Raw genomic sequence first — 144,179 nt, forward strand, 5'->3', positions numbered from 1 at the left:
TTTTTTTTTTTTCTCTTCCTATGTACCCTGGTGGTATTCCTCCACTTCTGACTACTCCTTTATTAAAAATTATATTTTTCTGTGTACATCCGTATGCTGCACAAGCCGGCATGTTTCTGTAACTGAGATGAAATAAATAAAAGCTCAAGGGAAGATGTAAGGATGTAGATTGTTTAGAGTTCATCAATATGGCGGCTGTGCGTCGAAGGCAGCTTCAACGTTTTGACGTCATGCCGGCTCCTGTCTTAAAACCTCCTTGTTTTACACTTGGCAAAGCTTCTGTATTCTCGCGCTGGTTTGCTAGTCTCTTATTAGGTCGCGCGCTCTGCGCCCGAGTGCAGGTATCTGTGCGGTGGTGGAGTATCTGCTTATATCAGTTCTTTGGGACAGCGCTGTGGAGAGCCACGGAAAAGTTGTGCCCGGGTGGCTCCCCCACCCACTTTCCGACGCCTATGTCAGGACTTGTAGAGGAGTTGCTTCGGTGCTGTCATGGATAAACCAGTCAAGGAGGGGCAGCTGCATGTGCAGCACCAGAAGTTTGGCAAAGTAAGTGCAGGATGCGGTTTCCGAGCCCTCGCACTTTTATTAATGTAATCTAAGGGCTGGACCCAATCCCTGCTTCGACTCCGAATGCAATTCCCATTACCTGAAAAGGGTCTGGGCAGGGGCCCCTATTTTGTAGTCTGATTCCTCCCAGTGAAGGCTTTTTCTTTTCTTTAGGCATCTTTCCACTTTAGATGTGTGGGGGAGAGGCCACGGCTACTGCTTACAGCAGCGAGTCCCAAACTCTTTACAATGGCGGAAGTTGGAACCCCTAAAGTATATATTGTTCATACCCAGAGAAGCCCTTAGTTGTATGAACATTTGTATGTTTACATAAGCAGAATCTGCAGCCTCACGTTTTGAGGAACATCTGAAGAGGAACCCCCAGGGTTCTGCAGAACCCAATTTGGGGATCGCTTTATATTATTCTATTTAAAAAGCAGGGGGTTTGTTGGAGGGGAGAGAGTCCAGTACATATTTATTCCCTGTGTTGGGGGTGAGAGCATAGGAAACGAGGAAAAAGAAGTGGCAACTGGATCCCTTGCTCTTTTGTTTCCATACACCATTGGTGCAACAGGGTATATGGTCGGCAAGTAATGAGTACAAAATGTAGAGCCAGCTAGGTATAAACCATTGTAATATAACACAATTTTAAAATATCACCGCACACGTAAAAAGCTTAAATTGCAACAATCCTACGAAGAAACAGGAATTTTAAAATCGCCCAACGTGTTTTGGTGTCAATTCTGCTTTCAGGGGATTAACGATTGTAGTTATCAATGTGGTCTACCTTTAAAACGTGTTATTTTACCACTACTGTTTTACCAATACCTTGTGCAATTTTAGTATAGTTTTTGCATTTTATGTAATGAGACCTAGGGGTGTAGTTAATAGTGTGAACTACTGATAATATGTTATTTGTAACTAATTCATGCTACAGTACAAAATGTTTTGTACATTTTTGGGATCTTGCCAGGTACTTGTGACCTGGATTGGCCACTGTTGGAAACAGGATGCTGGGCTTGATGGAACTTTGGTCTTTCCCAGTATGGCAATACTTATGTACTTTAGCACAGGTCTCATTTTATCAATGAGACCTAGTTACAAATAACTAGAATTAACAGTAAATTAACACATTTTAATAGGTATACAAATTAATAACTCCTCCTTCCCCAAAATGTTTTGTAAGGTTGATGTCTGGTCAAGACAGTCAAGCAGTTGAAATATAAGCAGCAAACAAAAATGCTAAGAAAAGGAAAAACGGGAGGGGGGGGGGAGTATTAATGTACTCTTCAAAACATAGCTAAAAAAAAGTTAATAAAAAAAATAGAAAAAAGTGTTAAGTGCTTACCCACAAGAGAGGAAATAGGACAGTCCTATTGAGGCCAAAATAAATCATGATAAAGTATAATATAATAAGTGATCACATATGTATATGCCAAAAAAAAAGGAACAGCCACATTTAAAGCATTTCATCTATAAAAATGTCTTGTGGGCATCTGTATGTATTATGTATTAATCCGCAAACGAACCTTTTCCAGAGAGGGGAAGGCGCCAGAACTAGAGGGCATGAAATGAGATTGAAAAAAAATGTCAGGAAGTATTTTTTCACGGAGAGAGTGGTGGATGCTTGGAATGCCCTCCCGCGGGAGGTGGTGGAGAGGAAAACGGTAACGGAATTCAACATGCGTGGGATAAACATAAAGGAATCCTGTTCAGAAGAAATGGATCCTCAGGAGCTTAGCCGAGATTGGGTGGCAGAGCTGGTGGTGGGAGACGGGGATAGTGCTGGGCAGACTTATACGGTCTGTGCCAGAGCCGGTGGTGGGAGGCGGGGATAGTGCTGGGCAGACTTATACGGTCTGTGCCAGAGCCGGTGGTGGGAGGCGGGGATAGTGCTGGGCAGACTTGTACGGTCTGTGCCCTGAAAATGATAGTTACAAATCAAGGCAAGATATACACAAAAACTAGTACGTACGAGTTTGTCTTGTTGGGCAGACTGGATGGACCGTGCAGGTCTTTTTCTGCCGTCATCTACTATGTTACTATGTATGTGACATTTTTTGTAGCTTTTATAAAAGAACATCAAAGAATAAACCAACAATTACAACAAGAAAAAATAAAAGCTATAACACTATTCATAAGCCTCTGAAATATGTCATTATCCCCCAGATTCTACAAGTGGGTTCTGAAAATTGCATGCCTAAATTTGTGCACATGCCATTTAATTGAATGAGCTGATCAGTGTCAATAATTAGGTGATTAATTGGCTGTAATTAGGTGTTATCTGCACTTGCTAGGGTCTGTTGAAAATTGCATGCCCAAATTTGGGCATGTGCCATTTAATTGAATAATGAGCCGATTAGTGTCAATTTGGTGATTGGCTCTAATTAGGATTTGTGTTCATCTTGCTAGGTGCTGTTCTATAAAGCAACAGTGTGGAACTGAAAAGGGGGAGTGGCTATGGGAGGAGCATGGGTGAGTCAGGGCCGTTCACTAAAGATGAGTGCAATATTACAGAATACTGGGAATCTACTCCTACGTTACATGCCGTGACTTATATGTGGTCTCCCTTGGTGTAAATCCTTGTGCCCAAAGTTAGGCACGGATCACAGCACTACATGCTATTCTGTAAAGGGTGTCCATCAGAGCTGGTGTTAGACATTAAGGGGAACTGGGGAGTGTGCCCAGAAGCTGGTCTTCAGCCTATGCCTCTTTAGCTTGAGGCAAGTTTGGGGGCCCCCCTGTGGTATGGGAGTCCAGGGCAATAGCCCTGTTTGCCACCCCCTAACACTGGCCCTGGCGCCAATTATGGAGCACCCCATAGCAATGATTCCCAAACCTGGGCCTTATCCACCATGATGAATATTCATGAGAGAGATTTACATACAGTGCCTGAAAACCTGACTGGCTGAGGTGCCTCCAGGACCAGGTGTGGGAACCACTGGTTTATAGAATGATGTTCAGCACCAATTATTTTTTTTCGATGTCGAATTGTAGGTGCCATTTTCTGAATATAGCCCCATAGGTAAAGCCAACAAATTAACCTATTCATAACAAGACTTAGTAAAAATATATATAAATCATACATTTAAAATACTTCAATTGCCTTGGTGTTCCTATGGCTGTATAATGGCCAGAACAGAGTATAATAATGACCATGTTGACATAGAGAATAAAAGGCCTTAAGCAAAAACATATGTTATGGCACTTGACCACAAAATATACCAGCAAAATATAGTAATGCTATCTTGTAAACACTGAATTTTCTGTAGTTACTTTTTAGTATTTTCATTTTTTTTAAGAGTGCCCCAGTTCACCTGTGTCAGTCATCCCTGCCTTAGGAAAATTCAACATTGAGTTTTGGCATTGATGAGCGCCTTTGTGTGATTTGCATAACAGCTTATTGTTTACTATTGCAAATTGTACTGTAGTGAATAACTTCACAAAAATGCACTCTTCATGAGAAAAATAACACCCGATGCCTGGAAACTTTTAAAGACACATGTTCTGTTTTTCCCTTGAAGAGCACTTTCTGAAGTCACTATGCTCTTCAGAACAGGCGACCCCTAGTCAGAAGTTTTTCTAATGAAGTCTAGTGTTTGTGCATCTGTTTGTGTAAGCTCTCTATTGATCTTTCAGAATACTTGGTATCAAAGGGAAACAGATGTAGTGAGAATATAATTTTGTATCCATCAGATACTCAACAGGTTATTTTTCTCCTGCATATTCATTATGGCTATCATGAAAACCCAGCTGGATGTAGAAACCCCCAGAAGAGATTTGAAAAGCCCTTCTGTAGTATCTTAGGGGTCCTTTTAATAAACCGTGGTGTAAAGTGGCCTTAGTTGGCCCTTGCATGGGTTCCCACTTGCTAAGGCCATTTTTAACGCAGCAATAAAATGGCCGATAGCCATTAATGCAAACAAAAAAAAAAAGGAATATGTGCTAATGTCGAAATATACAGTAATAGAACGTAAGGGAACCAGTCTCAAAACCCAAAAATCACTTAAAGTAAAAATATATGAGACAAGTTATAGTGTAAGCCTGAAAAACAGGAAGAAATTCTTCTGGGAGGAAAAAAAGCCTCAAGAAGCACCTTTTCCACTATTTAGGTGGAATAAGGGGCTAGGACTGCTTCATCATCGGCTAAAAAATCTCCTAGTGTGAGTTGCTAGTCTCTTGAAAGTAGCACGTCTCTTAATCATACTTAACCGTCGACGTACTGAACGGAATAGTACGACCAATTGAACGGACTAAGAACAACCAGTGGTTCCGAGGCAGCATTGGCGAAACGGAAGCCACCGTTGGCCACGGTCGAACACGGAGCAGCATTGAAGGAAGACCTATTTCTTAAAGCTAAGTACCAAGAGCAGCGTTACTGTGCTTGTAATTACTGTTCCTCAGCTGTATTTGTTACGATTAAGAGACGTGCTACTTTCAAGAGACTAGCAACTCACACTAGGAGGTTTTTTTTAGCCGATGATGAAGCAGTCCTAGCCCCTTATTCCACCTAAATAGTGGAAAAGGTGCTTCTTGAGGCTTTTTTTCCTCCCAGAAGAATTTCTTCCTGTTTTTCAGGCTTACACTATAACTTGTCACCATTAGTGTACAGCTATTAAAAACAAATTCTGTGTTAGCATTTACTGACAACCTATTTTGTAGGCGGTAAGGGTTCACATGGTAATCCTGTGCTAATCAGTTAACACTTAGTAATGTAGCTGTGATAACTGATTAGCACAGAAACACCTATTCTCTGCTGCTTCTCCCCCCTCCCTCGCGACACATCCTGTTCGTGCAAAAATAAAAAAAATAAATTATTTAGTGCAAGCCGACTTGGCATATACCACATGATGCCTGAGCGTATCCCTGCGGTAAGCAATTTTAAGCTGTAGTAATCTTGCAGTAGCACTTACTGCAGCTTGGTAAAAGGTCCCCTTAGAGAATATTCTTAGGAACTGCAGAGTATCTTGTGCCTGCTCAGTGGCTTAATTGGAGTGCTGTGCATTGCTATGCAGAGGAGCTGGGCTTTATCTTCCCTGGAGTGAGTCTTGATAGCTGTGCAATTGCTACACCTGTTGACCCTCCGTAGCCAGATTCCAGAGAGCTGTAGTATGTGGTCCATGTCTCAGGGCTGGTGCTCTGATAGGCTGTGTTGAGTCAGGCAGAGGGCTACATGCAATAACAGAAAAGGCCGTGGTATGGCAGTCCAGTAGTTGCTCAGAGGAAAAGTGACCCAAACCGTACTTCTCCACCCCTCCAAAAAGTTGTATTTTCATTTTATACAGTATACATATGTTCACACTTTGGATTTTAATTATCTTTCTTTGTCATGCTTTTTCTCCCTTGAGATGGAGAACCGTTTGAAGGTTTCTTTAAATCTTTGGTTTGGTTTGTTAGACTTTTTGCTGACAAGAGTTCCCCCCCCCCCTCCCCCCCGTACGCTTACTTCCTAACTACTTGAGCCTCTGATGTTGTCAAAGCAGAGTAGAAGGTTGGTAAAAAGCTGATTCTTTAGGATTGTTGCTAGCTGTTGCAGCGCAAGTTGGTTTATTAGCAGTGTAATTGTTCTGTGGACTAGGTGAAAAAAGAATTGGGAGTTTGATTACATCTTAAGGAAATTCTTGACTCTAGAACATAGATTAAGAGCTGTTGCGGAATACGTGTTGATCCCAAGTACAACAGCTGGTTGTATCTGTTGTAGTCACGTAGTTGGAGGTGTGCTGTGTCCCCCCTGGCATACTCACTTCAGATCTCCTCTATGCCATGTTGGAACCCAGAATGGCCTGATTCCAGGTTTTCACCTTTCTTGAAACTTTATACTTAACGCTCTCACATTTCCTTCTGGGTTGGATGAAGATAATGATGAGGACTTCACTGGGGGTGGGATTATGGTCCAGAAACATGTTCTTATGACTTGCACAACAGAGCAGGTGTGGAGTCTGAATTTGCACGCATCAGAAACATTTCCTCTCAATATGTGGTGTGTCTACAGTTTAAGATATAGGGGTATAAATGTGAGAATCACTTTCTTTTCCTGATTTAATGCACTCTTGTGCCATAAATGTGGAACCTACTCATTTCTTTTTTTTTTGCCAGTAATATAATTTACTGCTATACTTGACATTTGATCTCTTCCTCTTTATTGGTATTGTAATCTCTCTACACGTGGGATTTACCATATTGTTTGATCACATGATCTTATTTCTTGAAAGCAGCTTTACACTCAAAACAGAGGCCAGGGATCTGGAACATATGGCTTTATACCCACATGTCTGTCATGTGGGGGTTGAAGTGACTTGCAATAAAGCTCTGACAGTGGGCAGCACAGGATTGAGATAGGAGAGCATGTGTCATGTCAGGAGGAGCAACTGTACTCAGAACTGAGTAAGGTTGCATTAAAAAACTATATTAGGCTTTAAGTGGACATAAATTAGCTGGCCCCTATTTACACCCCTCCCCTGGGAATTTCCGTTCATGGTCTCTCTCTTCCCACCCCCCCCCCCCTTCTCCCCAAGCTACCCTCCCCTCAAATCAGCTCTTTGGAAAAAGCCTGGGGGAAAACTGGAGGGGCTGATTTTTTTTTTTTAATGTGTGGTAGCAGCCACATGTGAGTGTACATTGATTTTGTCCTTGAACTCATTGCTGCTGTATTTAGGATCAGCCCTTATGGTTAGAGCAGTGGGGCTGGAAATAGGGAGGTTCAGTTCAAATCCCACTGTAGCTTCTTGTAATCTTGAGCAGGTCACCTAACCCTCCACTGCCTCAGGTACAAACTCGAATTGCAAGCTCTTCAGGGCAGAAACACAGCAACTCTACCTGAGTGTAACTTGTTTTGAGCTACAACTGAAAAAGCTGTTAATTAAATCCCAAATCCTTTCCCTGATTTTCATAGCTCAGTTTTGCTTGATGTACCGCCCATAAAATTGAATTGTCTGTAGCCGGTTTACAATGAAACTAAATGAATAATGTAAGAAAACCACAAGGAGGCTACATTAGGAGGCTTAAGATTACAAAGTTAATGTAATCAATAATGTCTGAAAAGTAAAATGACATCTAAGACAAGGTGGGAATGGGAAATCATAAATAAACACAAGACATATTGTGGTCTATAGCGAAAGCAACCAGCAGCAAAACATTAGAAGGAAATGCTAAGGTATAATATGTTAAGACTTTTTAAAGTTCCTTTAGGGACTTTTCATTATGAATATCAATTGGTAATTGATGGGCCTGAACACTGAAACTTGGCAGACAAGTGCAGCCTAAAAAATACAGCTGAAGGTAGTGGAATCAACAGAAGATTGTGCTGAGAGGATCTGTGTGCAAATGGGTATGTTTGGGGAGTAAGAAATTATAAAGAGAGAGAACGAGGTTAGCTAGAGTAATAAATCTGGTGTGTAAAGGTTGAAGTTTTAAAAGGGATGCAGTAAGAGACTGGTAACCAGTGTCGATAACAGTGGTGTAACCCTATCAAATTTCTTGGCATTGTGACATAGTTTGATTATATTTTGAATCATTTGCAATCTCAAGAGTTCCCTTGGCTGCTCTGGAGCGATGACTTTGGGAGGGATATAGGCTTCACTGGCTCCCTATCCGTTTTCGCATCCTGTTCAAACTTCTTCTACTAACCTATAAATGTACTCACTCTGCTGCTCCCTAGTATCTCTCCACACTCGTCTTTCCCTACACCCCTTCCTGTGCACTCCGCTCCATGGATAAATCCTTCTTATCTGTTCCCTTCTCCACTACTGCCAACTCCAGACTTCGCGCCTTCTGTCTCGCTGCACCCTACGCCTGGAATAAACTTTCTGAGCCCCTAAGTCTTGCCCCATCCTTGGCCACCTTTAAATCTAGACTGAAAGCCCACCTCTTTAACTTTGCTTTTGACTGGTAACCACTTGTAACCACTCGCCTCCACCTACCCTCCTTTCCTCCTTCCTGTACACATTAATTGATTTGATTTGCTTACTTTATTTTTTTGTCTATTAGATTGTAAGGTCTTTGAGCAGGGACTGTCTTTCTTCTATGTTTGTGCAGCGCTGCGTACGCCTTGTAGTGCTATAAAAATGCTTAGTAGTAGTAGTAATAGCAGTTATATTGCAGATTTAAAGGTTTTGCCAGCCACTCACTGGTTGGCAACACTGCACTGGTCCTTAGCATCCCATAGTTGTCAGATGTTTACAGTTCTCAGGTGGGAAGCCTGATAGGTTTGTAGACCCCCCCCCCTCCTGATTTTGTGCTCATGTCTAGTTTGCTTGTGCATTAATCCTGCCCTTCCAAGAATACTGAGTAACTGTTGACCATATGGACATCTACTCTTAAATGTTAGTGTAGAGGCTGTGTATCACTTTGGTAGCTTTCCCATGGCTGTCTTATCTCTTTCTTTTGTGAAGTGTGGCTTCCGATCTGGATGGTCTCACCCATGATTTATAAAGAGGTGTCGTCACTTTTTTTTTTCTTTTTCCTGTCTAGTGTTTCCTAAGCACCATAGTCCAGGTGTTCTCAACCCAGTCTTCAGGACACACCCAGCCAGTCTGACTGGGTGAGTTCTGAGAACCCCTGTCCTAGTCTGTCCTGGCTTTGGTCACCCAAGCTAATTTGAGATGATCAAATTTGATCACTCTCCTTTCCCTCACCTGCTTGATAAATCAGGCCCTCATGATCAAAAGCAAACTCCGGCGCTAGAGGCTGTTAATGCCATACTAGCGCCGGAGTTTGCTGCCGACCCATGATCAGAGCCCTCGAGCGCCTGAAACAACGCACTCGAGGGCTCGTAGCACAAGTAGCATGCAAATGCATGCTAAATAGGGCTTCTTGCGCAATTAGCTTGCAAATGCATGCTAATCAGCGCTTAAGGCATTCATCCCCAATGATCAGCGGCCAGCGCACCAAAGATTGGGTTGCTGGCCGTGGCAAAATCAACGCCAGCTCTGAGCTGGCGTTAGACTTTGCGGATCATTGGGGAGGAATGGTGAGCCCTGTCCAGCATGCAGTTGCATGCTGGCAGGCCCCCGTTCCCCCCCAAAGCAAACGCAAACGGGGGAGTGGAGGTCCGGTGGGCCTCCGGTCCCCCCCCCCCCCTCGACGATCTGACCCCCTCCATGCCCAGGGAGGGCTGGAGATCCGGTGGGTCTCCAGCCCCCCCCCCGAACCCCCATAAATCATGGTGGCCGCCTCCGGCCAAACGCTGTCCCACCCTCCCACTCAGCGACGGGGGGACTGGAGGTTCGGTGGGTCTCCAGCCCCCCAAACCCCCATAAATCGTGGTGGCCACCTCCGGCCAAAAGCTAACACACCCTGTTATCCATCGACGGGGAGTGGGGGCTGGAGGTCCAGTGGACCCCAACTCCTCTCCCCCCCAGCGTTCTGCATTGAATCCCTGGTGGTCCGTGGCCGCCCCCTACCTTTTGTTGGAGGAGGACGCAGCCTGCCTGCCTCCCTCCTCTTCCTGTCGACGCCGCTGAAAAATGGCGGCGCCCAGCCCCGCCCATTGCATCCTGGGATGCACTGGGCGGGGCTACAGCCCCGCCATTTTTCAGCGGCATCGACAGGAAGAGGAGGGAGGCAGGCAGGCTGCGTCCCTCCTCCAACAAAAGGTAGGGGGCGGCCACGGACCACCAGGGATTCAATGCAGAACACTGGGGGGGAGAGGAGTTGGGGTCCACCGGACCTCCAGCCCCCCCCCCCCCCGGTCGATGGATAACAGGGTGTGTTGGCTTTTGGCCGGAGGTGGCCACCACAATTTATGGAGGTTCGGGGGGGGGGGGGGCTGGAGACCCACCGGATCTCCAACCCTCCCTGGGCATGGAGGGGGTAGAATCGTCAGTGGGGGGACCTCCAGCCCCCCCGTCGCTGGGTGGGAGAGGGTTTGGCCGCCGTTGGCGGCCTCAACGTTTTCTGGGGGTTTGGGGGGGGGGCTGGAGACAATGTTCGGTCCTCCAGCCCTCGTTGTTCAGGCCTGGCAGGCTGTTTGACAGGTTTGGGCTTTTGGCAGCCCAGACTTGTCAAACAAGTGCGGGAGGATTGTGCTGAGCGCATGCTCAGGCGCAATTCTCCCGCACTTCAATATGATAATCAAAGGTAATAGCGCTGCTTAGATTTGCATGCATTATCTTTGATCATCGATGCAGAAAAGCCCTGCGCTGTCCTGGCGCTATTTTTAGGTCGCTGTTTGGAACAGCGCAGGGCTTTTGATCATGAGGGCCTCATTTCCTTGCCATCACCATATGCATAATTGCCACCATTTTAAAATGATTTGGGAGCCAAACACAATACCAATTACCACTCCCTGTGCACAATGAAGGAGCTCACTCAATATTGGGGGTGCTCAGCACTCACCAGGCTGGTTCCTATGACAATGTGCAGCACATAAAGTGTAAACCTGTGTACTTATTTTGCAGTACATCTTTATAAATATCTCTTTATATGGTTAATGATGCAGAATACAAATTATAAATTAATTACAGTACACAAATAAAATTTTGTACAAAATATATAACACATTCAGAAGTACAGGGCTGCTTTGACTTTTGCTTCTTTACATAAAGGAGTTTTTTACTTAGCTTTCAAATTAGGATGGTTACTTTAGCACAACTGTCCAGGCCAAAAGCCATCCTGGTGTCATCTGAAAAATGTTTTACCACTCTGAATTGTTAGGTGATTGTTGGAGTTAGAAAGCTTCAAGTCATCTATAACAGAGGAGTCTGGAAGATGTCATCCAAGTGTCCTCAGAGCTTGTATGCTCCCTTTAGTTGTGGAAAAAGAAGAGGTTCACACCTTCCACAAAATCACCAAGGAGAACGAAGGCAGAGTGGAAGAAAATCCAATCCAAGAAACCAGTCAAAACTCACAGAATGAAAACTCCAAATAGACTTTATTAGGACCCTACATGGTCTGTGTTTCAGCTATAAAGCCTTCATCAGGGGTCTAAAAACAACATACAAACAGAATAAGAATAATATATTAAAAAAATTAAAAATGTAAAATGTAAAACATATTGAACACAACATAGAGAACAATGTCTTTAAACAAGAGCATATTACACATTACATAGGAAACAATATTTCAAACAAAATAAATACTGATATCTAAAAAATGTAACAGCCATATAAAATATCCATATGCCGCCTCATAAATTTAGGGGCATAAATGATATTTTCTGTTTGGGAGTTTATCCAAATGCCATAGTGTATGTACATAATTAAAAGATACCCTAAATTTATGAGGCGGCATATGGATATTTTATATGGCTAATGTTACATTTTTTAGATATCAGTATTTATTTTGTTTGAAGTAGTCCTCTGCACGCACCCTAAGTTCCTGCCGAATGTGGTGTCAGAGGTCCAAATGAAACTGTCGATTGTCTTGCTAACATTCTTTCCCCGACCTCATGCCCATCCTGGCAAAAGCAGCTTGCACACCTTGGATTGCAAGAGAGCATCGGCCTACTACATGGAGCAGACCAGGCCGCACAGACAGTCTGCCCAACTTTTTGTTTCTTTTGATCCCAACAGGATGGGGGTCACCATCGGGGAAACGCACCATTTCAATTTGGCCCAGGCTGGGTTGACACTAGAGTGTCATTTCACGGCTCATAATGTCAGTGCCATGGCTGCGTCAGTAGCCCACTTGAGGTCAGCGTCTATTGAAGAAAGTTGTAAGGCTGTGACATGGTCCTGTGAAATGTTTTGGCATAGATTGCAGCTGGATATATTACAGGGAAATGTGCCCTTCTCTGTCTGTGGGGCCTGGTCTGCTCCATGTAGTAGGCTGATGCTCTCTTGCAATCCAAGGTGTGCAAGCTGCTTTTGCCAGGATGGGCATGAGGTCGGGGAAAGAATGTTAGCACATTTCCCTGTAATATATCCAGCTGCAAGCTATGCCGAAACATTTCACAGGACCCCACAGTCATTCACAAAGGAAAAATATTCAACATAAAGGAATCTTTCACATGCTCATCTTCCAATGTGGTATATATCATTCAGTGTAAAAAATGTAACGAAGGATGCTATATTGGAGAAACAGGCCAGATGCTTAAGACAAGATTCAATCTGCACAGACATCACATGAAAATAGCCAGTGCCAGTCAAGCCCCCACCCCTGTGGGCCAACACTTCACAAGACCAGAACACTAAACCAGTGATTTCACAGTAAGAATCCTGAAAGATAACTTTAAAACAATGCAGGAATGTAAGACCTTTGAAGTCAGAATGATTGAATATTTTGACACCCAACGGACAGGACTTAAAAAGGATCTAGGTTTTTTAGCCCATTATAAACCATAAAGTTGTATTTCTCTGTTTATCACCCTCCTCTCACCTATCCACACCCATCCTGTTAGACTATCAATGTAATGCTTTGATGTCCCCATGCATACCTCCTACCCACCCCCACCCCGCTAGACTGTCAATGAAATGCTTGGATGTTTCACTTATATATACTATCAGCTACCACATTTGCTTATTTCCGATCTGACGAAGAAGGGCAACCTTCGAAAGCTAATCAAGAAATGTATTAAATTTATGTCCAATAAAAAAGGTATCTTATTTTCTTTTCCATGTTTTATTTTGTTTGATTTCTATTGATAACCTTTAAAAGTGGACTAACACGGCTACCACACCTCTCTGCACAGATTAAAATGTTGCATGTCCACCTCCCTCTTCCCCCCCCCCCCCCCTTGGGAGCTGAGGGATTGAGGGCTATTTTCGCAGAACCTCTAAGCTTTGTGTGGCCTAATTCTGGCAACCTTTGTTAAACTTCTTAGTCTCTGAATCAGCAAATTCCTATCATAGTGAAATCCATTATGCCTGATTACAGCCATGGATTAACCTTCTTTTGTTGTATTTTAAGCTTTGTTAGAAAACTGCTCTGTTTTTGAATGAAGGGCAGCATATGAAGTGAGAGAGTATACATGTAGACATACCTGTTTACGGATGATTTGATGTGTTTATCAGCCAAACTGTGATGAGTAATATATTGCATTATGTGCTGGAATCTCATTTCCTATCCCAGAAATTGTAAAGGCTCGGTGATCTGGATAAGAGAATGTAGGAGGGGCAATGGATGAGGCATGATTATCTCCACCTAGTCACACTGGGCATAGACATGGTCCCATGTCATCTTACCCTTAACTTTGGGCCAAGTTGAGATTGACCACTGTTGTTCCTGTTGACTCCAGTTATTTCATTGACCCTGGCTGATTCCTCATCACACAGCACTGAGAATAGTTGTCTGTGGATTCTCATGTAATTTCCTATATTGCTTTCTCGCTCATGCCATATGCTGCACTGGAATTTTACTTCCCCCCCCCCCCCCCCCCCATCTTGCCAACCTCTTATTTTTGTTTCACTTTATTGGTCTTTGTGTAGTTTACAGTAGCTCAGGTGGCTCTCCTTTGCTCATGGCAGTATTATTGTTGCACCCTGTATAACTAATGCAGTGGTGCCTCACCCCCCCCCCCCTGCCCACTTCACCAGAGGCGCTGGGCTGGGAGCAGATTTTGCTCCCCCCCTTTTATTTGCACCCTGTGCTACTGCACTGCTTGATCAGTCCATGATAGGACACTGCCTTTACTAATTGGAGAGCAAGTTCTAGAGAAACTGCTGGGGGAGGGGGAGGAAAGGGAGGAGAAGGTGTTTCAAGGGTCTTGCATTTTTCTGCAACCTCTTCTTTTAGAGAGATCTTCTCTGTAGAGCAGGGATTCTCAATCCAGTCCTTAGGAAACAGTCAACCAATCTGGTTTTCAGGATATCCATCATGAGTATACATGAGGTTCGCTTACACTGCATATATATGCACGGTGGATATCCTGGAATTAGATGGTTGGCTGTGTTCCGAGGATTGGGTTGAGAACTCCTTCTGTAGATATAAGGGGTCTGTTGGAGGCTATAGTATAAAAACATTGACTACATTGTCTGGAGCCTCGGTTCCTTCAATAAGAACCGCCAATATTTAAACAGGTGCCCAGTTACTTCTGTAGCTAAAGTTTTTAGGGCAGTCTTTTTGCTGTCCTAACTTTAGCTGCTTACTTAACCAGTTAGCAGTCTGAATATCGCCACTAATTGGTTAAGTACTGCCTCTGCCCAAGCTCCACCCAAGGACTGCCCCAGCACTAACTGGACAGTGCAGATGTGGTTTGCCGTGATATTCAGTCTGGTTAAGTGCCATTGAATATCAGCAGTTAGGCAGCCTCAGGCCATTCAACCAGTCAGGAGCTTCTCCTCTCAGTTAAATTGCTTTGAATATGGGGCACGTGTAAGATTTATACCTGGATTCTATGTGGCACCCACATGGGGGGGGGGGGGGGGGGGGTGATTGTCCAGCAAAGGGATATATCAGCAGGGGTGCATTACAGCATATGCCTGAAATTATCCTAAAATAATACATCTTAAATTTAGAGAAGACTTGTTCTGCATGTAATGTGAGAAGGAGGTCATTCCATAGTCGCAGTGCAAGGAAAAGGAAAGCTGAGTGTCTAGTGGACTTGAGGTGTGCAAATTGTGGGGGAGTACCAGGCGGTAAGCATCCAGAGAGTGTAATGTGTGTGTTGAGTATAGGGAATCGCATGAAGACAAATAAGGAGCACTGTCACAGTCCTACCATGACTACTACAGGCCCAGAGTGCTTTGTTTCTCTGGGGCTGCGACGGGGCGCTGATCTCGGCCCTACAGACTCGTGGTGGAGGTGTCCTCCTGCATCCATGCATGCCCTCCCTCTAGGGAGTATGCATGTGCTGCAAGCCCTGGGTTGAAGCGAGGGCAGTAATTCGGAGGAGGGGCACGCCTGTGCATCGTCGGGGCTGAGCATTCTTAAGGAGACTCAACTCCCACTTCCAGTGCCTTCACAACAAGCCTGCCTAGTTCCTGAAAGCCTTTGTTCGTGATGGCAGTAAGTCGGAGGAAGGGCATGCCTGGGTGTCATCAGGGCTGATCTTTAAGGAGACTCTGCTTCCAGTTCCAGTGCCTTCACAACATCTGCCTGGTTCCTGTGATCCTTGCTCTTGTGAACCCGGTTCCTGAGGGCCCTACTCCTGGATTTCAGCCATACCGGCTGCCATCTCCACTCTCATTGCAAGCTATTAAGAAGCCTTCTTAATAGCTCATCCGATTTTATTTTAAAAAAACTGTTTCCTTAATACTTTACTGACTGTTTTTTTTATAGCTCTTATCCTGAGTTTCATCCAGATTGGTTTATTACATAAGCACTTTTGATTGGATTATCTCTGTTTGCCAATTTGAAGACCCCTGAAGAAGGCCTCTTGGCCGAAACACGGACAGTGTAGGGTCTTAATAAACCATCGTTTTTGACTGTCAACATCTGTGACTTCAGTCTGGTCCTTCTGAATATCTTCCGCTTGACTTGTTGTTTCTTTGTGTGTTTTTGCGGGAGAATTGGACTCTTTGTTGTTCTTCAGGCTTAGTACCTCCCCAGAATAGGTACGGTGATGACGGCTAAGGAAAAAGCCATACGTCTAAAAGAATATGTATATGGGGGAAGCAATCAAAATGGTACTGGCTGGGGAAACACCTGGAAAAAACTTGTGCAGAGGCTGGTTGTAGGGATGCTGCCTTAGTGGGAAGAAAAACGGAAAGACTTATTTCAAAATCCCATTAAGTCCACTTTCGGCAAATAATGAGCTATATTTTTGTCTACCAGGTAATTAATTGCTGAGGTGAACGTACACTTTGGACTGGCCCTGTCAATTGGTAGGAAAGCCTATAAAATACAAACAAGGGAGAAGGCTGTGAAGGTGCTGCACACAATGGGGAGTCAAAGGAATCAAGACTACTGGTGCAAAGTCCTCTCCAATATCTTATGAACTCGTGACATAGTTCTGAAATTCATTGCCTGAGCAAGTGTTAAAAACAGTTTATGTAGCTGGGTTAAAAAAAAAAAAAGGTTTGGGCACTTTTGTGGAGGAAAAGTCCATAAACTATTAAGACATACCTTGGGAAACACACTGCTTATCCATGAAGTTAAGTAGCATGGGATCTGCTAATTTTTGGGACTCTGCAAGGCACTTGTAACCTGGACTGGCCAATGTTGGAAACAGGGTAGTGGGCAAGATGACTCTTGGTTTGAGCTAGTAGGGCAACTGTTATGTAACAAGTCTCATATGGAGGGAGGAGGCTAGGAAGACCTGCATAAGATTGGGCACTGATGGGAGGCAGTGCACCATGACTCGAAGGGAGAGCGCCATTTTAAGCAACAGTGTGTAAATCAAGGAGCTCTGAGACTGATAGGGAGAGTAGATGGCATGGATGGGCAGCTTGGATAGGCCATATGGTCTTTATCTGCATACTTTTTATATGTTTTATTTAAAGCTCTCATCTAGCTTCTCACCCAGTTAATATCTTGAGTGTCGGTAGAGCAGGGGTGGTTTTATGTAAAAAAAAAAAAGATTAATAAAGGGTACCCACAATTTTTCCATTCACTTGAAGTACAGGGCAGAGTTGCCCATCAAACCTTTAGCAGCTAGAATTAGACTGAGAGCTGGTATTAGGGGGATGGGGGAGGGGAACTGACTATCAGAGGCTGGTTTAAAATTTCTTTTTTTCAGTCTCAGCAGAAAAGAAACTGCCACTGAAACTGGCTGAAAGCTTTTGGCTGAAACTGAAACAAACTTCAGCTGAAACTCATCACCTGCCAAAACCAAACATGAAAACTCAAGCTTGGTTGTGTGAATGTGAACTAGTGAGGGCTGCTGGGGATTGTGCTAAACCCACAGTATCCAATTAACGAAAGACCTTATTCTACCTACAAGCAAAATAGCCTCCACAGAGCATTAATGAATACTGAATTAAAAGCCACGGTGCTTTTACAGTGGTTGACTTTGGACCCTACTTGGCATGACTGATGTTGTCATAGCTCCACAGAGAAGTTAATTTCTAAGCATATATGCATGATTGATCTTGATCTGTTCTTGCCATTTTTTTGGGCACATAGTTTAGAAGTCTGCTTGACACTGGTCTTATTCCCCAACTACTGGAGTTGTAGAAGCCAACTCCAGCCCATCCATATCTGTCTAGTCATAATAGTCATAGACAGTAGATGTCTGGCCTTATTTCCCAGTTATGAACATGGAAAGCTTGAGGTTTTAAGGTAAACTTGAATAAATCTGAAGTCCTTAAAATTTCACTGACGGGTTAGAAAGTAAAATTAGGAGTAACTTTTCCTTTAGTTGAACTAAATCAAAAATTCAATATTCTGGTATTCAAATTTTGGCGCATTTTATCAAAATTGTGTAAAAGTCTAAGTGACTACTAGAGGAACTGGATAAAGATCTCAGTGGGTGGTCGAGGTTCAATCTTGGCTGGGCAAAATAGCAAACTCCTATTATACAAAAGGTAGTTCTGCAAAGACTTTGGGGTTACCTTGTTCCTGTGACTTATGTTGGCCACTGTTGGAAACAGGATATTAGGCTTGATGGATCTTTTCATCTGTCCCAATATGGCGATAACTTATTTTATTTCTGATGAAAATTAACAGTATAACCAAAAAGGAAAAGTACCTTGGACGAGAAATTAACAAAGAAACATAACCAAAGAATAATTAAAACATATATTTCCAGAATAGATATAAAGAAAATAATAAGGATAAACAAAACACTATTACAATAGGTCTGCAAAATCACTAAGTGCTCCCAAAATTTATGAGTAGCAGACAGTCCTCTCGAAGAAGTCTTCTCCTCTATATTCTATGATATCTCAACAAGAAAAGCTTTCAACTGCACAAGCTCAGTAAAAATGTATGTTGCCTCCTAAGGTTTAATCAAACATTTACAAGGATGTTTATAAAAGAATGAAACCCCAGACACAGCCAAGGAGCAATGGAGTAGAAGGAGCCAAAGGGCAAAAAATTGGAGAACCTATTAATCTGTATACCATGAAAAGAAATAGCAAGGTTCTTAACGTTTTACAAATCGGGAATCACTCTAAAGAAACAAGCATTGCCCAGCTTACTAGACTCCTCCACTGAAGTTTCTAATAACTCAGAAAGGATTCAAATGGTCAAATTGCCAATTCACTGTATGTTTCTACTACTCCTTGAACTCTCTTTAAAGTACTTGAAATATAATAAAACATTAACTTGGGGCATAGACTCTGGCAACTTCAAAATGTCAAACAGATAATCCTTCATGTATCATAAGCAGATGGCAACCAGTTGGGAACATTCAGAAACCTCAAATGTATTATAATAAAACATTTGACACATTTTCAACTTTATGTGAAAAAGACACATGCTTAACTATAGAACCATCTGCAGCTTCCGAGGTAGCTGATGTAACAGCATCAGTTCTGCCAAGACTTTTATATCTATTCCAGTTGCTTCCCACAGAGGTCTACAGGGGCATTCAGGGTACTACAAAAAGAAAAACAACAAAACTCTGGATTTATTTGCTGCCACAAGTTTCCTAGTGTCACAAAACGGAGATTAAGGGTATAATTGGGGGGGGGGGGGGGGGGGGGGGGTAGAGTCTGGGCTTAAAGTGAGTCAAGTGGGGATGGAATAGAATGTGTATTGTATTTGGCTGTTTGGTTTACTTTGACAAAATATTATGCAGGGCCGGTGTTAAAACAATTTTGGGGCTCAGAGATCACATTTGGAAGGGGGGGCTGCAAAATTTGCTAGCAGGTTGTGTATCCTTCTGATTTAGGCAGGCTTGGGTCCCCCCGTAGCACAGAGGCCTCTGTTGCATCCTCTTAATCCCAGCCCTAATGTTATGGCAAAGCAATGGTTACTACTGTGGTAACTATAAAGGAGGCAGAGCAAGCTCAAACTGGTGATCCATGGAGAGGTCAGTGTGGGATCCATGGTTCAGTGAAGTACATACTGATTTCTAAATAGAGATAAAACACATTAATGCAATCTTTCCATATTTTTAAGATATCCTATAATAACATTCCTGCCTCTCTTGTTGTACCATTTGAGCTTTATTTAGTCTGTAGCCATTTTAAGCAATTTTAATAAGAAAAAAAGTGTTAAATGTACACTTCTCTCTGCATTACAATCCTGAATAAAATAGTAGCAACGGAGAGGTAATGCTGGAACAGACCTCCCAAAAGGTTTTGTAGACCAACCTGAAACCCTTTTGACTAACCTACTGTTAAGTTACCCAGGTTGTTAAATCTCCCTGGAGAACTTTATTTGCCTGCACCGGTGTGACTGTCCTTACAATTAAAATATTTTTCTTCATGTCTACCTCGTATCTCCCGTGCTGAAGTTTAAGCCCATCACTTACTAGTCTTGTCCCCTGTTTTGCTTAGAGAATCCTGTATTGGAGTCTTGCCCACTGTAGACACTGGTAGTTACTGTCTGGTATAAATTTGGCAACCCACCCCCTTACAGATTGTACATCAAAAGGACTGTAGCTGTCTTCATTTCATACACCCTTCTTTTTTAAGCATTCTGTTTTGCTTTTCATATGCTCTTGTTGTTTTGGTTTTTTTTTTTCTGTTCTCTGTTTTTAGTGTCCGTCTTCCTCATACTTCTCCCCCCCCCCCCCCCCCCCTTTGCAGCTTGTCAGTCTTGTCTTTGTCACTGTTTCCATTACTCTTGCTCAGTCTGGCATGTAGCAACAGAGAGGAAGCATCTTGTGTTGCCTTTCTTTCTTGAAGTCCTTATTGTATTGCTCAACTGTCATTGAAAAAACAAGCCTTCCTTTAGTCCCCTCTATAATTTAAACTGTGGAGAGAAGGTGGACACAACTGATGTGCTGTGATCCTTTTGTCCGCTGCGGGTAGTTTTTTTTTTTCTCTCTCTCTCTCTCTTTTGTAAAGTTTCTATAAACCTAAATACTTTAACAATCATATTGGCATTCCTCTGTTGGAAGGATACATATTTGTTGTCCTTTCAGACCCTTGCACAAGTTCAGGCTTTTTTCCTGCTTTCATTTGCATGGGTATGAAAAAATGACAGGAGACTTGAAATGTTGACATCAAATACAATGATTAAGAGCCTACTTCTTGTGATTCTTAATTTTTTTTTTCCAAAAATAAGGGTTTGAATAGAAAGATCTTCTGAATCTTTCGTTGCTCCCATTAGAATGATCAGAGGTGCTGCGGTGCTCATTCCTTTTTTTTATTTTATTTTTTTTAGTTTTCTAACTCCTGTTACTCTTACCTGTCTATATGTTCCATCTTTGCTTATACCCTGTCTATTAAAATGTTCTGTTACATATTATGTTGACATTGTAAGTAGTATACTATGCCATACTTTGTAGTATTTGAATATTTTTACTGCTGTAATTGTCTATTGCTTATGTTTGATTTATTCTTACTGTTCACTGACTTGAATGATTTCTTTCAAAAAGGCAGTAAATAAATCCTAATAAATTAAATCTCTCAAATTTACTGCTAGAGAATAAGAGGAGCATTGTGCTAGAACTGGGTCTTGCTGCTCTGTCATTTCTGTATTTCTTTAGAAAATAAACATAATGCTCACTGCAACTTAATTCTCAGGATTCCTGGTAGGTGGATTCCTATGGGGTTTACTGAATTCCCCCTTGTGAAATTCCTCATGGATGGGCTTTGTCTCAAATAGCCTGCATTTGGAACACACAACAGAGCAATGCAAATCTTGCCAAGCTCTGCAAAGCTCTTTCTTTGCTGTGGTACATCAAGCTGCTGCCCTTTGTGCTTAGAGGCTTAAATGTTCTCCCATCATTAATGGAGGCCAACATGCCATAAAGAATTACTTCGACTCTACAAAAATGATACCTATGGTGGTAGAATGTTGGAAGAAAATGAAGCGAGAGCAATAGGGAACAGGTATGAACACAACACTGTACTTTCAACTAGAAGAGAAGGGGAAAATATAAGTAAACAAAGTGATTAATTACACCAAAATCCAAGTGTACTAAAAATTCCTAGGTTAAAAAAACCCCCATTTGATTCAGTGCTACATAAGCCTTTAAAGCATTTACATTGAAATTGCTTCATAAATGGTTGTATAAAAGTTATACTTGCTAGCTAGGTATTTAATGTATGGCTCATAGTCTAATGCCCTGTAATGTTCATTTCATGGAGTCTTAGTATCTTTATCCCCCCCACCCCATTTTTTTTACCATCTTGCTTCAGTTTCTGTTTTATTTCGTTTTTCTTTTTATGTATCACATCTTTTACATTTCCTATAATCATTTCATGGAGTCTCCTGGTGTCTTCCCCCCCCCCCCCCATCTTGCTTCAGTTTCTGTTTTACTTAATGTTTCCTTTTTATGTATCGCATCTTTTATATATCTATTAGTTACTTTGACATCCTGTGACCGTCATCTGTGAAGTATGTTTTTGTCTTGTTCAGTGTACAATGCGCTTCCAGCAGACTTGCTTTTCTACTAGTGTTCTCACACACTCCTAACATTGATTCCGACATTATATTCATGATCAAACCCTAGAACTCTTACGCCTTGTCATACGTTTACGATATAATGGTACACATACGTACTTTGTGCCACTTGATATTTTCAAGCTATCATTGTCATTCTCAGTTATAGTGATTTATTTGCAGTTAAGACTGTAAACTGTTTGGAGATGGGATAGCTTATGAATTATCTTATATAGCAGTCCACAAATACTGACACTGTCTTCAGCAAGCAGTGCTTAATTTTAGATTTCTGCCTGACCCATGACCAGACAGTAAATTACCTGTACTCTTCTCATGCCGTACATGTAAGGGTACCCACTCAATGTTTACTAAGAGGCATGTGTTCCGTTCTTTCTTTTTTTCCCAGAGAGAAGCCAACAAATTTATTGCAAGAGTAGTCTATCAGCTACTCACTTATTAGTAGCCAGGTTTCCCAAGGGTTTGTATTTGTTAAGCAATTATATTTAATTTGTATCTGGCTCAACTTGATTTGTGCTTATAGCATTCAGTTGTTTTTTTTTTCCCCCAGTAAAATCTTTGTCTGATTTTATTTTTGATAATACATGAACTAAGGAATGGATGTCCATGAATTGGCGTGCTTTAAACACTGCCAAAACTAAATTGATGTTATCTGTGGTGGGATACACTAGCAAAGCTGAATTAATGTGTTATCAGTACTCAGGTCATAGGTTTTCCTGGGATTGTTGAGGGTCACATAATTAGAATATCTCAGGTTCGCAGCTTGGGTGAGATTCTAGATTGTGTGTTATCCATGAGACTACAGACTTGCAAAGTGGTTTGTTCCTACTTTTTCTCTTTGAATGTTACGTAGGACTGATAGATGGTTGGTATTTTACACGTTGATCTAGACCGGGCCTCTTCAGAAGCCTCTGCATGTCTCCCGCCCCCCCCCCCCCCCCCCCCCCGAGGCTATTAATTGGTCAGGTAATCTGCAAGATCTCAAAAGTATCCCTTTTTAGTGATCTTGATAACTTTGGATTGGATGCGCTGTCCTTAGTATTTATTTATTTGGATTTTTCTCACACCTTTTCCAGTAGTAGCTCAAGGTGAGTTACATTCAGGTACACTGGGTATTATGCAGACCTACTCAAACATCTAGTGGTGTTGCCCTTTCTTCTTGCCAGTAAGGACTCCTGGATATCTGGCTCCCTTCTGGTTTCTCTCTAGAGAGGCAAGGATTGCAGTGGAAACTATTTTATTTACAGCCATTTGATATACTGCAAATTGATCCTTTACAGCCAAGCGGTTTACAACTCACTATTCATAAAAATCTGTCCTGTAGATGTGGGAAGGGGAGGAGGTATGGAGGGAGAGGGTGCTTTAAGCCAATATCCTTTGCTTAAGTGTGTGTCTGGAGACTGTTTTTAAGCATTTGTATGAGGTGCAGTGTGTTGTGCCGTGCATGGCTGATCTACCTCCTTATTTTGTCCTTGTTGCAGGAAGGACTGGACAGAGGTTTGTGTCTCAGCTTGCTTAAGGTTCAGGTTGCAGCTCTTGCATGCTTGAGGCAAAGTTCAGGGGGTGCCTTTAGGTTCCTATTCAGATATAGTTTGCTTCTTTTGGGAGCCTATGCACATCATCCCCCAAAGTGTCCGATACTTTCCTCTTGGGACCTCAACTTGGTTTTCAGAGCACTAGTCGGGCCACCTTTTTGAGCCATTTTGGAGGGCATTGGTGTGGGATCTGTCCCTGAAATTGGTTTTCTTGGTGGCAATTTGTTTCCAGCCCTTTTGTGTTGGGAATTGTTTACAATTTTCATAGGATTCTGTTTACATTTGTACTTTTTCCATCCTTTTGCCAAAAGTGTTACCCTTCCATTTGAATCAGTCTGCCTTTCTCCTGACATTCAGCATGGATGATAAGGGTTCTGGGTGAGTGCTTAATAAGTTAGATGTTCACAGGGCCCGTCTTCGCTATCTGGAGGTCACTGAGAGTTTCAGAAGATGGGACAATTTGGACTCTTTGGTGGCCGATTGCTGCTTACATTTAAGCAGTAATCGGCCTCCAGATTGACTCAGTGGATTAAAGACACAATTGAGTCTGCATACATTCATTTCAGATCATTCAGAATCTGACCCCTCTCTCTCTCTCTCTCTCTCTCTCTCTCTCTCCCTTCCATCCAGCTCCTGGCTCCCCTCATTTTTACATTTCATGTTGTTTCCTTCCCCCCCCCCCCCCCCCCCCCCCCCCCCCCCCCCCCAAAAAAAAATTCTGCTGCTCCAGCTCCAAACTAGCAGCAGCTTAAAAAAGCCAGACAGCATAAAATAAAAATAGTGAGATTGCGGGGCCTAATTACCTGTGGCTGCTGGCTCTGCTCCTGAACTGGAAGTGACCTGAAAGAAGAGAGGTCAGCAGCCACAGATAGTGCAGAGACTCCGCAATCCAAGATATTTACTGTTTGCCGCTACTGCTTCTCTGGCAGACTAGCATCAGCGGCAGCCCAGTGAGGGTGGAGGCGCAGGCTGGAGGAAGGAGAAAGGAGCCACCCAGAGGAAACATTGCTGCCCGGCAGGGGTTGAGATGACAGGAAGGCAGGGGCTGCGGAACAAACTTAAAGTTTTAGGAGAAGGGGCCGACAGAGCAGAGAGAGTGGAACACCCCCTTTGATCTGCACCTTAGCAGTCTGCTCCTACCACCCTGCTCTTGGTACGCCACTGGGTTAGCATCTCCAAAGGATTAGTCCATACTTGTGGCTTGTGCCCATCTACCAGCAGCAAATTAGAACTTTGCCATATCAGGCTGCTGAGCACTAGGTTCCATTCAGTATCTTTCTATCTCCAGCAGGTGGTAGAACCTCGCTGTGCAACTCTATCTCAGGTTCCTATGGTGGGCTCCTGTTTTTTTTCCTAGGTTTCAGTTGAGCTGGGGTAAAGGCTTTATAAATTGGTTTTCTGGGTAAACCTGGTGGTACTAGGTCTCTCCCCCCATTCCTGTGGTGGGCTCCTGGCCTTTACTTGGACTTCTATTGAGCTTCTGGGTTCAAAGGCTTTCTCTCTCAGCTTTTTGGGTGTAAACCTGGTGGTGCCAGGTCCCCCCCCTTCCCCCTACCACCTCTCCCCTCCGTGGTTTCTCCTGCCTTTTTTTTTTTTTAAAGAGCCCGTGGTTTCTGTTTTTAGAGACTGTATATGGGGAGTATTCCCTGCCAAAGAATGTTACAGCAGTGCTTTGTGTCTGGAAACTAGATATCACCAGGTTTTTTTGTTGTTGCTTTTTTTTTCATTCTGGTGATTTAAGATTTTCCTAGTTTCAAAGTTGGTTAAATGCTGTTCCTGGTGTGGGAGCCAGTGAACAGCATAAGGGCAGTGCACCATGTGTGTTAGGTCCTCTGACAGTTTTTCCACAGCAGCTCTGCTCTCTGGTATTGCACACTGACACTGGCCAAAACTATCGCATACCAGCTCCAGCCACCACTGTCAGCGGCACAACTAGCTCTATGCTGTAGTGTCTCTAAATGCTTCTATTGCACTTTTGCACCTTTTCATTGTATTGGTACAGTTAGTGATATTTTGAGAGCACAGAGTTTGCTGATTAAAGTCCCACTGCAGCTTGCAATCAATAGTGAACAATGGTACAAACAGCCATCTGCTACACCATCTAGCTCTAGATCTCAGCCACACTAGTTAGCTCCAATGTGCAGCCAGTTCTAGTGCACAGCCACACCAGCCAATTTTTGACACTCAGCAACAGTTGGCTTAGGCTTTGGACAGCTGATGTGGTTTCTAAGTTGCATTTAGCAAACTAACTTTTACAGGTAAAGTTCTGTTTGGAGAATATCTAGAGAAGTTAGTAAAGACCTAGGGGACTCCGGGTTTCGTGAGACCAAGTGCTACAGACCAGGTAAATGTAACTTCCTTAGCCTACATAGCAGATGAATCCAAGAACTGGTGGGTTGTGTCCATCTACCAGCAGGTGCAGGTAGAGATTACAAAGCTGAAGGCAGTGATACCAGACTATGGCCAATACACACGTAAGAATAGATTTTTTTAATTTTTTTAATAAGTTTTTCCGCTAATTATTACTTCATAGCTTCATTATTACAGATTACAAATTACATGTGCATATACTTATTAGCACTATTGCCAAACCATTTGAATACCCAGTCGATATTCGACCAGATATTCCTAATACTCAACCATTCCTTCCATTGTGCTCTCTGTATTGATCATTGCTGTGTCCTTCCAGATCCTTTTAAAATCCTTATAGCTCTTTAATAACTGTGAATCCCTATGATGTTAAGATCTGTGATTCCTGATATTGTAGTGTTCATACATCCATTATATCCATTGTTACTGTATCGACTGTTCCTCAGAAGTATAAAATCAATCTGATGCACTGTTTCTGCTTCCGTCTCTCATACCGCTACAAACAGCCAGGGCCGTGCCAACACGGTAAGCGGGGTAAGCATGGCAGGGGGGCGCCACCCTCTGGGGGGTGCCGCCGCACCATGCTCACCTTGCTCACCCTCCCGCTCCCATTGTTCAACTGCCCGCCCTCTTCTCCCCCCCCCCCCCCCCCCAACATCCCTTTTCTTTTTTTTTTCTTTTTAAATTTACCTCCGTGGCGGTCCAGCAGCGCAGCGTCAGTGAAGGAGGCGGCGCTCCCGACGTCTCTAGCCTTCCCTTCGCTGTGTTCTGCCTTCTTCTGACGGGGTCCACGGGACGAGGCAGGGATCCAGAACACTAAGTATGCCTCTAAAGCTGGTACAAAGTCCAGGCACCCTCCCTCCCCAATCTCAACTGGCCAGAAAGGGCCAGAAAGTGACCCAGAAGACAAATCCAGGAGCTTCTGAGATGCCATCTAACACCTGCTGGAGACAGAGATAAACTGAGTGAAGGAGGAGCTGGCAGTCTGGTATCACTGGTTTTTGGCGTGCTCATCATACAGTTATTGCAAATAAGCAATTATAGGGAGTTCTATATATAAATCAACAAGTGCATAGAATGTTCCAAATACAAAATTTAACAAACTGTTCATCAGAGGGAGCAGTTTATGTAATAGTGTACCCTTGTGGGAAATAGTATGTGGGACAGACCATTAGAAAAGTGAAAGTAAGAATAGGTGAACATCTCAGTAATATTCGAAAGAATCATATAGAGGCTCCACTGGTCTCACATTGGTTAGAGATGAAACATACAGAACAGGATTTAAGATTTTCAATTTTATTACAACCGGATCAGGGGAGGGGTGGAAACGTTTTGCAGAAATTATTGTGAATAGAGCAACAAATAATATTTACATGGCAGATCTATCACCCTCAACAAACAAGTGGAATGGGCTGAACTCATAATGAAATCTATTACGGGGAACACCTGAAGTTAGTAATGACGTAGTTCGGGTTGGAGCGGTTTCCTTAGATATAAGGACCGCCCCAGTGAACAGACGTCAAATCGATTTGGTGGATGTCCCGCTTGTTCCAATTCGAAAATACTGTGCCAGACGCAGTGTTGAGACTGTTACTACAGATGAAAAGTGTTTATAAGAATTGATTTAGTACAAAAAGTAGAATTAAGTGAAGAAAAATTAATCTCTGTATTATCACTTATTATAATATTGTTGTTGAAATTAATAGAATAACCGGTGTGCTATGATGGTGCATATTAACAGCTCCTGAAGATGCCAGTGGTGAGAAACAAGCTATGTGTAGAGCTGTTTGCAGGGCCGTGCCTAGGGTCTCTGGCGCCCCCCCTGCAGACTATCAGTTGGCGGCGGCAGCAGCGGCCCCCCCCTCCCCCCCCCCCCCCCCCCCCCCCCCCCCCGTGAAAATGATCGCTCACCACTTGCCACACTGACAGGAATTGTCAGCAATATTCTTAGAAACAAATTGCTATACATTGCAAAATAAGATAGCAGATGTAAATTCTCAAAGTGGACATATTCCAAACACTAAAATGAAAATAAAATGATTTTTTTTCTACCTTTGTTGTCTGGTGACTTTCTTTTTCTGATCATGCTGGCCCAGTATCTGATTCTGCTGCTATCTGTCCTCTTAACTCCGTTTCCAGGGCTTCCTTTCCATTTATTTCTTTCCTTTCCTATCCCTCTCTGTCCCGCCCCCTTATCACGTATTGAAGCGGGGGCGGGGCAGAGAGGGAAGTCTCTACTGCGCATTTACGAGTGAGTACGGTCACTCGCCGTTTATATGTTTGACAAGTGCATTCACTCTGCAGCTCTTCAGTACCTCTCCACTTTTATCTCTGCCTCAGTGCTTTTTTTTTGTACGAAAAAAGGTACCAGTATTCATTATGGGTGGGGTCACCATCTATGGCTGTGCCCCTATGGTAGTCACACCCATAGTGACCACGCCCTTTATACCAGCCATGGCATATATAAACAGGTATCATTGAAAATACTGTACTAGTATAGGAGAGAAAAATAATTTGTGATTTTATTTTTCATTATAAATAATTTCTATAAGCTGTTATATTTCCAGTATACCCAGTGCAAAATAAGACAGCAGATGTAAAATCTCAAATTGGACATAGTCCAAACACTAAAATGATTTTTCTACCTTTGTTGTCTGGTGACTTTTTGTTTTCTGATGATGATGGTCCCAGTCTGTGATTCTGCTTCTCTCTATCTGTTCCTTTAACTCCATTTCCAGGGCTTCCTTTCATTTATTTCTTTACTTTCCTCCTTCATTTCTTGTCCTACATCCATGGGTAAAAGCTGGGTCCTCCGCAGATTTAACTGGAGGAGGTATAGAGTGGATCCAGCTTTTGCCTATTTTCTCCATCCATGTGCAGTTTTTCTCCTCTTTTTTTTTTTTTTTTTTTCCCTTTCCCTCATCTCCGTCAGTATACATCTCCTTCCTGTTCTACCCTCCCCTCCATCCATATGCATCTTCTTCCTCTCTTCCATGTCCAGCATTTCTCCTCTCTCTTCCCCTCCATCCGTGTTCATCTCACTTCCTCTCTTCCCTCCCCCTCCATCCGTGTCCATCTCCACGTCACTTGCCCCAGCCTCCACCTGCCCGCCCTCAGCTCCCTGAGTTTCCGTTCCTGCCGCTCTGCGTTGATATCTTTTATTTTACTTCAAGGCACCGCGGCAGTGAAGAAAGCAAGCAGGCTCGCCTCCTCACTTCCCTCAGCGTCCCGCCCTTATGGAAAGGAAATTACATCAAAGGAAGGCAGGACGCTGAGAGGGAAGGCTGGAGGTGAGCCTGCCTGCTGCTTTGTCCGCTGCAACTTGAGGTAAAAATAAAAGATTTCAACGCAGGGTGGCACAAACGGAAAGTCGGGGAACTGAGGGCAGGCAGGTAAGCCGGCCCTGAGAAAAAAAGTGCCAGTACGCCATACCGGCACAAAAAAAATGCACTGCTCCGCCTACACTCCTCCCTGGGAACTCCATTCACTGGGTAAATCTCTCATCTGCACCCTTCTCCTCCACTGCTAACTCCATATTCCTGGAATAGACTTCCTGAGCTGGTACGTGTGCATCTCTGGCTGTCTTCAAATCTGTCGTGCAGAGACTGTCTCTTCATGTTCAAGTGTACAGTGCTGCATACGTCTAGTAGTACTAGTAGTAAGATCCTGAGGTGCAAGTTGCGGCTACAGTCAATCCTAAAATGGCAAGCATGAGGAAGCAGTCTAAAACCATCCCGGTGCATACTGCCATTCAGGAAGTCATTTCGGCCCAGTGGTCTGATCCAGAAGGTAGTTGAAAGGTGGCTTAGGCTATGTTGTATCTGAATTTGGTTGCTGCGGATCAGGTGGAGAAGGTGGCCCTCCCTAGGGTGGATGCCTTGGTCACGGTAGTTACTAAGAAGACCACTGTCTCCCAGTTGAAGGAGGAGTAGCCTTGAAGGGCATATAGGATTGGCGTCTGGAGGGTTTCATCATAGGACAGGTTCCATGAGGAGTGGACCAAAATTTACCTTGCACCAATATATCTTGGAAATAATAAAGCAGGATTACAAACTGGAGTTCTCCTATTCCATTGCAGTTTTTTTTCTTGGAATCTCTATGCAAAGCGTCAGCCTAAATGTCAAACAGTTCAAGCCACCTTGCAAACGCTTTTTCATTTAGGCACAGTAGAGACTGTCCCCAGATATGATTGGGGAATGGGAAGTTATTCCATGTACTTTGTAGTTCCAAAAAAGGGGAATTCCTTCTACCTGGTTTGGACTTCAAAAAGTCAACAAAAGTGTTAAAAGGTTCAGCAGTGAAAGTCTGACCTTTGACATCTGTACTAATATAAAGGAAGTCATTGCTCACTTCCGGTTTTTTACTATAGAAGATCTTTTTGATCATATGATGTCCCGATTTTGAGCGCAATATTGCTTGGGAAGAAGCTGACCTGCTGTTTATATGCTTTTGCTTTGTTTGATATTACAGCAACTGAAAGGCCCTGATGCATCCTTTGTGGGCGAAACACAGCCTGTGTCGTGCGATTATTTCTCCAATAAAGTCTTATTAATACCACCTAGTGATCTGCTCTTTTGTTTGCTTCCACATTGGATTTTGTGTATCATCTTCCTTCTTGTTTTCTTGGACCATCTTAGTTCTTGGTCCAGACACATCTGTCCTGAATTGAACCTTAATCACTCTCTTCACACACTTCAAAAAAATAAAAACCCCTTTTGTATGCTACTCTTAAGGATCTTACTTTGAAAACAATTTTCTGGAGCTTCAAGCTTTAGCTTGTAGAGACCACTTTGTGTTCTACTGAAGTTAGGGTGTCTATCCATATGGTTCCTTCCTTTTTACCTAGGGTGGTTTCTGCTTTTCATGTTAATCAAACTCTGTATTTACACTACTTTTTGGAAGAGGATTATGGATAAGAATTTTCTCCTTGTGTCTCCTTGATAAGAGATTTTACGCTATTGAGAGGGGTCATCCAAATCAGTATAATCGAGCCGATTTTGGGCGTCCCCAACTGCTTTCCGTCGCATAGACAGCCAAAGTTCACGGGGGCATGTCAGATGCGTAGCAAAGGTGTGACTTGGGTGTGCCTAACACTTGGACGTCCATGACGAACACTTGGACGACTTTACCTGGTCGTGTTTTTTTTTTTCTTACGACCAAGCCACAAAAAGGTGCCCAAAATGACCAGATGATGACAGGAGGGAATCGGGGATGACCTCCCATTACTCCCCCAGTAGTCACCAACCCCCTCCCACCCTCAAAAAAAACATCTTTAAAAATATTGATTGCCAGCCTCTGATGTCATACTCTGGTCCATCACAGCAGTATGCAGGTCCCTGGAGCAGTTTTAGTGGGTGCAGTGCACTTCAGGCAGGTGGACCCAACCCCATCCCCCCTACCTGTTGTTTTTGTGGAGGAAACAGCAAGCCCACCACAAACCCACTTTACCCACATCTAGGTGCCCCCCTTTACCCGTAAGGGCTAGGGTAGTGGTGTACAGTAGTGGGTTTTGGGGGCTCAGCAAACAAGGTAAGGGAACTATGTACCTGTGAGCAGTTTATGAAGTCCATCGCAGTGCCCCCTAGGGTGCTCGGTTGGTGTCCTGGCATGTCAGGGGGACCAGTGCACTACGAATGCTGGCTCCTCCCATGACCAAATGACTCACATTTGGTCGTCTGAGATGCACGTCCTTGGTTTCCATTATCGCCGAAAATCAGAAATGACCAAGTCTAGGGACGACCAAATTTAAGGATTTAGACATCCCTGACCGTATTATCGAAACAAAAGATGGACATCCATCTTGTTTCTAAAATACGGGTTTCCCCGCCCCTGGTTGGGGATGTTCTGCGAGGACATCCTCATGAAACCTTGGACGTCTCTTTCGATTATGCCCCTCCACGTGATCTATCTATTCTATCCATACCACACCACCTACTATCTCTACTTCTCCCTAAAAGATTTATGTGGTCATACCCAGCTTTCTTGAATTCAAGTAATAATCTTCTCCATACATCCACTACCCTTTCCATAAAGTAGTGTTTTCTTAGATTACGCATCTTTCAACATCCTAATGCCCCTCATTCCAGAGATTCAGTTGAAGGAGATATTCCACAGAGTTATTTACATGTCTCTATCATATCTCTCCTCTACTGCCTTTCTTCAAAAATATACATACTGACACCTTTGTCCCCATATGCTTTGACTGTGACCACTCACCATTTTAGTAGCTAGCTGCTGTCTGGATTGAAGGTGCAGTCTCTAGAATTGTACACTGAGATTGCATGGGAAGAAGAAATGGTCATAGCGCTACATCCATGAGGTGTCATCCTCCTCTGCCTGCCTAGAACAGTGTGTTCCTTTGAACTGCACAGCTGTATAAGCACCAGTCTGGTTCAAACAAACAGTCTAGCTTAGACCAGCAGTAGAGAAGGCATGGGCCAATGTGCAGCTATGCACCACCACCATTTCATGCCACATGATCAAGGCAGGATGGGGGAGAGGCAAGGGGCAAGCAGAACTCAAGTGGGGTAAGTAGTACACAGGGGGTGAGAATCACTGGAGCAGCCTGTGGGTGCCGTAGGGTGGGGGGAGGTGGAAGAGGAATAACAAAGTTGAGTGTATTTTATGGAGGGTGGGGAGCAGAGGAAGGTTTTGTGTGTCATTGGTTTGGAGGAGGGGGCAGTTGAGCCTTCAATTGGTATTTAGGAATCAAGCTTGACTGTTGCATGGGGGGGGGGGGGGGGAGAAATGAAAGCTTGGGAGAAAAGAGAGAATGAGAGGTGTGGGGGTCCCTGGGGGGGGGTGTAGACATTGGGAAGACAGAATTAGGGCTCTTGCTTGGGATTTAGAGAGGAAATTGGAGAGGCTAGAGCCTGAGGAAGAAAAATGCAAGGGGAACCTTGAGGCCTGCGGGAAGTTTCAGACCTTATGATCTGTACCCAAAAAAATACACTACAGATAAACTATGCAGAATTTTTATAATATTTTCAAAATTTTTACATAGAATTCTCCCGGATGTAAGTGGCTTTTTCAACATGGGAAAGCACTGTGGGAGGAACAAGATTCACCAGTCTTTGGAAGTCTTTCTTTCACTGATTAACTAAAAATTCTTTGGGTATAAGATTTGTGAAGAACAGAAGAAATGTTAAGGCTTACCCCACCAGTTCACTAAGCTGTGTGGCAATACCGACACAGCCCATTCAAAGTGAATGGGCAGTGTCGGCATTAGTGCGCCTCAGCCGCTAGCACGACTTAGTAAACAGGGTAATTAGTTTGATAAGACAGTCTTCCATATAATATCTTGTTTGAAGGCTACACTGGTTCAAAGTGCTGGTAAATTTTTATTCCACTAATCCAATCAAGCATTGTTCAGAATAGATTCCATGAATAAAATAATAAAATGAAAACAAGCTTAAAAATTGACAAATGTCACTAGCAAGAGAACACTAATAAAAACGCAAACAGCAAGCCCAGGTACCTACAAATTTGTAAAGCCTAAACAGATAATGAAGTCTTAAGGCTTAGAAGATGTTTAGCTTTTTACCTTCCATTTCTCACTCAAGCACCTAACTAAACACAGGTGATTTCCAACTTGGACGTTTCTTTTAAAAGAATGAATGTTTGCAAAATGCTTTTTGTAGGTTTCATCAGACAGTTTTCTTGAGACAGCTATTGTACACCCAGAAGATTTAGATCAGGCTCGTCCAGCCTATGGCCAGCAGTCCAAAATCCAGCCCACCAAATGCTTTTTCTTTTTATTATTTGTTGCATTTGTATCCCACATTTTCCCACCTATTTGCAGACTCAATGTGGCTTACAATAATACGTCATAACAAGTGTTAATCAAGAGTAGATAAACAATTGGTTACATAAAGAACAAATGTAACATAATGGATATAATCAATTCAATAAATCAGGAAATAGGTTATCAAGTAAATAGTGATGTGCTAGAGATCCTATTATTGATTGTTATGGTAAGTCTTGTTAAAAAGGAAAGTCTTTAATGGTTTTCGAAAGTTGATAAGGTCGTGAATATTTTTCAGATCCAAGTGGTAATGCATTCCACAACTGCGTGCCAATGTAAGAAAAGCAGGACGCACGTACTAGTTTGTATTTTAGACCTTTACAGCTAGGGAAGTGAAGTCCCAAGAATGTGCGTGCTGATCTTTTAGAGTTCCTAGGTGGTAAATCAATAAGGTCTGACATGTATGCCGGAGCATTTCCATGAATGATTTTATGAACCAAAGTGCAAACTTTGAACACAGAACGTTCCTTAACTGGGAGCCAATGGAGTTTCTCTCTTAGGGGTTTTGCACTTTCGTATTTTGACTTTCCAAAAATGAGTCTAGCTGCAGTGTTCTGGGCTGTCTGAAGTTTGTTGATGATATGCTCTTTACAGCCAACATATAGCGCATTGCAGTAATCTAGATGACTCAACACCATTGATTGTACCAGGTTACGAAAAATGCTTCTTGGGAAGAAAGGTTTTATTCTTCTGAGTTTCCACATTGGCTGAAACATCTTCCTAGTTGTACTCTTAACATGGCATTCAAATGTGAGATTATGATCAATGGTTACTCCAAGAAGCTTCAGAGTGACTGAGACAGGAAGGGAAAAGTTTGGAGTGGTTATGGAGGTGAATTTGTTTGTTTTATATTGAGATGCAAGTATAAGACACTGTGGTTTTTTTTCAGCGTTAAGCCTCAATTGAAAAGCATTCGCCCATGAATGCATAATTTGGAAGCTGTGGTTGATAACATCCATAATTTCCAATAAATTTTTCTTTTCTGGCCCTCAAGCCTGGCAATTCCTGTGGTGCTTAGAGTGGGTTTCCTGCTGTGATTCAGCTCTCTAAGCTTGGGCCACATGGTGCTGGAAGTTGAGGTTGGTCTTGCAGTTTATAGTCCCGCGTGACCAACACAAACTTTCAGCACCAAGTGGCTTGAGCTTGCAGAGAGCCATGTCACAGTGGGGAAGCAGGAATTCCACTGTTTCTTTGGCAGCTGAAGCCAGATGGAGGGGAAGGAGACTGGGTGAAGACTTGGGTGGGGGGGGGGGGTACATGAGAGAGAGATACAGACTGGGGAAAGAGATAATGCAACATTGTATTTTGCCACTATTTGAAGAAACACATGTTAAAATACGATGGTGCTTATTTTGACCCTTCCAATGTTACAAAATATAAAATGTTGCCTCTGTTTAAAAAAAAGGGGTTGGACAAACATGATTTGGATTCTTGCTTGGTTGGAGATTTGTTTAATGAGTGCCAACCAAATCAGTTAGTGTGAGAATGGAAAAGGATTAGGAGGAAACTAGTGGGCTTTAGAGCTACCAACATGCCCTCTCTGTGGCCCCCACAGACATGCACAGATATGTTCACATGCTGATTAGGTCAACAGTCCTTCAAAGCACTTTACACTGTGTCTAAAATAAGTAGTGAATAGATGGAATCAGATGTATGCAGAAAGATATAAAGGGACTAAATTGCCTAGCTTTGAATACCCCATGTTGCTGTAGGGCTGTATGTTGGCTTTTGGAGATTGACTGGGCAAGAAGCTCAGGAGCAAGGTAGTCTGAATAGATTAAAAGAAAAGCACCTACTCTATACATGTAAAAAAAAAAAAATTACAACTTGCATTATTTGGAAGGAGATTTTCAGCTAGTGGGCTGTTTGCCTCCCACAAGCCCAGCCAATTTTTGTGCTGAGGCAGCTGATTATTGTACATTGCACTGCTGCAAGGTGAAACGATTCTGTGGTTGGGGCTTTTTGATCTTTGTGGTGAAGCTTGACGTGGTTTCTTCTGTGCTTCTGAGGTAGTGAGACAAATTACTCAAATTTATGACTTCTGGCCTATGATAGTCAGCCATTCTTTGAGGGAATGATAAGGGAAGTACTTTTTTTTTTTTAATCATTTTCTATTTATAGCTCTAGAATGGGAAGCTTAAGTTTAGTTTTGGTTTTGCTCTTCATTTTACATCAGAGAGCATAAATTCTTCTGTGGCCTTAGAATAGTACTTCAATTTACTACTGGTTTCTTTTTGTCAACTAGTAACCAAGAATCATTCCCACCTTTCTAACTCCCTTATCCCTTATTTGTCCTGTTTGTCTGCCCTAGTTAGATTGTAAGCTCTGTCGAGCAGGAACTGTCTGTTTATGTCCAGTGTACAGTGCTGCGTATGTCTAGTAGCGCTATAGAAATGATTAATAGTAGTAGTAAGGTTAAATAGCATAAGAAGGCAAGAGCTCCTTTCTTTATATCCATTAGTCCCAGGAAACTTCCATTATAGGTGGTAGTATTGCTTTAAATTGACAAATAATAATTGTGGTGCAAGAGAAACCATATATGATGGCTTTCTTATAAGAGATAGAGATGCAGTATGAAGTGATGCTGAAAACATCTAGATAGGAGAGGAGCAAGGAAGAGGTTGTTTACAGAAAGACAAGCAGGTTTGATTATCCTGTATGGCGCATTGTCAAAGACCTCACCACTCAGGACAGCAGAGAGAACCTGGCATGCATCATCTTATGGTTGAAGAAATTATGAATTTTAGAGCTCAAGCTGCTCTACTGTTTGAGGGAAATACTTCATACATGGGTGTACTGTTACAAAATAAATCCTTTAATGAATAAATACTTTTTGAGCAAAACAACAACTGGCCCAGTTATGCACAGCAAAATAAGGGTTATATCCTTTTCTAACCCAATAAATACCGGAAAGAAATGTGTGTGTATATGTAAGGGGTTAATGTCTTGTCTGGGATAAAATAACTCTCTGAAATGTTAACAGAATGGGACCAAGTTTGGCATGGGAAAAATAGTTAAAGACTTTTCCTTGTCATCAAGCAGATGAAGCCATTACGTATGGGTTATGTCCATCAACCAGCAGGGGAGATAGAGAGCACTCAAACTTTCTCAGTGCCCTCTTGGCCAGCTAGCTCCACTGCCTCTTCAGTATTCTCTATCTCCCCTAGCAGGGTGGCTGCAGCTTCTCGAGCTCCAGAAAAATCTGCCGGGAGGTGGTTCCTGGCTTGCCAGTTGTTAACCGGGGTGTTGGAGGCTATAGCAGCTTCACTTTAAAGGCACATAGGTTAGCCCTTTCCCTGCCTTACCCATACCTCCGTGGATGTGGACATATTGCATTGCTTTCCCTGTCCTTACCCACCAACAGTGGATGCAGGCATATAGGTTCGCCCTTTCCCTGCCTTTCCCACTCATCTGAGCCTCCGGAGTCTTCAATACCTCTGCTTTCCTCACAGCGTTAAAAAAAAAAAAAGGCGCGTCACGTTTTTAAACGCAGAGACGCTGGAACAGAGGTTTTTGACCTGATTTTCAGCAGGATTGTAGTTGTACGCTAGATCCTTTGAAGTAAGAGTGTTTTCCAACTCCTCCGGGGTGGGCCCGCGATCGGGGCGATTTTGGCGCGAAACCGCCATTTTGGATTTTACCATCGTTTTTCGGCGATGGCTGCGGACAATGTTAAGTGCTGTTCCACGTGTGGCAAGCGCAAATCAGCAGCAGGGCTCTGTAAATCGTGCTGTACAGGCGTAGGAGCTGGCCCGAGCATGGCGAGCAATGTTTCTTTCCGCTCTGAGCTGGCAGCGGGCGCCATTTTGCTTACACCGCATGGCGCGGCCTCCGTGGACACGGAGAGACCTGAGCCGGGTGGGGCACCTCGAGATGAGGTTATCTCAGGAGTGGCTAGCACCAGACAGGATTTGGGTGCCCAGGGTGAGATTTTCTCCCCGGATTTTGTGCTTTTGCTGCATAAAGCATACATGATGAAAAGAGCCCTCCCTCAAGGGTCGCCTGAAGCCCCTTTGATTGCCCCCCCCCCCCCCCCCCCGATGGATTCTGGCCTGGGACTGCCCAGTGAGGTTTTCCCGGATGATTGGCCCAAAGATAAGCGCAGAAGGGTTAATTCCCCTTCAGATTGTGGGGCACCTTTTTCCCCCCCGTGGTCGGGGTGTGAGGATTCGGAGAACTCTGACAGACGTTCTTGGTCTGAGGAACCGGAGTCGGGTGCGGATTTACCACAGGATCTGGATGATCCCTCCGCGGTGAGGATTTTCCACTGTGATGAGCTGCCAGCGCTTATTTCAGTTACCCTGCAGGCCCTCTCGATTGAAGATCCTGACAGTGGCATGGCCTCCTCGGGTAATCCCAGGATGGCTAGTACCAAGAAAGCTGCTCGGGCCTTCCCTTTGCATGACTCCATCCTAGAGCTTGTGTCGGCTCAGTGGGCTGACCCCGAGGGACCTTTGAGAGTTTCCAGGGCTATGGGGCAGTTATACCCTCTGCATGAGGGGCATATGGCTCGTTTTCAAATGCCTACAGTGGATGCCCTAGTCACTGCGGTGACAAAGAGAACTACCCTCCCTGTTGAAGGAGGTGTTGACCTGAAGGATGTTCAAGACCGTAAGCTGGAAACAGCATTGAAACGGTCCTTTGAAATTGCAGGTCTCACTGTTCGGGCGTCTGCATGCAGCTGTTATGCTGCTAGAGCCTGCCTAGCTTGGCTGCAACAGGCAGTGGCACAGCCCGGAGATGGAGCGGAGCCCTTCTTGGATGGGGCTCCGCGGATGGAGGTGGCCTTGTCCTTTCTGGCTGATGCCCTTTATGACCTTGTCAGAGCTTCGGCTAAACAAATGGCAGTAGCAGTGGCGGCTCGCCGTTGTCTGTGGCTACGACACTGGGCAGCGGACATGGCCTCTAAGCAAAGGTTGGTGAAGTTGCCTTTTCAAGGACTTCTCCTATTTGGTGAGGAGTTGGAGAAAATTGTGAAAGGCTTGGGTGATCCAAAACCCCAGCGCTTGCCCGAAGATAGACAGAGGCCTTCCTCTAAGGGCCAGGCGGTCCACTCCTTGTACAGACCTCGCTTTCGTGAAGCTAGAATGTACCGCCCGGGGTGTTCGGCTGGGTTCACTTCACATGCCCGTGGTCAGCAGAGGAACTCCTTTCGCTCGGACAAGCGTTCCGCAGCTGGTGACTCAAGGCCAGGAGTTCAGGGGCGACCCTGTCAATGATGGTGCGCCGGCCCTCTCCTCGATGCCTGTCATCGGAGGACGACTTTCCCTCTTTGCCGAGGAGTGGGCCAAGATTTCCTCAGATCAGTGGGTTCTGGACCTGATCGGAGATGGATACAGAATAGAATTCAACGCCCCAGTAAGAGACGTGTTTGTGGAGTCCCGATGTGGTTCTGCCATCAAACGGGCGGCGGTGGAGGAGACTTTACAAGGTCTGATTCAGTTAGGGGCGGTGACCCCGGTGCCTCCCGCCGAGCAAGGCTGCGGCCGATACTCCATCTACTTTGTGGTGCCGCGAAAAGGTGGGTCCTTTCGCCCTATTCTGGACTTAAAAGAAGTGAACAAGTCCCTGAGAGTGCGGCATTTCCACATGGAATCCCTGCGCTCCGTCATTGCGGCGGTTCAGCCAGGAGAGTTTCTCACATCTCTAGACCTGAAAGAAGCTTACTTGCACATACCGATTTGGCCCCCGCACCAGAAGTTTCTGAGGTTTGCGGTGTTGGGAAAACATTTCCAGTTCAGGGCCTTGCCTTTTTGGCCTCGCCACAGCTCCCCGAACCTTTTCGAAGGTAATGGTGGTAGTAGCTGCTTTTCTCAGGCGAGAAGGTATCAGGGTTCACCCGTACCTAGACGACTGGCTCATCAGAGCAGACTCTGCAACAGAGAGCTTACAAGCTACAGCCAGAGTGGTCTCAGTACTGCAATCTCTAGGCTGGGTCGTCAATATGGCCAAAAGTCACCTGACCCCTTCACAATCTCTAGAATTTTTGGGGGCCAGGTTCGACACAGTCTCGGGTTATGTGTTCCTACCCGAGCTAAGGCGGTGCAAGCTTCAGAATCAGGTCCGTCTGCTCCTGAGGATGCCCCGCCCGCGAGCTTGGGACATTGTCCAGCTGCTGGGATCGATGACAGCCACGATGGAAGTGGTACCCTGGGCGAGAGCGCACCTGAGACCGCTACAGTATTCCCTACTCTAGAGGTGGTCTCCAATTTCTCAGGATTACCAATGCAGACTCACTTGGCTCCCTGCGGCCCGACTCAGCATGGAGTAGTGGCTCTTGGACAGCATGCTGCGGCGAGGAATGCCGCTGACGCTCCCCATTTGGTGCCTGGTGGTAACGGATGCCAGCCTGAAGGGCTGGGGCGCACATTGCAAGGGGAAGCATGCCCAGGGCCTATGGACACCCGAGGAGTCGGAGTGGTCCATCAACCACCTAGAGTTGAAAGCGGTGTTTCAGGCGCTTCTGGCTTTTCAAGTGACCCTGGAAGGATTGGCTGTCAGAGTGATGTCGGACAACACGACAACAGTGGCCTATATAAATTGACAAGGCGGAACAAAGTGCAGAGCACTAGCCGCGCAGGCCGAACTGATTTGCCACTGGGCCAAGCTGCATCTTCAGTGTCTGTCAGCAGTTCATATTGCAGGTCAGAGCAATGTGCAGGCCGATTATCTGAGCAGGCATCAGATCGATCCAGCAGAATGGAATCTGGCAGACGAAGTATTCCTGCAGATCTGTGCCAAATGGGGCAAGCCCGTGATGGATCTCATGGCGACAAGTTCCAATGCCAAAGTCCCGTGCTTCTTCAGCAGACGGAGAGATCCTCGCTCGGCGGGGTTGGATGCCTTGGCTCAACCCTGGCCTCCGGGTCTTCTTTATGTGTTTCCCCCATGGCCCTTGATAGGGCGCCTGCTCTTGCGGATTCGGCTGCACCCAGGAGAAGTGGTCCTCATTGCCCCGGATTGGCCAAGGAGACCTTGGTATGCAGACCTCCGACAGATGCTCCTGGAGGCTCCTCTGCCGTTACCTCTGGTACTGAACCTGTTGACTCAGGGTCCGGTAGCCATGGAGGACGCCTGCCGCTTTGGTCTTACGGCATGGCTATTGAGAGGGCGCAATTGAGGGATAAAGGTTATTCCAATAAAGTGATTACCACTCTCCTGCAAGCCCGCAAGCGGTCCACTTCCGTAGCTTATGCTAGGATTTGGTGCCTGTTTGAGTCTTGGTGTGCTTCCAGAGCCATTGCACCAATGCGGGCTCCTGTCTCGCCGATTCTGGACTTTTTGCAGGAAGGTGTACAAAAAGGCTTGGCCTATAATTCCCTGCGGGTGCAAGTGGCAGCGTTGGCCTCCCTTCGTGGTAAGGTGGGAGGCGTGTCTTTGGCTGCTCACCCAGATGTGGCACGGTTTCTTAGAGGGGTGCTTCGGCTCCGACCTCCCGTGCGAGCACCCTGTCCAGCTTGGAACCTGGGGCTAGTTTTGAAAGCCCTGCAGGCATCTCCTTTTGAGCCGCTTTGGCGAGTATCGGAGAAGGATTTGAAGGCCGTTTTTCTGGTGGCCATTACCTCGGCGAGACGGGTGTCAGAGCTCCAGGCGCTGTCCTGTAGAGACCCATTTCTGCAATTTTCAGAGTCCGGAGTCACGGTTCGGACCGTGCCTTCCTTTATGCCTAAGGTGGTTTCAGCATTTCACCTAAACCAGCCTATTTTCTTGCCCTCTTTTTCAGAGGAAGAGTTTCCAGAATCTTTTGGGCAGCTGCACCTTTTGGATGTGCGCAGGACTCTGCTGCAGTATCTGCGAGTTACTAACTCTTTCAGGACTTCTGATCATCTGTTTGTTTTACTATCAGGTTCTCGCAGAGGGTCTCCAGCGTCTAAGGCCACTATTGCCCGCTGGCTCAAAGAGACTATCTTTTCAGCTTATCTGCTGGCCGACCGGGTGCTGCCTGTAGCCTTTAAGGCGCATTCTACTAGAGCGATTTCTTTCTCTTGGGCTGAAACTGGAGCACTCTCTCTTCAAGAGATATGCAGTGCAGCAACATGGGCTTCTAAGCTCTCCTTTGCCAGACATTACAGGCTGGATGTGGCTGCCAGGAGGGATGCGCGTTTTGGAGCACAAATGCTAGCGCGTGGTGTGGCTTGTTCCCACCCTATCTAGGGATTGCTTTGTTACATCCCATACGTAATGGCTTCATCTGCTTGATGACAAGGAAGGGAAAATTAGGTTCTTACCATGATAATTTTCTTTCCTTTAGTCATAGCAGATGAAGCCATGAGCCCTCCCTGTTGGATTGTCAGTATGCTGTAAATTGGGTTTTTTCAGGTTCTGTTCTAATTTCCTGAAGTTCCTTCCTTGGGAGAAAGTTGGAAAACAATCTTCAGGATTCATGTTCAGTTTAACTTTAGGAGGATGAGTTCATTCCCTCCAGTATGTTTTTTTGGAGGATGTGTTGATTCCCTCCAGGAGGCGCGTGTGTTCCCCTCCAGTTCTATAAATAGGAGGATGAGTTCATTCCCTCCAGTGTGTTGGGAGGATGTGTGATTCCCTCCAGGAGGTGCGTGTGTTCCCCTCCACTTCTACAATAAGGAGGGTGAGTTTATTCCCTCCAGGAGGATGTGCATTCCCTCCTTTATGAGTTCATGCCCTTGTGATGGGCCATCGTTCGCTGTGAGGAAAGCTCTTGTGATTCCCATTGCGGTTTGCCATACTGCTTTGGAAGCTTCAAATACTGAAGAGGCAGTGGAGCTAGCTGGCCAAGAGGGCACTGAGAAAGTTTGAGTGCTCTCTATCTCCCCTGCTGGTTGATGGACTTTACCCATACGTAATGGCTTCATCTGCTATGACTAAAGGAAAGAAAATTATCATGGTAAGAACCTAATTTTCCCTTATCAAGTTCAAAAATGATCCAGATTGGATGGGGTGGGGAAGGGATATAAACTCTACTAAAAAATGGCCCATTGTACTTCTGTAATAGAAGCAATCCCAGCTTCTTCAAACTTTGATACATTGAAATATAGCAGTTAGCCCTTCAGTCATGCTGCCAACAAAAACTGAAAACTGTACAGTGTTGTGTGTTTTCTTCCTCCATTCACAAATTCAGACATGTCTGTGTGAGAATTTTGGTGAGAAGAGCAGTGATAGTGTGGCTCTGTGGATGAATGAGGGAGTTGTTTTGGGGGTGTATATGAGGGATGTGTTGTGTACTTTTGTGTATGTGAAAGGTCTAAGCATGTATCTGTAGGGATGTGATTAGTGTGGGGCTGTGTATGTTTTTGGGGGAGGGAGATGGATGGGCTTGCATACTTATCCTTCCTCTTGCACTCTCCACCCTCCTCTGGCACCTTACTGTTTCTCCTCTTCCTGTGTTAGATCCACGCTGGCACACTGCTCCATTTTTCTGTGTCTACAGCTCTGTTTCTCTACTAGCAGGGTTGAGTCCTCTCATTGGCCAATTGCTGAGTTCCAGATAGCAAAGCCTGACTTAACTACCAGGCTACTGCTTTCTGCACATGACTCCTGCCACCTACGTTTACCCGTACATATAGATACCTAAACAAACCTATGACGTTCTTCTCAACAGTCACTATGTCCTAAGCACAATGAACCTAAAAAGCCAATACTCTTGTAGCACTAACTAAATAATCTAGTATTAATAGTAGCAGGAATGGGTGCCTGGAGTTCTAAATGCATATCATTTAGAACTAAAATGATAGCGGGGATGGGACGACTTCCCTATGAAGAAAGACTAAGGAGGCTAGGGCTTTTCAGCTTGGAGAAGAGACGGCTGAGGGGAGACATGATAGAGGTATATAAAATGATGAGTGGAGTGGAACAGGTGGATGTGAAGCGTCTGTTCATGCTTTCCAAAAATAGGACTAGGGGGCATGCGATGAAACTACAGTGTAGTAAATTTAAAACAAATCGGAGAAAAGTTTTCTTCACCCAGCATGTAATTAAACTCTGGAATTCGTTGCCCGAGAACATGGTGAAGGTGGTTAGCTTGGCAGAGTTTAAAAGGGGGTTAGACAGTTTCCTAAAGGACAAGTCCATAAACCGCTACTAAATGGACTTGGGAAAAATCCACAATTCCAGGAATAACATGTATAGAATGTTTGTACGTTTGGGAAGCTCGCCATGTGCACCTTGGCCTGGATTGGCTGCTGTTGTGGACAGGATGCTGGGCTCGATGGACCCTTGGTCTTTTCCCAGTGTGGCATTACTTATGTATTTATATCTGCAGTTAGAGCAAAATGAAAATCAGGAAAGGAGGCTGCTGACAAGGAAGTTGGGGTTTGATAGAGGCCTAAATTTTTACAGAACAGGGGTGAAAACATGTTACTTAGTTTTTGTCAAATAGAATTGGTAGGCTTACCACTCTCGCTCTTCATAAAAAATAGATTATTTTAGTTGTACATGTTAAAGTTTGAAGTGACTACCTATAACAAGGGTAACATAAATAGGTGCTAAGTAAGAGAAAAGAAAATTAGAGTAGCACAAGTAAGTAGTATGTGCATTGCTGTGAACAAATCTATATTAATGTCACCTAGTATCAAATAACCCAGGAGAGAAAGATTGAGGTTTGTGCTCTTTGCCAGTAGTGGGGAACCAAAATGTTCCCAACAATCAAGCAGTCCAAAATAGTTGAAATGTTCCTCAATAGAAATCATGGCTCTTAAGCCCATTTTTGGTTCTTAAACTTTTCTTGAGGCAAAACAGTAGTTACATAGCAAGCGATGTAGATTGAATAGAAAAACTGGTACTGGATTAGGTGCATTGTAATTTGCTTTTCATGTTCTCGTGTTATGTTTTCCGAATCAAACATGGATGAGATGTATAGGAACTTCATTGGGTCCCCAGAGTTAAAGAACCATCACCTAATATTTACAGAGAAGACTGTGAATGTTAAAACAAATCTGTATTACTATTTTTCTTTCCTTTTTGTAATCCAGAAAATGTAATTATATCATGTCAGTCCCAAGTTGGTATGATAAATCAGTTCTTATATACCGCTAATATCCCCTTTCCAGGGTTCAGTTTGGTTTATGTTCTTTGTGAAGCAGCAGGAACTATTGAAGAGTATACATGACGTAACAAGCAATTTTAGGACTGTCTGAAAGCATAAACTATAGAGACAAATGCATGAAACAGGAGAACAGCCTTAGAATAAAAGTTAGTCGATCTGGCGCTGTAATGGGTTTGACATCGTAATGGGTTGTTATGGAACGGACTTTGAGAAGAGAAATGTTTTAGCCTTTTTCTAAGCTGAGGTAGTTATCTGTTCTGATGGGAATGGGTAAAGGGTTCCATATGATGGCAGATAAAGGCCAAATGGCCCATCCAGTCTGCCCATCTTCCGTAACCACTAACTCTTGCTTTTCCTAAGGGATCCCACATGCTTGTCCCACACTTTCTTAGATTTGGACACAGCCCTTGTCTCTATGACCTCCACCAGGAGGCCATTCCACGCTTCTACCACTCTGTCTGTGAATGACTACTTTCTTAGATTCTTCCTAAGCCTATTCCCTCTAAACTTCATCATATGCCCCCTCATTCCAGAGTTTTCCTTCATTTGACAAAGGCTCACTTCCTGTACATTAATGTCCCTGAGTTATTTAAACGTCCCTATCATATCTCCTCTCTCCTTCCTCTCTTCCAGCATATACATGTTGGAAGTTCCTGAGCCTGTCCCTATATGTTTTATGTTCAAGTCCAGTTACCAATTTTGTAGCCACCCTCTTGACCAACTCCATCCTGATTATATCCTTCTGTAGGTGCGGTTTCCAGAATTGCATACAGTACCCTACTCTAAATGGGGCTTCACCAGAGACTTAACCAAGGGCACTATCACCTCTTTGTTCCTTCTGACCATCCCTCTCCTTATGCACCCAAACATCCTTCTGGCTATCACTGTTGCTTTTTCCAGCTGTTTGGCAACTTTAAGGTGGTCAGACACAATAAGCCCCCAAGTTCCATTCTTCTTTTGTACACAGCAGCACTCCACCTCCTATATTGTACCGTTCCCTTGGATTCTTGTGACCCAAGTGCATGACCCTGCATTTTTTAGCATTAAATCTTAGTTGCCAAATATTGGACCATTCCTCAAGCTTCACTAGGTCCTTTATGTCATCCACACCTTCCGGGGTGTGTACCTTGTTGCAGAGTTTGGTATCATCCGCAAAGAGACAAACCTTACCAGACAGCCCTTCTGCAATATTACTCTCAAATGTTAAAAACAGCCAGCCAGCCCTAGGACCGATCCCTGCGGTAGTCCACTTATAACCTCCCTATATTCAGATCAAGCTCCATTTACCACTACCCTCTGCCTCCTTCCGTTCAGCCAATTTTTAACCCAGTCAGTTAACTCTGGGTCCCATACCAAGGGTACTCAGTTTATTTATGAGTTGCTTATGCGTAACTTGTGTCGAAAGCTTTGCTGAAATCTAAGTACATCACATCTAGCGCCCGCCCCACGTCCAACTGTTTGGTCACCCAGTCAAAGAAATCAATCAGATTTGTCTGAAACAACCTGCCTTTAGTTAAGCCATGCTGCCTCGGGTCCTGCATTCCATTCAGTTTGAGAAATCTCACAATCTTCCTCTTTCAAAGCATTTCCATTAGTTTATTCACCACCGAGGTCAGACTGATGGGTCTGTAATTCCCAACCTCCTCCTTACTTCCACTTGTGCAAAGGGACCACATCCTCCCTTCCCCAGTCCCCCGGGACCACTCCAGACTCTAAGGAAGCATTGAAGAGGTCAATCAGCAGAGCCACCAGAACTTTTCAGAGTTCCTTGAGCACTCTCGGATGTATCCCATCAGGCCCTATCACTTTGTCTACTTTTATTTTAGCTAGCTCCTCACAAACAGTCTTCTGAGAATGGGTCTTGGTCTACCATCCATCCATCCCCGTCTGCATTTGTTTTCTGCGGTCCTACCCCCGGCCTTTCGACTGCGAACACAGAACAAAAATAGTTGTTAAGCAGTTCAGCTTTATTCTTATCAGCTTCCACATATTCCTCCCCCTCAGCTTTGATCTTGTTGACAAAATGATCAGCTAGTTCTTGGACAGAAGGGCCTGTTTGATGCATATGTGTCAGACTTGTGAGTTCTTGTACCAAGTAGAGCGCTGCTGAGCCCGGTACTAGGACCAGGTTCTGCTTGGTGGCTGGACAACCCCGGGTTTCACGTGCGCTGACCGCCGTTCCCCAGAGGTTGAGCCCCTAGGTGCAGGCGGCCTGCAGGACTTACGGGACGGAGCTGGAAGCGGGGTGATGAATGTATCTGCCAGGCAGGCAGCAGGTCAAGTGAGTAATCCAGGTACAAGCGGCAGGCAAGAGGGTAATCCAGGTACAGGCGAAAGTCAGTAGGCAGGAAAGAGGGTAATCCAGGTGATAAGAAACAGACTACAGAGTTAGAAACACCTACCGAAGTAGAAGCTGAAGCATGGAGTCCAGGGAGAGCTCAGCTGATAAAGTGCTGGCGTCTGACATCAGCAGGGAGAAGGGGCATAGCCATAGGACAAGAGCAGAGGAAGGAGGAACCGGAAGACCAATAGGAGAGAAGCAAGGAAAGCAAGGCAGAGGAAGAGCAGACCCAGGTGGATGGAAGCAAAGCAATCAAGGAGCCTGCAACCACCGCTTTCTGAACAAACCTAGAGAGGACTACACACACATGGCTCAGGCAGTGCCAGTCAAGTGTGCATGTCGACAGGACCTCGCGCAGCCCGAGGACGCCACTTGTGTTGAGGTAGGGGACATGACATAGTCATCTAGATTAGTGGAAGTTAGATTTTTAACTAGGGAGAAGAGGATTTTTTTAAAATCATCTAAATCCTCTTGACCTATTAGGTAGCTGTCTTTTGGAGTCATTAACCTTGTTTTTGTAGCATCTGAAGGCCAACTTCCATTTAAGTTTATCGGTAGTGTTTTTATTCTTTCTCCATTGCTTTTCCAAGTGTTGGTGTTCCCATTTTAGGCTGGATAGTTCATCTGTAAACCATAGAGATTTTCTGATTGGAGCGATTTTATCCAGCACTACCTTCGTCTTGGTATCCCAGAGGAATTTTACCGAATCTTGTGTGGGAGACCAAAGGTTAAGGGAATCTTTCATTTCAGAACAGTGACTGTTTATTTTGCCTCTAGTGGACATATAGGACAAAAGATCAAATGCCACTCTGACAGCAACGGTCAAATTTACTAGTACAGCAAACACTATACAGCTGAGGTGTTTAATGTGCAGAGAAACTGAATATTCTGACAGATTTACTGCTTAAATCGGGTTGAATAAAGGGGGTTTACATGTTGTTAGGGTTTTAAGCAAGGCTAGTCTGATTGCTCAAAGGCAGTGCTGTGCACTGATACTTGGAGGAACTTGGGTTTCATTTGTGGTTCAGGTCTTCCACTCCCCAGGTTGACCAGGGCTGATGAGGCTGCCCAATGATGACATTAAGATGGGTTATTTTACCACAAGCCTTGCTATTTTAGCACAGTCTAACTGCATAAAATGGGATTCTGTGCTAAAATAGCATGGCACAGTAACACATATGTATAACTCCTACTCCCTTTCTTAGTGGTTTATGCCCCTGATTATGGGGTCCTGATAGGACTGCATTAATCAGGCAGGGTAAGTTGGAAGGAATGTAAAATAAGGTTAAAGGAGTGCATAAGTACATAAATATTGCCATACTGGGAAAGACCAAAGGTCCATCGAGCCCAGCATCCTGTTTCCAACAGTGGGTTGGTTTAGCTTTTATACCTCTCTTGGTGGTAGCATCTTTAAATGAGTAAGTGTAGCACATACTCAGGTTTAGGCTGCCGTCATAGTATGTTTTTTTTTTTTAATGTTTAAACTTTTTATTGATGTCACAGTTTACAACATGTAAAGATCAATAAACATATACTTAATACAAATCTCTGTCTTCTTTAACAAAACCTTGACTAAAGTGTCATCAAACTTTTGCTGTAAGTTTTCCTCCCTCTCCCCACCCCCCATCCCCACTATACCCTTGCTTTAATGTTTAGTCATTCTTAAAGCTCTCACATGTTGTGATATAAACGATATCAACTGTCAACTGAGTCCCAGTCACATCAACACAATTCAACATAAGCATACAGATCATTTTTAACTTTCCATCCCTCCCCTCCCCCAACCTCCTCATAATGCCCTTTAACGACTCAAGACCTCTAACTCTAAACATCAAAACCTACCCTTCTACCCTTCTCCCCAGCAGTCCCTACCCCCTCCCCTAGTCCGCCCCCTCCCTCCCGTACAGGAATTCGATCATCTCTCTTTCCATCTACCACGTGAGTGAGTTCACTAATAGGCTGCGAGCTCTGCTTGATAGAGCCTGCACGTACGGCTCCCAGACTTCCCAGAAGCGTTGTTTACTTCTAGGGCTACGGTTCATAGCATGTGCTTCCATTCGCACCAGGGAATGAAGCAAACTCCTCCACTGCCAAAAGGATGGTCCTATATCTTGAGTCCAATATTGTAAAATACCTTGTTTATTTCCCAATAATGAGTGCCTTATCTAATATAATAAAACGCACCGTGAACGTTCTGATGAAGACAACGTTTTGAAGTCACTCAAACACTCCCTGAAGGGTTCGTGGATTCATGGTGTGAAGCCAGCCAGCCGTCTCTGCCCCGCCTTTGCGTCAAACGTCATGACGTCGAGGGCGGAAAAAAAGAACAAACAAACGGATTTACCTACGTGGTGGCGGTTCCGGCAGCGTAGCGTCAGGGAAGGAGGCGGCGCTCCCGACGTCTCTAGCCTTCCCTTCGCTGTGTTCCGCCTTCTTCTGACATCAAGGATGACGTCAGAAGAAGGCGGAACACAGCGAAGGGAAGGCTAGACGTCGGGAGCGCCGCCTCCTTCCCTGACGCTGCGCTGCCGGAACCGCCACGGAGGTAAATTTAAAAAGAAAAAAAAAAGGGATGTTGGGGGGAGAGAAGAGGGTGGCCAGTAAAGTTGAAAAATGGGAGCGGGAGGGCAGGGGAGAAACGACAGCATGGATGCGAAGGGGGGGGGGAAGAGGGCGGGCCAGGCTGGGACATGGGAGAGAGAGGAGCATGGATGCGAGGGGGGGGTCATGGAAGGGAGAGAGGGGAATTGCTGGAAAAGGATTAATGGAGGGGGCAGGGGACAGAGAAGCATGGATGGATATGGATTGCAGGGCAGGGCTCAGGGAGAGAGGGGAATTGCTGGAAAGGGATGAATGGAGGGGGCAGGGGACAGAGGAGCATGGATGGGCATGGATTGGGAGGGCAGGCCTCAGAGAGAGAGGGGAATTGCTGGATAGGGATGAATGGAGGGGACAGATGGGCATGGATGGATATGGATTGCAGGGCAGGGCTCAGGGAGAGAGGGGAATTGCTGGATAGGGATGAATGGAGGGGGCAGGTGACAGAGGAGCATGGATTGGGAGGGCAGGGCTCACACTCTCTCTCTCATATACAATGTCTTTCTGACTCTCACTCTCACACACTCTGTCTCACACTGTATCACATTCACTCTCTATGTGCCACACAGTCACTCACACACTCGCTTGGTCTCATACACTCACTCTCACAGAGAATCTGAGTCTCTCACACACTCTCTCTCTCGCACACACACACACACACACACACACACACACACTCTCTCACACTGTGTCTCACATACACACTTGCACACACTCTCATTCTCACACACACACTCTCTCACAAACACACTCACACCCAGACTCTCTCTCTCTCACACACACACACACACACACTCACACTTTCACTCTGTCTCTCACACAGTCACTCTCACATACACTCTCCCAAACATACACACTCCGAGGAAAACCTTGCTAGCGCCCGTTTCATTTGTGTCAGAAACGGGCCTTTTTTACTAGTATATAAATAAGCTCTCCTTGTACCGCATGATTGACCCACTCCCCCCCAGTCCCAGCACTACATTTTTAGGTGTGAGCCCAATCTTCTTATGCAACAGAGCCTCACAAAATTCCAACACTGGACCCCAAAACTTCTTAATAACTGGGCATCCCCAAAGCATGTGATACAGTGTTGCTCTCTGAACGTTACATTTACTACAATGTGGTGCTTGCAGTCTACCCGCGTGATAGGCCTGTATGGGAGAGAAATATGCTCTCAGAATGATTCTAAATTGTATCTCCCTATGTCTGGCACTAGTCACTTTATGTACAATCTCCTTCAGTGACTGGACTATATCTCCACAACTGATCCCCACCCTCAAATCCTCAGACCACCGCCGAGCCACTGCCTCATAACTTCGGTACGGAGCAATCATACTTAGCTGTTTATAAAGTATTGACACCGAAGTGTGCTCTCTTCCCTGAGGCAAAAACAAAGTCGCCAGTAGCTCGTACATCCCTCTATTACATCTTTCTCTATGTAAGTGCTCTATATAGCTATGAAGCTGATAATAGTCATACCATGTCACATTCTCTACTCCCACCATATCCTCTAAGGCCTCCCGGGATATAACCTTCCCCGTTTCTTGCATGACATCTGCCACTAATACCACCCCTTCCTGTGCCCACTTTATAAATCTCGGATGAGCATTCCCTGGGTCAAATGCTCCATTCCCAACTAGTGGGAGGAGATCCGTACACCGTGGGTTCTTATTTAGTCTCTTTAATATGTACTGCCATATACGTCGCATTGGGTGTAATAATATATGATGGCCCCATTCCTTAGGTAACATTTTACCCTGAACATGTAGCATATAATAGGGATGATAAGGTCTAAATAATGTACACTCAATACTCCATGCCGTATGCTCTTCAGTTTCTAATATCCAATCCGCTAGGTGACGAGCCAAACAGGCCCAGTTATATTGTTTAATATCGGGCAGCCCCAAGCCCCCTTCTGTCCTTTTCCCATAAAGATAGTCCAATTTAACTTTAGCCTTCTTTCCACTCCAACAGAACCTAGACAGCATTCCTCGAAGCTTCTTTATATCTTTAGTCTGTAGCAATATGGGCAGCTGTCTTAATACATAAAGCCATTTCGGAAATAGCATCATTGCAAACAAACCAACTCGCCCACTTAATGTTATAGGCAACCCCTCCCACATTGTTAACTTATGTTTCGTATACTGTAGTAACTTATCAACATTCTGTCTATATAATCTACTCAGGTCTCCAGTTAACGTTATGCCTAGGTATTTAAACTCCTTATTCGCCCATCGCAGTGGAAACTCTCCCTTCCATTGCTCCCTTACCGTGTTGGTCGTGGGCATTCCCTCAGATTTTTGAAAATTCAATTTAAATCCCGAGAAGGCCCCATATTCTTCAAAAACCTCCATCAACACCGGCAGCGAGCTCTCCGGTCTAGCTAAATGAACCAAAATATCATCGACAAAGGCCGAAATCTTAAATTCTCTGGTTCCCAATTTTATGCCTTCAATCTCAGTGTTACCCAAAATTTCCCTGATCAAAGGGTCCAGTGTGATAGCGAAGAGTAAAGGGGACAGAGGGTATCCCTATCTGGTTCCTCTATTAATTACAAAGCTTCGAGAGTACGCTCCGTTTACCAACACTCTCGCCATCGGATTCTTATATAATATAGAAATCGCTTGTGTAAAGTAGCCTTCAAAGCCATACGCCCTTAATGATGCAAACAGGAATGCCCAGTCAACCCGATCAAACGCCTTTTCGGCATCGAAACTGATCAAGAGGGAAACCCCGCCTTCCCTACGCACTCTCTCCATTGATGCCAATATCAGCCTAATATTTTTCCCACTCTGTCTCCCCTGCACAAATCCTACCAGAGGGGCCGCCACTATTCTCGGTAACACTTTTGCCAATCTCGAGGCCAAAATTTTTGCCAATAACTTGGCCTCATAGCTAATCAATGAGATTGGTCTATAAGAATCTGGTAAGGTCAGATCTCTCTCGGGTTTCGGAAAGACCATTATATCCGCTAGTCGCAAAGACTGCGGAAGCTCCCCTAGTTCAACTGATCTATTAAAGGCCTTAGTTAAGGGGTCCCATATGTCCTGAATTAAGATTTTATACAATTCAGCCCTAAATCCATCTGGCCCCGCAGCCTTATGTAATGCACTGCCTTTTATTTCTCTAAGGACCTCATCCGTCTCAATCGGTTTGTTTAGTTCCCTCCTCTGTTGCTCTGAGATCTTTGACTTAGTGACATTCTCTAGATATATATCAGGATCTAGATCATCAACATCATTTTTAGCATATAACCTAGCATAGTAATCCCGAAACACATCCTGTATCTCTACATCAGCATGTACCAAGCCTCCCGTCTGTGTCTTAACCGCCAACACTCTCCTCTGCCCCTTCGCCGCCCTCACTAGACCCGCCATCATCTTCCCTGGCTTGTTGCCAAACCTATATAATTGATATCTATAATATTCGGCAGATTTACTTGCTCGCTGATTCAGCAGCTCATTTAGGGCCACCTGGGTGGCTAATAATTGTTCTCGGACATGATTTGCGGACTTTTGCCCATAAGACCTCCTCAATTGCACCAACTGTTCCACCAGTCTGAGGATCTCACGATCTCTCCGTTTTTTCTTTATGGCGCTATACGCTATAATCTCGCCCCGTAAAACAGCCTTCCCAGCTTCCCAAAACAGTATCGGTGTATCTACATGAGATGCATTATGTATTGTATATTCTTCCCATTTCCCCCTAATATATGTCCAAAATTCCTGATCATAGTACAGGTCCATGGGAAATATCCATCTAAACTGTCTACTCTGTGGATTCTGATCTTTAAGTTCAATAAATATTGCCGCATGATCCGATATAATCGTAGGGTCAATAGCAGCCTCTGAAATGTCTGCAAAACTTTCTTCATCTATCAGCAGGTAATCTATTCGTGATTGCGTGTGATGGGCTCTAGAGTAATGTGTATAATCTTTGGTATTTGAGTTTAGAACCCTCCACACATCAACCACTCCCAAGGCTCCACACATCAAATTTATACCTTTATCCACCTCCCCTATCGCACCTGCTGCAGTATGTGATCTATCCATAGTGGAGTCCGCTACCACATTGAAGTCCCCCCCCAATTATCTTTTGCAGAATATTAAAGTGCTGTATCTTGCTGATGAGAGTATGAAAAAATTTCTTACTGTACACATTAGGGGCATAGATATTACTAATAAGGTAAGTAGTGCCATTCACCTTGACCTGTGCCAAAATGTATCTCCCTTCAGGATCAACACACATCTGCCCCACCTCAACCTGGAGGGATTTATGGAACAATATTACCACCCCGGCCTTCCTCCCCACCGCTGGGGCCTCCAACACTGTCCCCACCCACCAGGTTTTAAGCTTTCCATGCTCCTGAGACGATAAATGTGTCTCCTGGAGGAGTGCTATATCAGCCTTTTTCTTTTTAAGACTATGAAGTATTTTCTTTCGTTTAATGGGAGATGAAATACCCCCCACGTTCCAGGAGTATACTTTAAGACCCATCAATCTCCGGTATCTTTTTCTTGCATCAACATACGTACCACATCTATGGGAATGCAGGCATGGTGTCCCAGCAGCACCACTCCTACTATTTGTCCCATCAGCCACTCATCCTTCCACTCCCTCACGTACCTCTTCTGACCCCATATACCTAATCGAAATCCTGTTAACCAAACCCTGTACTTCCCCCTTCCCCCCACCCACCCCCTCTCTCCCCCCTTCCTCCCATCCTTTAAATCCTCCCTCCCTCCCTCCCTCCCTCCTGTTCAAAGAACTAGTCACTTATTAACACCTGCACTCACCCTGCAGTTACCTTCTACCCATCCAACCCTTTCCAGGCCCAGCATCCTATCCATTCACAGCTTTACAGGTCCCATCTCATATACCAGGCTTTGTCCATCTTCTTTTCCACCGGCTGAGAAATAGTTCAACAAATCCAAACTGGATCTCAGCTCTGTCTAATCATTCAGCCTCGTTCAGCAAACCGCCATGCCATGCTCAGAGGCCAGCAAAAAAATCATACAGTTTATTCCTCCATCCACACCTGTTTTCCATATTGTCATATTATGTATTGTCTCACCCATAAGACATTTTATCTTCAGGCTCTGTTCATACCATACAATAAGTTACGACTCAATCCTTCAGTATTCGAGACTTGGAAAGCTCATGGCAGCTCCCCTTGAGTGGCTCTCCATGTTAAGGTAGTCCAAAATAATCCACTGTCCTGAATTCCAATGATCATATCCGTCTTCCTTGAGGGCCTATTCTCCCCCATGTTGTTGGATATATTCTTTAGCTGCTTCAACTGTGTCAAAAAATTTTGTGACTCCATTAATCGTAAGTCGCAGCTTGGCTGGGTATAGGAGCGCAAATTTTATTTTTTTGTTGAAAAGATCCGTACATAAAGGCGCGAAGGACTTCCTCCTCATTTGCACCTGTTGAGAGTAATCCTGAAAAGAAAGGATCTTCTTATCCTGATAGGTGTGGGTGCTACATCCACGTATTGCATCCAGGATATGTTGTTTATGGCGAAAATTAAGAGTTTTTAATATGACCACTCGCGGCCTAGTCACTGGCTGTCGTGAAGGCCCAACTCTATGAGCCCGCTCCACACAGAATCCCTGTAATTTGTCCTCGATGTGTAAAGACTGTGGCAGCCATTCCTCTAAAAAGGTAGGCAGATCTTTATCCACCAGCGATTCTGGGAGTCCAACCAGATGCAGGTTATTTTGCCTGCTCCTATTCTCCAAATCATCGAGCTTTGTCTCCAGATCCTGGACCCGCCGCTCTAATTTCTTATTAATCTCCTGCGCCCCCATAGTCTCCTCCATCTCTGAAATCCGCTGTAAACCTTCATCTAACTCCAGAGTCATACTGTCAATACGCTCATGAGCCTCCTCCGTCCGATCAAATAATTGCTGAAGTTTCTTGTCCAGCGCCGCCTCGACCGCTGCTGTTACCTCGGCTGTAATCTCAGTCAGCCATGCGGATCCCACCGCTAGCTCCCCAGGATCGCGCTGGTCGGCCATCTTGTTGTCGGCGGTTTCGATTTGTCTCGCTCTCTCCTCACCGTTTTCTATGCCATTCTGTTGCTCTCCGTTAGATCTTTAATCACCAATCGTTTCTCCCACCTTATGTGAGCAAGGCTATAGCATTTCGCACCTTGGGCACGCCAAATTAGCAGATTTTCGGGTGAATGTGCGCGGAGCTAGCTTTCCAGCGTCAGCCCTGCACCATGGCATCACGTGACCTCCAGTATGTTGGTCTTTTAACTGTCCTGGTAATGCACTACTACTACTACTACTACTATTTAGCATTTCTATAGCGCTACAAGGCATACGCAGCGCTGCACAAACATAGAAGAAAGACAGTCCCTGCTCAAAGAGCTTACAATCTAGTAGACAAAAAATAAATAAAGTAAGCAAATCAAATCAATTAATGTGAACGGGAAGGAAGAGAGGAGGGTAGGTGGAGGTGAGTGGTTACAAGTGGTTACGAGTCAAAAGCAATGTTAGAGGTGGGCTTTCAGTCTAGATTTAAAGGTGGCCAAGGATGGGGCAAGACGTAGGGGCTCAGGAAGTTTATTCCAGGCGTAGGGTGCAGCGAGACAGAAGGCGCGAAGTCTGGAGTTGGCAGTAGTGGAGAAGGGAACAGATAAGAAGGATTTATCCATGGAGCGGAGTGCACGGGAAGGGGTGTAGGGATGGACGAGTGTGGAGAGATACTGGGGAGCAGCAGAATGAGTACATTTATAGGTTAGTAGAAGAAGTTTGAACAGGATGCGAAAACGGATAGGGAGACAGTGAAGGGTCTTGAGGAGAGGGGTAGTATGAGTAAAGCGACCCTGGCGGAAGATGAGACGGGCAGCAGAGTTTTGAACCGACTGGAGAGGGGAGAGGTGACTAAGTGGGAGGCCAGCAAGAAGCAGATTGCAGTAGTCTAAACGAGAGGTGACAAGGGTGTGGATGAGGGTTTTGGTAGAGTGCTCGGAAAGAAAGGGGCGGATTTTACGGATGTTGTAAAGAAAGAAACGACAGGTCTTGGCGATCTGCTGGATATGAGCAGAGAAGGAGAGAGAAGAGTCAAAGATGACCCCAAGGTTTCGTGCTGAGGAGACAGGGAGAATGAGAGAGCCATCAACAGAAATAGAAAACGGGGGGAGCGGGGAGGTGGGTTTGGGGGGGAAAATGAGAAGCTCGGTTTTGGTCATATTTAATTTCAGGTGGCGTTGAGACATCCAGACAGCAATGTCAGACAAGCACGCTGAAACTTTGGTTTGGATGCAAGGTGAGATATCAGGGGTAGAAAGGTAGATTTGGGAGTCATCAGCATAGAGATGGTAGGAAAAGCCATGGGATGAGATTAATGAACCAAGGGAAGAAGTGTAGATAGAAAAGAGGAGGGGACCAAGAACAGAACCCTGAGGTACGCCGACAGGCAGAGGGATAGAAGTAGAAGAGGATCCACCAGAGTGAACACTAAAGGTGCGGAGGGAGAGGTAGGAAGAGAACCAGGAAAGGACAGAGCCCTGGAATCCAAGTGAGGACAGGGTATCGAGAAGTATGCTGTGATCGACAGTGTCAAAAGCAGCGGAAAGATCAAGAAGAATGAGGATGGAATATTGACCTCTGGATTTAGCCAGTCATTGGAGACTTTAGTAAGCGCAGTTTCGGTTGAGTGGAGAGGGTGAAAACCAGATTGTAGTGGGTCAAGAATAGCATGTGAGGAGAGAAAATCAAGGCAGCGGCGGTGAACAGCACGCTCAAGTAATTTGGAGAGAAAAGGAAGGAGGGAGATGGGTCGGTAATTAGAGGGACAAGTAGGGTCGAGTGAAGGCTTCTTAAGGAGAGGTGTGACCACAGCATGTTTAAAGGCAGCAGGGACAGTCGCAGTGGAAAGTGAGAGGTTGAGAATGTGACAGATAAAAGGAATAAGAGCAGGACAGATGGCATTAAGAAGGTGGGTGGGAATGGGATCAGAGGAACAGGTGGTACATTTTGAGGAAGAAAGGAGAAGTGTAGTTTCCTCAATAGTAACTTCAGGAAAGGAGGAAAGGGAATGAGGGGAAGGAGAGAGAGGGGAACGGACTAGTGGAGGGAGAGGTGGTGAGGTAGAGAAAGCAAGGTTTATCTTTTGAACCTTGTTGTGAAAGAATTCAGCAAGTGTCTGAGGAGATAATGAAGGGGGAGTTGGGGGAGGGGGCACCTTGAGGAGAGACTTCAATGTGGTGAAGAGAAGTCGAGGATTAGAGCCAAGAGAGTTGGTCAGTTGGATATAATAATGCACACTGTAATATTAGCATTGTGCCAGAGAAGAGCATCCTTTTTGCAAGCTTACTTTGCATATCCTCTATACTCAAATTCAACCATGGCTGCATAATAGCAGCAGCACATACTCTCCTTTTTATCTTCAGTAGTTCATCCAGCTGTTTTTTGTCATCTTAATTCACAGAAACGTGTGAAAACGTCTACTGCCGCAATGGGTTTAGAAACAGGTTCACCATGGTCTATTCCTGCACCAGAGATGTTACTTTTTCCTGAAGGTTTTACACTATTACTGCCACCATCTTTAGTCTTTGTGTGTAGGATTTGGGTGGGCACCCCTTTTATCCTGTGTGATGTGTGGCCAGTATACTGTATGCTTTCTTCTTACAACAGTAGAAGTGCGGTAGGATCAACTTGCTGAGATTTGGTATGGATTTTATACAATGGGGATATTTTCTACCCCCTCCCCTTCAGAGATGCACAACAATTTGCCAGCGTTGCTGCTGAATATTATACGGTGTACTCTGTTTACTCATATATCTCTTTGAGCACAATAACTTAACCATTGCCATACTGGGACAGACCGAAGGTCCAACAGGCCCAGTTTCCTGTTCTCACCAGCGGCCAGTCCAGATCACAAGTACCTGTCAAGATCCCAGAACAGTAAAACAGGTTTTGTGCTGCTTATCCTAGAAATAAGCAGAGGAGTTTCCCAAATACATCTTTAATAATAGCTTATGGACTTTACTTATAGGAAGTTAGCAAAACCGTTTTTAATCCCAATAAGCCAGGGGTAGGCAACTCCGGTCCTCAAGAGCCGCAGGCAGGACAGGTTTTGAGGATATCCACAATGAATATGCAGGAGAGAGATTTGCAGGCACTGCCTCCGTGGTATGCAAATCTATCTCCTGCATATTCATTGTGGATATCCTGAAAACCTAACCTGCCTGTGGCTCTCAAGGACCGGAGTTGCCTACCCCTGCACTAAGCTAACTTCTTTTACTGCATTCTGTGGCAATGAATTCCAGAGTTTAATTACACATTGAGTGAAGAAATACTTTCTCTGGTTTGTTTTAAATTTTACTGCTTAGAGCTTCATTACTTGTCCCTAGTCCTAGTATTTTTGGAAAGAGTAAATAGATGATTCACGTCTACCCGTTCCACTCCACTCAGTATTTTATAGACCTCTATCATATCTCCCCTCAGCTGTCTTTTCTCCAAGCTGAAGAGCCGTAGCTGCATTAGCCTTTCCTCTTAGAGAAGTTGACCCATCCCCTTTATCATTTTTGTTGCCCTTCTCTGTACCTTTTCTAATTCCGCTATATCTTTTTTGAGATGCTGTGACCAGAATTGCACACAGTATTTGAGGTGCGGTCGCACCATGGAGCAATGCAATGGCATAACATTCTCATTTTTGTTTTCCATTTGTTTAACAGTCTATTTGCTTTCTTAGCCGCCGCTGCACACTGAGCAGAGGGTCTCGATGTATCATCAACAGTGCCACCTTGATCCTTTTCTTGGGTGGTGTTGCCTGATGTCGAACCTTGCATCACGTAGCTATAGTTTGGGTTCCTCTTTCCTGTCCAGTCTGCCCATCCATACCAGTGGGGTAATTGAATTTGATACACTGCCTTTCTGTGTTACAATCAAAGTGGTTTACAACTATTATACGCATATAATTTTCTGTTCCTAGTGGGCTCACAATCTAAGTATTGTGCCTGGGGCAATTGAGGGTTAAGTGACTTGCCCAGAGTCACAAGGAGCTGCAGTGGGAATCGAACCCATTTCCCCAGGTTCTTTTGCCAACTGCACTAACCACTAGGTTACTCCTTCACTTTGCATTTCCTCACATTAAACGTCATCTGCCATTTGAATGACCAGTCTCGTAAGGTCCTCTTCCAATTTTTCCCAATCCTCTTGTGATTTAACAACTTTAAATTTGCTGATGACACAGTTATTCAATTACCTCACTAGCTATTCCCATCTCTAGATCATTTATAAATAGGTTAAAAAGCAGTGGTCCCAGCACAGTCACCTGGGGAGCCCCGCTGTCTACTCTTCTCGATTTGAGGATACTGACCATTTAACCCTACTCTCTGTGTTCTATCTTTTAACTAGTTTTTATAACATTTACCTTCTATCCCATGGATTTCTAATTTCCTCAGGAGTCTTTCATGAGGTACTTTGTCAAATGCCTTTTGAAAATCTAGACACACAATATCGACCAGTTCACCTTTATCCACATGTTTATTCACCCCTTCAAAGAAATGTAGCAGATTGGTGAGGCAAGATTTCCCTGATGTCTTTGTCTCATTAATCCATGCTTATGTATAAGCTTTATAATTTTGTTCTTTATAATAGTTCCTACCATTTTGCCTAACACATCGGGCTCACCAGTCTATAATTTCCCAGATCACCCTTGGAACCCTTTTTAAAAATTACTGTTGCATTGGCCACCTTCCAGTCTTCTGGTACCATGCTTGACTTCAAAGATAAATTACGTATTACTAATAATAGCTCTTCAAGTTCTATCAGTACTCTGGGATGTATACCATCTGGTTCAGGTGATTTGCTACTCTTCAATTTGTCAAATTGCTCCATTACATCATCCAGGTACTTATCACGCTTTCCAAAAATACTAGGACTAGGGGGCATGCGATGAAACTACAGGGTAGTACATTTAAAACAAATTGGAGAAAATATTTCTTCACCCAACGCATAATTAAACTCTGGAATTCGTTGCGGGAGAACGTGATGAAGGCGGTTAGGTTAGCAGGGTTTAAAAAGGGATTAGACGGTTTCCTAAGGACAAGTCCATAAACCACTACTAAATGGACTTGGGAAAAATACACAATTCCAGGAATAACATGTATAGAATGTTTGTACATTCGGGAAGCTTGCCAGGTGCCCTTGGCCTGGATTGGCCGCTGTCGTGGACAGGATGCTGGGCTTGATGGACCCTTGGTCTTTTCCCAGTGTGGCATTACTTATGTACTTACTTATGTACTTATGTACAGAGATTTGTTTCAGTTTCTCTGACTCATCAGCATTGAATACCATTTCTGGCACTTGTATTTTTCCCACATCTTCCTTGGTGAAAACCAAAGCAAATAATTTAATCTCTTCACTATGGCTTTGTTTCCCTGAGTTCCCCTTTTACCCCTTGGTCATCTAGGAATCCAACTGATTCTTTTACCGGCTTCTTGCTTCTAATATACCTTAAAAAGAAAGTTTTTACTATGTGTTTCTGCCTCCAATGCAAACTTTGTTCCAGCCTTTCAACATAAAACATCTGGGGGATAAGAACGAGTGGTATTTCACAAGTATCTCGCATAGGTCTAAAGGAAGCTTAGCGGTGCTTCCTTTTTTAAAACTTAAGGCAGATATATGCATTGCTTCAGATTTGACATTGAGACGCTGAGAACCATAATTTGGAACTTCTTAATGTTAAGCAACTAGATGAAGATTATAAGGTTGTAATCTATGTTTATGTGAGAATTTAGAAAAATACTATACTTTAGGGCAATAACACCTTTGCTTGCTAAATAGCAAAAAGGCACTGAAGGGAAATTGAACCAAAATATTGGAAGCCTACATACACATCAAAACAGTTATGGAAAATGACATAACAGAGAAATGCAATTGGTTTCTTTGACAAATCTATATAAATAGAAGATGGGCCTTTAAAGTCAAGCTCTTGAGCACATATTGATGTATTCAGTACAGGGTGGGAAGTAGATTATATTGTCTCTTGTTTCTTATCTTATCCAGTTAGTGTTATACAAACATATTAGAAACATTTGGTACAATGTGTTTTTCTGTTCAACTCTTAAATCAAGCAAATATATTGTTTGAGAATTTCTGCTTGCTGAAAGGGTAATGCTGTCAAACTGTAGGTTAGATAATGGACCTGTGTTAATGAAGAGATCTAATGGAAATGGAGCTGTGAATTGTGAGGTCTATCTAGTTTTTGATCTTTTATTATTATTAGGATTTATTATTAGTATTTATTTACCACCTTTTTGAAGGAATTCACTCAAGGCAGTGTACAGTAAGAATAGATCAAACATGAGCAGTAGGCAATTAGAGCAGTAAAAATATTCGAACAATACAAAGTATGGCATGGTATACTACTTGCAATGACAACACAATATGTACTAGAACATTATAATTGGTAGTGAAGGGTAAGGCAAAGTTGTAACATATAGATGAGTAAGAAAGTAGGAAGAATTAGAAAGTAAGGTGATTGATTTGAAGAAAGTTGCACGTGAGGTCAGAGAGATGGTTAAATATTATCTCAGCTAGGGTAGGAGTAGATAAACATATCCCGATACATTCTTGGAAGTGTGGTGTCCATACATATTGTACTTCCACTTAGATCCCATAGTGTAATATTGAAAGCCTTTGATGCCAGGGGAGTCAAGATTGGAGTTTTAAGGTTAGGTGTTTGTAGTAATCATACTAATTAATGCAGAATGTGTCATCAAACAAGGCCTAGATTGCAGCATTTGAGGACAGACTCTCTACATACTGAGAATCAGGGTGGTAAAAATAGATGTTTGTTGAATACGACATTTTGGACAATGCAGGATTCATTGTTTTGTGATGATATAATTAATATTGATACAGTGAACTGTGGAACCTCTATATGGATGTGTGGTTGGGACTGGCAAGTAATAAACAGGTTAAACAGTAAAGTACGGGGAGAATCCTCTGGTAGCTGTGGATAAGAACTGAAGGCACAAGATTTTAGTTCCTTAGAACTGCTCCAGCTCAGTTGCAAAGAGAATTTTACATGCGTACTATGTACGTCCTTTGGGGTCCACTAGTTTGCATTTAACTTGTGTATTTTCAGTTGTAACTGAAGACAAACTACATTGAGGTACAACATGTATTTAATTCTCATTCATTCTCATCCTCTCTCCTCTCTCCAGCTCCCAGATTATCAATTGTCTCATTTCCTCTGCAGATTTTTATTTTTCCTTGATGTATTGATTTAAAGAAGTTTGGAGCTGTACAAACAGGAAATCAGCAAGGACAGATGTGTTCTTGTCCACTTCCTGTTTGTCACAACTATCAACACATGTTTTGTGTTCACACAACTTTTCTCTTGCTCCACCTTATTCCTGAAACAGTCCTCTATTGGCCATCTGCACTTGATGCAGGCTTAAAATGGGTTTTTTTTTTTCCTCACTTACTAGTACTCTACTACTCTCTCTTGTTCTGTTGTTTTTCCCCTGGTCATTTACTGTCTTCTGAGATTTCTTACTCCAACCTGTCATGGTGTCGCATTTGCAAAATAGTAATATGCCTGGCTGAAATATGTACAAAAGAACTTGAACAATAGCCAGAAGGAGCAAGAGGAGGCAGAGATGGGATGACAGATTCAGAGAAAAGAATAAGGGGACGGGGAGAGGGTACAGGTACAGCACTGGAAGTTCGTCGGCACTTTTCTATGGTAGCCCAAACGATTGTTGTAAAACAGGCCTGTAGTACCATGTAGTGCTGCTTCCCATGATGCCAATTGGCCAGCAGAACTGTGTGCAGCCTTTCAGCCCGTGGACATCTCATGCATAGGCAAAGCAATCTTTGTACTGTTATGCACTTTGACATTCGATTGTGGATCCTGTCTAACAATCCTGTTGGTTGGAAGGAGAGGCATTTCCTAGAATTACTACTTTTATTCTCACAATTACAAAATTAAAAAGTACCCCATATCTCTCTTCTGGCAAATGTTCTACCCTGTCCTTATCCAGCATTTCTGTATTAATGTGCTTTCTCCTCTTAAAAATTCCAGAAATGGAAGAAGAATTGGATTGTTTTGTACCCAGCGAGTCAGTTTGGGGTTGCCCGGCTGGAATTCTTTGACAACAAGGACGCCAGCACCCTGGTTGAGAAGCTGAATACCAAGCGACTGGATAAAAAGATTGTACGTTTGGCAGATTGCATCAGTATCCTGCCGGCACTGACAGAGAGCTGCCCCAAGGAAAATATGCTGGCTTTCTGTGTTGAGACGAGCGAGAAAAACTACTTGTTTGCCACAGAGAAGCAGGCCAGCTTGGAATGGATCGATAAACTCTGTGAAATTGCCTTCCCGGTAAGGGAATTATCTCATAGTATTTGAATATTTATAGTAAGAATCAAGCTTTGCATACTGTTGCACTAACTAGAAATGAGATTACCTTCTTGGCAAATGATAAGCCCTTTAATTGCATGCTAGATAGATTTGAAGTCTCTCTCTCTAGTTTTGTGTCAAAGGAAATTTTAATGGTAAAAATCAATGTTTTTGCTATGGGGCTATTTCTGAATCCAAACCATTTAGAAGTCACCTCTTAACAGGCCACACTTGCAGAGTCTTGTGCATCATTAAGGATCAGAGGCTTGTTTGCCTCTGTAACACTGGCTGAGAACCACCAATCTAAGCCACGGGGCTGGTTTCTTGCATGCTATTCTAACTTTCTAATACTTTGTGGCCTAAATAAGGTACTGGTACCTGAAGCTACACATTTAAAGTTAACAAGATGAGCTCCTTAGTGAAAAGCCTTGTTAAAACCGGCACGCTAAACTATGGTAATAGTTCCTTCAGGTTAAGGGATAAATAGTTCATAAAGTAATTGTTTTCTGGATAAAAGCATCATGTCTGAATTCATTCTGGGTTTTTTTTGAATGCTACCTTGTCCAATGAAGTTTGACCCTGGCTTGTTTTCTTTATCTTGAATGAAAGGGGACGGGTGCAGATGTGACAAGTGTGAAGTCAGGGCTTGGCCACAGAATGTTACTTGTTCTACCTCCGTACGGATATAGTTTGCTTTATTATATTTGATATACTTCCTTTCCTGAAGGTATTGCAAGGTGGTATACATATCAGAGAGAATGGAAAGGAATTCCAATTAGAATAGGAAAGACATAATCAAATATTGTATATCAGAAAACTAATCCAACATACAAATGCATATGTTATGCACTCTTGTCATTCAACCAGAATAATAGCACTCATTTTGTACCCTTTCATTTGCTTTGAAAATAAAAAGCAGTTATATATTGCTGTAGTCCTTATTTTTCTACACAACTGCTGCTTTTTTTATTTGAAGGGAGGGAGGAGAGTTTTTTATTTTTCCAGTGGATTACTGACGATGACTCCTAGGAGCACCCAGTTAAATTATTGTATGAAAACAGAGTGCCTTGATGACTGGTAAGAAGCTGCATCTCTTTTCTTCTCTGAGTCATCTCAGCACTGTGTGGAGGAGTAGCCTAGTGGTTAGTGCAGTGGACTTTGATCCTGGGGAACTGTGTTCCATTCCCATTGCAGCTCCTTGTGACTTTGGGCAAGTCACTTAACCCTCCATTGCCCCTGGTACAAAATAAGTACCTGAATATATGTAAACCGCTTTGAACGTAGTTGCAAAAACCTCAGAAAGGCGGTATATCAAGTCCCATTTCCCATTGAGAGAGAGGTAATCTAGTTAACAGGCACGGCTTTAGGTCCTTATTTCTAGAGACCGTGCTTAGGTTCAGTGATGTCAACAAGATGGTTTCAACTGGTCCTGCCCGTATTGCAACTTCTTGAGAAAAGCAGATGTTTGGAATTTGATTAGCTAGGAATTGGGATGGAGTGAAGGCCTAGGTTAGAATAAATATTTCTCTTGCTTTTTTTGGTATAAATTCAGCTGTGTTTTTGGAAACCAAGAATAAAATGAGCTCAACAGGGGCACTACAGAGAGACTCAGTACTTGCACACAAATGTTATATAGTAAATACAGAGCTGGTACACATTAAATAAATGAATAAAAGTGTAGGTTGCTACTGCCACAAGGACATAATGAAGAGCTCTCGACAAACTTGTCCTGAGCTTATTTCATGCAGACACAAAAAGTGTAATAAGTGATTACATGTTACCTCTGTATTTATTGTATATCGGTATTTTTGTGAGTTGCACTTTTTGTGTCTGTATGAAATGAGCTCATGGCAAGTTTCCATGTTGTAGTAGCACCCTTCATTTCCTAATTATCATCCAGCCGTTTCCTTTACCTCTTTTGTTCCATTCTTCCTGATCTACCACATTCCTGTTTATTGCTGTGTGGAGCAATCTCTTGCATCCACCTTGTTCTATCCTCTCTAGTCAACAAATATTTCAGAGTTCAAGAAACTAGACACACACAGTGCTTCTCATATGGAGGATTTTTATTTCAAAGACAATAGAGGGGAAAACCGGAGAGGAGGGTGGGCAATAGTATGGGGAGGGGAGGTTAAAATAGACAGGAGGGTCTGGGATGGGGTGGGGGTATGATGCAGGATGAAAAACTGTCTCTCTTGGGTGAAATTCAGGCTTCTGCAGTCTAGCTCATTGGTGAAACACTGTTCTTTAAAAAAAAGATTTTTCACACTTCTGCAAGAGCATATTTAGTACATGTTTCTGTTTTTATGGCAATCCTTCCCACCTAGCACAAAAATATATGTTTGGCTTCCTCTTATCAGTCTGTGAAAGACATAAATATCTCCTGGTTCTCATCACAGCCTGCACACCCATTTTAATTAAGTTTTATTTTCTTTACATATTTTTGATTCTTCAGACAGGAGGCGAGGTCTCCTGGAGTCAAAGTATAATCCTTACTGTATGCTTTGTCTTTGTAAGACTGTTTAGGTCATTTATTCTAGACTCTGTTTTCAGTCATCTGCAGGGACACTGTTAGGACTTTGCTTAGAATCTTTCGGACAGTTTGCTGAAACATTTTGTTCACAGACGCTGGTGCAAAGAAGTTCTTTGTGACTTCAGATCTGGTGTCTGTGACCTGATTTGCTCTAGTTCCCAGGAGCTGGATAGCTGAGGAGCCCCCTGTTTGTTCCTGTGCCTCTAGCTGATTGCTATGATTTTCTGCTTATCTTCTTGTGATTGTCACCAATGAATAGCAGCTGTGTGCCAGATCCCTGTGACTCCAGTTTTATTAGCTGCAGCAAATAAAGAGCTCTTAGTATGTATCTGTCCTGGGTGTCTGAGTTTGTTTGCTCCTTGCACAGGTCATGCAAAGAACTGTGAGTGGGGCCCATGTCAAGATCATTTGTGGCCCCATTATACTGATGGGTAAAATGAAAAAAGTGGATTCTTAGGTGTGAAAATGTTGTTGTTATGAATGGGAAGTAAGGGGCATATATGGTGGGTGGAGATTCTTCACTGATGTATGTGTTGTACTAATATAATTATAGTTCTTTGATATTCACATTTAGAGAAGTTGTCAATTTGTTTGCTTGTGTGATTTATGGAATATTCAGTTTCCAGTAAAGATATTTTCAAAAACTTTGTTTTTCCCTCCGATTCAGCTATTGGCTTATATAAATTGTCTTTCTCTGAGCAACTTTTTGAGAGTTTTTTCAGGAGTCATCTTTAAATATGAAACTACAGGCCACGTTCAACCTATCCTATGGGGGATGTTGCCAGGTCCATGGGGTTTCCCTATTTTGTTAAGCAAAACAAATGTTAAAAATAAAAGACAGGGGATGAAAAAAAAAAACCTTCCAAAAAGGAAATAGAATGAGAGGGCAATGGATGTCATCTTTTTAAAATGAAAAGGAGTTTTTTTTTTTTTCATGAATTTCCCCACCACTGATATTGGCAAGATTAACATGCATGCAGCTTTGCACATAGAGTGTGAAACAAAATACTTCCTAGAACTATGCATGGAAACCGCAAAGATGGTTATTCAGCCAGGACTATTCATAGTTTCTTTGCAAAGATTTCTTCTCCCCCTACCCATTCTGCCTCCAGTTTTAGCCAGGAGTTCTCCGAAGACAAGCAGGCCAATTGTATTCTCACATCTGGGTGATGTCATCCGACGGAGCCCGGTGCAGATTCTGAAAGCGTAGATCCCTCAGTCTTCATTTTTCCATGGAACAGTGAGGATGCACTGTTCACAGTGCATTGTTTTTTCTCTCATATTGCAGTGCTTGCCCATGTGGCTATTTTTCTCCTTCTTGGCAATTTTTATCCCACCTATATATTTTTTTAATTTTATTTTGTTTCCTTTTCAAGTTTCCTTTCTTTTTTTTGCGAGTTGCTAGGTTCACTTAGGCCAGAGCACTGACCTCAATTTGAACCTTGCCCCTTTTCACAGTTCACAACTGAGGAGTTTTTTTTTTCCAACGTCTTAAAAAGATCCCCAGTGGCTTCAAAAGGTGTGCCCAATGTATTTGGGAGAGTTCCCTGATGGACCTGCACTCTTGGTGCATCGGGGGCCTTGGTCCTGACCATGAGCCTAACTTTTGTTCTCTGTTTGCAAATGCAGTTGAGGACATGGAGGGTATGGCAGGTCCAGCAGGAGAGACTATTTGGCTCCTCAGAGGCCATTCCATCGACATTGGCACTGGAAGCATCAACCTTTATGACTCCTCGGACTTTGACTACCACTGGGAGTGCACTGGCATCAAGGAGGTCTTCACTGCTCGACATCAGGCACTGAAAGTAGACCCCAGAACTGGTCAGCATTGGACCCGACAATGAAAGCACTTATGGGTTCAACATCCTCGTTGACCGCAAAGGACCTCAGTGCTGAGCATTGGGGGAAGCCCAAGAAGCTTAAGCATCAGTCCTATTCAAACGGTTCCAGGAGTGCTGGTGCATGGGCATCACCGGTACCTGAGCAGCACCAAGAGGAGTACTCCTTCTCTTTGGTAGAGGTGCTGGTTTGCAAGTCTATGAGCAGTCAGGTTCCCGCTTCCGGTTCTGCACCTCCTCAGGCTGCCTCTATTCTGGCTCCCCTGCCTTTGCCGATGCCTTCCTTCAATGAGTGGTACTGAGCCATGCTGAGCTGGTGCAGATACTGCAGTTGTACTCTGCTCAGGCATTGAGGACGCTTATGCCAGCTGCAGATCAGTCGCAGATTCTTTTCAAGGCTCCTACCATTCCTGTGGGGAGAGAGCCTAGACTCCGGTGCCTTGAAGGGTATCAACATCAACCCATGCAGTACTGTTCTTGACATAAGGGGAGGAAGCTTCCCTGAAGTCTGAGGGTAGGACTACCTCGGCGCCCTTCGGGACATGGGCATGGTTCCACTGAGACTGAGGCAGGCACAGACTCATTCAGTCAGGTCTGAGTATGGTGAGGAGTCACTGGGACTGCTCATGGGACTCAAAAGAAGACCCTCATTGATTCTCAGGCAAGGAGTCTTATGGGGTCCCTTATGATTCCTCCCCACCTCAAGAGAGAAGTAAATCTCTACCTAAGGGTCTCTTTCACTGATTTTGTCAATGAGATGGCTTTGGTTATCCCATTTAAGTTGGGAACAGAAGAGGAGCCCGAGGCAGAGATGATATCTCTTCTGGACTATGAGTCACCTCCTAAGAAAGGGGGTCACAGTACCACTGTTCCCAGTCCTTAAAGATGCACTGAAGAAGAACTGGGAATCTCCCCTCAGTGCAGGTCACACCTAAAAAGGTGGATACGCGGTATCCTATCCAGCAGGCTCCCGAATTTGAGAAGGCACAACTGCCGCGCCATTCTCTGGTTCTATACTCTGTCCTCAAACAAGCTAGGAGCTCCAGAACTCATGCCTCAGCTCCCCCAGGTAGAGAGGCTCAGACACTAGACTCATTTGGGAGGAAGGTTTATCAGGCCTCGATGCTTATTGCCAGCATCCAGTTCCTACTAGCTCTACACAAGCTTTTACTTGAAATCTTTGCTATGCAGTACACTTGGTCTTACAGATTTTGTCCCTCAGGAGCAGGCCACAGAGCTCCACCAGTTGGCTACTTATCAGCTGGAGTGCAGAAAGTATCTGGCTAGGTGCACTTACTATTCTTTTGCTTTCTATGGGTGTAGGGATGTGCAGACTCTCACGGCTGCCTTTCTCTGACCTAGAGCCAGCAGTTCAGGAGAGGTTGGCGGACGTACCTTGCCGTGGGGTCCATCTTTTTGGGGACAAGTTGCAGGAGATTGCTGGCCTCATAAAAGAAACATACCATCCAGTCCCTGTCTCAGCAACCTCCAGCTTCAGCCGCCTCTTCTAGGAGGTTTGAGCGGGCCTAGGCGGTGACCCTACTATTCTCAAAGGTGTAAGTTTCTGCTGCCTTCTCGCGCTCAGCCTTGCCAGTCCCCAGTGTGCTTGGCCTTGCCAAAGCAAGGGGTAAGCTTTTGACTGGTTCCAGGAGAGCACAGCTGCAGTCCAAGTAACCATCCCAAATGGCTTACCAGTAAGGGGGGGGGGGGGGGCTGAATTTTTTTTCCATCAAAGATGGCCTTTGTAACATTCGACCTGTGGGTTCAAATAAACCATCTCTGTTATGCCCTGCATTGGCATATATTGCCCACTTAGAGCACCAATCGGCAGCTCTCAGCACAATCAGAGGAGATCTCTGTCCTTTTTACAGGCTAATGCAGTTAAACTTGTGTCAAGGAAGTAATTCCATTCCAGGTACTTCCTTGTGCCAAAAAGACAAGAGGGGTTTCATCCCATCCTACACCTAAGGGTCCTGAACAAATTCCTTATCAAAAAAAGTTCAGGATGATTTTGCTGGGCACCCTACGTCCCATGATTCAGGAAAGAGATTGGCTATACTCTCTGGATTTAACCTGTATCCATACTTTGACACTTCCCAGTCACAGGAAGTTTCTCAAATTCTGAATAGGGAAACGCCACTACTAGTATCACGTTCTGCCATTTGGTCTTGTCAGCTCCCAGGATATTCACCAAGTGCCTAAGTAGTTGCAGCGTGTTTGTGCAGACTAGGAATATGTGTTTTTCTATCCTGGATGATTGGCTGGTCAAGAGCACATCGCAGGAGGGGGGGGGGGGAGGGCCCGGTGGCACCGCCGCAGTCCGGCCCGCCCGCCCTCCGTCGCTCCCTGGCATTGAATTTAAGTGCCTCACCTTCGAAAGCGCAGCAAACAGCGGCAGACCACTCCTTCCTTCCGTGCCCCGCCCTCGCCTGACGTAACTTCCGTGAGGGCGGGACACAGAAGGAAGGAGTGGTCTGCCACAGCTTGCTGTGCTTTCGAAGGTGAGGCGCTTAAGGTCAGTGCAGAGGGCCCCGGGGTGGAGAGAGTTCGATTCCCACTTCAGGCACAGGCAGCTCCTTGTGACTCTGGGCAAGTCACTTAACCCTCCATTGCCCCATGTAAGCCGTATTGAGCCTGCCATGAGTGGGAAAGCGCGGGGTACAAATGTAACAAAAATAAAAAGGGGGGGGGGGCCGGGGGCGGCCTTGTCCCGGGCCTGGCCCAGTCTCTCGGCAGCCCTGCATAATCACCTAAAATGTTCCATAAATATTTTGTGGTCAGCATATTTGTAGTAGATTATGAAAACTTCCAGAGGGGGTAGCAGTATTATTAGCAAAAAGGACAGGAAGGATGGTGGCTCCTTAAGAATAACCAGTATGAGGCTGGAGCTGTTGAGTGCAAGATGCTCCTTTAATCGATTGGTCACGCTACAACAGTGCTTCTCAACCCAGTCCTTCTCAACCCAGTCCTCGGGGCACACCCAGCTAGTCGGGTTTTCAGGATATCCACAATGAATTTGCTTTCACTTCTACCTTGGTTTTTTCAAATCTATCTCATGCATATTCATTGTGGGCATGCTGAAAATCTGACTAGCTGGGTATGCTCTGAGGACTGGGTTGAGAAGAATTGCTCTATAAGATGCCACCAGCTTCTGGTTATTTATGCATTATTTTGCATAGAGTGTTTTGAAGGATTTTACATAATCTACCTTCTTCCCTACCCTGGGAAAAGACACAATATCAAATGAATATATATAAATCTTTACCACTTAGCACTCAGACAAGTTCTAGTGCTCAATCGTATGTAATCATATACCCCTCTTTTTACCAGCTGTGCTCATCAAGTTCTTAAATTTAGTCCAACCTGTGATGCACAGAAACACTTTTTTACAAAACAGATTATGTCCATTGCCCTGTATAATTCTGTTTCCTTTTTTGGCTTAGTTTCCCTATTCGGCACAGAGCCAGGAGGATGCTTCGTGGACGGTGGTTCCGTTTAGTGTTTCATGCAAAGTACGGAAGGAAGTGACTTGATTGCTCCAAATGTTATCTTGCTTAAGAGATACAAGTTTCTCTGCACTACAGTTTATTTCCTCTGTTTCTTTTGTTTTATCTCTATTCACACTAGCAGGGCTAAACCAGAGACCACAAGCAAGTAAGTCTTGCTTGACACTGAATATAAAGGGAGATACATCGGTGGTTTATTCATTAGTGTGTGTTTGTTCATCAGTACATCTTAAATTTAGTGCAAGTATAATTGATCTAATGTGTTACTGACCTACTAATTTTGTTTGGGTTAACTTTTAATGCATGTTAATAAAGGTTCCTCTTCATCCGTGCCAAACTGGTCCAAGCTAATGAGTTATGCCCTTCTCCCAGCAGGTGAAGATGGAGCAAAAGCTGCTCACCTTCCCTATGTATATACCAGAACAGCAGGGAAGTTGATCAGTATTGCTCTGTCTGCAATAGGGGAGAATTCTGGCTGTTACGACAAGGTGAAAGCATGCTTTTGTAATAGATATGTTTTGGGCTGTAGCGTCATGAGTCCAAGACCTGATGAAAGTTTATTTTATTGGCTATCTAGTTCCTTAGACAGAAGCACCTCCCTCCCTTTTGGGATGACTGGAGTGGGGTCTCTTGAAGCTAGTCAGGAACTCTAATATTCCTAGGCAGGGAGCCTTAATTACAAGAGGGGGATAAAAGCCAATCAGTGAAGAGGGAAGACAGTGGGCATAGTACAGTTGTATTGCAGGCCCCAGATATCCCAGAGGCAGGAGCCTTGTTTAGCAAAGGGACCGCTGAGCAACATTTATTGCGGGATCCTGGTTGAAGTTAGTTGGGCAGCCTTATAGAGGAGCAGCAATGCTGAGCTGCAAAAACAGCTACATACAGTGCAGGGAGGTGCCTATTGAAGTTAACTACACCAGTAATTAAAATCTCCCCAAATGGAGGGGGCGTGTCAAGATGGCGGCACGTAGCTGACCGAGCTCTGCACCGCTCGGAAAATCGGCGCTTGGAAAAAAGTGTATCTTCTAAGTTATGCCACATACCAAAAGAAAAGGTATAGTCCGGGGGCAAGCCTCGACAACCCGGACTTCCTCCCCGTATCAGGCCTCGATAGAGCGGTTCATCTCGCGAACCTCCACCCAAAATACCGAGAGGAGCCCAGCAATCCTCCAGGAAGGGGAAACCCTGGAGGATTTGGGCCTAGATGTCACGCTATCTCCTCCGGTACTCGATCCACCGCCCCACCCGGAAGGACGCCAAAGCCAGAAGGGACCCCTTGAGACCGAAGTGGTTATTGCCGGGGCCCTGTTCGAAGGCGCTGGTAAGGCACAACCCGACGAGATGCAAAGACCAGAGGGCCCGAGCATTGACTGGAAGCAAGTAAGAACTGCTCCTGGGACAGTGTCGTTGGAAAACGTCTGGCTAGTTCTCCAACAGTTGGCGGTTACCGTTGAGAAATCTACTAAGGAACTTTCCTCTCTAGTAAGTACGATGAACAATTTTTCTGTGTCTTTGGCTGACATTAAAAAGGAATTTGCTACTCAAACAACGAAGCTTAATCAGGTTGTGAAGAAGCTACAAGATTTATCTTCAGAGTTAATAAAAGACAAAAATATAATAACTAGAAAGATTAACCAAATTGAAAATTATAATCGGAGACTAAATTTGCGCATATTGAATTTTCCGAGAGAAAATGGAATTCCACCTTTGGATGCATTTAAAAAATACTTGGTTGAAGTTTTACAATTTTCCTCAGACTTGTTACCTCCAATAAATAAAATCTACTATATAAGAAATAAACTTATTGGTATTCCTGCAACCAATGAGGCGCAAACAGTTCTAAACGTATCCGACCTGCTTGAAACTACTTTATCCGAAAAATCAGAAAGAATGACTCTAGTGGTTCAATTTGTTTTTCAGCAGGATGTTGATGCAGTTAAAAGAATGTATTTTCGCAAAATGAATGAATTATTCTGTGGTAAAACTGTACGCATTTTTCAAGATGTTACAAAACAGACACAAGAAGTTAGAAAGCTGTTTTTGAGTATGAGAAAGGAGACACAAGATTTGGGTGCCTCTTTCTTTCTGAATTATCCTAGTAAATGTACTATTAAATATCAGGGTTTAAAATATATCTTCATTCAGCCAGAGCAGTTAAGAGTTTTTCTTGATTCTAGGAAAGTATAAATTCCTTTGGTTATCCCCTAACTGATTGAGTTATAGCATTGATGGATGGAAAATCGTGCTAAGCCTATCTACTGTTATAAATTTCTCTTTTTTAGATTTAACCCCATTAATCTTGTGCATGCGCCCTCTTTAAAGTTTTCTTTTGTGATATAAAAAAGACAATTATTGGAACTTTGTATTACTGTATTCAAGTGGAAGATGTAATTCTACATAACATTTTCTTGTCTGTTTTTCTGAAGCAAGATTTTCTTGTAATGTAAAATTTTGAAACTACAATAAAAAAAAAAAAATCTCCCCAAATGGTATGGTGTTCCTTTGAGGTAAACGGGATGCATAGAGGTGATTTAGGACATCTTTCTCACGCAAGAAGGGGTAGAGGTTTAACTTGGCTACTCACTCGTTGTACCTTTACAATGACTATGTTTGAACGTGCTTGCCAGGCTGAGGGGAGATGCTTTGTGCCTTTCGAGATATCTAAGGCTCAGAACAGGGACAGTGCAGTACCTGCAGAGCTCAGCGACAGGTTCTTTCTGTCATATGTACAAGACGTCTCTCAGCAGGAAGCTGTGGTAACTTGGAAGTTTATTTAGCGCAGCTCCATAGAGGAGAATCAGGTGCAAATGGCCAGGGCAAGGAAGGGCAATGTGAAGCAGAAAATGCAGGTGAGCCAGTTGGAAGACTTCTTTACCTTCTGCAGTAATGGACAAAGGCCTTTGGAGTTCAAGGGGCCAGATCATTCTAACAGACAGGATCCCCCTCCAGTTTTCTCTGGAGTTTATACTAATTTATCAGACTTATTATTCCAGGGCCAGCAAGCAGTCATTGGGCTGGAACAGGAACCTGAAGCTAAGAAGGTTAGCGGGGACAGACACCAGGCTTCCTCCCTCCTCCTTTCTGGGAGGAGCCAGTTTTGAAGGGCAGCAAGCAATTTGACTCGGGCCAAGAATTCGGGGATGAGGAAATGGGAGTATGGGTTGTTATACTGTATAGGAAGGACGAACTTTCTAGTCTGATTAACCAGGTTGTGAAGATTTTGAATATTTCAGAAGTCCAAACTAAACAACTATGCTCAGAGAATCCTATTTTGGTAGTCTTTTGTGGTTCTGCAAAATCTTTCCTCTTCCACCAGGCCATTAGAGAGATAATACAGGAGGCCTGAACACTACCTGATAGTCTTCGCCCCCTGAAACCTTACAATAGATTGTACCATAGTTTTTTTATGGATGTTTCCGCCATGAACTTGCAAGAGAAAATAGAGGCACAAAGGGAGCTACAGCAAAAGCCTAATGGTAAAAAGGAGTAGCCAAAAGAACCAGCCAACGGCGAACCAATATACAATTTAGTGTCATGAGCAATCTTGGACAGCAAGGTTTGAGATACTGTCCTAGCATTATGGTGTTTCAAAACACCCAACATGTTTCAGCAGGAATGACTGCCTGCATCAAGGGCAGATTTGGCCTTTTAAAATAGGAACGAACATACCTCATACTCAAATAATCAATGCATAAAGATCGTCTACACTGGATGTCACCCAGATGTGAGAATATGAAGGCTATCATCCAATGAAGCCTGGCGTGGACACTGACTATTTACTAAAGTAGAAATTTCTAGCAGCATCCCACCATGCATTCGCAAGTGCCTTCCCGCCCAGCACGTGAGCCCTGGGCCTCCAGTCTTCGTTTTTACACAGAACTGAGAGTACACATTTTGTGTTCTCTCTCTCATGCTGTGCTAATCGGATTGTGAGTACCTTCCCATGCTGGTTGTTCTTCAGTTTCAGGTTTTTGTCCCGTCTCTTTAGTCTTTTTTTTTTTTTAAGATATTTTTGGCAGTTTTAAGTTTCCTTTATTTTCATGAGTGGCTGTGCAATTAGGTGCAGCCTTGTCCCCTTTTTCTCTAAGCTCAAGATTGAGGAGACTAATTTAGCTGAGATGCTTTATTTGACGTCTCAGAAGAACCCCAGTGGCTTCAAACAGTATGCTAGGTGTAGGCACATGATTTCTGCTATGGACCCACACAATTGGTGCATTGAGTGCCTTGAGCTAGACCATGACCCCCTCTGTTTGTGATCTCTGCCTGTACATGTGGGTGACAACTCAGCAAGTGTGACTGTTTCAAATGGAACAACTTTTTAGCTCTTTGAAGGCTGGCCCATTGACTTTGGCATAGGTAGCATCAACCTCTATGGCTGCTTTGACTTTGGCATCCACTTGGAGTGCACCGGCATCGAGTGGGTCTCCACCTGCTTCAACAAGGACCGGTCAGCATTGGACCTGACACAGAGATCCATACGGATTCAGGAGCATCCTCAAAGGCACTGGGGGATCGAGGCTGTATGCATCAGGAGAAGCCAATGAAGCATAAGCATCAATCTTCCTCAATGCACAGTGCCGGGATCACTGAGATATCAATGCATCAGATACCTGAGAAGCACCAGCACTGGAAGGAGTGCTCCTCCTCCTTAAGACGTGCTGGTGGACAAGTCACCGGGCGGCCCAGTCCCCACCGGTTTGGCACAGACATCTTCTCAGACTGCCTCTGTCCTGACGCCTATGCCAATGCCCACTGGTTCCACACCATGCTTAGGGAGGAGATGGCGCAGTTGCTGCAAGGGACTCCCACTTTGGCATCAAGAGCGCTTGCACCACTGCTGGAACAGCCCAGTTCCTCTCTGAGGTGCCATTGATGCCAGTGCCTTAGAAAAAATAAATAAAACTTCCAGGGACATGAAATTTGTTTTGGAAATCTAATGCAGTAGCAAGAAGCCACAGTCAATGGGGGAGCTGTGGAAAACCTGGACTGCGAGTCTATCCCCATTGTTTGTGGGACTTTGGACTATGCCACTACTTATTCTGGAGGATTGGTCTCCAAGAAAGGCCCAATGTGAATTAGGTCTGGCCCATGTACGAAGGATTCAAGACTTCAGTATATCTTTTATTTGTATTTTATTTTTGTAGCATTTGTATCCCACATTTTCCCACCAATTTGCAGGCTCAATGTGGCTTACATGATGCCGTAATAGCGATCGCCATTATCGGGTAGAGCATTACAAATGGTGTTGCATTAAAGTACTTACATGGTAGTATAATACAATATGGTCTTACATAGAGGTTCCTGGGTGATAGAATAGGTTATAACATAGGTTAGATAATCAACTATAAAAAGTTCGCTTCCGACATGAGAAGTAAAGAGGTAGTGTGTATTGCACAATTTTCGTTGGTATCAACATGGTTATCAGTCAAGTGTTCGTTTTTGTCTAGCAATAATTTAAAATCAAGAAACAGTCTTTATTAAATATACAGTGTTGTTTCTAATAAACATCCAAGCTATTATTAGAAACAATGGGTGTTCTAGAGTCTAGAGTGGGCTATTAATGAGGCACCATTTCTCTTCTCCAGCCTGCCCCCACCCCATGGTAATTGGCATTACGCTCTACCCTCTGTGTGCAGTGGTAATTGGCATTATTCTCTACCCTCTATCTGCCGCGATGACTTGATCTCTCTAAACTTTCCTCATGATTATGGGATTTGGCCAGTGCAGGGCCTTGAGTATCTGTGCATGCTGAAGGCCTTGCACTGGCCCAGTACCATAACCATGAGAAAAAGCCGTAAGAGATCCGTTCTGCTATTGGGGGGGGGGGGGGGGGATGTAAATTTGGATTTAAGACAAAATTTAAGCGGTTTTTTGTGCTGAAGTGGAGGGGGAGGCCATTATTAGAGGTGGGTTATTAGAAACAATACGGTATACTACTATTGAACCCAAACCAGTGGTTGGTTGGTTTCCCCCAATGTATGTTGTGTAGCCAGAGAGACATTGTGCTGTGAATGGTTTTCTTTTGTTTTGTATTTAATGTCATGCATCAGGTTTCATTGGTTTTCAGATGTTGTGTTCTCTTACAGAATAGCTCAAATGGCACAAAAAGAAGCAAAATGTTGGTGACTGAGGACAATGATGGTGCATCTTCCATGGAAATGTCTGTAAATAGCATTTACTACTCAAGAGAGGAAGGTAGGAGCTGTGGGAAAGTTATTTATTATGTATAAATCTAAACCAGTTACACAGGACTCGTACATTATAATGTGAAAAGAATATGCAAATATTTTTGTATTTTATTCTTCTGGTACTTGAGACCACTTTAATGCAGGTTGTGTGTGTGTGTTTGTTTTTTAATTTAATCTGCATTGGTCACTAAGAAATGACAAGGGGAAGAGCTAGACCAGAGAGAGCAGATCTGTAGAGTGGTTTGGAGGAGTAGTCTAATGACTACAACAGTAGGCTGAGAACCAAGGAAAACAGGGTTCATATACCAGTGATGCACCTTGTAGTTTTAGACAAATCACTTTCCATTGTCTTAGGTAGAAAGTTACATTGTGGGCCCTCCAGGGACAGGAAACTTCCTTCTGTAACTTGCCTTGAGCTGTTACTGAAAATGATGAGAGAGAAATCTCTCCCCCCACCCCCCCCAAAACAAATCTCTGCAGGCTGCTGCTGGAGTGAGCAGGAAGCAAAGGGAACTATCTGCAGGGTACTAGTTAAAACAGGGACACCAGCTCTTCATTGTTTGACCAGGGTCAATAAAGAACAGAACCAGAACCTGGTAGTTGTCCACTTTAATATTAACCTCTCTGTACATTATAATTTTAGAGTCCCTTATTCATAATGATTTAAACTGCCAGCAGAGCTGTCTGTGCTGCCTGGTCATTTAAATTACAGAAAGACAAAGTGAGAAATGGACCAATGACTTCAGGACGACGGGACTATGGTGGTATAAAAAGAATAAACTTTATTGTAGACTCAACACAGTACTGTGTTTCGGCCACAGGCCTGCCTCAGGAGTCAGCAAGAGGTGAATTGTATGTCCTGACCTTCCCAGACCATCCAGTATTTGATATTTTTTTTGGATACTGCTCAAGACGAACCAGTTATTCAATAATTGATCATCTACATCACTCAAGACTCCTGAGACAGGCCTGTGGCCGAAACACAGTACTGTGTCGAGTCTACAATAAAGTTTATCCTTTTTATACCACCACAGTCTCGTCATCCTGAAGTCATTGGTCCATTTCCCACTTTGTCTTTCTGTATTTGCACCCCGTGGGATTTTGTGTTCATCCACTCTGTGGAGAGACTTCCCTGGTCATTTAAATTGCCTGTCTGGGGCTAACTAGACATTTTCAGCTATACCTAACCAGATAGTGCTGCTGAAAATGCCCAGTTGGCACCCAAGGTGAAAACGGCTACTTTGTGGGCATTCCACGGCTGCAGTCAGCAGTTAACCAGCTAAAAGGACTACATACAACAGAATCCTATCTTTATGTGGTTCTTCATAGCTGGTTAAGAGCTGAATATTGCTTTTAACTCCTAACCCATACTCGTTCAGTACCCATGTTTTATTATTCCCACCTTAGTAATTCACTTATCTCTTATTTGTCCTGTTGTCTGTCATAATTAGATTGTAAGCTCTGTCGAGCAGGGGCTGTCTCTTTATGTCCAGTGTACAACACTACGTACGTCTAATAGCGCTATAAAAATGATTCGTAGTAGTAGATAACTGGCTATGTTTTCACCAGCTCAATATACCCAGCACTGAATTTCTAGGTATAACCAGTGTGTTTTTTTTCTAGCAAAAAAGGTGCCGGTACTCAAATGCTAGGCCACCCTTCAGGAGTGGCGTGATCACTGAGGGACCGACCCCATAATAGCCAGGCCCCCTGCAACCAGTCACAGAATCTATGACAAGGTAGAATTGGTGTGTAGAGCCTGAGCTCTATTATTAAAATTTGGGTTCCATGGGTCAATTTTAGGAGACAATGGAAAAGGTGCTGGTACTCAGTACCCCCAAGTACCCCCTCAGAAAAAGCCCTGGGTATAACGCTAGTGACAGCAGAACGCTGATCGCCGCCGACTGAATATGAGACCCTTAATTAATGAGGACCACAAGATGCGCTAGTGAGAGAAGGAGGGCTGTGGAGGAGCTCCTGATATTTTTCTGATTAAATTCTTCATCTGTGTGGTGCTGGTAACTTACTGGGTTTAGCAATATCTATAACTGTAATGAAGAAATCTATTCAAAAATCTGGGCTGAAAAGGCCAAGGAAACTAAGTTTGAAAAGGCACTCCTGTAGCAAGCAGGCACAGGAAGCCAACTGGAAGAGTCCTTGGGGGGGGGTGGGGAAAGGGGTGTAACAAAAATTAATGAAGCAGGAGGTGGTGGAGGGTGGTAATAATACTCTTAACAAATTCTGAATCATTTTTCAGATTAGTTTAGCATCGGTATTTTTAGTAAACTTGATATCATGACTGAACTTGCTAGTGCTGTCCTATGCAGTCAAATAATTTTCGATTCAGTAAGATTTGATTCTTTTTTTTTTTTTTAATGGTTTTTCGATTCAATTTGATTCAATTTTAACTAGATTGAAATAGTGAGGCCCACATGCTAATATTATAACACAAAGGGTAAAAAAAAAAAAAAAAAAGCAGGCAGTAGCAATTGAACAAAGGCAAACATGTATGTGATCACGCCATGCTGTGTTACATCATGTGAAAAGTGAAGTTTGGTCAAGGCCTACATTTTCCAGTTTTTATTAAGAAAAATCATTTTGTCCACTTTGGCTGGCTTCAGACAACTGCTGCTTGCAGCTATAATTTGTCCAGCAGCAGAAAAACTTCTTTCTGAGGGCACAGAGGTGGCTGGCGTACACAGAAACCTCTGTGCAAGCCGGTTCAATAGTGGCAATTTCACTTGACTTTGCTGCCAGAAACAAAAAAAAACATCACCGCAAGTTTGTTTATAGCAAGCAAGTTCTGCACTGCATCTGATTCAGATATCACTGTCCTAGTCTGATTGTGATGGAAGTATGGCTTTCTTAGCTGAAACATTTGTATAGTCCACTGTTTCCTAGAAACTGCATTTCTGTCGAGGCTTATCCACATCCTGTGTTCCAAACTCTGGAACAGCTGGTAATGTCTGAGTGATCTCCATGGCTGTGCCGCTGCTGACTGGTACATCAGTGGTTTGTATTTTTACGATCTCTTGAGCTACAACTACAATGACATCTGGTACTTCAGATTCAGGAAGCTGCTTAATCTATATAAATTATCAAATAATATATCTTGAAATCTGTGGAGTAAACTTTTTTTCTTCAGCTCTTCTTTCAAGCGACAGATAACTTTGCTGATTTTTTTTTTTCTATCTTCATCATCGATATCAGTTTCCTCTCCTGAATCTTCCCCACATGTTGTATCGATTTGAATTAATCAGATGTTCAACCAGCGGATGAACAACAGACACAGTAACGTACTGTTCTTTCTCAAAAGCCTGCAAAACTTCAACGAGTTTTTGGGCAAGATCATAGTCATGTTTGGCAGGTGTACCTTTCTTTGGTGTAGCTTTGAGCAGCAGCAACAAAAATCACAATGTCTTCAGTTCAATTGTAGTTTGCAACATAATGCAAATACTATTCCAACGTGTTTTCACATTACTAATCAGTTTCTTCACTGGCATTCCCGGCATTTCTTGAGCGGTTTTCAAGCTTTCTGTAAGTATAGTACTGTGATGGAAAGTGCTGACGATATCACGGAATTTATTGATGACATCAAAGATTGCTGGATGAGACTGCAGCCCATCTTACACGCATAACTGTAGGGTGTCTGAAGTAGCAACAGTGAGCGGTACAGATTCCTTTTCAAATAAATTTCCCTACTGCTTTTTTTCATTGATGCAGCATTATCAGTAGCAATTGCAAAAACTTTGCCTTCTAGCTTCCATTTCTTCACTGCACTTTCCACGGCATCTGCTATATTGTCACCTGTATGTCTCTGGCATGTACTTCGAAGCTGACTCAAAATGTAGATGGCCAAATCATATTTAGCTTCAGTCATTCTACCTGAAGTTTGACATGATGGCACAGTATAACACCCATTGAGGTTGCATATCTTTAGCAATAAAATACACGAGGGCAGTGTCAAATTTTTTTTTCTTATCTGCTGGTGGAAGTGACTTGTGGAAAAAGCACAACACCCGGGCTTCAGAAGAGGCTGCTGATGCTTTAGGCTTTGTGGCCACAAAAGTGTCAGGCTTAACTGATTTCTTAGAAGTGTTTTCAGCTTGCAGATCAGCAGATTTTGCTTTATGATGTCTTTCAACATGCTGCCAAAGATTACTGGTGCCACCGCCATGTTTTCTTTTCAAAGCATACATTTCACAAATTCTCCACTCTGTATGGTTTCATCATCCAATTGTGCAAATACAGACCATATTACTGACCAACAGGGCATGCTGACCTTGCTTTATTCTCTTTCTCCGTCAGATTCATTGTGTTAAAGATTTGCAGTTTAATTTGCATGGAGGCCGGGGGCATCCTGCGTGAAGAAGACAGAACTGCAATCTTCCCTCCAGCAAAGTGTGTCTTTTAGGCTTGGAGAACGGAGCGCTACCGGGTCTTAGGAGGGGCACCACAGGGGAAGGTGTGAACGTGGCAGCACGGAGGCTGGGGGCATCCTGCATGAAGAAGACAGAACTGCAATCTTCCCACCAACAGAGCAAAGTGTGTCTTTTAGGCTTGGGGAACGGTCAGAGAGCCACAAGGTCTTAGGAGGGGTGCCACGGGGGAAGGTGGGAATGTGGCGGCATGGGGGGGGGGGGCAGGACACGCATCCTGTGCGAAGACGGAAGATGCAGAGGAAGGCAGGAAGGTGGCTGGTGGCAGAGGAAGCGGCTAATAGTGAGCTCTTTTAAAAAATCACATTTTGTTTTTTTAAAGAAATGATTCGACAAAAAAAAGAATTGATTCGAATTGCGAATTGGACAGCACTAGAACTTCTCTTCAATTTGAGAGCAGGAGGAACATCTTGATGTGGAAGGTAGAGCCAGTGGCCTGGAAGATGCTTGAATAATATATTGGAGCAAAATAGTTTGTAGTGGAGATGTAAAGCCTTAGAGGAGCAGCAAGAAGATTTTCAAAATCACTCCTGCTGCAATAATATCCACATAAAGAGGGTGGTAACGTGGAATTCTCTTTGAATGGCTGCAGGGAGCAGTGGGACTAGAAGTGAAGGCAAACTATTCCAGGGGTGATGGTGTATACCACTCCCTTGCTGTAGCACTAAAGTTAAGACCAGAGCCATTATTTTGCAGCTCCACAACTTCAGCGACAAGAAGAAACGTTTTGATACAACCTGTGCCAAAGGGAGAGGTACATTGTGAGTGCCATACAGTTTATTTTTCAAGATTTGTCCTAAGTGCTACAAAAGCAGTGTCAAAAGTATAAGTCAAGCACCTGCTTCAGGAGAGAGGTTTAAAGTGCGCCAGCACTGTTGCCTGACCAGGTCCTAATGATTCAGCAATATGGACTGGTCTGTTGGGATATGACTGTAGGTATCACTGAACTAATGTGAGTCCTGTTGGAGGTGTTAAGATCTCTTCCATAACATAGATGAATGGAGCACTTCAGCGACTGCTGTTTTAAAGTTTTTCTGGGTGTGTGGGGTTTTGTTTTGTTTTTTTAATATCTTGGTAGCTTTCTTTGTTTTTGGACTTTGGGGGGTTTCTTCTTGGTGTCGTATCACTACAATCCTATCCACCAGCAGTTCCATCCCTGTACTGTATGTGATCATCTTTTTGGACTGTGCAAATGCTAAAACAGTGCTTTTTGCAGTCTTAAGGACTGTGGAATCAGAGAAATTTGATTAATTACAGAAACATAGCATATTGTTTTATGTACAAAATTAGAACTAATAGACAACAACATATATGTATGTGAAGTTTGAACAAAGAACCTGAATTAAAAAAAAAAAGCTGGTAAATGAAAATATGCAATACACTGTTCCTTAGCGTCCCTCCGGACCGGCCCAGTGATTGACTAATGGGTTGTGCATGCCTTCCAGCAGGTGGAGACGGAGACTTCTGACTCATCTAAGCTAACCAATAAGAGCCCTTGCCAGATAGAAGATTTCAGTATTCTCAGTCTCCAGCAGATGAAAGGTGGTGAGCCCTGTCAGTCTCTCTTTCTTCCCTTTTCTTTCTGTGAAAAAAAAAAAAAACAAAGGAGAAAACTTTAAAACTCCTTCTTTCTCTGTGCACCTACTGTAGGGAACCTAGATGAGGTAGTGGTCCGTGGGGGTTACCTCAGGGGTATTACACCCAGACGGCCGGGTCCCTTCCCCCAGGCCTCCCTGCTCTTGGCTGGCTCACTGTGTGGGCCCTGCAGCGGCTCAGACTCTTCGGGGGAAGAGACTGAGCTTGGGAGAGGCAGTGGTGAACTGGATTGAAAACTGGTTGAATGACAGGTGACAGAGGGTGGTGGTAAATAGAATCCACTTGAACGAAAGGAAGATGAGCAGTGGGGTGCCTCAGGGGTTGGTACTGTGGCCAATTCTGTTTAATTTATTTGTGAGAAATATTACAATGTTTTCTGTAGCTGGACCCTGATAGAACTGAAAAATGAGCTTGCGGAGCTACTGTTAGTGATATGCAATTTATCCTTAAAATCGAGTGTGGTACCGGAAGATTGGAGGGTGGCCAATGTAACGCCGATTTTTTAAAAAAGGTTCCAGAGGTGATCCGGGAAATTATAGATCGGTGAGTCTGATGTCAGTGCCGGGGAAAATGGTAGAGGCTATTATTAAAAACAAAATTACAGAGCACATCCAAGGACATGGATTACTGAGACCAAGTCAGCACGGATTTAGTGTGGGGAAATCTTGCCTGACCAATTTACTTCAATTCTTTGAAGGAGTAAACATGTGGACAAAGGGGAGCCGGTTGATATTGTGTATCTGGATTTTCAAAAGGCGTTTGACAAGGTACCTCATGGAAGGCTACAGAGGAAATTGGAGGGTCATGGGATAGGAGGAAATGACTTATTGTGGATTAAAAACTGGTTGAAGGATAGGAAACAGAGAGTGGGGTTAAATGGGCAGTAATCACAATGGAGAAGGGTAAATGGTGGAGTTCCTCAGGGGTCTGTGCTAGGACCGCTGCTTTTTAATATATTTATAAATGATTTAGAGATGGGAGTAACTAGCGAGGTAATTAAATTTGTTGATGACACAAAGTTATTCAAAGTCGTTAACTCACGACAGGATTGTGAAAAATTACAGAAGGACCTTACGAGACTGGGAGACTGGGCGACTAAATGGCAGATGACGTTTAATGTGAGCAAGTGCAAGGTGATGCATGTGGGAAAAAAGAACCCGAATTATAGCTATGTCATGAAAGGTTCCACGTTAGGAGTTACGGACCAAGAAAGGGATCTGGGTGTCGTCGTTGATACTATACTGAAACCTTCTGCTCAGTGTGCTGCTGCGGCTCGGAAAGCGAATAGAATGTTGGGTATTATTAGGAAAGGTATGGAAAACAGGTGTGAGGATGTTATAATGCCATCGTATCGCTCCATGGTGCAATCGCACCTTGAGTATTGTGTTCAATTCTGGTCGCCGCATCTCAAGAAAGATATAGTAGAATTGGAAAAGGTGCAGCGAAGGGCAACTAAAATGATAGCGGGGATGGGACGACTTCCCTATGAAGAAAGACTAAGGAGGCTAGGGCTTTTCAGCTTGGAGAAGAGATGGCTGAGGGGAGACATGATAGAGGTATATAAAATAATGAGTGGAGTGGAACTGATGGATGTGAAGCATCTGTTCACGCTTTCCAAAAATACTAGGACTAGGGGGCATGCGATGAAACTACAGTGTAGTAAATTTAAAACAAATTGGAGAAAAGCTTTCTTCACCCAACACATAATTAAACTCTGGAATTCGTTTCCGGAGAATGTGGTGAAGGCGGTTAGCTTGGCATTCTAAAGGACAAGTCCATAAACCACTACTAAATGGACTTTGGAAAAATCCACAATTCCAGGAATAACATGTATAGAATGTTTGTACGTTTGGGAAGCTTGCCAGGTGCCCTTGGCCTGGATTGGCCGCTGTTGTGGACAGGATGCTGGGCTCGATGGACCCTTGGTCTTTTCCCAGTGTGGCATTACTTATGTACTTATGTCGCATTTCTTTCTAGTTTGGAAAAAAAAAAAGTCCTCCCTGTTGAGAGTCAGTTTGGAACCCTCTCAGCACCTCCTTATCTTCATCTCACCAGGGGAAGGCCGCTGGATTCTCCTCAGTGGACAGTGGTTACGACGGATGCCAGTCTGAAGGGCTTGGGGAGCCCATTGTCTGGGACTGTTTGCTCAAGATCTCTGGGTTCTGGAGGAGGCAAACAGCTCCATCAACCTCTTAGAGATGAGGACAATGCATTTGGCGCTTTGAGCCTTTTGTCCACTCCTGGAGGGCAGGTCAGTCCGTGTCATGTCTGAGAATGCCACGGCGGTGGCCTATCTCAATCGCCAATGAGAAACAAACAAAAAGTCTTCAGTTGGAGCTAGAGGCCGCTCTTCTAAGCTGGGCAGAGAGTCATCTTCTAGATCTGTCAGCGGTCCATGTGGCAGAGGTGGTAAATGTGCAGGCAGACTTTCTCAGTCACACCACTCTGGATACTGGGGAGTGGACTCTAGGTGACGACGCATTCCAGAGTCTCGTGTGTCGTTGGGGACTCCCATCAGTGGATCTGTTCGCCTCAGCGGCCAACGCGAAAGTGCCAGCCTACTTCAGTCGTTGAAGAGACCCCCAAGGCCCATGGAATCAATGTGCTGCTTCAACCGTGGCCAGAAGGTCTCCTGTATGTGTTCCCGCCATGGTCTCTTTTAGGTCGTCTGATCCAAAAGTTAGTAGCTCACAGGAGTCGAGTGATTTTTGATAGCCCCGGATTGGCCTCACAGACCCTGGTATGCCGATCTTTGGAGTCTGTTAGCCGGTTCCTCTCTCAGGTTCACTGTCCTTCCAGGGTTATTAATGCAGGGACCGGTTCTTCAACCAGACCCCGGTCGATTTTTGTCTTAAGGCTTGGCTCTTGAGCGGGTGAGGTTAGCTAAGAGGTTTCTCGGTGAGAGTCATTTCTGCCATGCTGAGGTCTAGGCGTTGTTCCACTTCTCTTAATTATATCAAGACTTGGAGAGTTTTTGGAGTGTGGTGTGGATATTTTCCATTTTTTGCCCTCCATTGCTGAAATCCTGGAGTTTTTGTAGTGGGGGCTCAAGAAAGGTTTGGCACTCTCTCCTCGCATAAAATTCAGATCACAGCCTTGGCCAGATTCAGAGGTCTGGTTCAGGGTAAGTCCCTGGCCTCCCACCTGGATGTAGTTCATTTTTTGCGGGGAGCGTGTCTCCTGCACCCTCCCATGCGGGTTGTTTTATTTTCTGCTGTGGGACCTTAATTTGGTTCTCTCCATCTTGTCTCTGCCTCCCTTCAAACCTCTCACGTCCTGCTCTTTGAAGGTCTTCCTCTTCAGGTGGTTTCTTTTTCTGGTTGCTATAGCTTTGGCTAGGAGAGTTTGTGTTACAGGCCCTTTCTTGTCGATTTCTTGGAGTTTATGAAGGACAGAGTGGTTTTGCAGCCGGTTCCCTCCTTCATTCCCAAGGTCTGGTTGCGTTGTCCAATTTCGCACTCCGTCATTTTACCCGTCCTGGGCTCTTCCTCAGGTTTGGATGAGCAGCGCCGCCTCAGGTGTCTCGATGTTAAGAGGGCGCTCAAGTTCTATTTGAGGCTCATGGAGAAGTTTCGGCAGGCAGATTGCTTGTTTGTCCTTATCAGAGGGTCGCAAAAAGGCCTAGCCACTTCTAAGCCTACTATTTCTCACTGGCTCAAAGAGATGGTTGCTTCCTCTTACCTTTTGACAGCCAAACCAGCTCCTGCAGGAGTTAAAGCTTACTCTACCAGAGGTCAGGCCGCTTCCTCCGTTTGAGATCTGCAGGGCTGCTACTTGGGCCTTCTTGCACTCTTTCTCCAAACTTTACAGGTTGGATGTGTAGAGTCAGGATACAGCGTTTGGGGCACAGGTGCTTAGAGCTGGGTTGCTGGGGTCCCACCCATGACTTCACTGCTCTGTTACTTCCCATCAGTCAATCACTGGGCCGGTCCAGAGGGACGCTAAGGAAGGAGAAATTAGGCCTTACCTGCTATTTGCTTTCCTTTAGTCCCTCCAGACTGGCCCAGATCCCTCCCATACAGCAATTGGTTTGTTGTGGTTTGGGTATAGGTATGTTGTCTTTTCAAAGCAGAGCTGTATTGTCGATCATACTTCTTAATGAAAAAAAACCAAACAAAAAAGCTGAAAGATTGGTTGCAATTTTTCATGCGGTCTAAGGCTATGCCTTAGTGCAAACAGACTTAGACACCTAATGCATATTGCGCAGGCTGCTCAGGTTCCTGGATGCACAGCTGGGGGGTTTCTTTCCTTCTGCTTTGGTACGGTATACTGGATTCTTCTATCTGGCAAGGGCTCTTATTGGCTAGCTTAGATGAGTCAGAAGCCTCAGTCTCCACGTGCTGGAAGGCGTGCACAACCCATCAATCACTGGGCCAGTCCGTAGGGACTAAAGGAAAGCAAATTAGCAGGTTAGGCCTAATTTCTCCTTTCTCATTTAATACTTTTAAACTTTGAAGAATTGCTTCAGATCCTCCTTTATGGATGCCCTCAGAGCAGACAACAACCTCTCAGCACTAACTTGGGTCTGTGGCAAAGTAGCTGTATGTTTTCACTTTAAATCTGGAGTCGGTACATTTTTACCAACTCAAGAATTGCTTCTGACTCAGACTGCACAGCTCTGGGTCTAAGGTTTGCCCTACCTTCCAGCACAGACTAACTGGCCCACTATAATGTTGGTTCCTCTCTGATTCTGACTGTGGCTAGGAGAGGTAGTATGACCAGCAGATTCCAAGCTCATAGAGGTCATGGGTACAGTGGAAGATGTACATTGTACTGGTTACTTACATACAGTATCCATTATCCTTTTGCCTTTAATTTTTGTACTTGATTCATTCTTTTTCTTTCACCTGATGGACTTCGGGGGGTGGGGGTGGGGTGGTAGGCAGCTGGGGTGTGGTTTGTATGAGGCTATGTTCGTTTTATGTTGTTTTATTCTGTGTGTTTTCTCTGTGCCTTTTTTTTTTCTCTGCTGTTTTTTTTTTTTCTTTCCAGTGGTGTGGTTATTTTTGGCTGTGCTTACCAAGCCAGCTTTTAGTTCCCACTCAGCTTTCTATAGAGGGGCAGGCAGACCGTCAGCAGGAGAGGGAAGGGATTTAGGTGGTTAACAGGAGATTTGTGTAGCTGGTATAGATGAGGATGTTGTGGTTTTGAAAATTGACAGGTGAAGGAATGTTGGGAGCTGTCATTTGCAAATAGGGTATGTCAAAACTTTTTTTTTTTTTTTTGTACGTAAGTGGGCCTGATGTTCATTTTGGTTTGAACATAAATGTCTGTCACAGTCCAACGATGAACCAGGGTGGATGTTAAATTGTATCTGTGAATGTCTGTGACCTTTCAGCTCTGGTAAAGAAGTGCAGAGTGATACAATTTCTTAGGCTGAAGGGCACATGCACATCTTTTTTAGGACTAGGGGGCATGCGATGAAACTACAGTGTAGTAAATTTAAAACAAATCAGAGAAATGTTTTCTTCACCCAACGTATAATTAAACTCTGGGATTCGATGCCGGAGAAAGTGGTGAAGGCGGTTAGCTTAGCAGAGTTTAAAAAGGGGTTGGACGGTTTCCTAAAGGACAAGTCCATAAACCACTACTAAATGGACTTGGGGAAAAATCCACAATTCCAGGAATAACATTTATAGAATGTTTGTACATTTGGGAAACTTGCCAGGTGCCCTTGGACTGAATTGGCCGCTGTCGTGGACAGGATGTTGGGCTCGATGGACCCTTGGTCTTTTCCCAGTGTGGCATTACTTATGTACAAACGTTAGCCATTTTTGAGCACATAGTTTGCTATGGATAATTTGTAAAGCAGTTTTTATGCACTGCTATGTATTTCTCCTGATGAAGATTGCGAAACAGAAGGATTTCCTACTGTCGGGAAACAAGGAAATTGGACATTTTTTGCCAGAAGGATAATATAAATTGGACACTTTAATTTTGGAGAAACCCCACAGACTGTGAAAATCCTATGAGGCTGCACTTCTGCTATGACAATTTGGATGTTCTGAGCTAAGTAAAGTTTACTTTTTGTCAGAATTAGAAACCAATCATTAGTAAGGATGGAAGTCTAAGCAATTCAAGCAATGTTATAAGAGTTTTTGCTCTATTTTGAGTTTTCTTTACTTGCAGGAAGGCTTCTCTGTTTGAATGAGGATTTTAGTCTAGTGAGGGATTGCTAATTAGTGTCTATTTGGGTGATTTATATTCATAGTGAGATCTAGTGTTGTGGGTATTTGGATCTGTACTGTGTTAAATTGTGTTACTCTCCCTTCTGTTTTTTAAACACAGACTTTTCTCCCACTTCTTTTGAATTTTTGAAATATTCTGGGAGTTTTTCTCTGTGTTTTTTTTCGGAAGGTGGTGGAAGCCTGTGATGTTATTTTGTACAGTGGAGCATAAAAGTCAGGCTCCCTGTTACACTGAGGCTATTTTTTAAAATCTCTATATATAAAAGGCAACACCAACGTTCTATGAAGCCTCCAGCCGGAAGTGTGAAGGGGGAGAGAGATCCGGTTTCCCCATGAGTGTCTGCCCCGCCCTCGCTCTCTCTCTAACACAAACAGTGAAGGAAAACAGCAAAGCAGGAAATCAAATCGCTCTCTCTGTAACAATGAAGGACAGAGGGGGGAGGGGAGAGAGGGCAGGGACACACACACTCCCACATGCACACAGAAGAAAACCTTGCTAGCCGCCCTCGTTTCATTTGCATCAGAAACGGGGCTTTTTTACTAGTATAATATATTTTATCCTTCAGATCTGAATCCCCAGTGTGACACTATATTAGAGTGATGTGTTTGATAGTTTCTCAATTTTAATGTTAAAATTCTGTCAAAGATTTCTCATAATTTTGTGCATTCAGAGATGAGAATTTTTGAGTGTTTAGAGCAGATGCGTCAAAGCATTATTACATTAGTTGACTGATTTTGATTTTTTTTTTCAGCAGTGGTTTTTTTTTTCTCCCTATTGGCAGTTATTTCCCACTGTTGTTTTTTACATTCTTTTGGAGAAATCAGTGATAATTAAACCCAGTTGGGTTGTTTTAAAAGTCCATGACTTCCCCTGGGTAGTTGAGGCTTCAAGTTTGTTATATATATTAATTGAGGCAAAACCTTGGCATGGTGTCCAAAGCAAAATTTAGAGAGTACTTTTTTAGTCCCCTACAATATACAAGTACCAGCTTGAAAGATTTGAGTAAAACTGTAGAACATGGTAGTGACGATAGATTATTTTAGCTACCTGGGATGATGAAGTAGAATAATTTAATGCACTCTTTCCGACTAGGTTGTAACAAAAGTTCTCGATTAGCAAACACTCTGTTGTAAGCCTTCCTAATAACCCCAGGAGAATAGCCACGCTGTCGAAATTTCTGGCATAATACTATTGCCTGTTCCTTGTAAGCTGCTTTGGAAGAGCATATACGACAAATACGTAAGAATTGACTGATGGGGAAGCCAGAGATTCCAAGATGGCGCTGAGGTCACATGCACCTGAGTAAGCTCCCTGTAGACGCTGTGGTTCGTTGCCTATTGCCGGTTCCTCGTCCCATCGCTAGCGATGGGAAAACGGAGGGGGAAGGTGAGGGAGCTTCCCTCGGCTCCTGGATCTTTGCCGGCATTGAGACAGTCGACTTTGCAGTTCCTCAGGACGCTATCGGGACCTCTGTGTTCGTCGACTCCCTCTGCAACTGTTGACGCGCCGACGTCAATAGGAAGCGCCGACGGGGTTTCTCTGAGCCCCGAAGACCGCAGGGATCCACCACAGCCAGGAAGTGAACTATTCGCTGCAGCCCGGCCAGTATCCGATACCGAAGGGGTGATTCCGGAGCTGACAGAGGGGAGGCTAGCGGCGAATTTGAGTGGGACCTCGGATCCAGCGTTTTCGGCGGAATTGGCCTTAAAGGTACTCCCGCAAGATATAGTTAATAAGCTCTCTCTTACTGAGATCCCACCACACTCCCTTTTACCAACAGGTGGAATAAGTAAGCCCTCTATTGTGACACTTGAGTCACTGTGGGACATGGTATATAACACTCACTCCTCAATGCAAAGTATGTTAAAAGAAAATACTGGCGATATTAAAACTCTTTCAGAAGCAGTTTTGATACAGGCACAGGTGACAGCACAGCAGTCCTCTAAGATTGAAAAAGTGGATACTCAAATTCAAGAAATGGGGGTTTTGGAATCCGCTTTGGTTAAGGACAATAACTTTTTACATAAACGACTGGAACATCTTGAAAATCAATCTCGGAGACTTAACCTTCGGCTCCTTAATTTCCCCAAGTCTCCTTTAATTCCTCCTATTGAGATGGTGAAAAAATACATGACTGATATTCTGGGAATGGACAAAGATTCATTGCCTCCCATAACTCGGGCCCATTACATCTGGAATATTAAGGGGACAATGGGAGAGACCCTTAAACGAGAAATGGGTGAAGAAATGAACCTCACTTCCTTCCTGGAAAGTTCATTGGATGTGATTACCTACAGGACTACAATGTTAGTCACTTTTGTGCTGGAACCGGATCGGAACGCTGTCTTAAGGCTTTCCTTGAGGCATTTAGATGATCTGTTTATGGGCTCCAAGGTTAGGATTTTTCCGGATCTTTCCAGGCCGACGACACAAGCTAGACGTAGAGCCTTTTTAGATCTGCGTTCTAGAGTAGAAGCCTTGAAAGCAAATTTTCTTTTGCGTTTTCCTTGTATATGCATTGTATTGCTAGAGGGTAAACAATTTCAATTTGTAGACCCTAAACAGCTTAAAGATTTCCTAGATGCTAGAGTTAATGTGACTGTTACATGCCCTCCTACATAGCAGGCAGGAGTCGGAACATAGAGATAGTAGTTGTGTAATAACAATTTAAATATTTTGTTTCTTTTTCTTTTCTTGGAATCTTCTATCTCCTTTTTCTCTTTTTTATAGTGGACGGAAAATCGTCTTTATTGTTTCCTTATATTTTCATGTAAAGTGACTTTTTCTTTGTTATTTGAATCTGAATTGCATAATCACACTGTGTTGTGAATTATTAAATAATTAATAAAAAAATAAAAAAAAAGAATTGACTGATGGGAAGAGAATCTTTTAGTGTGTTAGGATGGCAACTTGAATAATACAAATAATTATTACAGTCAGTAGGCTTACAGTATATAGTAGTGAACAAATTTTATTGACATTTTGTAGTTCCAAGCATAAGATAAAACAATTAAGGCTTACCCACTGCTGCGACTGACACCACAGGTTCTGTAGCCATGTGTCACTTTTCAGCTGCACTCATCTTTTCGGTTCTGGCTGAAATGGAATCGGTGGCAAATGTTTGCTCCGTTTTCACTGGAATCATCCGAAAACGGCACCTCACGGATCTTCCCAGGTCATCTGTCACCGCAGGGGAGGGTGGAAGGGTTGGGGTTGGATGGGTGATCTGGAAGGGCCCCGCCCTCTTCTGGGGGGGGGGGGGTAGCAGAGAGTGATCACGGGGTGGGGGAAGCAAAGAGTTTCGGTTTTAGCCAAATATGCACGAATAGTTTTGTCTGAAACAAGAATCCGGATTTTGGGTGGTTTTGGTCGGCCTCTAGTGTTGGAGGAACTGAAGGACCCAAGGGGCTGAGTGAAACTTTGCTTTCATAGTCCAGGCTCTTCCATCCAGACCTGCTGGTTTGCCCAGAGACATTGCCTGCATATAGCCAGTAATCTCTGCTTATCACGTCAGAGGGTTCTGCACCACCCGGGTGGCAAGTAAGAACTTACTCTTACATTTTGGCATAGGAGAATATTTTCCAAGGACAGATTAGTCAAGAATAAAGAAATATTGAGGCAGAGACTCAGAGCGGGTGCTTGACTGAGCCGCTACCTTGTCCCTCCGTTACTTTAATCTACTTATTCTGCAATGACCTGAAGAAGGAAGCTGAGCTCTTGACACGTTAGTTGCTAGTGGGCACCGCCCACATTTTGTTTGCTTTGTTGACTGTTTTGATGTTGGCATCTTAGAAAATTTTGTTAAAAGTACATTTTTAATTTCCATGGTATTTTCAACATTCAGCAATCTAAAGTGGAGTCTAGAAATGCCAAACTCAAGTCCTGGATTTCAAAAATGCTGACTTAAATGAAATGGGGACATAGCTGAAGGAACAGCTGGCAGAAAGCAAGGAGATAAAATGGGAAAACGCTGGGCTAAACTTAAAGCAGCTATAAAAAAGACAACAGAGCTTTATGCAAATAAAAGCAACAGAAAAAGGAAACAGATATGTTTCTCCAAAGGAAGTGGCTTCAGAAATCAAGGCAAAAAAATTTCATATAAAATACAGAATATCACAAGAGGAGGTACACAAAAGAATAATGCATTTGGCTTACAATAGTGTTATTATAAAACCTATGCTAATGAGACAAATGAGAGGCAAAAGAGTTTAGTACTTACCACATTGAGAGTGCACACGCAAAATGCTTTTCAGATGCATGAACGCAGAAATCTTAACTTTGCTTCAAGAAAATTTAAGTTTTTGCTGTATCTTCCACAGATATGCGTAGATATGTGTACTTTGTTTCTGGAATACGTGCCTCATCTGCATTTAATTGAGATCAGCTGTTAGTATGTTCAATACCCTCGCCATCCTACATTGCTTCTCATACCACAGTGTAGTGTTGATGTAATTCTTGGTGGTTCTAGATCACCTCTCTGTGCTTCGTTTTCTTGGTGCTCTCTTCCAGTAGTATATCCAGAACTGAATTTTCAGGACTGGAGGAGGAGCAACGGTTAATATGGGGGGCACTAGGCACCCCTTCTCCTCTGAGGGAAAAAATGGAGGGACGCGGGCTGGGCCAGGCCCACCCATGGCTATACCCTTGCTCTCTTCTCCCAAGGCTCTCAATACCATTTTTTTTGCTGACTGTTTCCAGAAATCTAGCTCTCTACATCAGAACTTTCACCTACAATCCAGTGTTACTGTAGATGTCAGCTTGTTTATCTGACTAAGGGCTAGATGCATCAACCAAACGTTAAAAAATCTAAATCGTAAAAGTGCTTAACGAATTTGAAACAACAAAGAATGCACAAAAAAAACAGCTCAGAAATGTTCGGTGCGGTATTGGAAAGTACAATGTATCAAGCGTTCGTTATCCCCATCGTTAATTAGCTCCTTAAGCATGCGCAGAGCAGCCACAAACGTATTAAACCTACGTAGGTTGCTTACGTCAGACTGGGGCGTGCGAGGGGGGGATCCTGACCTGCAAGCCTTTTAGCTGTCTGATCTAGCAGAAGAGTGCAGTTGAAGATAACTCTAAAAAGAACGACCCTCGTAAATCCCCTTTTGTAACAAAAGATCTCTTTGCAGCTTGTTTACAGTACTGGGAAAATTGGCTTCAGGGGATAGCAGAGAGTGTTAATTTTCAAAGCTGCAGGGAGAAACAGTATGTTTTGTTTTGTAATGATGCAGGGGAAAGCGGAGAGCCACGTGTTTGTGTTTGTATCTCACTTTTCTTTTTAAACATGCTGGCTTGAATTTTTATGGTGCAGGGGGCAGCGGGGAGATGATAGCTCAGGCCTTAACGACAGGTCTGAGCGCACGTAAAACTTCTGACGGTAAATGATTTGTTGCAATCGTCGGTATGGTTAGTGCATTCCGAATTGTCCACATTTCAATGGTAGTTTCTCCTTTGCATTCCGTTTTCGTTAGCTGCTTGCTTCCTAGGAAAAAGGCCTTTAATGCATGCAACGGTTAGGAATTTCCTTCGTTAAAGGGTTGTTAGAGGGTCGTTAAGGTTTAGTGCATCTAGCCCTTAGTTGGCTAACACCCTCTGTTTACTAAGCTGCGCTAGTGGCTGCTGCGCAGCCATGCCGACACAGCCCATTCAAAGTGAGCTGTGTTGGCACTGGCACACAGCAGCCGCTAGCGTGGTTTAGTAAATGGAGGGAGGGGTAAATATGCCACCATTGCTAAGATTGAATTTCTTATTTTTTCACAAAATCACTCCTAATATGCCATCATTTTCCCTGTTTTCTCAGCTGGCAACCTTGGGGTTTTCCTCTTTCTCTGTTTCTGTTGCTCTGCAGTAAAGTGGTGTGATAGCCAGGCTAGTCCACTTTTAATAGTAATAAATAGATATAAATCAAAACATAGAAAAGAAAATAAGATACTTTTTAAATATTGGACTAACAATACATTTTTTGATTAGCTTTCAAAGGTAACCCTTCTTCAGATCGGAAATAAGCAAGTGTTGACAAATACCAGATTACTTAAGTGAAACATAAAAGCATTCCAATGACAGTCTCACAGGAAGAGGGTGGGGTAGGTTAGGTGAGAGACTGGGAGAGATGGATGGCTGATAGTGACAAAGCAGTAGAATTGTATGGTTTTATAGTGGGATAGAAAGCTCAGATCTTTAAGTCCTGTCTGGTGGGTGTCAAAATATTTCATCATTTTGATTTCAAATTTCTTTTTAGTATTCTTACCATAAGATCATTGATGCAGTGTTCTGGTTTTGTAAAGTGCTGTCCCACAAAGGTTGACATCCATGTTTAATACTGTGTCTGTGTAAGTTGAGCCTTTTCTTTAGCATGTGGCTTGTTTTCTTCAATATAGCACTCTTCACACTTTTTGCATTGAATGATATCAGTGGTGTACCAAGGGGGGGAGTGGGGGCGGTCCACCCTGGGTGCACGCCGCTGGGGGGGGGGGGGGTGCCGCGCGCCGGTCAGCGTCGTTCATTTCCATGCTCCCTCTGCCTCGGAACAGGTTACTTCCTGTTCCAGGGCAGAGGGAGCATGGAAACGAACGACGCTGACCGGCGCGCGGCACCCCCCTCCCCCCCCCCCCCCCCCACCAGTGGCGTGCACCCGGGGGTGAGGGGGTTCTTTTGCTGGGGTGGGGGGGTCGTGCTGCACAGGGGGGGCGCTGCACCCGGTGGGCAGAGCGCATCGGCGATCCGCCCCGGGTGTCAGTGCCCCTAGGAACGCAACTGAATGATATATACCACATTTGAGAATGAGCATGTGAAGGATTCCCTTATGCTGAATGTTTTTCCCATGTGAGTGATTGTGGGATCCCATGAGATGAGTTGGCACAGTTTGCAGCTAGGTATATTGCAGGGACTTGTGCCATTCTCTTCTTTTTATGTAAATTTATACTGGCGTTCTTTTAACATTTAAAGTATTAGAAGAACATTTCCTTTTTTTGTATTACCATCAACGTCTGACATTTCATTTCCAATTATTTATTTATTTATTACATTTGTATCCTACCTATTTGCAGGCTCAATGTGGCTTACATGATACCGGAGAGGTATTAATAGACTCCAGAGTAAAGCAAATACTAAGGGATCCTTTTACTAAGTTGCAGTAAAAAGTGGCCTGCGGTAGTGTGTGCGCCTGTATTTTGGCGCACATTGGGTCATTTTTTTTTACCATAGCTGAGAAAAGGCTTAGCCGAGATTGGTAGGCAGAGCTGGTGGTGGGAGGCGGGGCTAGTGCTGGGCAGGCTTATACGGTCTGTGCCCTGACAATGGCAGATACAAATCAAGGTAAGGTATACACAAAAAGTAGCACACGTGAAATTATCTTGTTGGGCAGACTGGATGGGACCATGCATGTCTTTTTCTGCCGTCATCTACTATGTTACTATAATGGGGCAGTAATTAAAAGTAGCACATGGCTATTTACTGCCTGAGCTCTTACTTTCAGCTATTGACCTAGCGGTAGGGGCTCACACACTACTTGTTCAGTAATCAGGCAGCTAGTGCTAATGTGACTGCACTGCCGATTACCGCCAGGAAACCCCCCAACCCCCAGTTTCGAAGTTGGCACTCGCTGTTTAATGTGGTAGAAAATAATTTTCTACCACATTACATAGTAACATAGTAGATGACGGCAGAAAAAGACCTGCATGGTCCATCCAGTCTGCCCAACAAGATAACTCATATTTGCTGCTTTTTGTGTATACCCTACTTTGATTTGTACCTGTGCTCTTCAGGGCACAGACCGTATAAGTCTGCCCAGCACTATCCCCGCCTCCCAAACACCAGCCCCTCCTCCCAACCATCGGCTCTGGCACAGACCGTATAAGTCTGCCCAGCACTATCCTCACCTCCCAACCACCAGCCCTGCCTCCCAACCACCGGCTCTGGCACAGACCGTACAAGTCTGTCCAGCACTATCCCTGCCTCCCAACCACCCGCCCCTCCTCCCAACCACCAGCTCCGGCACAGACCGCACAAGTCTGCCCAGCACCATCCCCACCTCCCAACCACCAGCCCCGCCTCCCAACCCCGGCTCCGGCACAGACCGTACAAGTCTGTCCAGCACTATCCCCGCCTCCCAACCACCAGTCCCGCTGCCCACCACCGGCCCTGGCACAGACCGTACAAGTCTGTCCAGCACTATCCCCGCCTCCCAACCACCAGCCCCTCCTCCCAATCCTGACTAAGCTCCTGAGGATCCATTCCTTCGGCACAGGATTCCTTTGTGCTTATCCATTAAACAGCGAGCGCCAACTTCGAAACTACTGCAAGGCGCCCACACTACCCCTGCAGTAGTGCTGGTTTGGCACGTGCTTACCCGTGAGTTAGAAAGCCCCTAAAACTCTTATCCACTCTATTGTCCTCTTCTGCTTATCCTATTTCAGCCTTCTCATGTGTCTGCCACTGAATGGCAGCTGACTCATCTTCCTTCAGCTTGTTACGGCCATGTTACCCCTTTTCTTATGACTTTTTCCATTCAAGTCAAACTAATTACTAATGTATTCATTCTGCAGCATCTGCAGCTTGACACTATTTCCCCCTACATATACCTACTCATGACCTTTGTTCATGAGCAATGTGCTCCTATCTGTGCAATTTTCCATCTTTGTTTAGTCTGACTGTGCATTTTGTGTTGCTGCACTGTGTGTCTGGAACAGCCTTTCTGTACTGGTTCCGTACTCTCTGGGTCCCACTTAAAACCCACCTAGTTTAAATTCAGAACCCCTTTACCCTTCCCGATCCTGACCCTCTCACGTTAAACATAACTACTGCCATACATACTAGAAATGTATTTGTCTTGTTTGTATATCTGAAGTGGATTTTCAGCTCCAAGGAACAGACAGTGTCTCTGTTGTTACGTGTCTGTACAACACTATGTATACTAGCAATGCTAAATGTGTGCAGGTACATGCGTTAATGGCTTTTGTTAATATATATTGATCCTCTAGTTAGTAAACCTACTTTTTTATTTAAAATAATTAAATTGATCCATTTATTGTGTTAACTCATTAGTATTAGTTTCCTAATATTGATTGCTGCAGGGCTAGCAGAGTGATCTTTGGTGTTCAGTCTCTACTGTGCACAATTTTCAGCCTTTGACCAGTTGTTCATTGTCCCAATTGTTTTCAAACCTTTTATAAAATATATGTTTTTCAGCCAGCCTAGTTGTATTAGTATCTAATCAATATTTCTTGTTGCATTAACTACTATTTAAAGGTTTAATGGGTTTTTTTTTGTTACATGATCCCTTAGATTGAGTGGTTAGTAGAATATAGAAAGCCGTCCAGTCAATTTGCTTGCAGAATGCTGAAATAGTTCTGTTTTGATTTCTGACTTTAATTCCTTAAAATATATAGAATGGAAATTTGTCCGTATAATTATTTTGCCTTCTCACGTCTTTTAAATGTGTCTGAATGATCTCTGTTGGGATTTTAGTTGGTTATACTGTGGATCAGTTTTCTGATTTATATGCAGGAACCTCTGTGTGGTATTGCTGTTTTTAATAGTATGTGCTATTGGGCTGTTTTACCTACAGTGAGTGAATTCTGGGTGACTGTTCAGAAGACAGAGGCCGCAGAGAGGTGCGAGCTGTATGGTAGTTACGTACTCAAAGCTGACAAGGACTGTTTGATTCTGAAGGACCCCAAGACTACAAAAGTCCTGTACACCTGGCCATACAAATTGCTTCGTCGCTATGGCCGGGATAAGGTAAGAGGGAAGTAGTCTCTATGGCTAGTTTCTGTCCTGCCTAAGTAGAGAGATGTGGTAGTCATGCTTAGCTCACTTTTAAAGGTAATCAATAGAAGTAGAACAAAATAAAACATGGAAAAGAAAATATGGTGATACCTTTTTTATTGGACACTAGTAAAAAAGGCCCGTTTCCAAAACCAATGAAACGGGCGCTAGCATGTGGTTTTTTGTGTGTGTATGTGTCACAGAGTTATTTTGTGTGTGTGTGTGTGTGTGAGTGAGTGTGTGAGGGTGCGGTGTGTGTGCAGGTTGTTGATGTTTGTCTTTTTTTCTTTTGTTTTGTTTTTTTGCTTGGGGGTTGGGGGATGTGCTGTGCTGTGCTGGCAAAGTGGGTTGGATTGGTGTGTGGCTTTGAGGGTGTGTTTCTGTTGTATTGTGTGTGTGTGGTTTTGTCTGTCAAGGAGGTTTGTGGAGGGGGGTCTTTCTGTTGGTGAAATGTAAATGTGGTTGTAGGGGGGTCAGCCTTTGTTGAGTGTTGTTTTTTTTTTTTTGTGTTGTGCTGAGGCAGCAGTGTTGTTTTAGATGGGCGGAAGGTAGAGGAGCACGTTCTTTGTCGGTATTTTTTGGCCGTTTCAGGGCTGCTGTAGGGGAATGCTGGAAGAGAAATGTGCTGTTGGAAGCAGCGCCATCTTTTTCCATTGGGCTGGGGTTCTGGGCATCCTGGAGGTGGGTGACGGCTTGCCTGAGGACGGGGATGGTTGTTTTAAGTTGGCGGAAGGGAGAAGAGCATGGTCTCGGGTCGTCGGGGGGTGACGTCAGAAGAAGGCGGAACACAGCGAAGGGAAGGCTAGACGTCGGGAGCGCCGCCTCCTTCCCTGACGCTGCGCTGACGGAACCGCCACGGAGGTAAATTTAAAAAGAAAAAAAAAGAAAAGGGATGTTGGGGGGAGAGAAGAGGGCGGGCAGTTGAACAATGGGAGCAGGAGGGCAGGGGAGAAACGAGAGCATGGATGCGAAGGGGGGGAGAGAAGAGGGCGGGCCAAGCTGGGACATGGGAGCGAGAGGAGAGAGAGAGGAGCATGGATGCGAGGGGGGGTCATGGAAGGGAGAGAGGGGAATTGCTGGATAGGGATTAATGGAGGGGGCAGGGGACAGAGGAGCATGGATGGGCATGGATTGGGAGGGCAGGGCTCAGGGAGAGAGGGGAATTGCTGGAAAGGGATGAATGGAGGGGGCAGGGGACAGAGGAGCATGGATGGGCATGGATTGGGAGGGCAGGGCTCAGGGAGAGAGGGGAATTGCTGGAAAGGGATGAATGGAGGGGGCAGGGGACAGATGGGCATGGATTGGGATGGCAGGGCTCAGGGAGAGGGAATTGCTGGAAAGGGATGAATAGAGGGGGCAGGGGACAGAGGAGCATGGATGGGCATGGATTGGGAGGGCAGGGCTCAGGGAGAGAGGGGAATTGCTGGATAGGGATGAATGGAGGGGACAGATGGGCATGGATGGATATGGATTGCAGGGCAGGGCTCTGGGAGAGAGGAGAATTGCTGGATAGGGATGAATGGAGGGGGCAGGTGACAGGAGCATGGATGGGCATGGATTGGGAGGGCAGGGCTCAGGGAGAGAGGGGAATTGCTGGAAAGGGATGAATGGAGGGGGCAGGGGACAGAGGAGCATGGATGGGCATGGATTGGGAGGGCAGGGCTCAGGGAGAGAGGGGAATTGCTGGAAAGGGATGAATGGAGGGGGCAGGGGACAGAGGAGCATGGATGGGTAGGGCTCAGGGAGAGAGGAGAAATTGCTGGACATAGAGGGGAGGGAAGAGAGATGAAGGAGATGAAATGAGGGAAAAGAAAGAGAGGAGAAAAACTGCACATGGTTGAAGAAAATAGGCAGAAGCTGAGGACCAGAAATGAAGAAAGGAGGAAAGGAAAGAAATAAATGGAAAGGAAGCCCTGGAAACGGAGTTAAGAGGACAGATAGCAGCAGAATCAGATACTGGGCCAGCATGATCAGAAAAAGAAAGTCACCAGACAACAAAGGTAGAAAAAAAATCATTTTATTTTCATTTTAGTGTTTGGAATATGTCCACTTTGAGAATTTACATCTACTATCTTTTTTTGCAATGTATAGCAATTTGTTTCTAAGAATATTGCTGACAATTCCTGTCAGTGTGGCAAGTGGTGAGCGATCATTTTCACGGGGGGGGGGGAGGGGGGGTGCCGCCACCACCACCACCAACTGATAGTCTGCAGGGGGGGCGCCAACTGATAGGCTGCAGGGGGGCGCCAGAGACCCTAGGCACGGCCCTGGCTGTTTGCTGCTGGCTGGGTCGCGGGTAATCCTTCCAGCTGGGCCGCAGCTTGTCCTGTTCGCCCACGTCCCAGATGGTGATGGGCACGTTGTTTTCCGGCTCCTCTAACTCAATGTCAAGCGATCCCAAATATAGTCTGTGCTATAGGCCCTCTGGCACTCTTCAGTACTGGCATTAGGCATTTTAAAATTTCTCCCCTCCCCCCTGGTCTATTTTTGCACATACCCACAGCAGGAATATTCTTCTCTCGTTCCAGCGGTGTTTCTGTGCTCTCCGTGCTGTACAGATAATGAGCCATTCTGCTGGGGAATGCTCCTCCCTTATTGTCACGTAGTTTCCTCTGATTGGTCCGTCTTACGTTGCCTAGTGTTGCCTGGGAATGGTGTTGTGATGGTCCTTTGTGTTTCAGAATGTTGAGGGTGTTTTTTCTGATTGGTCAGTCATGCGAGGGCGGGGCAGAGAGACATGGTCAGTGTTGTGGCTTCACCACCATGAATCCATGAACCCTTCAGTGAGTGACTGAGTGACTTCAGAACGTTGTCTTCAGAACGTTGAGGGTGAGTTTTATTATAGTAGATAATTTAATACATTTTTTATGTCCAATAAAAAAGGTATTATCTTATTTTCTTTTCCATGTTTTATTTTGTTCTATTTCTATTGATTGTCTTGCCTAAGACTCCGTGCCATTCATTCTTTAATGACTTTTATATACTGCCTTCCCAATCCAGAAGCTGCCCAAGGAGGTGTACAGTTCTGAAATAGTAATAACATGGGATGAAACTGTATACAAATCAGGGATAGAAGGATTTATTCTGGGGTCAAGATGACTTCAGCTCTAAAGGAAGTAACTAGAACTTCAGTTGACTGCATTACTGATTACAGTCCACTGAGGTGAACATCTAAGATCCGCATCCTTTTATTTAGAGCATAAATACAAGTGTCTTTTGGCTTTTAACCTTTCCATTCCCATCATACCCTGGATACTCTGGTTTCTACCCCTTTTGTAAATGTATGACTTTATTGTATGATTCTATGAAAAAAAAATCTGCAGTGTATCTTTCAAAATCTTCATGTTACATTGGGAAATGTTGAACAAGTAGGAACGCTTTAATGTCGTATTGAATCAAGAATCCATAACATATGAAAGAGTGATTTTAAGTATGAGCTATCCTTGTATCTTCATGCTGTGCATATTTCCCCACTGTCCACCCACTGCTCCTCTCGAGCTTGATACTCTTATCTGTAATTGACAAGAAAATCAAAACGTAAAAAATGCACCTCTGCTTCCCTCTCCCTGTAATTTTATTTAGCTTCATTGTTTGCAAAATACGTAGGATATTTTAGCCTATGTGCATTGCACCCATGCTTCCCTTTGAAAATGAGCAAGTACAAAATAGATGCATTAAAAGTAATTTAATAACATGTCACCTAGTTTAATAGACAAAAATGTGCCTATTTTTAGCCTATGCATCATCATAAAATACTAACAAGATCTTGCAGAAATTGCACTTAGATGGAAGGTATGGGCATTCTTAGAGGACAAGCAGGCACAATATTCTCACATTTGGGTGACATTATCCACAGAGACCGGTGCAGACACTGCCATAGTGATCTGTCACTTTAAAACTGAGGCGGTGCCCCCATCACGCATGTGCAGGTGCCTTCCCGCCTGATGCTCAAGCTAGAGACCAGCAGTCTATCATTTTCCATGGAGCAGAGAGGTTGTTTTTTTTAATCTCTCCTCAGCGCATCAAATTTTTGCCTTTTAGTGCCTTCCCTTTTTTGGGGGTGATATATTTTTTCTTCACTTTCTTTTTCTGGTTTAATTTATTCACTTTTTATTTTTATTTTTTTTAATTTTTTTCATTTACGACCTTTGGAGCCTCTGAGCCCTTCTTTTGCCTGGGAAGCACTGACCATTTTCAGGTACATGACTACTTGAGCTACCTAGGTCATAGAGCCTTTTGACCTTGCATCAGCCATTTTTCCCTCCATGTCAACGAGGATGCCTAGTGGCTTTAAGAAATGTACTCGACTGAAATAGGACTATTTCAGTCACAGATCGCCATAACTGGTGTGTTCAGTACTTGGGTCCAGAGCACCAGAACATACAGTGTAGCCTCTGCCTGCACATGCAAGTGAGGACCCCAAGTCCGCAGAGTCCAGAATGAAAAATGTTTGGTTTTGCATCGGCACCCACATCAAGCATGGCAGGGGATTCGGCACTTGATGTGGAACCTGCGTCGGCATCAATATAGGGTGCATCGACGCAATATTGAGGCGGTCGGACTCAGTACTGCGACAACGTAAGTTCTACACCCTCTTTGTTGGTGCCACTTGCATCAAAGGACCTGTGACATAAAAAACTATGCATCGTCATTGTTCTCCCTCCAGGGACTCTGCCAACACCTTCCCTACATCGACATCCTCAATGCACAGGAAGCATCCATGCCACAGTGACCGCTCTGCTTCTCTCCAACTAATTTTTCATTGAGAGGTTTCAAGGTCTTTGTGATCTCCTACGCCTGCACAAGCAATTACTCAGCCTGTGTCCATACCACTTTCTCAGCCAGTTCTGATGCCTACTCTAAAGGAGGAAATCCAGGCTATGCTCAAGGAGGAGCTCTCAGAACTACTGCATTCGCAGCCTATACAGGCTTACAGGGCTTGCACTAGCCTCAGCCCAGCCCATTGATACATCAGAGAGACAGTCATGGGAGAGATCCGCACACCAGCTCATCACCAGCTCATCATCAAACGTTGGGAGCAGCATGTACTCGACCAACACACGCGTCTACGACAGCAGAGAAACTTTCTCCAACTTCGGGGACTCATCTGCCTTGATGCGCCTCAACGCAGAGCCGATTCAGTAGTAGAGACACTGTTCCACATACTTCCCAAGAACAGTACTTTGAAGAGTCAGACTCGGATCCCTCCTGGGAGATGGATCAGGACCCACAGTCCTGCCACCTGAGAGATGTAGATCACCTCCAGAAATTATACCCTTTCCTGGCTTTGTGAGATGGCTAAATCTATACTTTTCAAATTGGAGACAGAGGAAGAACCTCATTCAGAACTCTGAGGTTCTAGACTATGAATCTCCTTCTAGAGAAGGAATCACTGTTCCACTTCATACAATTATGAAAAATACTCTTATCAAAAACTGGGAGACTCCACTCACAGTTCAAGTTGCTCCAAAGAAATTGATACAATGTATAGGATACAGAAATGTACTGGGTTTGAGAAGACTGTTACCTCATCGTTCCCTAGCTGTAGGATCTGCTTTAAAAACATATTCAGTTTTAGATCTCATGCTTCTGCTCCTTCAGGTAGAAAAGCTGGAACATTGGACTCTTTGGCAGAAAAGCATTTCAGGCTTGATGCTAACCAGTCGCATAGTAGATTATTCCACAATTAGAATTCCTTCCCCCTGACAAGGCTAAGTTCCTTAAAACTTATATTTGTTGTAAATATCTGGCAAGACAAGCCCTTGATGACTGTCTCTTCATGCATTTCCACCTTAGTGGAATGCAGTGTCTTTCCTGGTTCAGGGGCTCCAACCTTGAATCTGCTGCCAGTAGCATCTAGCGGACATCCCTTGTCGTGGAGATAACTTGTTTGGTGACAGTCGAGGAAATGGCCAACCTAATTAAACATACAGATACTCTAAAAACACTCTATCCAGGCTACAGACTTCTGCTACCTCTGTCTCTAGAAGGTTTGCAGGGGGATTTTGATGCTTCAATTACTATATTTACAATCGTTATACTCCTAGTCCTCTTTCACCTCAAAGGACTACGCCCCAATGCTCACATCTGAGGCAGCAGCCGGGCTAAAATCTGATTCCTCAGTCTAAACAACCTAGTTATTGACTCCTTCCTAGAGAATATTGCCACTGTTGTCCATGCCAAACGACCTACTAGTAAGAAGAATACTCATTCTCTTTCATCAGAGGTGGCCTCTCATAACCTCCAGCCTTTGGATTTTACATACCATACAGCACGATTGCGCTCTGCGTTGGGGAAAAATCTCTTGATCATCCACCAAGAGTCTTTTCAACTCCCTCCAGATAACACTACTTTGAGAGGAGCTCTCGGCCCTCCGACAGCATGCAATAGAATCATTTCCTCTGCCAGACAGGGGTCGAGGGTTATATTCCAGATACTTTCTCATAGCAAAAAGAAGGGGGAGTATGACCAATTTTTGATCTGCGAAACTTCTACTCAAAGAAAAATTGTGCATGGTTTCCCTGGGATCACTACTTCCCATGGTACAACTCAAGAACTGGCTTTGCTCTGTAGATCTCAAGGAGGCATAAATGCACATACCTATTCTCCATGCACACAGGAAGTTCTGTCAATACAAGATCTTACTGTTTCGGCTTGGCCTCGGCTCCTCGAGTCTTCACATAGTGCCTGATAGTGGTAGCTGCAACACTTCGCAGATGGGGTGTACACATCTTCCTGTACTTCAATGACTGGTTAATCAAGGTAGCCTCCTGGGAGTCAGCACACACCTGCATTCTGTCCGCCATAAGGCTCCTAGTATTCCTCTGGTTTGTGATCAGTTACCCCAAATCACATCTTCAACGGGTTCAGATCTTAGAGTTCATAGTGGATCCCCTTGACACTACTCGGGGCTAAGTCTTCCTTCCTCAACAGTGACCAAACATATTGCATTTTGCCACTCAGGTGTACAAATTCACCCAAGTATCTGCTTATCAGATGCTCTGCCTACTTGGTCACATGGCTTCAACAGTCTGTGTAACACCATTGGCTGAACTCCACTTCTGAATTCCTCAGTGGACACTCCTCTTGGTGGTCCCAAGCCACGGGATTACTCTCGGCCCGTATTCAAGTTACTCTACAGCTATACTACTCTCTACAGTCTACTCCTTTATAAAGTCATCTTGTGTACTGATTTCAGATTCTGTGTGTTTGCCATCCAGGGAGTTCTCCAAGGGATGCAGTTTACTTCTGTGATCATTCGTGGTAGTAGCGCTTTCATTTTTATTTTCAAAAATATTTTTTTTCAATAATGCTGTTTTTTTTTAAAGTCCTGTGGACTGACTGACTATTCTTGATTTAACCCCTTATGAACAGCCTCCTTTTAGAGGGTTTTCACTTCCCCATGTTTTTATGATGATTATAGATCTACGGTTCAGGGAATCCTACGTGTTTTCTACTACACAGGTGATTCTTTAAGCGATGTTTTTCTTGGTGCTTGTTTCTGCCCTTTTTTATTCTGTTCTTATAATGTTAGCAGCTTTTAGTCTTAAACGTGAGTGTACATTTTTTTTTATGTGCCATTGGTGCACATTTGGAACCCGATGTAAGTTTGACTTTGAGTGCATTGTGTTGTGTAAAGTCTGGGCAAATATAAGCCGGGCTACGTATTAGCACATCTCATTTTTGAATACATTCATTCTAGTGGATAACTCATGTGAGGCATGTTCAGTTCCAATTTTGTCTAATATCTCCTATATATTGAATATTCTATTCATTGTGTTTGTAATCCACACTTTTTTAATTTATTTTTTCATTAATAGTTTTAGTGATAGTTTCTTACCCTAATATGACAGTTTTGTTTAATATTTCTGGCATGGGTTTTTATGTCCTATCAGAAATGTACTGCAGCATAGCACACCATTATCTGCTAGATAGTATTATGGTGTTTGCTGATCGGTTGGCTGTTCTTTTGTTCTCTCTGTGGATTCACTTGCATACATAAAGGAATTCAAGCCTATCAGCTTCTTCTCAGAGAAAGTTGATTGTGACCCCTGAGGCAGGCGCTTTGGCGCTGAAACACGGACCGTGTCGGGTCCTTGATATTGATATGAATATTCTGAATAAACTGGCTTTTGATATTATCTCCCTATTGGTTTGCGCATTTGTCAGCCTCTAGTTTTGCTGTTTTGCTTTTGTAAGACTTTTATCTTCATAGTTGTCATTGTTGTTTTCCACTGTGTTTGTCTCTTTGTTTTAATAATATTTGTAAATTGCTGCACATATCCTTTGTACCAATAAAATGTGTAATAGTTATGTATATATGCATGGTACATATATACAGTTTGGGAGGGGGGGTTATTTTATTTTGAGAGAGCCCGACATTTACCAGTACACCACTGAATAGAGCTCATGTGGGAAAGGTGTTCCACTTCCTGCCTGCCACTATTGTACAAGTTAAGCCTTGGGGAATGGGTGGGTATATGAAGACTTGAACCGAGGGAGGTTTGCTGAGCCTTGCCAGTTGTGTGTCTGCTGCTTCTGTGTTACATGATAATTTTGTCTTGGTTAATTTCAAAATTTTTGTTGCTGAGAAGACGACTGAGCAGATCAAAACCCACTTCCCTTTTAGGAAACAACGTTGTCTTTCCTCTGGTAATGTTAAGACTCTTTCTAATCTCTTCTTGACAGTAAGGCTCAGGCGGTATCATTTTTCATGACTGCTCTTACAGTGCTCAGTTGAGGGGCGTGGCTTGGAGAAGGAAGTGGTTCACCAAAGTGTAAAAAAAAAAAACAAAATAGCAAAAACTGGAAAACTTTGTCATTTGGTTTGGCCTTTTCAATTACTAGGATGAAGGTTCTTTATTTTCTCTGGTATTTTGTAGGTAAAGGAAGGCAGGGGTAGAACGTGGGGCTAGATTAGTTCAGGTCAGAGTGCACTGGCCACTGCAGCACCAGAAAGCTGTTCTGTGGGCCTCATGGTGGCTTCCACTGGCATATTTTAGGACTTTAGCTGTTTTGATCTGCTGCAGCTGTTTTTGAGAAGTTTTAGTATTTTTCTCTCATTTTCAAAAAGAACAAAGACTAGGGGATACTCCATGAAGTTAATTAGTACTAGCACATTTAAAACAAACAGGAGAAAATATTTTTTTCACTCAACAAATAGTTAAGTTCTGGAACTCATTGCCAGAGCAAGTTAATGTAGCTGGTTTTAAAAGAAGGTTTGGACAAATTTCCAGAGGAAGTGTATAAACCGTTATTGAGGTGATGTTTGTAGGGAAGAGGTGGCTAGTAAAACAAATAGGAATTATTAGGAAAGGAATGGGGAACAAAACTGAAAATATTATAATGCCTTTGTATTCCTCTATGTGCAACTGCATCGAGAATATTATGTGCAAATTTTGGTCACCGCATCTCCGGAAAGATATATAGTGGATTTAGGAAAGGTATGAAGAAGGGCAACAAAAATGATAAAGGAGATGGGATGACTGCCCTATGAGCTTTAGAAGAGATGACTGAGGGGAGATGAAATCTTTATTGGAGTGAAACAGGTAGATGTGAATCACTAGAATGTGAATCACTAGAGAAATATCCAGTGTATCTGAATGTAACTCACCTTGAGCTACTACTGAAAAAGGTGTGAGCAAAATCTAAATAAATAAATTAAGTAAATACTTCTTTATATTTTTGGAAGGAGTAAAACACTAGAGGGCACGTAATAAGGCTACTAAGTAATATATTTGGAGAAAATATTTCTTCAATCAACGTGTAATTAATCTCTGGAATTTGTTGCCAGAGAATGTATAAAAGCAGATAGCTTGGCAGGATTTTTAAAAAGTTTGGAAAAGTTCCTAAAAGAAAAGTCCATAATCCATTATTAAGATGGACCCGGAAAAATCCACTGCTTATTCCTGGGATAAGCAACATAAATTCTGTTTTACTTGGGATCTTGGAAGGTACTTTTGACCTGACTGGCCACTGTTGAAAACAGCATACTGGGCTAGATAGACCTTTGGTCTGACCCAGTAGGGCAACTCTTATGTACCCTTCTATGCAGCTTTATGAAAAGAAATATATTTCATCCTGTATAATAACCATTAGGGTACTACCATGCAGAACTTCCAGAATTTCTTTTATCCACCCCCCCCCCCCCCCCCCCAACCTGCAGAAGAACAATTGAAGTTTCCATAAACCACCTCTAAATCACTGCTAAAATCATACATATTCTCCTTTTTTTTTCTTTTTTCCAAATCTGAATTGCTCATCCAATTGCTGCCATTCCCAGTATTCAGTATTTTCAGCTGTTTTCCCATATCTTCTTTCGTGCGTGCTGGCTTCCTGTCATTACTTCAAGGACTGTTTATGCTGCATGAAGTTGTCCATCATGAAGCCTCTTTGTATCTCTCAGCTCAGTTTTGTACTTACATTCCTGGGCGGTGCTTACAGTCATCATAGCGAGCACTATTTTGAATCATGAACAGGATTTCTTTAGCAGTCGCACAATAGCTTTTCCATTAGATGTCTCACTCTGGAACTCATTGCCCCTGGACATTGGCAGAATTATTGGCCTTCCATAAGCAGTTCTGTCATGAAACACCTAGCCACCCGTCTGGGATTAGAGGGTCTATCCCCAGCACAGCTCAGGTCCACCTGCCGCTTGTGCTCTACACTAGCACCCTCCTCCCACTGACTGGGTCACAACCGCTTCTGGGCAAGTCTCCTGCTCTCAAATTAACCCCAGTGATTTCTAGGTTACGGGAGGCCACACTCCCAGTGGTCCTGCAGGTCCCAAAAAACATTCACAGACCCAACACACCAGGATTCTGATTGGTCCAGACAGGCAGATGCAATAAACTGAAAATTGTTTGTCTTAAAAATATGGAACAATGAACAGAAAAAGTGTAATCAGCAAACAATAACAGGTAACTGAAATATGGATCAATTATAAAACTCTCTAAACATTTGTTTACTTTCTAAAAAGTACTTGGGGAAATCAGGAAATATGCTACTCATAGATTATCAAATATAACTGATCACAGGGCCTCAGCAGAGAGTTCTCTCTTTCTTCTCCTGGACTAAGACTAGGGCAAAAGCAAGTACATTCCAAATGAAATTGAGCTCCTAGGCCAATCAGAGCCCAGAACAACAAGTTTGAAAGTATTCTGGAGACTGCCTTTCCAAAGGCTTAAACAAAGAAACCCATTCCAGTTTTGTATAATTTTTTTTTCTTTTTTGTTTTCTTTTTATTTTTTGAGCTTCCCCAGCCTTCACCCAATTTCTTTCCCCCTCCACCCCTGGCATTTACCTCTAAAGCAGGCATGATTGACTTTCTTGGGGGCCACCTTTGGGCTGGGTGGGTTGTACAGCACAATCCTTACCTCCCAGCTCTCATCATTGTCTGACCCTAGACCCACTGGATCGAAGTTGGACTGCTGCCTCCTCCCTGCTGCAGTGAGTCCTTGGCCCCAGGCCCCACATTCTGCACGTCTCCTCCACCCAAGTAATGCTCATCAGACATGAAGCCCAGCGGGGTGCCGATCACCACCGGCTCCACCAGGTGCACGAGGGACAGCAGTACAGCAGTATGGAGGGGTGCATGGCTGCTGCGGGGCTCTGCTCAGCATTCCCTCCCACCCCCCACCCCGACATTTACCTTTACAGCCGAGCTCCAGACATTTCCTCTTTCCTTACTGCCTCAGTCTTTGTCTTCCCGGCCGTCTGGGCCGGGCTCTGCAGGTACTTGAGCTGCGCCGTACAGGAAGTTAAGGAAGTCTTGCAATTTCAAGTCCCACATGACTTCCCCATGTTCCTACACAGCATGGCTCAAGTATCTGCAGAGCCTGGCCATGCAGGGGAAGACAAAGACTTTGAGGCAATGAGGAAGGAGAAAATTCCACAGTAAACTCTGAGCAGAGCCTTGAGCCCTGCTATAAAGGTAAAGTTGGGTGACTCTCCTCGAGTCTGCATTTTAAAAATAAAAAATCGGACGATGTTAAAATGAACAAGGTGCATTAAAAAATGAATGTGTTAATTGCCCGCCCCTAGTGCTAATTAAGGCCAATTATAGTACACAACTGACCTTATTCTATAACTTGCATGTGCAGGTTCCTAGAATTAGGAGGTCAGTGTATACGTGCTCTGGACCCAAAATACTGCTGAGAGGTATATCCCTGAGATGGGAATAACTTCTAGGGGATCTACCTGCTGTCCTCATGAGATGCAGGTTCACACTACAGGAGGATAGTCAAAGTCCACTCTTCATTAAAATATTCAAGCACTCTTCCGCTGTGAGGTGAAGGATACATCTGAGTATCAAGTCCCCTAACCTGTTAACAGGGATGCACCTGGGTGACAGGTATTGCTTAGACTTCAACATTTCTCTCTTTTTCCCTAGTACACTGGCTCCTTTGCTTCTAAGCTCTTTCTCTTAGGCTGGCCTTATCTATGTATTAGAACTTCATTTTTGTTCAAGCCAAACCAGGGCGAGGTAATTGTAACCACCTAGGCTGAATCTTGCAGATAGCTGGGCCCCATCTTCAGACTCTGTCAGCCTCTCTACGTGCCCTTTTTTTGGATTCCTTGCCTTCTCACTCCCCTGGGCTCCTATGAAGGAAGACACTGGTTGTTAGCATTTCAGGTCTTTTATACTTTAGAAGTGGAAAGACTCCTCCTGTCCTGTGACATTATCCCCATTACCTTGTACTGTCCAGAGTTGTTTTGCGTTCCTCGTGTGAGCTGTAGAGAGGACATTTCTGTGACTTGTGCTACATGTAATTTAATAAATTTAGTGATTTTCTTTTATTTATGTTTTAGTGGATTGGTTATTTAATCTATTTTAAATATTTGTTTGTTCTGAGCTCACTGCTCATTTCCCTGATTGTGTAACTCCACACACTTAAAAGGCAGCTGTAGAATTAGGCCAGTGCTTCTCAACCTTTTCCACTTCAGGGTACACTTTCAAGCTTGCCTGATTCTCGTGGCACACCAAACCAAATTTAGCAAAATTGTCATATTTGCTACTCATTGGTCACTGGCCATATGACTATGAAGTGCCAAAGAATGTACTTTAAAAGGTACAGTATTAAAAAGCCTAAAACATAACTTGACATGTAGAGATTTAGGAGAAGAGTATAGGGCAGTGGTTCCCAAACCTGGTCCTGGAGGCACCCTAGTTTGTCAGGTTTTCAGGATATCCACAATGAATATTCATGAGAGAGATTTGTATGCACTGTCTTCACTGCATGCAAATCTCTCATGAATATTCATTGGTGAAAACCTGACTGGCTGGGGTGCCTTCGAACCACTGGTATAGGGATTATGACAGGATTTAATACATAAAGCAATAAAACAAAACCTTCCCTCTCTGTTCCCCTAATGCCCACATCTAGCCTGTCCATCTATCTGCCAAATCTTTATGCTCCCTCCTCACATACAGCCAGCCTATTCTTTCTCTTTCTTTCTCTCTCTTTTTCTTTCTCTTTCTCTCTTCCCCCCCCCCCATTCACATGGCCAGTCCATTCCTCTCTTGCCCCTTCCCCACCCGTGTACACTGCCACCTCTTTCTGCCCCACACACTGACACACCTACAGCCAGCATATCCCTCTTTGTCCCCCCTGCCCCCCTCACACACAAAATACAGCAAACTTGTCCCTCCTTCTCCCCCCCATGCATCTTTCTGCCTCCTCTCACCCAGTGCACCGTTACCACCTCTTTCTGCCTCCCTCCCCAACATACAGCCATCCTAATGCACATTGCCATTTCTTTTTGCCTCACACTCCTATAAGCCAGCATAACCCTGTCTCCCCCGCCCCTCTCTCCACACATAGCTAGTTCATCCTTTCTGCCACCCCTATACATACATACACATACAGAGCTAGCATATTTCTTTCTCTTTTCCTTCCCCAACTAATACATTTTCCCCTCACAGTCACCCCATACAGGTTGCACTGTTTTTCCACTCTACACCCCACAAAGGCAGCACTACTTCTCCCCCCCCCCCCCCCCACCCCCAAATAAACCTCTCTATGCACAGTGTGCAGAAAAAAGGGACCCCTCACATAGTTTCAAAATACTTTGCAATTATTTAAACATTACTATGAGTTTTGAAAATACACTAGTATAATGGGGGGGGGGGGGGGGGGGTTCTTAGTTAATTCATAATTTGTGTTCAAAATGTCCTCCATCCTTGACATTTTCACGAAGTCTTTAACGCCACTGTCCAAATACCATTTTAATAAGACGGATAGTAATGGTCACTTTCTGAATGATGTCATTTTGAAAATGGGGATCATCCATTTTTTATAGAACCTTTTAGTAACGCCTGTCAATAATAGTAATAATTTTTTAATAATACATTTGTTTTTAGGTTATTTGGAAAAATGTGTGGGGTCCTGTTTTTTCTGGACACCATGTACGACATTTCTTGATTCTAGTGTAATCTCACACAACATATAAACCCTCTCATTACCAGAATATTGTGAAATATAGAACTCTACATAAGTCATTCAGGACTGAGAGCAAATCTGTAATGCTTGCATTAGCTTCCAAAGCAGGGATCTTAGCATTAAAAAGATGGTACTCTAAATATTACAGTGGGTCCTAGATCGGCAAAACTAAACAAGCCAATTTACTTCAGACTGCTACTTGGAAAAATACCTAGCTTGGTCATTCCCACAGAAGACACCGGAGAAATAGAAAAAAAAATTTCCCTATGGGAGGGGGGAGGTACAACCAGAGCAATTGCCCATGACTCCCTGACCAGAGAAAGCTCCAAGTCTTCCTGAATCTGAAGACGGCTCAGCCTGGTTTTGAGCGTTGGGATTCCTTTGCAGATTTCTGCCATGAACCTCTGCCATGTCTAATGCCAGTTCTGGTAGTTGTACATTCCAAAAGCTGACATTTTCTAATCACTAAATACTGTGACAGTGTACATAATAAAATACAACTTTATACAAATAAAAACAAAATAATAAACACATAGTACCTAATGTTCCAAACAAACACATAACCTGAAACTGCTTCAGGACTCAGCCTGTGTCCAACATCACCCCTGACTCTATGCTCTGCCCATATCCATCATTGCTTCTGTGTTCAGCTTCTCTCATCTCTCTGCCCTCCCCACCAGGGCTGGCGCAACCCGGTAAGCATGGCAGGGGGGTGCCGACCTCTGGAGGGCACCACGAGCCATGCTTACTGCTGCCACCGGCTCACATTTCCAACCCCAGCTGCAGCCTTCTGTCCCCACCTGCCTGCCTCCTTATAGCCCTCTTTTTGTTCCTACTACCCTGCATTTAAATCTTTTATTTTACCTCAAAGTCTAAGCGGCAGCAGTGAAAGAAGCAGGCTCACCTCGAGCCTTCCCTTCCTTCTCAGTATTCCGCCTTCCTCTGATGTAAGGTGGGGCAGGTGGGGGCTGGGGCAAATCGCTGGACATGGAGGGGAGGGCAGAGGAGAATCACTGGGCATGGATGGGAGGGGAGGCAGGCTAGAGAGAGGAGGAATCACTGAACATGGCTTGGAGTGGAGGGCAGAGGAGAATCAATGAACATGGCTGGGAGGGGAAGGGCAGAGGAGAGGAGAGTCGCTGGACATGGGAGGGAAGGGCAGGGGAGAATCACTGGACATGGAGGGGGGGGCAGGGAAGAGGAGAATCACTGGATATGGAGAGCAGGAGAGAGGAGAATCACTGGACATGGATTTTTATTTATTTTTGTTACATTTGTACCCTGCGCTTTCCCACTCATGGCAGGCTCAATGCAGCTTACATGGGGCAATGGAGGGTTAAGTGATGGGAGGGAAGGGTAGGGGAGAGAGAGGAGAAATACTGGACATGGATGAGGGGAGAGAAAGAAGATGTCTGTATCTCTCATCTCCTCATGGGACAGCATCCCTTTTTCTTTTGTATGCCCTCTTCTCCCTCACCCACCCCTTGCGGCATTGTTCACTTCCTCTGTGTTGAGCATCTCTCCCACTGTTCTACATCTTAGTCCAGCATCTCTCCCCCCACCCCTTCCAGTCCCTCACCCTTACTTTTGGCATCTCCCCCCTTTTCCCCTCCATCCTCTGTCATCACTTCTGTCCTCCTTTCCTTTCTGTGTTCAGCATTTCTTGTGCCCCTCTCCCCATAATCCAGCATATCACCTGTTCCCCCACCACCCTGCAAGTCCAGCATATCTCCTGACCCCCCCTGACCCCTACATGAGTCCAGCACCCCCCCCCCCCCATCCTTCCTGCCTTCAGCCAGCCCTAGGCAGCATAGGAACCAACTTTAAAAATTATTGGAGCTGCTAAACCTATTACAGATTACCCCTGCTTGGATATTTGCTCCATATTGGGAGTGCTTAAGCAGAGCTGGCACCTATATTAGGCAGTGTATTTTTATTGTTGCTAAGCCAGTGAAGGAGACCAGTTTGAAGGGAAGGGGGGCGGGGAAGGAGCAGGAAAGGCTCTAGACCCATAGGAGAGGGAGGAGGAAGGGTGAATTGCTGGATTCACAACTTGAGGGGGGGGGGGCAGGAGAGGCACTGCAGCCACAAAGGGAGGAGAAAAGAAGCACCAGAGAAACACTGCTGCAAAGTTTAAATTAATAAAATAAAAAAGCAACTGACAACTTCATAGAGCTGAAGATTAACTGACTGTACGTCACTGGGGAGGGCAGAATCTTGTGTAGCACACCAGGAAGCTCTCGGAGGCAAACCAGTTGAGAAGCACCGACCTAGGCACTTGTGCACCTAAATGCCCTAAGTGCTATTCTGTTAGCTCATGCAACAGTGCTATAGCATATCAGTGCAAGGAGGCATACATGTGGCGGAACATCAGAAGGGCATGGGCAGGATTTCCAGTTACACACATAATTTACACGTGCCCTTACCACATTTAGGCGCCCGAGTTACTCCAGGTCTATGACTGGTGTAACTGTGGATGCCTAAATGTAAGGCTAGTATTCTATAATGGAGTCTGAATGCTCAGATGCTGCTATAAAACAGGCGCTTCCTACATGGCATCGAGGCGTCTTAACAGGAGGCACCTACTTTAATGGGTTGCCACCTTAGCTTCTGTTGTTTCTTTGGCCTGTTATTTATGTATTTTATTTGATACATTTGTACCCCGCGCTTTCCCACTCAAGGCAGGTTCAGTGCGGCTTACATAGTAATAGGGGTTACATGGTATAGCAGAGAGAGTACAAGCTGTGATATAACAGAATAATGATGGAGCTATGTGGATAGGTGGGATGGGCAAGTAAGAAGGGGGTAGGAGAGGGAAGGTTGAAATGAGCAAGGGATAAGGGGGTGGGAGGAGAGAATAGTTTGAGGGATAGCATAGGGGGAGTGGATTAGCCACACACTCCAGCCACTTTCTAGCACAGCTCAAAAATGTCTGTGGTCAGTTTTTGTTTTTTCTTTATGTACTCACAGCTGAATAAACACCACTAAATATGAACTACGTACTAACACCTAGGTAATAAACTCCTAGTACCTAAATACTCTTGTCCAAAACTGACAGTGCTTGAGCACAGCACAGATAAGCACTTGAGTTCTGAGTAGGTGGGAAGATAGCTGCGGTGTTGGCAGTGATCCCTACTGGCCCAGCAGCAACCCTGAGGGAGACTTCTCCAGTGTAGCAGTTCTTATGTTTTGAAGAAGAGGGGAATACATTTACAATGTGGTAATTGATAAGAATCACACATTTTATGTTGAGCAAGCGCTTATGTTAATCAGACATTTTTCTATTTCCCTTATAGGTGATGTTTTCCTTTGAAGCTGGCAGACGCTGTGATTCTGGAGCAGGGAATTTCACATTTGAAACTAAGCAGGGAAATGAAATTTTCATCATTGTGGAGGCCTCCATCCAGGAACAGAAAGCCCAAGTAGAAGAGAATCGTCAGAGCTACAGTTCCATGGACTCGGATTGCCCTGCCATGCTGCAGATAAAGAGTGCTATTGCCGAATCTTTGTCCTCTAGCTCTGTCAACTCGCAGACTTTTGATCCTACTGGTGACACACCCAACATAGATCCCACCACCATTCTTGAGGATCTTACAAGTAAAGGTGGACTCCCAAGCAAGCTGGGTTCTACTGAGAATTGTTTGGTTAAGAAAGATAGCAAATCTAAGGTGCCCGAAGACAAAGAGGTGATGAAGCTGCTAAAAGCACGAAGTCTTCCAGAACCACCAGTACTTTCAACTAAATCTGCAGTCTCTAACACTCCTTCCTCACTCCTAAAGATGCCCAAGGGTACATCTGTAACTCCGGAGGATCCAGCCAATGTTTACTCTGAACCCAAGGACTCTGTAAAGGCATTCAGGCCTGGTGTAGACACCTTGTACTCCGACCCTGTTGATAGTGTGACAGGCAGTGGCATCGCAGGTTCCAGCACTTCAAGATCCCGTGGTATATCTGAGGAGGGAAAGCTAGGTCCACTCTATTCTGATCTTTATGAGCAGGTCAATTATGAGATGGTAAAAATGGTGGTTGCACCTAAGCCATCAAGCAGGCTGCAGCGTGAAGACCATATTTATGATGAGCCTGAAGGAAGAGCCCAGATGCCACCACCTGCTGTTTCATATATCTATGATGAAGCCCGTCCGTCAACAGATGCTTGGAAAACACAAGGAATTGATGACAAACTTGGGTACGAGTACCCCTACAATCCCAACACAGATGATTATTCAGTGCCTGCCTTCCAAACGACAAAAACCCCAAAAAGATTCAAAGCAAAGGGGCCAAAACCTATCCCTGCTCCAAAACCCCAGGGGAAAGTGCTCTCCCGACTACCAGAAAGGAGTACAGATCCAGACAAAATAAGGAAAGATGGTGTCATCTCAACTGGCAAAACGAGCTTTAACAGTACCAATAATAACAATAATGAAGCCATTTATAGCCAGGTAGTAAAGCCTGGCAGAGCAATGCCAATACCAGCATCCTTGATAAACCTACCACCGGAGAGATTGTGTGAGCTCTCTGTGGATGAAAAGAGAATAAAATCAGTATATGAAGATCTGGGGGACATCTAACATCATACAATCACTATATTCTTATCATGGTGTTCTGATGTCACCTGGGAGTAATACTGATGATGATTCTTGGGTTGCGATGTCAAAGGATGTGAGATGGACACAAGCCAGTATTGACAAAACAGTGTGACACTTGTAATCTTGATCTTCTTTTAATTTCTAAATCATTGGCCATTTTCACATGGGTTTCTCAGTGTGTGGAACATTAAATATGGATGTTGGTGTTCCTTTAGCCAATATGCCTTTACTGTACAGCCAAAAATAATAGTCCTTATTACTCTTCTAATCAAGTCAGGTGACACCGTAGGATCTACTTTTAATTCAATGTAGAGCCATAGTGATTTGATTTTCTGTCTAAGAATTGACAGCCATGGAGATCTACAATGTTTCCAATGATTTTGTGAGACTATTAAGTTGTAATAATGACTAATGTCCTGTGTTTGTTACATTGTTGGAGGCTGTGCTATAGCATAACTTAAAAGAAATTTCACATGTTCCCATTGGATTTCCTCTGTTAGCGTGTATGGACTAGGCCACATAGTCACCATTGTTGAGAATTAGCTGGAAGTTGAGGGCTGTAGGGATGGCTGAATTCCATTCCAGGACTTTGCTAAATATTAAACTCAGGTTATACTAGAAACAGAATCATTAGCTGTGTGGTGTTGCCTGTTTCCCTTGGTGTCAGTAGCACAAGATTCTTTATCATGGTCTAGGGGTTGTACATTTGTGCGTTGGATGCTGTGTGTCTAATTCACTGGTGTCTGGTGACTCAGCACTAGCTGCAGGCTTGGCAGCTTTTGTGATGAGACATGTACAGAGGGGCATGAAGTTCTTGTCACAGAAATGACCTATGAGAAAGAGGGAAGGAGAAAGTGCCACATATATGTGATTAATCCATTAGAGGTCCATTTGTTTATGGGTAACAATGTCAGTAGGAGGACTTTGATATCGCATGTTCTGATTCTCTGCCAGGTGATGTATTTTTGTCAATGTATTTCTTTAAGAAGAAAACAATTATTTTTTAACAAATTAAATATATTTTAATACCCAGGATGTAAATATATATTTTTTGTTCCATATGTGCGAGTGTTTTCTGATGAACAGAGGACTCAGAGTTAAATGGTAATGTGGTAATGGTAATCTGCATTTTTATGGTTAAAAGAACACATCCTATACCCATATAAAATCCAAGGTGTGCCTTTATTCCCCCCCAGGAACTTTTGGTCTGTTCAATATAAACTAGAGAAGAAAAAGCTAGTGGAAAACTATTTAGAAGTCCCTCAAAGCTGTCGTCATAGGTAAACAGATTGATTAAAAATATATAATGACTAGTTATGACAATGGCCATTACATATGAATATGTAAGGATGAGATTTTCACATTTTACTGCAACTACACTGCTTAGCTGCAAGATTGTGATTTGCACATAGAGAAGAGCTACTGTAGTGTAATCCCCTTCTTGGGAACCAGTCAGAACTGAGTGAGGGTCCACGCTCATTCCAGGGCTTAGTCTTCTCTCTGACTCCTACCACTCGCTCAGTATCTATTGTAGATTTCAGGTTGTTTGTTTTTTTTTGGGGGGGGGGGGGGGTTAGTTCAGAGCCTGGGCACTAAGATGTTGGGATCTAATTGATTGATAAAAGAGAGGCTGACTTGGTGTTATAACTTGACTAATATTGGTACAGTGAAGATGAACACGTAACAGGGCTTTGTTCCAATTACAACCATCTTAGAAGCATAAGCTAGAGAAAATTCCCTTTCTCTTTGATATTTTTAACTTATGTCAGTTCTTGGGATCTCCTTAGGATCAAGCCTTTATGACTTCAAAACTCCCCCTTATACTTGGAATTACTACTACTACTACTACTACTTAACATTTCTAGAGTGCTACTAGGGTTACGCAGCGCTGTACAATTTAACAAAGAGAGACAGTCCCTGCTCAAAGAGCTTACAATCTAATAGACAAGTGAACGGTCGGTCCGATAGGGGCTTGCTTCACCAGACAATTATTTATTCCTCTTTTTCAACTTGAATTTGGAACATTGCTGCTAGTACTACTATTACTTATCATTTCTATAGCACTACTAGATCTGCGCAGCCCTGTACTCTAAACACATATGAGACAGTCTCTGCCCAACAGAGCTTACAATCTATTTGAAACAAATAGGACAAGTAAGGGATTAGGGAATTACTTCCAGCTGCTCTGGTCAAAGTCTGAAAGGAATTTATATAGTGGTTAAAGCAATATGTGGAGAACCAGGGAAGCTAGGGTTTAAATCCTGCTTCTGCTACTGAAACTCCTTGTAACCTAGGACAATTCACTTCATCTTCCGTTGTCTTAGGTACTCACTTGGATTGTAAGATGCTTGAAGTAGGGGCATGTTGTACCTCAGTGTTTATCACCATCGTTACAGGTCTGCGTCTGCATATGTCAGTAGCACTGTAAAATTATGTTGCCTTAGAATCCATGTTAGACCAGTCCACAACCAATAGGTTGTCTGTTGACCAACAGATGGAGACAGAGAAACAAAGTAGTTCCATGTGATTAGCCCCTTAAGAGCACTATGCAACTTTAGAATGCTCAGTATTTCTCTGTCTCCAACAGTTGGTGACAGTCCAGCATGTAGTTCTAGTCTCGGTGATCTGCACAAGCTCCTCAACCAGTTTCAAGTGGTTAAACTTCCCAGCATAGTACTGAAGCTGGATTTGATGTTTGGAAATACTTGGAGATCTAAGCATCTTTCCTTTGACTCCCCCTGTTCCCTGGAGGGGACCTTAATGCTTGGGGTTGAGATACCTTGGAGATTGAAGAAGTTAGCTGTGTGGCTGGCTCCCAGACCTGATGTTATTATGGTTTCCAGTTGAGCACTGAGTGGGGGTGGGGGGTCCTTAGTTATACTTAAGTTAAGATTCAGCTATCACATGGGAATACTCAGATGGGTCTGAGTCCCTCCCCTCTCCCCCCCCCCCCCCCCCCCCCCCCGGGGACCTGACAACTTTACCTCATTTTATATATATATATATATATATATATATATATATATATATATATATAAATTTTTTTAATTTCTTAGCAATGTATAGCATGGAAGCAGCTTTAGGGGTTTCCTGTAGAGAATTCCAGGCCACTTCTCACTTAATGGCTATGACCACAGTTCACCAAGTGACAAAAGAGAGGGTTCAAAAGTGCATAAACAGCAAAAAAAAAAAAAAAACCAGGGCCTTCAAGACTGGAACAATTGAGAGTCCTAAATTCATAAAGACCCGACACGGTGTTTCAGCATACCAACGCCTGCCTCGGGGGTCCATAATTCTGATGCTCTCGAAATAAAGTCAAAAGGAGCATAAAACACTCCCTTAAGCAATTTTACAAGCGGACTCAACTGGATAGTTAAAGCCATAGCGTGTCTATAATACAGTGCATCTTTTCTAGCAAAAAAGGTGCCAGTACTCAAATGCTAGGCCACCCTTCAAGGGTGGGGGTGATCACTGAGGGATCCACCCCACAATAGCCAGACCCCCTTTAACCAGTCACAGAACCTATGACAAGGCAGAATTGGTGTGTAGAGCCTGAGCTCTTTCATTAAAACTTGGGGTCCTTGGGTCAATTTTAGCAGACAATGGAAAAGGTGCTGGTACTCAGTACCCCCAAGTACCCCCACAAAAAAAGCCCTGCTATAATATCAAACTATTTCCTGCAACGACAGCAAGTCCAACATGAATATTACTAGCACATCAAGTGAAACCTCCGTTGCAAACACTGTCAGTTATAGAAAAACCGCCAAATCTTTTTAGGACCCTTTAATACCAGAAATAGTTTTTAGTGTGCCTTCTCCAAGCACTTGTCTTTTCTCTCAGCATGGTAGTGATGGTTGTATCCGTTTCTTCCTGCCAGTTGCGCTGTCTGCCTTAAGCTGAAGCATGGGTATGTTATTTCTAGCACTGATTTTTCTTTCACTTAATGTGTTCACATATCAACCTTTTGAATTTCAACATTTGCCTTGACTTTGATATACAGTTCCTCAGCTTCTTGCTGGATTGGTAACTTCAATCTGTGGACATGGCACTCCTGGTTTTGTGTTACAGTATATACAAAATTGACTTTTATTTGATATACTGCAAATCATTAGTGTATAGTTTATACAGTTTGTCTTGCCTGTTTTCTTTTGGACTCTGCATGATCCTAATTGTTTTCATTTTTCCCTACTAGAAGGCTGTTTGGCAGTGCAAACACTATGCTATTTCTTTCAGTTTCTAATAAGCTATCTGCCCTTCATTCCCCCAGGAATACCCTGTGGATTAGAGCAGCGGGCTCACAGTCAAGGGAATCTGGTTAACTTCCCAGTGTGGTTCCTTGCGATCTTTGGCAGGTTCCTTAGCCACCTTGCCTTAAGTGCAGTCCTTGACCTATCCCTTCAGTTTCAGGTAACTATTTCCTCATTCACTTCACTAATTGTAAGGCAGCTGTTTCAGTCCCTGGTTGAGCGTCCCATCGTACTAGCACCTTGTTCCTTAATTCTAAAAGGCAGACTGGGGGATATTTTTAATGTATTGTTTTTAGTGGAATACTTCATTCTTGGAAGGGTAGGTCTAAGGTATGTTGCATCGCCTTGTGTTTTTTCCCTTTCCACCTTCTGCAGTTGCCCTTGGGGTGGTTTTGAGATGCTCTGAGTGCTCATACCAAGCATCTGTCCGAAACTAACGCAGCCTTTTCTCTTCAAGTCTATTTGAAAGCTATTATAGCTTGAAAGTGTCAGCTGTACTGCAGACTGATAGTCAGCCGTCATCCACTCTGTTTTCTTTTATTAGCTGTATTCCAATGGGGAGCATCTGCTGTATTACAGCTTTAAAGTGTCACCTGCATTCAGCTTCAGAGTCTTTGCTGCATTGCATCCTGCTGATATCAGCTGTATTTTAGCTTCAAGTCTGAGGTGCTTCAGTGTCAGCTGTCCTTCAGCCTGGAGTTTTCAGATGGGAGCTGTAGGGCTAATAAGGTGAATAATCTAATTAGCTAATAATTACTCTGGATAGAGTTTGTGGCTTTTCTCATCTCTGTGTGTTGGAGGGGGTTAAACTAAATTATTAATTTCAATTAAATTTTGAACAAAAAGAAAGTGTACAGACAACTGATGGGCACAGGATTAAAACAAACATAGTAGATGATGGCATAGAAAGACCTGTACGGTCCATCAAACAATCCCATAGTACACATCCATATCTCTTCCTATATGCGTACGTGTCCTCCTCCCCCCCCCCCCCCCCTCCACCCCCAAAAAAATCAACCCCACAAACCTTTGTTCCCTATCAATCCCTCCCTCTCCCTTCCCTGAGACTCAAACAGATGAGAGGTGAAAGACAACCCCTCCAGGCCTTTTGAAGGCATAACACTGCAAATACAGCAATTCGACAAATATGCCAATATATGAAGGGATCATCCATGGTTGGAGAAAAAAAAACGCCACCAGTTACAATTTGGCCAAGGTATGCTGCAGCTCCACCACAGAAGACCAAAGTTGAATGTGCACCTGTCCCTGGCCTCAGAGATCCTTGGTTATTTTATCAAAGATCTTGATATCCCATAAGCACAATTACAGGTCCTCTAGGCCCTAGCTATACACATTTTTTCTGCCATTACTAAAAGGTGTGTAATACCCTGCGGCGGGCCGTCCTGAGGTACCCAGTTAGGTACAAGACCCCACAAACATGCAACCCTATCCCTTCAGCAATTGTCCCCTGTCCAGAGTATGACTTGGTCCCACACCTTAGCCCAAAAAAACTGAATAACTGGGCAATCCCAGCACATGTGTTCCAAGGACCCCTCCTGCCCACGTTGTCTCCAGCAAAAGCCCGAATTCCTAGACTTCACCCTCGAGGCCCGCTGAGGAGTCCAATTGTCTGCTGAACTATGATTTTGGCCTAAATTCCCAAAACAAAGTTATGAAGGTTTTGCTGGCAATATGAGAGATGAATACCACATTTTGGAAATATGTATTACAATTTATTGGTAAACTGTTGGTTTGGGTAATGCATGAATGTGACATTTGGCCTGAACTGAGAGCATGATCTCCATTGATTTTTGTCATTTGAAATACGGAGCATTCTAAGGCTGCACAATGCTACTAAGGGGCGAATCACACAGAACTACTTTGTTTTTCCATCGCCATCCGCTGGTGGGTGGACATAGACCAGTCCAGAACTAAAGGAAATAAAATTATAAGGCAAGACCTAATTTCTCCATTAAGCACCTTTTAGGGAAGCTCTGTATCTGTCGCCTCTCACTCAGATACTACTTAGGTAACTAAATATCTATCCATACTCCTCTTTACCTTCAAGAATGGAAGGATAGTCTAAAATCCATCTTCCCATATGTAAACTTCACTTTTTTTTTTATTATCATAAAGCATTGATGCTCCTTCTGTAACAGCCCCTTTTTAAGGATTAAAGCTGAACTTAGAACTTCAGTACAGCTACTGCACCCCACTTTTACTGTCAGAAGGTTAGAATTCAAGACTACATCTTTTTAAAAATAAAACTCAGGAACAGGCTAGTGATCCTGTTTCGTTCAAAACTAACCAAAAGAGAATTGGGTATTATGTGTAATTCTGGTTGCTACATCTCAAAAAAATATATAGTGGAACAGGAAAAGAAATAGGGAACAGCAACCAAAATGATTAAGGGGATGAAACTAGTCTCATATGAGGAAAGGCTAAAAAGTCTAGGACTCCTCAGCTTGGAGAAGAGATGGCTGAGGGGAGATAAGAGAGATGCCTAAAAAAATCCTGAATGGAGTATAATGAATAAATGCAATTTGATCCTTTACTGTTTAAAAAGTTCAAAGGAGAGGCAAAGAAGAACCAGTCTGTTGTCAAGAAGGAAGAAAATTTAAGACAGGCCACCGGTATGGCAGAGGAAATTTTGAGAAACCATAACCTGATGTATTCCCTCTCATATTAGAGACTTGACCCACATGATTGATACTTAAAGAGCTTAATTCTGTAAACGATCATTGGTATCTTGTGATGTTAGGCATCTGCTCCCTGTATACTAATATCCGACAGGAAGATGCCATCAGCATTATTAGGAATGCTTTAACAAACAGGTCACCGTTCCAGGATACCAACTAAGGGGCCCTTTTACTAAATGATTGCCATGTGGCAAAACGGAACTACCGCCAGTCCAACTCATCTGCCACGGCAGTAGTTTGCCTTGAGCACATGCCATTTCTGGCGCTACGGAAAATAATGCCAGAATTTCTAGCACAGTGCTAACACAGCAGTAATCAGGGAGTGCCGGAGCCCTTACCACCCTATCAATGGGTGGCGGTAAATGCTCCCTCCCCCCGCATGGCTACGCACTAAGAATAATCTTACCCCATGGCCAGGAGCTTTTTACCCGCTGCAGTAAAAAGGACCCTGGTACACGGCAAAAACGACCCCCCCCCCCTCCCCGCAACGCAGGGCCCTTTTTACCACAGCTTGGTAAAAGGACCCATAAGTTCATTGTTGAAACAGCCAAGTTTTCACTAGCTGAAAATTACTTTTCTTTCAATGAAATTTTTTTTTTTTAAACAAATCAAGGGCACTGCCATGGATGCAGTGATGGCACCCGACATCGCCAGCCTTTGTGTTTGAGAATTTGAAAAACATATGTTGGCCATCAATCCCTTTGCACAATGTCATAGTTTGTATTCGTTTTATAGATGATGTTTTCAGGATCTGTAAAAATGATAAAAGCAGTCTGAAAGACTTTTTATACTTGGTTAAGCTCTAGAGACAAAAACCTTTTCTTTGATATCTAATATGACAAAAACCACATCCTAGAAGCCAGACTTCTGGCCTTGTGCAGCATATCAAATTTGTGTAATAAATCAATTTTCTGGACATCACCATCTATAAGGACAGTAGTTGATTTTCCACTGGCATATTTTGTAAACCAACAGATAACGAATTATATTACACTTTGAAAGTTTTCACGGAAGACTATTAAAAATTTACCTGTTCTACAGTTCATGACTATAAAGAGAAAGTAATAGACATGAAATCCAGATTTGCAGCAAAGAAATATCCTGCATATTTCATAAAAGCTTACAATAGGGCATTAAAATCAGAGAAGCATCGTTAAACAAATCCACTAAGAAACAAAATAACTATCATATAGCCTTTTGACTTTTCCCAATCTAGCATACGATATCACCAACATTCTCAAAAAAACATTGGCACAGGGTGCAAACACTAAAGTGGTTTTTTTGAACACCAATCTCACTGCTTTATTCAAAAGAGGCAAACATTAAAAAGTTATTGCACCAGCTGCATTACAAATATCAGGATTGTTTTGCAATAAATGCCGTATATGTTTTTATGACATCCCAAATGCAGCCACTGGGTTGCTTGTGTTGTGATCTGGCAGACCAAGCAAGAAGTATTTTTTTTTCTCTCAAACAAATTCCTCTATCACAAGGAGAACTTTGACAAATTGCAACACAAACGATGTTGTATGTGTCATATTTTGCCCCTGTGACCCTGCCTACATTTGCAAGACTAAGAGGAAGTTCAAAATTTGTGTACTAGAACATAAAGGGCAGCTTAAAATGCAATGTTTTGACAAAGCCTATTGTCCAGCATTTGTGTTCTGTGTGTGGTTAAACCACCCTGGAGAGGTAGCAACGTTGACCTACTTTTATTACAAAAAGAACAAAAGCTGATAATTAAAATTAAACACTATTGGCCCTCATGGTTTTAATCAAGAATTAGATCTGAAAGTTTTCCTTTGACAGTTTTCCTAAAAAAAATTTTTTTTTTTAGTACAACCAGCTAATTGTCAGCTACTGGAAGAGTCCTTTATCAAAGCGTTCCATCACATTCATAGTTCTTTAAAAGGGCCCTTTTACTACGTTGCATAAACGTCAATGTGTACCCAACGTGCGCCAAAATGGAGTTACTGCACGGCTACTGCATGGCCCTTGTGCTAATTTCATTTTTGGGGTGTGTGTCCGCTACACATGCCCCCCCCCCCCAAAAAAAAAATGTTATTTTCTGATGCACGCCAAGTGGCATTTGGCACACATAGGTCATTACCGCTCGGTTACCACGTGAGACATTACTGCTAGGTCAATGGCTGGCAGTAAGGTCAGACCCAAAGTGGATGCTCGGCAATTTTTGATTTTGACACACATCCATTTTTGTCAAAAAATTTTTAAAAATGGCTTTTTTACAGGCACACTGAAAAATGGTGTGTGCCCAAAACCCACGCCTACACTACTACAAGCTATTTTTCAGTTCACCCTAGTAAAAGGACACCTAAGTTTTTTGCTCCACTGAACTGAATGCAGGCAACTTTTATGCCTGTCCAACACATGCCCATTTTTGTAAGACTGAAGTATGTTTATTTACAACATCATTAAGCTTGCCCTTCAGTTGAATTTACATCTCTGATGTAGACATTTGTTGAAACATGACCGTATCGGGTTATCATTTCTCAATAAACTTTCCTCTGCCATACTGGTGGTCCACTGTATTTGATTTTTTTTCCAGCTCAATGACCAATTTACACTTTTAAAAGGGGACACTCCATGAAGTTATACAGTAGCACATTTAAAACAGATAGGAGAAAAAAAAATGTTTTCGCTTAATATATTGTTAAGCTCTGGAACTCATTAACTCATTGCCAGAGCAAGTGGTAAAACCAGTTAATGTAGCCTGGTTTAAAAAAAAAGGTTTGAACAAAGTCCTGAAGGAAGTCTATCCACCATTATTAAGGAAAACCAAGGGAAAGCCACTGCATATTTCTGGGGTTAAGTAGCATGGCAACTTGCTACTTTTTGGACATTAATCAGTTACTTGTGACCTGGACTGGCCACGGTTGGAAACAGGAGTAGGCTAAATGGACTCTTGGTCTGACTCTAGGATAAATCTATGTACAGACTGTATAAGGAGAGACAGGAAATAGATTCTGTCTCGGTCAAATCTAATCATAATCCCCCTCATTCTTTAACAGTGTTTAAATGTAAGCACTATTTGCATGCTGATTATAGGGCCGTCATGGGTCTAGCCAATTGCTTTCATTTAGCCAATCTGCAGAGTGTTCTAAGTTTTACCAGGAAATGAATGTTAACACTGGTTAGGGGTTTTCAAGCTTGTCCTGGTCAATGGAGATCTTTTTCAGTAGGGGGCGCACCACAGGGGTTTTTTTTTTTTTTAACGTTGTTGGCAGCTGCCCTTCCACATGAGAGAAGTTGTGGCTCCTTCAACGAAGCCTGTGCTAATCTTAGTACACTGCATCTTGGCACCCTTTATAAAATTGTCTCTGATGTCCACTGAGAGATCAGGTAGAGATCCTACTTACTCCAGATCCAGCGTCCACACCTACATTAAGGATTCCTAGATAATGTAAAATTTTAGAAACTACCTTAGCAGTAGGCTACAAGAAGGTGCTGTAGCCGTATGATACTAGGTTAGACTTCACAAAGAATTAAAATCCCATTTCTGTAGGTAAGCTTTGTATGGTTGTCGTAGTCATTTTAGAGGGAGGGATGATGGCCTTATGTTATGCTGTTATGAATTATGGCTTTGTTCTTGTATGACAAGAACTGGATAATTAATGAAGGTATGATTTATATCATTGATCTCAATATGTACATTTTGTTCTTTCAGGGCTATATCTACCAATGTGCATTAACTGGTGAATGCAAGCCCCTTTATTCTTAAGTATTATTTACTATGTGCTTAACTCATTAACATGCATTAACTATATTAAAAGTAGAGCCTTTACATTTTTTTGTGTATCACTTTGGGCAATATGGATAGGTTTTCTAATTAAATGTCAGTATTTGCAACACCAAGTAACTTTTCTAACTATTGACCTGAGAAAATTATTACAGGAAAAAAAACTTTAGCAGAGCAGTTCTCCGTCTGGGCCAGCAGCATCCCTTGTTATGTGCTTCACCTAAGTATAGGGGTGCTTCTGCTGCTGGTTTCCACCATGATTGAAGCGGAAGAGTGGAATGCTGCCGCTGGAGCTCACACTTCCACAGCAGTGCTAGGCAGCAGAAGTTGGCTGCGCTTCATTAGCAGTAGCACTCTGATCCTCGTGCCACCAGCAGCAGAACTGCCTCTGTAATCAGCCAACGCATTTCCAGTGATAGGAGTACTTCTGGAGTTTTCCCTATAAAATAGAAAGCAGTGCTGGGCCTTTGGAGTCCATGCGTGTGCTGCTTGTTTACTCCATCTCCATCTCCTCTGATGCAATTTCCTGTTGGGGACACCAAACTGCAGTGCATGGATGGGCTTCAAAGCCCCATGCTGCTTTTAACCTTTACCTTGGTGGGGGTAGGGAAAATATCAAGGTATGGGAAATGTTAGAGCACAGGGAGGCAGGGGGGAAGGGAGAGAGGGGAGGTGCTACATTGGCATGGGGGGAAGGAAAGTAGTTTCTAGGCCACAAGATGGAGGGAGAGAATGTGGAGATGGCTACAAGGGGGGGAGGGCGGGAGTGAGAGGGGTGGATATGCTGGGCTACAAGGAGGGGAGTGAGAGAATGGAAATGGTGGGCTACAAGGGGGAGTGGGGGCAGGAAGCTGTTGGATCATGGTGAGGTGGAGGGGAGGGATGAGGCAATGGGGATATGCTGGGCTGCAGGGTGGCAAAAGAGAAAGAAAAATGGCACGGTTAGAACCATGCGGGAGAGTCAAAGGTGATGAATGAGAGAAGGGTGTTGACTACAGATGGTACAAATGTAGTAATGGGGAGTGAGGGAAGGACACAAGGGACCAGGAATAGGGAGAGGTACGGTTGAGCAGGGAGGAGATGGATACATAGATGAAAATTTGAAAAAGGAAATTGCAAGTTTCCACGTTACGAGTCACCTAACAGGAAAGGGATCTAGGCGTCATCATTCATACATTGAAACCCTCTGCTCAGTGTGTGGTGGTGGTGGCTAAATGAGGATGTTATAATACCTTTGTATCGCTCCATGGTGCAACCGCACTTCGAATATTGTGTTCAATTCTGGCCACTGCATCTCAAAAAAGATATAGTGAAATTAAAAAAGGTACAGAAACGGGCGACAAAAATGATAAAGGGGATGGGACAACTTCCCTATGAGGAAAGGCTAATGCAGCTAGGGCTCTTCAGCTTGGATAAAAGACGGCTGAGGGGAGATATGATAGAGGTCTATAAAATAATGAGTGGAGTGGAACAAGTAGATATGAATTGCTTGTTTACTCTTTCCAAAAATACTAGGACTAGGGGGCACACAATGAAGCTACAAAGTAGTAAATTTAAAATGAATCGGAGAAAATATTTCTTCACTCAATGTGTAATTAAACTCTAGAATTCATTGCCAGAGAATATAGTAAAAGCAATTAGCTTAGCAAGTTTTAAAAAAGGTTTGGATAGCTTCCTAAAAGAAAAGTCCATAAACCATTATTAAAATGACTTGGGAAAAATGCACTGCTTATTTCTTGAATAAGCAGCATGAAATGTATTGTACTGTTTAGGATCTTAAACAAAGCAGTGAGGTAGATGCGAGGAAGATATCAAGTGGTCTTTACTGGAAAACAGCTAAAAGGCCATGTTTTGGCCCAAAGGACCTGCCTCAGGGGTCTGGAGAATCTCTGGTGTTATGGCAAAAATATTTAGCAGCGAGATAGTTGACAATCCTGGCTGTGAGATCTTTGTGATATCCTTAATAGGATGGGAGTGCTAGAGGACGGGGGCTGTCCCAAGCGGTGAGAGTCTGTGATACAATACGATCGCTGACTCTCGCCAATCGGACGGCTTTTGTTTTTTGGTGCTCCTATCCTCACTGCTTTGTTTGTTGTTCACGTGATGTTTGCTCCTTCTTTTTTGTTGTTGTTGTTGTTTTTGGTCCTGTTTTAGGATCTTGCCAGGTACTTGTAACCTGCATTGGCCACTGTTGGAAACAGGATACTGGGCTTGATGGACCTTTTGGTCTGTCCCAGTATGGCAATACTTATGTACTTAAGACTGGAGAGGGAGGAGGTGGAGTAAAATTTGAGTGGCTACAGAAAGAAATAGCTAAAAAGGAAAGTGGAGGAGTGGCCTAGTGGTTAGGGTGGTGGACTTTGGTCCTGGGGAACTGAGGAACTGAGTTCGATTCCTGGCACAGGCAGTTCCTTGTGACTCTGGGCAAGTCACTTAACCCTCCATTGCCCCATGTAAGCCGCATTGAGCCTGCCATGAGTGGGAAAGCGCGGGGTACAAATATAACAAAAATAAATCAGATACAGATGCAGAAAGGAAAGAGACAGTAGGAGGGATGGCAAATGGACAGCAGACAATGAGAAAGAGGAAACAGAGAAAAGCAGAAGAGAGAGACTGGGACCAATATGACCAGAAACATAAAAATGCCCACACAATGAAAGCAGAAGTTATTTTAAATTTATTTGGTGGAATGTTAGCTTTGGGAAATATGCACCAGGGGCACATTTTGCCCCCTCTCTCATGTTTCTCCAGCAATGCTGTCCTTACTTTGCCTGCCCTGCTTCTCATCGGGTTGCGCATGATCGATTTTAATGAAATTGAACATATGTGACGTGTCGGACATGCTCAGTTTCACTAAAACCAAACATGCACACTACGAGAGGGAAGAAGGGCAGGCAATGTAAGTAGAGCAGTTCTGGAGAAATGCTTCAGCTGGTGAGGGTTGGGGACCCCTGCCAGCCAAACCAGGTGCCCAGGATCCATTTTTTTTTTGGGGGGGGGGGGGGGCAAGAACCCATGTCCTCCTGTAGCTACTCCACTGATACGCATGTTGGATATTGTTCTATTCCAAATGTTTGATTTGTGGCCCTTTGTTCTGTATCTGGTGAAGGCATGTCTGTGTTTTGTGTGTGAGACCAAGGTATGATATTCTATTGGCCTGTAGTGTCTGTGTAGAGATCTGTAGCCCACCTACTTGTTCTGTTTTCTTAATAGTAGATGCACTGATGTTTTAGGGTTCTTGCTGTTTGACTCATTGAGAGTTTTGCTAATGTGTTAAAGGTGCGGGGAAAGGAATTCTTTTAAAATTTTTTAAAGTTTTAGGCCTGATAGTGCTAGGGGAGAGAAGGGTTTCCTAAATATAGGATGTTTTTGTTTGGATTTTGCTCACATCTGTTTCAGTAGTAGCTTAAGATGAATTATATTCAGGTACTCTAGGTATTTTCCTATCCTTGGTGGGCTCACAATCTAATTTTTGTACTTGAAGCAATGGAGGTTTAACTGACTTGCCCAAGATCACAAGGCACAGCAGTAAGATACCTTAGGTGTCAAGCCCAGTGTTCTTCTAGGCTTCTCCTTCACTTAACTCATAAAAACTGCTATACTGTATCAGACCAAAAGTCATGATGAATCATGTGTGCAGTGTGTCACATAGGCAAGCATTGTCCATCAAGTGAGCCATTTTTAGGATTATGGGATATTTCCCACCCTGACATAATCCATAAAAATATATATACTTTTTAAAACTTTCTGCCATTGTTGGCATTTTATTTTTCTGAATTGAGCTGGTTCTGGTCTCTTTTCTATATTCCTTGTGTCTGTCTTCTCAGTGTCTCCTTTTTGTTTCTTCTTTCTCCTCCTACCTCAGGCAGGATGCTATACTGCTGTTAATGGTATACTACTACTACTACTACTTAGCATTTCTATAGCGCTACAAGGCAGACGCAGCGCTGCACAAACACAGAAGAAAGACAGTCCCTGCTCAAAGAGCTTACAATCTATACTGCCCTGACCTGAGAAAGAGGTTATGATTCCCTCGTCTTCTCTCCAGTATCATTTTATAGCATGCAGTCTTATGACTAGAGGCAGATTATTTGAAGGGGAAGAGGGATGGACAATTGTTCTTCTGGGCTGTAGGTGTTTAGTCTCAAGCTTGCCAGTAAAACACACTGTTGTTTTAGGGTGCTCCAACTAATGTTATTCCAGACTTCTCTAAAAACTGATAGCTACTGGGTGATAGTATTTTTTTTTCCCCATAGCAAAACAGTTGTCCTAGCTTTTTGTGGCAAGTTAACCGGGCACTGGTCTTAATATCAACCGATGCCTGGTTAACTTCCAGGTTAGCAGTTATACCCAAATATTAAATGCCAGGAGTCACACATGCCCTGGCATTGAATATACAGGATTGTCATACCACGGCTGGAAGCAGCTTGTAAGCCTATCAGCGCCGTGGACTGAATATTGACTCCATTGCTCTTTCATCTGTGTTTCTGATTCCATTTGGTCTCCACATTTAGTTCTCCAATTGCTGGGGAAACCTAGCCCTTTGAACGCAAGGAGTAGCTTACTGGTTAGAGCACCAGGCTGATAACCAGGGAAGCCCGGTTCAAAGCCTGCTGCTGCTCCTGGTGATCTTAGTAAATCATTTAGGGGCCTTTTTAATAAGGTGCACTGAAAAATGGCCTGCGGAAGTGTAAGTGTGGGGTTTGGGTGTGCGCAGAATCATTTTTCAGCGCACCTGTAAAAAAGGCCTTTTTTAAAAACATTTTTGCCGAAAATAGATGTGCGGCAAAATGAAAATTGACGCACGTTCATTTTGGATATGAGACCTTACCGCCAGCAATTGACCTAGCAGTAAAGTCTCATACAGTGACTGGGCGGTAATGAACTACGTGCGCCAAATGCCACTTGGCGTGCGTCCAATACACGCAACAGAAAATAAAAATTATTCTTTGGCTGTGCGTATCGGACACGCGGCAAAAATTACCACAAGAGCCACGCAGTAGCTGTGTAGTAACTCCATTTTGGTGCACATTGGGCATGCGTAGATGCTTAAGCAGCTTAGTAAAAGGGCCCCTTTCCATTGCCTCAGGGACAAAGTTAGGGACCCTTTGTACGAACATGTGCCTTCTACAGCCAAAAAAAAACAAACCCAAAAGGCATACCGTGGTGGTTTTGCCATCTACATGTGCTACCTATGCACTAAAAAATATTTTATTTTTTGGTTCTGGGGGCAGAGTGGGAGTACTCTGCACTAATTAGAACAGATTTAGCATGCGAGTCCCTACTGCTTACAAAATAGATGATGGTAGGCAGGGCTGCCGAGAGGGGGGGCAGGGGGCGCCTTAGATTGTAAACAAGCTCTCCAGGAATAGGGAAGTACATCAGGTATTTGAATTTAACTCACCTTGTGCTACTACTTAAAAAAAGGTGTGAGCTAAATCCAAACTAGGATTCACTTCAGCAACCAGATTCAGTGAGAATTTTTCACATACTATTTTTCTCCTTGTCTTATCTCTCTCTCTCTCTATCTCTCTATATCTCTCTCTCTCTCTCTATCTCTCTATCTCTCTCTCTCTCTCTCTCTCTATCTCTCTATCTCTCTCTCTCTCTATCTCTCTCTCTCTCTCTATCTCTCTATCTCTCTATCTCTCTATCTCTCTCTCTCTCTCTCTCTCTCTCTCTCTCTCTCTCTATCTCTCTCTCTATCTCTCTATCTCTCTCTATATCTCTCTCTCTATGTAGGTTTCATCCAAACCACTCACATCCTCGTTTCAGCCGATGTTTCTTCTGTTATTCTCCCTTCTTCCAGGCCATGTGGGTTCTTTACTTCCATGCCTAATTCTGCAGGGCAAAGACAGAATTTTGTGATTTCTTAAATTTGTGTATATCACACAATATACCACTCATGGTAATGTACAACAAAACATATATAAGAAAACAAGAAACAGACCAAAACATTACAAAAAAATCTTCAAATACAAGTATAAAACTTTCACATTATGGGCTAGGTTTACTAAGCGGTGCTATGGGTGTGTAAGCAACACACGTAAATGGTTTACGTGCATTAAATGCTAACGCACCCATAGAAATGTATAGGCGTGTTAGCATTTAACGTGCCTTAAATTTACAGGCGTGTTAAAAACACTAACGCACCTTAGTAAACATACCCCTATATCTGGATATGCAGTCAAACAAATCATCATACGATAAAGGTCAACTGAGTCTGCCCTCAAACACCTGCTTTAAAAGAGATGCATGGTGTTGGTTGTTCAGAATTCCTCAGGCATATACTTTAATTATTAATTATATGATATCATTGATGAAGGATTTGATTGGGGCCCCAAACCTTTGGAATTTGAATTTAGTAGCTCAATTTTGTGTTTGAATGACGAGTGACACAGAATTTCCTGAGCAAGGGCTTGCTGTAATTTTACCTTGTTGTGAGAAACAAGCGTGGAGTGGCATTTGACTAAAATGTGGAAGCACCATACTGAAAATGTTAAAACATAATTTCAGTTCCTTCTTTTCTCAAGTCTGTTCATGCCAGTTGTTCTAAAAATAAGAACAAAAATTGTAACTTCCTCTGTCAATGTGATCATGTCTTCAATTACCTTCTCTTTTTGTTTGTCGTCTTCCCCTCATTAGTGATTCAGTTTTTTTTAGAACAAGATAGAGCTAACATTTGCACTGTTTGAACTGAAGTCGCATACAAAAAGTATCACTGTCTGAGTAATAGTTCAGATTGTAAGCATGTTTTTCTGAAGCAGGACTCCTATTTGCAAGCACGACCAATGTCATAAAAACATAAGAACAGCCATACTGGGTCAGACCAATGGTCCATCCAGCCCAGTAGCCTGCTTCCAGCAGTGGCCAATCCAAGTCACAAGTACCTGGCAGAAATACAATTAGTAGCACTATTCCATGCTACCAATCCAGGGCAAGCAGTGGCTTCCCCCATGTCCATCTCAACAACAGGCTATAGACTTTTTTTCCAGGAACTGTACCTTTTTTAAAACCAGATACACTTCTTGTAAGTTGGTTATCCGCAACGGGACCAAGTGTACAACAGTGGAGGAGTGGCCTAGTGGTTAGGGTGGTGGACTTTGGTCCTGGGGAACTGAGGAACTGAGTTTGATTCCCACTTCAGGCACAGGCAGCTCCTTGTGACTCTGGGCAAGTCACTTAACCCTCCATTGCCCCATGTAAGCCACATTGAGCCTGCCATGAATGGGAAAGCGCAGGGTACAAATGTAACAAAAATAAAATAGATACTATTGGAGATTCTACATGGAATGTTGCTATTCCACTAGCAACATTCCATGTAGAAGGCCGCGCAGGTTTCTGTTTCTGTGAGTCTGACGTCCTGCACGTACATGCAGGACGTCAGACTCACAGAAGCAGAAGTCTGTGCGGTCACATTGGTGATCTACAAGGGCCGACTTCTACATGGAATGTTGCTAGTGGGACTCTGGGCAAGTCACTTAACCCTCCATTGCCCCATGTAAGCCGCATTGAGCCTGCCATGAGTGGGAAAGCGCGGGATACAAATGTAACAAAAAAAAAAATATCGTTGTTGAGACTGGAGAGAGTTGGAGTGGGAAACATTTCATCTGCAGCTGGCAAACAATTTCAAGCTCGATGGGCTCCATTCTGGATGACCTTGCCCCCTACGGCAAGAGGCCGCCTGTTGAACATATGAACCACTGTTAACTGAACACTGTGCTATCTTGGACTGGTGACATCCTGAACCGAATAAAAGGGGGGGGGGGGAAGGGGGGCACAAGGAGGGATGGCGGAGAAAGGGGGGAATAGGAAGGTACAAACTTGATGATCCAGTTGAGTGAGCTCTATTTACTTGTACTAATGAGAAGAGATATTTTTGTGAAAAGATAGGGTTGTTATAGTTTGTTGGACTTGTTGAACATCAATAAAAATGAATGAAACATAAAACCAGATACACTTAACTGCCATTACCACATCCTCCAGCAACGAGTTCCAGAGCTTAACTATTCTTTAAGTGAAAAAAATATTTCCACCTATTTGTTTTAAAAGTATTCCCATGTAATTTCATTGAGTGTCCCTTGGTCTTTTTACTTTTTTGAATGAGAGAAAAACTGACTCACTTCCACCCGTTCCAATCCACTCAGGATTTTGTAGACCTCAATCATATCCCACCTCAGCTATCTCTTTTCCAAGCTGAAGAGCCCTGACATCTTTAGCTTTTCCTCATACGGTAGCAGTTCCATCTGCTCTATCATTTTTGTTGCTCTTCTTTGAACCTTTTCTAATTCAGGGGTGTAGCCACGGGTGGGCCTGGACGGGCCCAGGCCCAACCACTTTTGCTCCAGGCCTGCCCAGCCTCTTCTGCCCGCTCTCCCCATCCACGTGGTCTCACTTTTACTGCCCTGAAGCGCCGTACTCCCTCCAGCAATTCCCATAGCCAGCCTTCTGCCAGCGCGCGTCATCGGGGCCTCTTCTCAGGCACGTCCCGCCTATTCTGCAACTTCCTGTGTCCCACCTTTGCAGAAAACAGGAAGTTGCAGAGTAGGCGGGATGCGCCTGAGAAGAGGCTCCGACGACACGCACTGGCAGAAGGCTGGCTATGGGAATCGCCAGTGCTGGAAGGAGAACGGCGTTTCAGGTCAGTAAAAATGACCAGAACTGACCATATGCAGGGGGCTGTCGCGGGGGGGTGGTAGCGGGTGGAGAGGAAATGTGAGGCCCTTGCCCACCCAGTCCACCTCCAGGCCCATCTAAAAATTAAACTCTGGCTACACTACTGTTCTAATTACACTATATCTTTTTTGATACAGCAACCAGAATTGAACACAATTCTCGAGGTGAGGTCACACCATGGAGTGATACAGAGGCATTACAATATTTTTGGTCTTATTTTGCATCCCTCTCCTAAAACTTCCCAGCATCCTGTTTGCTTTTTTGGCCCCTACTGCCGCCACACACTGGGCAGTAGATTTCAGTGTGTTGTCTACAGTGGCACCTCCGTCTTTTTCTTGAATGCTGACTCCTAAAGTGGACCCTAACATTAGATAACTATGATTTGGATTATTCTTCCCAATGTGCATCACTTTGCATTTGTCTAAATTAAATTTAATCTGCCATTTGGATGCCAGTCCTCCAGTTTCCTACGGTCTTCCTGCAATTCTTCACAATCGTTTTGACAACTTTGAATAGTTCCGTGTCATCCGCAAATTTAATCACCTCGTTCCAATTTCCAGATCATTTATAAGTAACTTAAATAGCACTGGTCCCAGTTCAGATCCCTGCGGTACTCCACTATTCACCCTCCTCCGTTGAGAAAAATGGCCATTTAACCCTACCCTCTGTTTTCTGTCCAATAACCAATTCTAATGTACCACAGAACATTGCCTCCTTTCCCATGACTCTTTAATTTTCTCAGGAGTCTCTCATGAGTAACTTTGTCAAAAGCTTTCTGAAAATCATCAACCAGCTCACCTTTATCCACATGTTTATTCACACCTTTAAAGAAATTAAGCAGATTGGTGAGGCAAGACCCCTCCCATGGCTGAATCCATGCTGAGACTGTCCCATTAAACCATGTTTGTCTACATGTTCTCCAATTTTATTCTTTATAACAGTTTCCACTATGTTGCCCGGCACTAAAGTCGGGCTTACCAGTCTGTAATTACTTGGATCACCCCCTTGAACCCTTTTTAAAAAACGGGGTCACATTGGCCACCCTCCAGTCCACACATACTACAGTCAACTTTAACAACAGGGTATACAGATCACTAGCAGCAGATCAGCAATTTCATGTCTGAGTTCTTTCAATACCTTGGGGCAGTGGTGTGCTGGAGCAGGCTTGCAAGAGCCGGTTGTTAAGTTTTTAAGAATTTTGGGAGCCGGTTGTTAAAGTAGGGCCCTCCATGGCTACTTTAACAACTGGCTCCCAAAATGTGGGCTTGAGACCCCTGCTGAATTCTCTTTTACTTTGCTGGTGGGGATGCTGAGCCCTGCCAGCCAAGTAAATAGACTGCTGCTGCTCCCCGCTCCTTGTTTCCAGCTCTGAGCAGCAGGCTGGGACTTCTCCAGCATGTGTGAGAAGTTTCAGCATGCTGCTCAGAGCAAAATGTTGGGAGTGGTGGCAGTCCATTTATTGGCTGCCAGCAAAGGTATGCCTAGCGAGCCTGCACGAAGGAAGGAAGGGAGGAGAGAGAGGCAAGTGTTGCTCTCCCCCCCCCCCCCCACCCAGCCACCCCTAGCCTTTCTAACTTCAGAGCTGGCTACCTCCAGAGAAAGAGCCTGTTGTTAAAAATTTACCAGCACACCCCTGCCTTGGGGTGTATATCATCCTGTCCAGGTGATTTATCACTCTTTAACTTGTCAATTTGGCTCAGTACATCTTCCCAAGTTCACCAACTTTTTTTTTTCAGTTCCTCTGCATTATCGCCCCTGAAAACCATTTCCGGTACAGGTAGATCTTACATCTTCTTCCGTAAAGACTGAATTAATTCAATCACTCCGCTATAGCCTTGTCCTCCCTGAGCATTCCTTTTACTCCTCCTGATATACCTGAAAAAAAAAGTGTTACTATGAGTTTTCATCTCTGTGGCAAGTTTTTCTTCAGATTGTCTTTTAGCCTTCTTAAGTAATAGTAGTAGTTTTTCAGTGCTTTGCATCTGCCTTGACAGTGCTTATGTTGCTTCTTGTTTTCTTCATTTGAAGGAGAAGCCCCTGGAAGCAGGTGAAGCACTCAAAGGCTGGTCTATACTGAAGAGTTGTACTTGAAATCTATAAGGGCAGTGGTGTAGGGTTGGAGTGGGCAACAGAGGCCAGTGGTCAGCCAGATCAGCATTATTAGGAGAGGGGCACATTCCAAGCTTTAAAACATATGTGGAGACACCATCCTCACTTGTCACAAGCCTACATCACTATTAATATATAAGCACCTGAATGAAAAATAATTTGAGAATTTATATAGCACACACTACAGTTCCTAGCATTTGTGTAAAATGGCTTTTCTGCTGTGACAGATTCTGATAAGTAATAAGGTCTAGCAGAAAAGGCATTGGTGCCATCTGCAGAACACTGACCCAACAGGTGGAAAAGAGTTTTTAGGTGGTGTCTTGTCCCTGATAGTGTATGATCAATCTCGGTATGAATATCTTAAAAATAACAATACTCGCACAGGAATCTAACAGTCAAAGTTTCCTCAATATTAAATTCCAATAATCTTATAGGAAAGTTCCTACATTAATCATACTATTATGTTATTATACAAATTTATATATTTAAAAAATCTTTTTTTCTGCACAAAAGCACAGCAAATTATCATATAAAACATAACCCCACATTCATACATTCACCATGTTTATAACATATTAAAAACCTTATCCAGGGTTTAGGAGTCAGTCCGTAGTAAAAGTTTTTTTTCTTTCAGTACATCACTAGTCCTCCAGGTGAACCAAATCAATCCAGCTCCACTTTCACATAGTCCCAGTGTATACACACGGAGGTCTTCCCAAACTCCTCAACTATTTACTGGTCTAGAGTTAACCACTCTTTGTTTCACTCTCCAAACGCTTGTCCAGCCCGACACAAAATTTGTGTTTCGCTCAGTTGGCGTCCTCAGGAGCTGTCAGTCTGTGCATAAAATTGTCTACAATTACTTTTACGTGCCATAAACTGTAATGATAGTATATATATAACATCAATTGCACTCACCAGATCTCCAATAATACAGTATTTTTAGCACACCATAACTGGGAAAACTCAACCCGTCCAACCTTTCATTGCTTTCCGAAGCTCTGTGTACATACGTATTATAGAGCAGCCCGCTTCTCCCATTTAAACTCTCCCAAGAGTTAACGCGTGTCCAATCACAGTGTTCCCATCTTACATCCACAGGAACATAATTACCTCACCTCACCAATTCCCATTCTATCTCACGATTTAAACCAGCTGGTTCAAGGGTATCATAAAGAAATATAAATTTCTGTTCTATCCGATGCAGTTTGTATGGACCATTCCCACCTCTGGAATTTTTCAGCTGATATAAAACCACAAAACGCAGTGTATCTATTTCATGCTTAGCCTCCACCCAATGGGCAACAAGAGGTGCCTCCAGTTTCTTTAATCGTATATTGCTAAGGTGTTCTGATATTCTGATTTTTATTTTCCTTATATTGTATAACCAATATACCACCTGCCACACGGACAGCAGATCCCATAAACTATCTCTTGGGAATTATTGTTAAATTTTTCAAGTAGTGTATTCTATTATTTCCAAATATAATGCAGTCAGTACTTATACAATATTTGCAATAGATACATGCATTACATTTAGAATTACCTCCAGCAGCTGGTTCCATGGACTGGTCAGGTAAACCTAGAAGATTGGGCTGAGAACCAGATTTAAGGGACCTTTAGATTGTCCCAGGGGCAGTGGCTTCTCTCTACAGAAATATTTGGGGTGGCATAAAGGGGACAATCCAGAAAGTTATTTCCATAAATCAGGCCTCCCCCACCAGCCGCCTTTAAGTAAACTATAAAAGGCACTATAAGAAAAGTCCCAAGGATCTAATATGCATAAAGAATCCCCCCCACCCAAGCTAGTTTTAGCCACCTAATATAACTGCTATTGTAGCTGATTGCATTATTCAACAAATTCTTTTTTTTTCTGTTTTCTTTCTGCTGGAGTTATCTTCCTGTGTGGCAAAATCAAAATTGCTGCGCACCCATTTTGGGTCTGAGACCTTACCGTCAGCCATTAACCTAGTGGTAAAGTATCACATGGTAACCAGGCGGTAATGACCTACGCATGCCAAATGCCAAAATAATTTTTTGGCCGCGCATATTGGACACGTGCCAAAAATGAAATTACCACAAGAGCCACGCAGTAGCCATGCGGTAACTCCATTTTGATACGTGTAGACATTTACGCAGCTTAGTAAAAGGGCCCCTTAATTACCTTTTATCCCTTATTCTCCCCTTTCTCATCTTCCAGTCCTCAATCTCCCTCTCTTCCATCTCCCACTTGCACCCCTTCCCCAACCCTATCATTTCCTTGCTTCTTATTCACACCAAAACGTACTCCAGTACCCCATTTTCATCCTTTGTACTCACCCCTTCCCAAACTCTACCTTCTTCTGATTTGTTCACTAGCCCAAGATCCTTCCATCTTACCTCTCTCCCTGGCATCCAACCTCCTCCTCTTTTCTTTTACTATCTACCTAGCTTCCTATTCCCCCGCTTTCAACTGCTCTCCAGTCCCATTTATACAGTCTAACCCCTTCCATAGTCCCCTGTCACTTTCTACTCCCTTCTCAATGCCTTCCTAGCCCCTCTAATTCTTCTCTCTCATCCCCTTCTCTCCCCTCCAGACACTCTTCCCCATCATTAATCTCTTGAAGACCTTTCACATTTGTTCATTCCAGACACTACTGCCCCTTTTTCCTCCCTCCAGACACACTTAACCCTTCATGTTTCTTCTTTTTCACTCTTTCTCCCTTGGCACCTGCTTCCTTCCTCTCTCCAGACATACTTTGCCCCTTCTTACTCCCTCCTTCTAGGCACTGTTCTCTCCTTTTCACCTTGCCCCTGCTAATGCTTTTCCTTCTCACCCACTTCCTCCCTCCACGTTATTTCCCCCACTTAGGGTAACGACATCGGGCAACACACCCCCTCCAGATGCCTAGGGCAATAACATCAGCCACACCCCATGCAGGCATCTCATCTTGATGGCAAGGCTCAATCTCTTTGAGTTGTCTGGCCTACTGAGCAGGACCAGACTACTCAGGTCCGACATCATTCCTCAACTGCAAGGGGATGATTCCAGGTTGTGGTCCAAGTAAATTGTCAAATCAGTTGTGGTCACAGAACCTTAAGAAAGAAAAGCGCCAAATCAGTTTGTACACAGGGCACCTCCATAGAGTAAAGGTTTGTCATGAATAGGCACCTTAGTCTGCTATTGGCACAGCAACTGCTTGCCCTGGGATTTGTAGTATGGAGTGTTGCCATGATTTGGGTTTTGCCAGGTACTTGTGGCCTGGCTTGGCCATCATTTGGAAAGCAGGCTACGGGGCTGGATAGACTGTTGGTCTGGTCCAGTATGGCTACTCATGTTCTTATGCTCTCTTATCACAGGAAACTTCAGGCAGGATTCCATTCATCTTGCAGGAGTTGCTGAGGACCTGCTCATCAATGACTTTCAGGAGGCCTTGGAGACACATGGCTAAAAGGGAGGACTTATGAGGAAGGAGAGAAACCCGGGGAAAGCTTCACAACCCCAGGTTGTGACAGAGGCACCCAAGCCTAGGAATTGCTGGAGGTGCTGGAACAGCGAGCAAAAGGGAGTTTGGTCGCTTGAGGCAAGGACAGGAGCACTCACTGGTGGCAGACTAATCACCTAGCTGGCTCTAAATGGCAGGTGGAATGCTGGGGTGAAGTCTAAAGCGGACAGGCACATGGCCACGCTGGAAGCGGACATAT

The 144,179-nt window shown here is 43.8% G+C and overlaps 1 protein-coding gene across 1 annotated transcript; it reads left to right on the forward strand.

Moving 5' to 3' along the window:
- Positions 1-292: 292 nt before the first annotated feature.
- On the forward strand, positions 293-120,040 carry DOK1 (docking protein 1). The gene is made up of 5 exons (XM_030190859.1): positions 293-546; positions 63,606-63,905; positions 77,887-77,995; positions 99,781-99,953; positions 117,718-120,040. Exons 1-5 carry the CDS (start codon positions 490-492, stop codon positions 118,987-118,989), a joined length of 1,911 nt encoding a protein of 636 aa, XP_030046719.1. The 5' UTR covers positions 293-489; the 3' UTR covers positions 118,990-120,040.
- The last annotated feature ends 24,139 nt before the right edge of the window (positions 120,041-144,179 follow it).

This window comes from Microcaecilia unicolor, chromosome 2, assembly GCF_901765095.1.
Source record: "Microcaecilia unicolor chromosome 2, aMicUni1.1, whole genome shotgun sequence".
NCBI classification, from domain to species: Eukaryota; Metazoa; Chordata; class Amphibia; order Gymnophiona; family Siphonopidae; genus Microcaecilia; species Microcaecilia unicolor.

Excerpts from the sequence above, each read along its gene's own strand:
- DOK1 (XM_030190859.1), top strand. The coding sequence starts at position 490 with ATGGATAAACCAGTCAAGGAGGGGCAGCTGCATGTGCAGCACCAGAAG. Across the intron at positions 77,996-99,780 it reads TTACTACTCAAGAGAGGAAG|TGAGTGAATTCTGGGTGACT; the intron begins GTAGGAGCTGTG and ends TTTTACCTACAG. Across the intron at positions 99,954-117,717 it reads GTCGCTATGGCCGGGATAAG|GTGATGTTTTCCTTTGAAGC; the intron begins GTAAGAGGGAAG and ends TTTCCCTTATAG.